Raw genomic sequence first — 144,179 nt, forward strand, 5'->3', positions numbered from 1 at the left:
TTTTTTTAATATTTATTTATTTGGTTGAGTCATGTCAGTTGCAGCATGTGGGCTCCTTAGTTGCATCAGGCAGGCTCCTTAGTTGTGGCATGCGAACTCTTAGTTGTGGCATGCATGTGGGATCTAGTTCCCTGACTAGGGATCGAACCCGAGCCCCCTGCATTGGGAGTGCGGAGTCTTATCCACTGTGCCACCAGGAGAGTCCTCAGAGGGATGTTTTTAAAAATATTAACCCATTAAAAAATCTATTGAAATTGCATAAAAAGCAACAATTTACTTCTGTGTGTTTCCTTCAATTCAACAGGACTTACACTGATTAGATTGCAACATTTTGCAAGTTTAGTGACAAGTTGAACCCAAAAGATAAAAAAAATTAACCATTAGGATTGTATCTGGTTCTGGGCAATACGCTTTAAAAGGAGGAAAATTCCTCTTTTGAGCAGAAAAACCAGGATAGCAAAGGAAATAGAACTGTTTCCCGTGAGGGATGTTGGAGGCACAAGAGTGTTTACCACAGAGCAGATTCTAGCTGGTGTAGGACTGGGTCTCCACATAGTATGTGCACAGCAAATATTTATTGAATACACGAACACCAGCTTTCACATGCTTGGGAATTGTCATGTGAAAGGAATTAGATAGGTTCTGTGTGGCCCCATAGATAGAATTAGGATCCATTCTACTCAATGAAAGAAAGCACCTTCTCCCTTGCAGCTGTGTCAGAGGCATCCTCTGGGTGAGTCTGCCGTTCAGTGCAGACTGGACGACCCCTCAGTGTGATTGCCGTGGAGAGGATTCAGGAAGTGCATGGAAGATGGCGTCTGGAGACTTTGCTGACTTGTTTCTGACTCTGACATGCTGTAAAGTGATCTTTCTTGTTTGTTTGTTTTTCTTGGATTCCTACTCAATTTCCTCATTCCGTTTTGGCAAATGTTGAGGTTTTACTAGAGCCCTTGGATTCGCTGAAACAGAACAAATAAAATAAAAAAGCCATGAGTGAGATGAGGCAGCCCTGGGTGGCCCACACTGCGTCCTCTATACCCTGTACGTGTGGCAGGAGGAGCTGATATTTCCACTCCATTTTAGTTTTTAGAATTGTTTTTATAAACTCTGGTGGAATTCTGAAATTCTTTTTGAAAACAAAAAGCAGTTATATTTTAAAGGATGCTTGTTTTCCCGTATCATGTAGATAAGAGCTACCTTTAAAAGCTGTTATTTTTAAACCCCCTGATGAGGGTTTGACTGTGTCCCCTCTAAAATTCATTTGGCTGAAGTCCTAACTCCTAGTACCTCTAAATGTGACCTTATTTGACTTCGCGCCTCCAGAACCGTGAGACACTAAATCTCTGTTGTTTAAGCCATTCAGTCTGTGCTACTTTGTTGTGGCACCCCCAGCAAACTAATGCACTCCGTAAAAGACATTACTTCACATCTCTACTGGATTGCTAACTGGAGAATATATGTTAGATCAGAGAAAACAGTTGCCTCATATAAAACATTTATTTTCCTCAGATACACCTGGATTTAATTTTTCTAACAGTCCAGTTTGCGTTAACACAACTCGTTGTGACTTTCGTTGCTTTCATTAAACAGTTGGGAAAATAGCCACCAACAAAGCGTGAAGATCCCACATTATACTCTATGCTGTGCTCTGTAAACGAGGCACATAATTCTCTCACTTATGAGATGCTTTCCATGCCGGGCACACACCTCTGGTTACACATCTTACATTGTCCATGTTCAGCTTTCCATTTACATTTATATGTGAAAAATGTTCGGGCTGGCTGATAAGCACACAGTGGAGGGAAGGAAATAATTTACCTGAAGCATTTAGTCTGTTGCAACTTTTATTATTCCTAGCTGATCCACCCCCATTGAAGTAAACCTAGGAGAAAGATGTCCTGTTTCAACACAGACTCTATTCAAGACATGACTGGGTCTGGTGCAGTGACTGCACTCCTGGGAGCAGTTGTCAAGCCGGGCGACGCTGTGTGTAAGCAGGGCCCCCAGAGAGATGATCCTCCAGCAGTCTCTCCCCACCACCATCTGTTGTGTGATATATCTCCTACGAAACTGTATTCAAGCATGGAATTGAATTTTGTCTTATTACCAGTAGTTTACTATGAGTGAGGCACTTGCTGGACGTGTCAAAGTAACACCAGAATACCTTTGAAATTTAGATCACCTACTAGTCCTTTAAATCAGACCTTTACACACTGTCCTGAAGCCACAGTCTTATGAGATGGACCAGCGTCTCTGAGCCAGTCATTCTTGGGAGGGTCTGGCCTCCATTTCCCTCATTGTCACAAAAGGTTTGATCAGGATTTGGGGTTGGGCCCAGAGGGATGGTCTGGGATGGGTGTTCTACTGGGGAGAGACAGAGGCAGAAGGAACCAATGAAGTCCATGAAAACCAGAGGTCTTCGTAGGAAGTTAAGCCTGGCTCAGGAGTGAGCAGATACACACTCTCAGATGGAAAGTGCAAGAGAAGAAGCTGAGAGAAGAGACTGAGGACTGATTAAAGTGGAAGCTGTTCTGACACACCCAGAGAGAGGACGGGGCAACTGCCCTGACCACACAGTGGGGTTTTCCACGGTGGGAATGGGAAGGGTACGTTGGGCTCCTCTGATGACTAGAATTGAGCCAGACAGTTCTCAGCTTTTCTGCTGCTTAAATTCTTTATTTGGGAGGAACAGAGACTCCTTGAAGTCACCTGGAGTATAATGTAGTCTCATTATAAGGATGTATGTCAGGAATCTCATTCAGGTCACCTGGACCCTTGGGAACAGTCATACAAATGTCATTTGGGAAAAGGACAGTTATCATCAGTGTTCTAAGACATCTGGGACTTCTGGTTATCTTCCTGCTGCCCCAGCACACCAGGCTTTAAATAAATGTCTATTTCCCCTCTTGTTCAAATTCTTGTTTAACACATAAGCTTTCTTATGTAATAAATTATAACAATAAAAAGAAGTGCAGGGCCATTGATGTAGTTCACTTCTCTCCCTGATTCTGTTTTCCTTTATCTGCCTCAGCTTCCACTGCCACCTCCAATTGCTGATCTATCAAGTCTCAAGTTCACACTTGCACAAAGCAAGGGTGGTATTGGTTTAGTTGGCTGGACTATGGCCTAGTTGCTGTCCAGCACACAGGGGAACTGATCTTGGGTCAAGGACCCATCTCTGGTCGTTATGGTATGTGTGGTGACTTGTGGCAGAGACTGTGGGTTTGTATGATCCTGAAGCCTGGCCACCCAAACACAAGCAGCCCAGTCAGCTGCAGTGTGCATCATTGCTAGATTAATTCAGTGCCCCAAAACATTGTTTTTACCTCCATATCTTCTGATTAAAAAGTCCTTAATTTCATTGCTGCTTCTCAAGGATCAAGTGTACACTTTCTTACTTGGCATGTGAATTCTTAATAATCTGACATCAAACTACTTTCCTAACCTCCTTTTCCATCAGTATTCTATTCTAACCTTCCCAGCTATCTTGAACTGCTCTCTTAATTTCTTTCTCTATCAAATTCTGTTCCTGAATCTCTTTTTTGAGAAATGTGGTAGCACAATGTTAGACTTGGACTCAAAAAGTCAATGAAGAATGAAACTGCTGTGTGATATTGGATGAGTCACTGGTCCTCTCTGGGCCATTGTCTCATTTGCAAAGTATACTAAGGTACATCATGTTATCTAAGTTCCTTTCTTCCTCTTATACCCCCTGGAGGGCTGAGCCCGTGAGTGGACTCAGTCCTCTCTCTCTTTCTCTTTTCTGAAGTCATTGCATTTAGAGTCTCGGCTTTTGTTTGAAAGTTCATTATGAGTATACTTTACAGAGTCACTTGTTCTGTAATCTACTCTGTGGCTGTGCAGTGCAGAGGGAGCGTGTACAGATAATGGGTCTCTTCCCTGTGAATATGTAGCTTTACTTTCCTACTGAGCGCCCTGAGCTTCTTTTTTTTGTTTTGGTTTTTTTGGTTGCATTGGGTCTTCTTTGCTGTGTGCAAGCTTTTTCTAGTTGTGGTAAGCAGGGGCTACTCTTCATTGTGGTGCATGGGCTTCTCGTTGAGGTGGCTTCTCTTATTGTGGAGCACAGGCTCAAGGCGTGCGGGCTTCAGCAGTTATGGCTTTCGGGCTCTAGAGGACAGTCTTAGTAGTTGTGGTGGGCTCAGTTTTTGTGGCTCTCAGGCTTAGTTGCTCCATGGCATGTGGGGTCTTCCTGGACCAGGGATGGAACCCATGTCCCCTGCATTGGCAGGTGGATTCTCAACCACTGTGCCACCAGGGAAATCCAAGTGCCCTGAGCTCTTAATGCCTTCTTTGAGTCCCATGTGCTAGGAGACCAGTATAACCCACAGTCATAGTCTGACACCTTCCTGGACAGTTAGACATGTGGGCGCTTACCTGGTCTCTGACACAGGGATTATTCTCTACTCCTCGCGACTCTTCTCTTCCACTGGCACTTGAGTCCCTCATTTTCTCCTCCTGATGCCCTGTACCATCACCACTGGCCACATCACGTGCTGTCTGGGCTCAGGGTTATTGAAGGTTCTGGGAACTCATTCATCTGATATTTCATTAAATGTTTTTCAAATGAATCAACTAACACAAGAAAAGAAAGAAATGAATGTAAAGAAGCAAAGAAAATTAGATTGAGAGAAAGAGAGGGAGATGGAAGGGATAAAGAAGAAGAGGAGGGAAAGAAGTAAAGATGGAGAGAGTAGAGGAAAAGAAGGTGGCAGCAGAGGAAGAAGAGAAGGAAAATTGTAAGAGTTGGTCTTTGCCTAAAGTACGAATTTTTCCTCAGCCAGTGCTGCACCTCCCATTCACATTCATCCGCTAAGCGACTATTTGTCTGGCCTTCTCTTTCTTTCTTCTCTTGGTGATTGCTCTGCAGAATGAGGGTGTCACACCCCAGGAGGCAGATTGAAATATGTTTTTGAAAAAAGGCATGATCAGGAAAGGAGCTGCTAATGTTGTCTGGGGTGATCAAGAAGCATTTGAGGGAGGAGGTGGCATTGGTGAGCCCAGGAAGATCAGCAGGATTTGTTAGGCAAAGCAGGTGGCATCTGACGTTGAGAGACTGACCTGCAAAAAGATGAGCTGATAAAAAAGAGGGAACTACTGGGACGTCCCTGGTGGTCCAGTGGTAAAGAATCTGCCTTCCAATGCAGGGGAAGCGGGTTCGATCCCTGGTTGGGAAACTAAGATCCTACATGCCGAGGGGCAACGAAGCCTGTGCCAAAACTACTGAGCCTGAGCGCCACAACTAGAGAGAAGCCTGCATGCCACAGTGAAAGATCCCGCATGCCACAACAAAGATCCTGAGTGCTGCAAGTAAGACCTGACATAGCCAAAACCAAACAAACAAGCAAACAAACAAAAAACAAAAAACGAGGGAACTACTGACCTCCTGACACAGGCAATCATAATCTCAGAAACAGTATGTTGAATCAAAGAAGCCAGACACATAGGGACATTCTTATGACCTCATTCTATTAAGATGAAGAACGGGCAAAACTAATCTGTGGTTTTAGAAGCTATAAAGTGATACCTGGAATTGGAGGGTAACATTCCCTGGGAAAGGGGGTACAAAAGAACTTTCTGTGCTGTTGTAAAGTTGCTGTGTGTTGATTTGGATGGCGAGGAAATGGGAGCATACACATATATAAGTTCATCAAGCTGCACACTTAAGGTTTTTGCATTTCATTATATATGAAACATACTGCAATTAAAAAAATACTAAGTAGAAGAAAGTTTACAGGTATAGTAGTACATTTAAAATACAAACGCAAGCAAAGTCTATTAAACAACTAACCCTGAATTTACAATTTGTATCTCTGGTTTTTAAAAGCTTGTTGAAATTTAAAATTAGGCCACATTAACACCATGCAGATGCGTTATAGTTCTGATTTGAAGATTAGATTTAATAAATCTGTACCTTTAAATATCAACTTAAAAATAGATCACCGATAATGTTTGTCTCATGCCTTTTGGGCACCTATTTTCTATGACTTGGGGAAAAGTACTCATTTTTATTTACATAAACAACTAATAAAATGGAAAAAAATTGAGATTTTTATTTATTTGAGGAGGAAAGTATCCATTATCTCATTCATGACTGTGAACTTGTTTATAAAAGCCCTCCAGAAACAGCTGAGGAATTTGCTGTGCATACTATACCAGTGAAATCCAAATATTAATAAATGTTTAGTTCTTTGAAATATGCCTGGGGTGTGTCAGTATAAACATACTTTCCTTAACAGAGTGCTGTGAAAGTATCGGCTGAAGAGATTCATATTTTCTGTGAGCTAAAAGTGTATGCGTGAGTTTTTTTTTTAATAAATAAATTATATTAGGCAGAGTTTGAAATATACCAAAGACGTAAACAGTTTCTTCACTGTCACTCTGCTGGCTCTGGACCAGAGGTCATGACTTTAATCTTGGCTTTGATGTTGGTAGGAGAAAATGCTGCAGAGGGCCCAGGAGGCTAAATAACCCAGTGCATTTCCCCTTTTACCTTGGCTGTTAGGGAGTTCAGATATAAATGCAGTGTTCACTTAAGTACTTAATTCATTTCAAGTACATGGTGGCTTTCTATTTTTTTCATTTTAGATTTCCAATTTTATATACTTCTTTTAAATAAGAATGGAGATGTTATTTTTGAAGGGTTTGAAAGGATAGCCCCCAGTTTACTATGTTTTTGCAAGAAGCTGCAATTTCCTAGTTAGAGACGTTCTCCTTAAGGATGAAGTAACTTAAAATACATTGGTGAGCCATGGGAATGTACCAAAGAAATACAAGGATTCATGCTTGGAAGAGATGAATCCTATCGGTGTGTTGCTTAAGTGACTTACTGCGAAATGGAATCCCAGCTACTAGTGCCTGCCTCCTTGTGTAGCCTTGTGAAGAGTGAATGCGTGATAAACTGAAAGCACAGGGTCTGGCATATAATAGGTGCTCAGTAAGTGCTTTACTCCATGCCTCCCTCCCTACTTTTCGAGGGATTCCGTGGCCACTATGATCCCTCTATTAGCTACTTATACAGTAGTTTTTAGCTTTAATAGTTCTATTCACTTACCATATGGTAATTTTAGGACATAAATTAGAAGAGAGTGAGTGATATTTGGTTCAGATAGTGTTTCTCCCTTGTTTTCAATGTTAATGAATACATTTGAGTGGGACATAGCAGGCTGAAGTTATGGGATAAAAGTTTCTCATCTGTGAATTTGAATAGTTGGGATCACATAGTGCTCTCTCTCTCTCTTCATCATATGAGGGATATTGTGAATAGTCTTTCTCTGGGTGACTCTTACCTGGTATAAGAAGATGCTGTTCTCTGAATGGGAGTTTTGCATAGGGCTATGGTAACTCAAAAAGATATTGAGAAAAATTAATAGTATTTCTTGAAATGCAAGTGAGAAACACGCAGGAACCTCGGTAAAAGCAGGATCTCTTATGCAGGCTGTGTGCTCAGCTGTGCTGTCCTGCCACTGGACCCCAAAAAAGACTGAAAAAGATACCTGGGAAAAGCAACTTTCCAGATTCACTGGCCTCTCGAGTTGGTTTGTGACTTATAAACTCAACTTAGAACATAATTATGTCATTTCCATCTTTGCAAATGTGGCATACTCTCAGATCTCAGCTGCAGGGATTGCTTTATGAAATGAAATTGCTCCACAGTGCTTTCAATCAAAATTGCTGCATCAGCTGCATGCTAGTGTCTATTCTGGAAGCTAATTGAAATTGCTCTGGCACATGCCGGAAACAAATTCTGGGTTGCATTAGCTTATGGGGGTCACTTTCTCCACTGTCACATGTAAAACTTGTCACACTGGCCTGGATTCTAGGAAAATGCACAGACCTAGGAGAAAGGAAATTTGGCCACTGCCTTGCATGCAGTACATACTTCTAGTGGCATTCCAGCCCTGTCTACGGCAAGCATGTGCCTTGTACAATAATAATATCTACGTCCCATGACTACCACACAGGTTTGTTGAAATAGATTGTTTAAAAGGCAAAAGTTACTGGGCAAGTGAGTCATTTAATTTTTAATACTGATTTTGTCATTGTATCCATATTTAGTCTTTTATTCAATAAGCATTTATTGAATTCCTAATGATTTGGTTATTTATTGAGTGCCTAACAATGATGGTTAAATTTTATTGAATGCTTAGGATATGCCAGAACACCCTACTTTTTATGTTTTAACTCACTCAATCCTCACAATAGCCCTATAATCTCTGTTTTATGAGTGAGGAAACTGATACAATTGAGGCAGAGAGGTTAAATATTTGATGACCATTTGTTGAGTGCTTTGTATATGCTTGCACTGAGCACACACAGATCAGTAAGATACAGCCTGAAGCACGAGGATGTTAAAGCCTAGCTGGGGGGAGAACAAGAATAGAAAAACTGACCAGCCTGAAGATGGACAGCTGGCTTGGTACTGGAGAAGCCCTGTGGAGGGACACCTGGAAGCACTTTAGACCAAATGATGGGGAAGGGGGTGGTGTCCAAGGGCTTGGGAGAAAGGTGGGTCTAAAGGGAGCCTGGAGCATACACTGGGCAGCTGAACTTTGAAGCCAGTGATTAAAATATCAGAGGTCAAAGTAAAGTGAGCTATCAAGAACTGAACAGACAGGGCAAGGTGAAGCCAGAAACTCAAGGAGACTGTCCCACAGCCACATGTGAGGAGACAGAGAGCACCGCTAATACCCAGACCTTAATGGGGAACCTGTTATCTAGCGTGCCTAGAGAGCTTTGGTTTCTGCTGAAGCTTAGGACTTGACCGATCTGGGACGCGTCCCTCCGGGTACCTGACCACTTCATGAGTGCAGAAAAGACATTTAAAGAAGTCGTCCAAGCTTGTTCTCCTGAGTGTCCCATTTCTAAGTCATTTGAGCAACACACGTCTACCTATGGGATTCATCTCTTCCAAGTATCGTATTCCTATGGTACATTCCCATGGCTCATCAGTTTTTAAAAAAATTATTTATGTATTTATTGGCTGCGTTAGATCTTTGTTGCTGCATGCAGGCTTTCTCTAGTCGTGGTGAGGGGGGCTACTCTTCGTTGTGGTACGCAGGCTTCTCATTGTGGCGGCTTCTCTTGTTGCAGAGTGTGGGCATTAGGTGCATGGGCTTCAGTAGTTGTGGCATGCGGGCTCAATAGTTGTGGCTTGTGGGCTCTAGAGCGCAGGCTCAGTACCTGTGGTGCATGGGCTTAGTTGCTCCACGGCATGTGGGATCTTCCCAGAGCAGGGATGGAACCAGTGTCCCTTGCATTGGCAGGTGGATTCTCAACCACTGCGCCACCAAGGAAGTCCCACCAATGTTTTTTAAATTACTTCATCTTTTAAGGAGAATGTGTCTCTAACTAGGAAGCTAGAAGTCTTTGTGAAAACATAGTAAAATGGGATACATGCTTTTAAATGATTAAAAAATAACATCTTCCCATTCTTATTTAAAAGAAATATATGAAGTTGGAAAATTAAAATAAAAAGAAATAGAAAGCCACCATGTACTTGAAATGAATTAAATACTTAAGTGAACACTACCTTTATATCTGAACTTCCTAGTAGCTGAGGTGAATAGGGATTCCTTAGTTCCTATAACCTGACAGAAAAGAAGCACAACACCTTGCTCTGGAGAGAAACTTTCCTGAGTTCTGTATAAGCATTTCTTGATAAGCATGGCAGATATGCTACTCTTAAGGATACTTTAAAGATGATCCTTGAGACTTCCAAAGTCAAATTAATATTGGGGTTGGCCAAAAAGTTTGTTTGGAGTTTTCTGTAGAATGAACCTTTTGGCCCACTCAATACAAGGAGAGATGCTTGGTTTTTGTCTCTAAATAAATGAATTGGAGAGCAAATTGTACCATTTCTGCTTCAGTGTGATTTCTAAGAGTGAGAGAGAACTGCCCCCTTCACAAATTTTTGAAAAACAGAGCAGTCAGTGGAAAACTGTTCTCCGTTTCGGGGACTGGAGGTAACTATACTTTATCTCAGAGCAGCTGGTAGCAGGAGCGTTTGGACCATAGTCATTGTTACTCTCTGTCTAGAGAGGCCATTCGCATCTCAGCTAGGCTGCTTGGCAAGGGAGGGTGCCCTCTCATGGTGATTACCCCAAGAGACAGGCACCCAGGCATTAGGGTTCCAGTTTGTGCCTGGTAGACCCTTGAGAGAAGGTCTGGTGGAGTCCTAGTAGACTGGGGAAGCTTCGCTGCAGTTCTTTTCTGGTTAATGGCCTTGTGATACATGATGATTGTTTCAGTTGTTATGGATTCTACATGAAGTATAATGTATTTCATCAGAATCAATTGAGTGTTGGTGCTTCCTCCTTGGAACCACGTGTAACCCTTGCTGGAAAGAGCCAGGGCACTGTGCTCTTCCTGCATCCCTGACCACCCCGTGGGTCTCACTGCTTTTCACTAGCTGTCCTTGCTCCATCCAGCCTGCTCTCTGCTCCACTTCAGCAACTCAGAGAGCAACCTGCATGGCTAACCAACCCCTTTTCTTCTCAGTGCCCTGTATTCTTCTCCTCCTCAGAGTCCAGCCTCAACCTTACTCCTGTAGAATCCCTCGGCCACTGACTTTGCCCACTTCCTACTCAGCTCTGCTCTCAGAAGCAAGGGCACAGTGCACAGTATTTGATTTGCACGTTCATTCCTGTAACCTGAACACGAATCATGGACAAAGCGTGGGTAGGAGTTCACGGTCGTGGGGGGAGGTAAGACACAGGCATAACTAATTTGGCCTCAAGGCCGCAAGAGCATGTAAATCACATGCTGCACGAGCATGTAAATTAACAGAGGGAGAAAACACTTCCAGGTGGACCCGGGGAGAGGCTTCATGAAGGAGCTTCTGTTCCCTAATGCAGCGAGCGCTTCTTCCCTTGGGTGCTGAGAATAGGATACAGGTGAGCCCAAGAGCCATCTCCTCAGTGCTCAGCCCACTGGAGGGCTTGGCCAGCTTGGAGGCTACCAGCCAGATCAGTTTATCTTGATGGACTGTACAGAAGTTATCCTTTCCCGTGTGTATCCTGACGTGAAGACGGTAAGAACACTTTCTTATAGAGGGGTTAGATTTCGACGTCGGGATTGTGGGTATGAGGGGGAGTTCCAAGGGAGACAAGGTTAGACGGCAGAGGAAGTAGAAGTATTTCTGTGTTTTATATGTTTGTGGTTGTGACTGGGTTCTAGTGTGCGCCACAATAGCCAGTAAGGCTGAAAGGATGAATTAGTGGGTCATCACACAGGATCCTCTTACACGCCAGGCTCCTGAGCTTGAGTTTTACTTTGAAGTCTGGGTCGTTGGTGAAGTTTATGCCTAGTGGAGGGTTATAATCTGAGTGAAGCTTCTTAAGTACCTATATACTTCTTGGGCTAGAAAGGGGAGAGAAGCTGGAGAAGTCCTGGGGGGAGGTTCTGAAGTTTTGTGTGTAAGAAATAAGAGAGGGATGGAATCCTTCATTGTCAAAGGCACTGGGAACTTTTTCCCATCTCTGTTCTCGGGAGACCAACCCCAAAGGAGTACAGTTACTTGGCCCCAATCTCACATTCTTGGGCAGACGGTCTGGCTGGGTGTAATTAGCTGCCCTGGACAGTGAGATTACAGTTTACAAGCAGGGCAGCTGAGTGTGTGGAAATGGGGGAGAGGGAGCCAGGGGGCAAGAAATAGGGGTCCCTGTGATCTGCCCGGACTCCCAGAACATGTCTACTGTTCTTATATTCTTATTGCTTACTTGGCTATTATCTTCCAATAACCCCTCACACACAAGATTCTTTCTTTTGTTTTGGGGGGAGGGGTGGCCATGCTGCATGGCATGTGAGCTCTTAGTTCCCTGACCAGGGATTGAACCCAGGCCCTCAAAGCATGGAGTCTTTTTTTAAAAAAATACAACCCAGGTTGATTGAATTACTAAATACATTTTTTATCTTTCTTTCTTCCTTTCTTTCTTTCTTTGGCTGCGTTGGGTTTTCGTTGCTGCACGCAGGCTTTCTCTAGCTGTGGCGAGTGGGGGCTACTCTTCCTTGTGGTGCACAGGCTTCTCACTGTGGTGGCTTCTCTTGTTGTGAAGTATGGACTCTAGGCGTGCGGACTTCAGTAGCTGCCGCACTCGGGCTCAGTAGTTGTGGCACGGGGGCCCTAGGGCACACGGGCTTCAGTAGTTGTGGCTCTCGGGCTCTAGAGCGCAGGCTCAGTAGTTGTGGCACTCGGGCTGAGTTGCCCCGAGGCATGTGGGATCTTCCCGGACCAGAGATCAAACCCGTGTCCCCTGCATCGACAGGCGGATTCTTAACCACTGTGCCACCGTAGAGTCTTAAGTACTGGACTGCCAGGGAATTCCCACAATAGGATTCTTAATGGAGAATTAGCCACCTATGGCAAACTGTTTTAATGTTAAAATCATTCTTCTAATACCAGAGGATTTTGACACAAAAATCATGTGTGTATTTTAGGACATATGCTATGCTTTTGAGCTGTAGCAAATACTGCACTAGCACGGTAAGAGGTGTTTGGCCTCCTCCCCAGCTGAAGCATATACAGAAAGGAATAGGGTAGATGGAGTAATCTGATATTATCTTTGCTATTTCCATGATTTATTTTCCTGTGAGAACATTTTCATTGAAGAAAACAATATAACTCAGCAGGTCCTTGTAACAATTGTTCCCCCGAACAGTGTATGTTGTGGAAAAATAAGCATTTGCTCGTCATAACTCTGACCGCATTAGGCCTAGTGTATCTGAAAATGTATAATCTCAAAGGGCCATTACATATAACTAAGATTGCACACATTAGAGAAATGAAGGATCGGTAAATGGTAGATGCCAATTTCAATTAGACTGAAATTTAACAGAGGGCATATACATTTGTTTTTTATTGTGTTTATTTCCTGGGTAAATTTATTTTTCCTTTCCTAAGTTTTGTAATTCTACAATCAAAGGAGAGAAAAGAATCTAAACCCCTCCCCTCCCTGGGGATGTGGAGGTGCTCGAATAACAGGGGCTTCGGGAACCATGGCTCGCCTGCCTGGGGTATTGGTTTTACTTAACATGAAGTAATGAAAAACATTATTTTTGTGTTAAAGCAAACAGAGGTAGATTCTAGAGAGAATGCAAGAAGAGCTTGATTTTTTTTTTCATTAAATGTTTTAAAAATTAAAAATCGCCTGTTTAGGGCAGTGCTCCTTTGGCTTGGCATTTCAGCTGGAAGTTGTAGGGAAGTGGGGAGTTGGCGTGAAACTCAAGTAGGGAGATCGAGAGAAGCGGGTAACTTTTATTTCAGACATTCTTTTGGTGTGGGTTTTATGGGGGCGAGGGAGGGGGCGTGGAGGTACATATGAATATCAGTGAATGTGATATATGTGAATATCTCATGTCTGGGAAGGGCTCAGGGTCTTCCAGGGATTATAGAATCAATCCGATACTATTTTCTGGTTAACATGGATGCATGTTCCCACTGTTTGGGCTTTCAGTCATCGTGATAAATGCTGCCGCTTTCGTAAGGTTAAAATCACTCAGTATTGGAGCTAGAAGAGACTTGTGGTCCGGTCTAACTCTCACTCTACACAATGTGGTCTGGCTGCAAGAGCTAAAATTATTAGGTGAGTTACTGAAATAATTCAGTTATTAAGTGACTCAGTTATAGTACATTTATTAGGCTAGGAATTTGGTTTTCCTAACTTCCAGCCTTACTTCTTTTCAGAAATTAAAAGTTTAGATATAGGGATATGTCTTCTAACCAGTCTTAACTAACTCGAATTTCTTCAATGCCGTATTTCATACCTGGAGCCTTATCCCAAACCTTGGGCAAACTACAGCCCTACTCACAGCTGGTTTTTAGATAGCTCAGGAACTAAGAATTTTTAAAGCATTGTTAAAACAAAAGCAAAGAGCAATATATGACAAAGATCATACGTGGCCCTCAAAGTCTGAAGTATTTACTCACAGCTTCTGGAATACTTTTCAGACCCTAAGGCACATGTCTGACTATGGTAACTCCAAACCCAGTCCCAGCCTTGCTAGTAGTACCCCATTTCAATCCCAAGCAGCAGGGTGCTTAGTTCCAGATAGTTTGTCACAAATGATCTAACCAGTCATAATTCTGTTCATATTTCTTAGCCTGTTTTGTTTTTAAAAGTAGCCATGTAACTTAGTTCTGAGTTATGAGATCTAAGTGGAAATCTTTTGATTGGGAGGCTGGGAATGGTTTGGGGAAAGCTTTTGCTTTTCTGATGTATCTATTTGACAGCCCGTTTCACTTATTTGAATGTAATATGATGGCTGGTGTTGCAGCAGCTCTCTTGTTACTAAGAGAAAATGGCTAAGAGGATTGTAGGGCCATTGGCCTTAACATTATTAAACCAAGAGCAGCAACAACCTATCTCAAGATGTCTTGCTGTGTGTAAGAAAATTAAATCCACGTTTACTTAAGCCGCTGCAATAGTTTTATCTGTTACTTGCTGTCAAATATCTTCCTACTGATAGGGGCACTGTCCACCCTCAAAAATTCCAATTGTTTCAGTTTTTTTTCCCTAGCAAATAGTTTCTGGTCAATCAAAAATTACTGGACTTATTTTGGGCCTCTATTTTTATCCATAATTGCCTTACCTCCTTATTACTTACTCTGATATAGATTTAGCCTTAGTAATTTGTGTTAATTTATGCATTTTAAATAAAGTCTGTAACCTTGGAAAATTACTTACCCTTTCAGTTTCCAGATTTCTAAAATGGGAATAATAATAATAATAGTACCTACATCATAAGGTCCTTTGGGGGCTTAAAAATTAATGTATGTAAAGCATTTAGCATAGTGTCTGGCTCATAATTACTGCTCAAAAATGTGTGTTGTTGTTGCTGTTGTTTTATTGTTGTAATTCTCCTGTTCCTCTTCCTCCTCCTCTTTGTTTCTCTAGGTCTTTCATAAAAGATAAACACCCCTTTACTAATAGTACAAAGGTAATGGCCTTAGAACTACTCAGGTAATACTTACCTAAGGAGTAGAAACTTAAATTCAGTGTTGGAAATAGCCTGATGGTTTCTCATTCAATTTTAATTCGAATTTTTGATGTTGGATAGATTTGGAGTACAAAGACAGCAGAGGAAGCTTTCTTTTTCCTTCAGGTTTCAAAAGTTAACTGGGTAAACTGGAAAAAAATATTTACAAAAGCACCTTATTATCAGCTGAAGGCCTCTGTTTATGTTTAACACAGTTTAAATTTTTTTTAAAATGATCCATGTGATGTGTCACCTGAGTGATATACATTTTGTGTAGGAATTTTTTATCATACCAATTTATATTTCTCATAAAGTACCCTTGGGGTTTGACAGGGAAGAGAATCTATTTAGTAAAATTAGGAGCAGGGAAAAAAATGCCTCTTTTTAAAATGATGCTTCTAAAGGAGGAATATTTCTATTGCAATAAATTATTTTTTGATTGCCTCTATACCTCTTCCTGCTCCACATCCCCATTCTGAATGGCATCATTAAACAGTGCCCGACGTGAATATTAATGTGAGTCAGGAGAAGTCTGCCAGCCACACACAATGCATTCAAATGTTGGCTTTACATAATTATCCTTCCTTTTTCCTGTGTTCTTTACGATGCCCAGTCTAGATTTTGCAGTGCTATCTAGTAAATCTGCAGTGAAAATTTCTTTGTATTTGGATGACAGCCTAAAGTATTGCCAGCCTTATACCTACATGAAACTTGGTTCAAAAGAAACCAAGATATTGGCAAAAAATGAAATCTTACCAGAGTTTTAAAGATACTATTCACATTCCACTGATGTTTTATTTCTTTTTTGTACAGATATTCCCCACCAGTAGATTATTGTTCTACATCTTGGTTATGTGCAGAAAGGTTAATAACGTTGGCCTCCATAGCTCAGTGCCTAGGATTTGTTCAAAATAGTTACTGAATATTGAAGGAAAGCCTAGTGAATATTTTCAGTCTGTGAAAAAGCATAGTTCCTTGTGAAGGAAATTATTATTATTGTGGACCAATAGATATTGCTGATAGATGTGCTTGTTGTTTGATTTCCAAATGTTGATGAAGTTTCTTTAATCTCATTGCAAGTTTTATGTAAGAGAAATAAGGCCCCCAATACAAGGAGATTATAAGAGAGCTTCTGGCTCCTTTAAATGACTTTAACCCCTTGGTATGAATGATTTACAATCTAACATACTGAAATAACTTGAACATTATATGTATAGACCATTACTGACCATTTTTAAGGCTTTTTGGGGAAAATAATTTCCAAAACTCTATGGTTTGGCAAGTGTGGCCAGTTGATTATTTTTAAAATAATAAACTTAATGCCCACTTGGGCCTAGTATAAGAGGGTTTCTTAAACAAACATATTTTGAGAATTAAAAAAAGAAAAAAGAAGCAGATCACCAGGAGCCAATGTGGATTTGCTAAGATAGTTTGCTTTGATGGTAGGATTACTGGAGTGCTAGTGAGGGGAGGTCAGCACAGTCTATCTGAATTTCAAAAGGCATTTGTCAAAGGATCTCATGATGTACTCATGGAAAATAGAGAAATTTGGTCTAAATCAGTGGTTTTCAAAGATTTGTTTGAACACAAAGGATTTTTTTTTCAAACGAAAGATCATGAGGAAATACAATATGCAAAAAAAAAAGAAAAGTAAAGAAAGAAAAGAAAGAGAGTTGGCTTAAGGAGAGGAGAGAGTACCCACCCTTTGCTCCCTTATCGCCTGCAGCCCCTGGACTTCATAACACTCTATGGAGAACAGATGGGAAGCCACTGGCCTCAAGAATAACATCTTTGGTTGGGTTCATAATTGGTTGAATGAACATACACAAACAGTGCTCATTGTTATCTTGATGACAGTCTGGAATACACCTTGCAATGGAATGTCACAGAGATTCATCCTCTATTTCTCATGCTTCCTGTTTTCTAAGTTTCTTGGGTGAATAAAGATATAGGTGATGATCAAATTCCTGAATATGAAGCTAGAGGAAATATTAATATATTGGATGTCAAAATCCGACTCAAAACAGCTCTCAAGGGGTAGAATGATAGGAAATCCAATAGGATGAAATTCAACAGAATAGTTGAAAAGCCCTGCATTTAAGACCAATCATATGTATACAAGACAGAGAATATAATTTATCAGTAAGTATGAGAAAGGTTTGGAGGTTTCCGTCAATTTTAAAATGACTGCTAGGACTTCCTAGGTGGTGCAGTGGTTAAGAATCCACCTGCCAATGCAGGGGACATGGTTTCCATCCCTGCCACAGGAAGATCCCACATGCTGCAGAGCAACTAAGCCCGTGTGTCACAACTACTGAGCCTGTGCTCTAGAGCCCAAGAGCCACAACAGTTGAGCCTGTGTGCCGCAGCTACTGAAGCCCACGCACCTAGAGCCCATGCTCTGCAACAAGAGAAGCCACTGCAATAGGAGCCCACATACCACAATGAAGAGTAGCCCCGGCTCTCTGTAACTAAAGAAAGCCCGTGTGCAGCAACGAAGACCCAATGCAGCCTATAAAAAAAAATAAATATAAATAAATAAATTTATAAAAATAAATAAATAAAAAAAATAAAGTGACTACTAGTTGTCCCACCTTATCTGTGGGGAATAATTTCCAGGGCCCCCAGTGGATGCTTGAAACCACAGATACCACCGAATCCTATATACACTATGATTATTCTCACACATACATACCTATGATAACGTTTAATAAGTTTATTTTTAATCATTTATTTATTGGCTGCATTGGGTCTTCATTGCTGTGTGTGGGCTTTCTCTAGTTGTGGCGAGTGGGGGCTACCCTTCCTTGCAGTGCGCAGGCTTCTCATTGCGGTGGCTTCTCTTGTTGCAGAGCATGGGCTCTAGGCACGCGGCCTTCAGTAGTTGTGGCACATGGGCTCAGTAGTTGTAGCTCGAGGGCTCAGTTGCTCCGCAGCATATGGGATCTTCCCAAACCAGGGATCAAACCCGTGTCCCTGCATTGGCAGGCAGATTTTTAACCACTGTGCCACCAGGGAAGTCCCTTAATTTATAAATTAAGCACAGTAAGAGATTAACAGTAATAACTATTAATAAAACAATTATAACCAAAACAGTAAAATGACTGATAGTCAAAAGTAGTAAAAAGATAATGTCTGGGACAGGGCAACACATGATCTCATATTCACTGATTGTCAGAACCAATCTGAACTGTGGGGTTCAGTATGGTAATAATGATTGTTAAGTACTTGCTGTGTGTCAGACTTACTTTTACTTTACATGGACTGTTAGCCCTAGATTCCTGACCATGTGGAGTCTTCGTGTGTGTGTGCACGTGCATCAGGAATCTCCTGTTTGTGCCCCTCTGCTCACAGTCCAGAGGCAATGGAGGCGCCATCCTGACTGCTATTCTAGCCACTGGCAGTGAATGCTCTGCAAGATCCAAGTCCAACTCCCATCCATTGAAGACATTTTTTTTTTAAACAATAGGCTGCATATATTTAAAGCGTACAATTGAAGGGCTTCTCCCGTGGCACAGTGGTTAAGAATCTGCCTGCCGATGAAGTGGATACGGGTTCAAGCCCTAGGCGGGGAAGATGCCACATGCTGTGGAGCAGTTAAGCTCGAGAGCCACAGCTACTGAGCCCACGTGCTGCAGCTGCTGAAGCCTGTGAGCCTATAGAGCCTGTGCTCTGGAACAAGAGAAGCCACTGCAATGAGAAGCCCATGCACCGCGATGAAGACCCAATGCAGCCAAAAATGTAAAAAAATAATAGTAAAAGAAAATCTTTTTTTAAAAAAAGAAGATTCTTTTTTAAAAAAGTGTGCAATTTGATATATTTTTTTCTTATTAGTAATGTATATACGGCAATCCCAATCTCCCAACATTGAAGAGTTTTTAAAGAGTCATGATCCTTGGATTTTCTTAAGACAAAATTGACCTAGTTTTTCACCTGTTCATTACGAAGGATGAATCAAAGGGTCAGGGATGATTCCAACCATAGGCTCGATGTGTGTCCTGTGACAATAGACTGATTTTGACTATGTGTTCGCTTCTAATCTAGTCCTGAATCATAAAATTTGAAAGTGTGTGTAAATGGCTAATGCTCTTTTAAAAATAACAATAAGCCTTAAAAATGATACCCTTTCTAAATCCATGCTGTGGAGGACATTAGATCAGTTCCAGTATTTGTGCCTCATAACTTAAATTTAAACAGGCTATTTAATTGTAATTAAAATCTTATAATTAATATAAATTCGTCCTTCCTCTCTCTTTTTCACATTCTTCCCTTGTCACTGTCTTAACCTCTTTTCTCCTTCCTTCCTTCGAGACATGAAACATTTTCTGCGCCACGGGTCCTGGAGAACAAAAGAATAAAGTGTGGTCGGTTAGTTGGTATTCAGGTGTAACCCTTGGATGAAGAAGTAAGTTGAATGAAATGACAGATACACAGGTAGTTTTAGTTTTTGGTTACTCTCTAAAAGAGACCATCTCACTCAATGCCTAAGGCTCGATGAAGTTTCTTCCAAAATGCACCAAATACTCTACTTGCTTTGAAAAGATGAAAAATTCCAGCTGGCACCTCCTGCTGTCACTTTTCTTTATGAGGTTTCCTGACTTCAGGCCGCAGTTTCTTATTCCTTCTGTCACCAGAGGGAAATGGCCAATGACAGTATTAGCTTTGCTGGTCGCTGAGTAGATTGGGAGTGACTGGGGACATCTTCTGCTCACATTAGCGCAGTCTAGCATTTTGTGGAGAGAGCCATGGGAGGAAGCTTATACCCCCGTGAGCTGACAACTGCTATTTTTCCAAGTAAAGTACCGATATTGGTATGGAAATAATGTTCTCTGGAGGCCAATGCGCAGCAGCTTCTATGCAAAGCATTTAACTTGATCTGGTAATTTGTATGTAATTTTAACATTCCAGATAATTTTTTACAGCGTTCCAGAAAGTTATGCTACTGCTACATTTTTTTCTTCCTCCTCCTTTTTTCCCTTTCCCTTTGCTTTCCTTCCTTCTGAGAATTTTAAAATTTTTGGTGCAAACTGTATTGGTTTTCCTCTTTATTTTAAATAAACCATTATTTATTTTAAATATAGCATTATTGAGATATCATCCACATACCATACAATTCACTCATTTAAAGTATACAGTTTAGTGATTTTCAGGATATTCACAGAATTGTGTAACTACCACGACAGTCAATTTTTGGATGTTTTTATTACCTCAAAAATAAAGCCTGTATGTGTTGGCAATCAGTCCCCATTTATCCACAGCTCTCACCCGCTGCCAGCGCACAGCAGCTGCTAACCTGCTTTCTGCCTCTACAGATTTGCCTATTCTAGAAATTTAATATAAGTGGAATCATATATCTGGTCTTTTAGATGGTCTAATATATGGTCTTTTATCATGGGCTTCTTTTATTTAGCATAATGTTTTCAAGGTCCATCCACACTGAAGCATGAATCCGTACTCCTTTCTTTTTTATGGGTGAATAATATCCCATTGTATAGATATACCATATTTCTGTTCTTTCATATTCTTGAGGCATCAAAGTTTTTAGCTTGTCTATTGGATTATAAGTATTTTAAGGGGAGGGATTTTTTTTCCCCTACGAGACTTGTGTTTTCTGCAACATATAATACAACACCTGCAACACAGTGCAAATTCAGTAGTGTTGAATTGATGCTATAGAAGTAAATGTGGAAAAAATGAGTTCTTTTAGCTTTGACAGAGTGAAGGTTCTGAAGGAAAGATGTGAAAGGGACAGTAAGAGAAGTCATTTGACGTAACAGATTGAATGAATATGAAGTTAAAAAAAAGAGTCAGATAAATAAGAGGGGTAAAGAGGACCTTGGATAGAAGACTCAGAGAGTGGGAGTAGCCAGTTAGAGACACACAGAAGCAGTTTGAGTCAAGAGCCAAAATTTTAGAGTGTTTATCACAGATTATGTTGAAAATTTTGGTAGAGACAACTGCCAAAATTTTCCTTTGTTTTGTTTAGTTTTATGGAGATCATGAAGTTATTGAACTTAGAATGTAAACCTAGTTCATTCATGAATAGTTGAAATGTTTGTGACTTGTCACCGTGTTGTCATCACCACCGCTATCATTGCCATCAGCATCATGTCACCGCTGTTACCACCACCACCATCAGCATCATTATTATCAGGAAAGTTTATGGAATGCATATTAAAATGTATCCAAAATAGCCATTTCTTGGTGTTCAGGAGGCTAGGCCAAAACGTTTTAAATGGATTATTTTATTAGTCTTCTTAGCAACTCTGTGAGGTAGGACCTGTTAATATCCCCAGTTTTACATATGAGAAAAGTGCGGTTGGAATTTGAACTAGATTTAACTGAGTCTAATAGCCATACATTTTTCTAAAGTAATTTCTAGTTGCAGCTTCTAAACTTTTAGTCCAGTTTCTGCTTCAGTCCCTTTTGACTCGGTGATGATGTCATAGTTATGGTGGTTTGGGTGATCCTTTGTTAATATGCACACCCCTCCTGCTTCCCCTGTGGATGGCATGTGTTTCCCACCCCATTAATTTGGGCTTGTGTGACTGACTTTAGCCAATGCAATATTAAGGGACATGACATAAGCAGAGGCCGTAAATGTGCTTGCACTCTTTGGCTGGCCTTTCATGCACTGTTGACCCACCACAAAAAAGACGATGCCCAAATAGCCACTGCCCCTTCAGTCTAGGGTCTAAAATGAATATGTATGGGGCAGACCTGTGCCAACCTGCCTGGCACCAAGCCCAGCTGACCCTCAACTTGAAACCCGCTCGGATCAGCTTAACTATGCACACCTAAGAGCATGAGACTAAATGCTTGACATTGCAAGCCACCGGTTGGGGTGGTTAGTTACATTGACTTCTTGCGGCAGTAGTGCCTATTATAATAGTATCTATTTGTTCTTTTATTCATTTAGTAATTAATTTAACCAAGGCTGATTTGATTGTCTACCATGTGCCAGTCACTAAAGCAGGTATTGGGCTTATAAAGATGCATCCAGCGAAGTCTTTATTGTCTGGTATTGGTGTTTATTTAGTCAGGAAAGATGACGTGTCCATATGTTGTTAGAAGACAGGGTGAAAGCTGGCTAGTGCTCTAGCAGATGGCTGAATCTGTGCTCTGGAAGTTCTAAGAAGAGAGTGTTACGACATTGGAAGTATCCAGAAAGGCTAAGGGACTATGAGAAGGCAAGGTAACATATGTAATAAGTAACAGAATTAAACTCTGCTGAGCACCAAGAAATGTACATTTTCATGAGGTTGGCAATCATGTTTTTAGCAAACAGAGATGACACCCCCATCAAAAATTGAGAAGTTAGGATAGCTCCCAAGTATTCGTTTGTATGAGCATGTGATTAAGATACCTGCGTGAAACGGTAGGAATGAAATACAAAATCCCTTCTTTTTTTTTTTTTTTTATGTCACCTGGCCTGGATCATAAAAAATAAGATACCTGTCATTGGATTCCTGTATCTGTCACTTCTTTTTTTAAAAATAAATTTATTTATTTATTTATTTATTTATTTTATTGGCTGTGTTGGGTCTTTTTTGCTGTGCACGGGCTTTCTTTTAGTTGCGGTGAGTGGGGGCTACTCTTCGTTGTGGTGCGTGGGCCCCTCATTGCTGTGGCTTCTCTTGTTGCGGAGCACGGGCTCTAGGCGCGTGGACTTCAGTAGTTGCAGCACGTGGGCTCAATAGTTGTGGCTCACAGGCTCTAAAGCGCAGGCTCGATAGTTGTGGCGCACGGGCTTAGTTGCTCCATGGCATGTGGGATCTTCCTGGAGCAGGGATCGAACCCGTGTCCCCTGCATTGACAGGTGGATTCTTAACCACTGCACCACCTAGGAAGCCCTATCTGTCACTTCTTACCAGTTTTTTCCCCTGTGGCCAGTGTCTGGTATGGGCTGCCCAGTGGTTAAGCATTTAAGCTCTGGGGTCAGATAGACCTGGGTGAAGATCCAGCCTCTGTACACCAGGTAATCTTCATAAAGGGTCAGTCATGTGGCAGACCATTACCAAATGTTAAATAGTATTATTCGCAGTATGATCTAAACCCTTGATGAACAGTCCCTGAGACACAGGAGTCCCCTGCTGATTCCTGGTGTTCTGATGTGCTTAACAGAAAAATTTTAAGTACACCTTTAATTCAGGTGAAAAAAGGATTTAGGGAAAAATTTTTTTAAAAGGCATTGTCTTGGGTGAATAGAAGAATGTGTATTAGAATCATCACTCATGCCAGGAAGTAATACTCCAGCCATGTGAGGACAGCAAAGAGAGAGAAGTGACGGCAGCCAGCAGCAGGCTGAGATCTGGGTGCTGGCAAGCCCGTGGAGGACTGCTCACCTGGCACAGAGCAGCCACCATTCCCTGGGACCCACCGAGACACTTGAGGCTGTGTGGCTCCATCTGCCAAGTCCTGGTCATGCTAAGCAGAGATGAAATCCTGCCACGACAGGGGCGAGTCTAGGTTGGATGAAGAGTGCCCCCATGTTCAGCTCAGTGCCTAAGGGTCTCCATCAAACTTACGTTGAAGGAGTGAACTCATTTCAGCTTCACATCCCTGGTGAACTTGCCTCATCATGGGCAAGTATGGCTTTATGTCTCTGAACCACAGCTTTTCCTCTCTGTAAAGTGGAGAGGATATTGCCTACCTGTTGCCCTTATTTCAAGATTGGAATGAAACACTGCCTATAAATGGACTTAACCCCCAATGTGCCTGTTGAATGTGAGGGATGAAAGACTAGAAAGCTGTTGCCATCTTGGTACTCCCCAAAGATGCCCAGGTATGAACATCTCAGCAAAGCTTGGTTTTTTTTTTTTAAATCGACAGTCTTCTTTTAAAGAAAACATGCAGTCTAACTGGAAAGACTTAGCTGACGCTTATATGCCTTTTCATTTTGTAAAAAAGAAAAAGAAACCCTCCATCTCATCAACATTTTTAGCTTTTCTAAACACCGCACCCTGTGCAATCAAGGGCTGTTCACCAGGATGGGGACGTGAGGACTTACGGGTTCATTCTTACTCTTTGACACAGCAGCTGTTTCAGGAAAATGAATGGGGGACTGTCATCAGAGCATTTTCCTGTGTATGATTTAAGCATCTTCCTTTCCATGGGCAAGGTTTGCCTTTTTTTTTTTTTAATTTAAAGCAGTTTAATACTTTTGTTCAGTACCAGCCATTATTAATTTCTCTCATGCACATATTTTAAATTCCTCACATGACAGTTTTGAGAAACTAATGAAAATTAGAGTGTGTTAGCATATCACATCCCTACAGAGACCTGCTAACACATTCAATTACACTTAGTGATGGTCACGGGACTGCAGAGAAAAGCATTACCATTTATACCTGCTTGTTCCTGTGCTCTCAATCTCTCTCTCACGTTCCACCAAATATTTGGAAAAAATATAGCACTAAGCAAAGGAAAAGTCAATTTTGATGCTATTTTAAAATACAGTTATTTCTGAAAGTGCTTTGCTGTTGATAAGAAACAGGATGGTTATAGCACGTGTAACTTACTTGTTATTTGTCAGTTAGGAACATTAGTCCATTTATCTACACTACTGAAAATTTGTCTTTTGCTTACCAAAGGCTTCAGAGGAATTACATGAAGATATTTTTTTTCTGCCTAGATATATACTTTGGCAATTTGACTTTGTTTTAAAGTAGCATAATTACATTTTCTCTGTCCATTCTGTGAATCACAGCTACCTTGGGAATTCCTTTGAAAAGCCTGATTAGGAATGTGAGACGTGAGTGACTGGTGTGTGATGCTGTTGAAGTTGGCCCTATCTCCTGAGCCAGGCTTGAAATTCAACTCTGCCCAGCAGGGCCTGCCCTGAACTGTGTGGCATTACTTTGAGGACTGTGGGCCTGAGTAACCATGGGGGTCCCGTGGCCAGCAGATTGGCCAAGTCATCTTTGGGTAAATAGTGTGGGGGCCCTCAATCCTTGATGCCAGACATTTTTATAGTCTAATATGGAATAAATTAAATGCACAATTTATTCTTCATGAGTCTGTCAACTTTAGGATTTTCTGTTTTAGATGGTGACATTCTCTAATCTAGGGACAGTGCTGTTAAGTTTATTTTGTGTTACCTGTATGTGCATTTTGATTCAATTTAATAACACATTTGTTTACTAGGTAATGATTTGGTAGACTGGTGTTTTCAAATACGCTTATTAATTTGTTTGTTTGAGACCAAATCCTGGCTGGTTTTTCCCAGTAGGAAGAGATACTTGGGGCACATAGCTAGACATCAGTTGACCTGGCTATGTTCTGTGCGGGTGTTGTGCTGTGTATTCTGGTTCTAAAGGCAGACAAGACAAAATCAATTATTTAAGCTGTAAATTACAAATACCTGGCAAATGAAAGTTTTTCAATTTCGAACCTTTTGTGAATTTTGTAGTCTTGGGATCCATGCCAGGAAGCCAGAGTTTCTAACTTTGATGTGGTTACGATTCCAATCTAAGTGTAATACTGTAGTTATATGAATTGGTAACGAAATATAAAAGCACAAGTAATGAAATTTGTAATTTTAAAAATGCTGAACATTACCTAGTATTTGATCTGCGAGAATATATGTATGTTCAAAGTAAGGATGTTAAAATTTTATTCTGTATGGCCAATGTATGTATCTGCCAGCGTGAATGGTATTTTCGGGATGAGATGTCTCCAAGCTTCATGCGTAGCTCAAACCTGTGCTCACGCCGGTCAGCAAGGATGGAGCTGCTGCTGTGAGGTCCCCCGAGAAGTGATGGCTCACCCCCATCTCAGCAGCCTCCATTATCAAAGTGTGTTTGCTGTGTTCTCCCCCCACCAGACTTCTCTTTTGTTATCCAGAAAGCCTGGAAGAATGGCAGGAGTAGAGAGGAGAGTAGGCTTGCATTGCCTCATAGCTGCTGCTTTTCTGACTAAGAAGGATTGAAAAACATGCTTGTAAATGTTTCCTCTGCTTCTTTCTTTGGAAGAATTTTCATATGTTCACTCTTTGAAAACCATGAAATAATAGTTATTCAGATTCATCCGTTTGAACACCCACTCTGTTTTGGCTGCCAGTTCCCTAAAACTTCAATGTAGGTAATTTTTAATAACCATGTAGAAACAAGGACAATTTCCAATTGAGACAGTTATTTATTGATGTATTTTTTTTGGGAAAAGTTGCTGCTAATTGTAAAGGGCAAAAATATTGCAGGGTTTTTTGTGTGTGTGTGAGGGTAAAGATGGTGGAAAAGAATAAGTTACTATTTGAATTGTTGAGCTGAGGCTGTACACATTGCAGTTAAAAGGCTTAGAGGTAAGGGGTGATAGTGTAAAATTAAGCAGAGCACTGCAAAATCTAGCCAAGTTCCAAGGAGGAATTGTAAAATATGGTTAAAATGATAAAGTGTTCTCACAAATTGAAGAAAGGTACATTTTTAAACTTCACATTTAATCAGTAAACCAGGACTGCTTTGTTCACCCCATTTAGAACAGGTTCAATGCGAAGTTTCCTTATTAAAAGAAGTAAGATTTTTAAAATTAATTTTTATTGGAGTATAGTTGCTTTACAATATTGTTAGTTTCTGCTGTACAGCAAAATGAATCAGCTATACGTATACATATATCCCCTGTTTTTTAAATTGGGGTATAGTTGTTTTACAAAGTTGTGTTAGTTTCTACTGTACCACGAAGTGGAGTTCCCTGTGCTATACAGCAGGTTCTCATCAGTTATCTCTTTTATACATATTAGTGTATATATGTCAATCCCAATCTCCCAACTCATCCCCCCCCGTGCCCCCCCTTGGTGTCCATACGTTTGTTCTCTACGTCCGTGTCTCTATTTCTGCCTTATGAACAAGTTCATCTGTACCTTTTTTCTAGACTCCACATAGATGCGTTAATATACAATATTTGTTTTTCTCTTTCTGACTTACTTCACTTTGTATGACAGTCTCTAGGTCCATCCGTGTCTCTGCAAGTAAGAAGAGTTTATGATGCTTTTCCTTTAATACCAAAATGGAAAAGCACCTAGAAAAGTTGCCAAGCCAAACGGCCACTGGCTTTGTGGCATCAAAGCCGTGACCTACAAAGTTAGACCTGGGGACTTTGTCATCAAGAAGAGCACTCAGATGCTTATCTTGTTGCTAAGCAGTTAAGTATTTTTTAATTTAATGTTAGCTTCCCTTGTTCTGCCTCCTCAACTCCTCAAATATCCCTTTGAAGATTCACTGAACTCTTGTAGAAACTTTCAAATTGCATAATAGTAACTTCAGGCTCCTTAATCCTCTGTAAACCTGCTTTAACATCCAGGAGACATTAATAATAGTTGGACAATGATGGATGGGCATTGCTTTGTAGAGAGAGGCGGGGATTCAAGATCTGAGAAGTCCAGATTTTTAACCTGATTCTTGAATTCTTCTGCCTGTAACAGCCTGTTCAGTGCTCAGCTCTTGCAGCTGAGATATTTGATTCAAAGTTGGAGGTCCAAGATGGGAAGACTTTCCCCAAGAATTTCTTTTCCCCTGTCCTTCCATTAAAATGGGCTTCAATAACTCGTGATGGAGTCAGTCCTCTGCCTACTTGCTGAGGGGCTCTCTTTAGACGCTAGCTGATTCATTGGCTACGATGAAGTCAAAGAGCCCTCTTCACAGTGGGTGTGATGGAGCAAGTCACCCCCATTGGGAAGATGGACCTGTTGGACATGGTAAAGTGCAGTGTTCAGGAGAGAGGCACAAGGAAGGACACCTTTCAGAACTTCTGCATGTTGGGCTGGTCTCTCCAACTGTGTAACTCTGACTCTCTTCCTCTCCTTCTTTTTAAAATTTTTGCTCAAAATTTTAATATTGGATAACTAGACTCTCATCATAAAATTTCAAAATATCTATAAAGAGTGTGTGTTTTTTTAAATGATTCAGATCCTGAATTTTTAAGAGTTTTGTACGTGCTTAACATCCAGCTGTCTCAAACCCTGCTGTGAGCTTTCTTTGGTATTCTGCCCTGCATGCCATTGCAAGACTTGTGTGGTTACACTTATAGTGTTTGATGGGAGGCGAGCAGTACAGAATCTATTAATTTTACCTGTAAACTTGGAATAACTTCACTTTTAGAATTTTGCAGTAAAATTCTTGTTTGTTTCACTGGAGTTTGAATTCATAATGTATTTACTAAGATTAATTTCCTCTTAATTCAGTCATAAAATGCTTAGAAGAAAAATCATATTCTTGGAATACTTGATTTTTTGTTATAGCAATGACCGTCTAACATGAAGATGTTTGATTTGTTTTCCTATTTTATTGTCCTGTTTTAATCCCTACAGTCTGAAAATAATGAATTACACCTTTTGTTAAAACTTTCCCTTTTGTTTCCTGTAAAGTGAACAATGAGGTTATTACACACACATCACACAATGTTTTTTCTTTTTCTTTGTCAGAAAATAATGGGCTAGATTGTAGCTTACTATAAAAATCTGTGTGGCACTTGTAATTGTTTCTTTGTTAAATAAATCCATTTTCTTTTAAACTTTCTTGCTTTAAAGATTTGATATAAGTTTTTAGCTTCTAGCTTTGCTCATTCTTATTCATTGCTGTTCTTGGGGCATTTAATTTCATGTATCACAGGCTGTGAAACAGGCCCTGAATAATATCCTTGTTGGTAGAAATGTCACCTCTCTGAGCCTCAGATTCCTTATCTGTAAAATGGAAGATATACCCTAGATGATCCCAGAAATCTTTTGATGCTCCAAATTATTTATGTTTATTTCTTTATTTTATTTTATTAATTGAAAGATAGTTGATGTGCAATATTATTTAGTTTCAGGTGTACTACATAATGAGTTGACATTTTCAAACATTAGAAAATGATCCCATGGTAATGTTTGGTTGAGTTCCTGTTTGAAACCACTGGTCCTAGACTTTTGTTTGTTGAGAGTTTTGTTTATTACTGATTCAGATTCATTATCGGTAATTGATCTCTTCATATTCTCTATTCCTGTTTCAGTCTTGAAAGATTGTATGTTTCTAGGAATTTATCCATTTCTTCTAAGTTGTCCATTTTATTGGCATATAATTGTTTGTGGTAATCTCTTATGATCCTTTGTATTTCAGTGGTGGCAGTTGTATGCTCTTTCATTTCTGATTTTATTGATTTGGGCCTTCTTTTCTTCCTGATGAGTTTAGCTAAAAGTTTATTAATTTTGTTTATCTTTTTGATGAACAATCTCTTAGTTTTGTTGGTCTTTTCTATTGTTTTCTAGTCTCTGTTTCATTTATTTCTGCTCTGATCTTTATGATTTCTTTCCTTCTACTGACTTTGGGTTTTGTTTGTTTGTTTTTTCTAGTTCCTTTAGGTGTTAGGTTAGGTTGTTTGAGATTTTTGTTTTTTCCTGAGGTGGGCTTATATCACTATAAACTTTCATCTTAGAACTGCTTTTGCTGGGTCCCATAGATTTTGAATCCCTATGTTTCCATTTTCCTTTGTCTCCAGATGTTTTTTAATTTCTTTTTTGATTTCTTCAGTGACTCATTTGTTGCTTGGTAACATATTGTTTAACCTCCATGTGTTTGTGCTTTTTGCAGTTTTTTTTCTTGTAGTAGATATCTAATCTCATACTGTTGTTTTTGGAAAAGATTCTTGATATGATTTCAGTCTTCTTAAATTTATTGAACTTGTTTTGTTTCCTAGCATGCGCTCTATCCTGAAGAATGTTCCATGTGCACTTGAATGTGCATTCTGCTGCTAAGGCTCCAGTTCAGATGACAGTATAATCATGGTAGCAATCAAGGTTAATAAATCATTACAGTGGCTGAATTACCCTGCTCATGTACTGCATTTTTGAGATGTGACCTTTACATTCAAGCTGCAAAGTCCTCTTTTGCATGTTCCCTGAAAGACATTCCTTCTTAGAGACATCTACCAGCATTTAGTGCTAGCAGTCATGTAGCCCAACCTTTTCATTTTACAGATAAGGAAAATAAAACAGTGTTTTATTAAAATACCAATGTGAGAGCAAATAAACTGACTTTTCTTTTTTGCTTTCTAATAGCTCTGGGACCTCAGTCTTACTATAAATAATCCCAAACCAAGGCTGCAAAACTTCAAAGCTAATCCTATAAAATATTCCTACTATCAAAATCTTCCCACTGCCTCTGGGGCTGCCTTCTTGCCTGTCTGGCCACAGGGGCTCAGTGTGACTGTGAATGGGATTGGTCCCAGTGGTTAGTTGGTTGCTATCTGCACCACTGTCACACCAGAATAAAGTCACTGAAAAGAAACAGAAAATACACACCACTTAGGTGTGTCTCACTCTATGGAGATAATTATTACTTCCCCAGATACAAGAAATTTAGCTAATAATCTTATCATGATATAATAATTTTATTCTTTATTCTGGTGTTTCATATCTCTTTCATGCTCTCTGCTTTGATACTGTATTGATACTGCAAATCCTCACATCTATGGACATGTGACTAGTTACTTTACTTACCGTTCATCTTAAAAGATTGAGATGTTTAGTGTTTGCATTTTGCACATGCCAGAGATTTATATTTTAAATTTAATCTCTGTGCCTAGTCCCATGATAAACTTAAGAACATATTGGAAGGAAAGAATTGCTTGGCCTAGAGAAGAAGATGGGATGGGAGAAAGTTTGGTAGGAGACGAGAATGGAGGTGTGGGATCAAATTTCTGTTTTTTATCTTTCTTTTAAGACCTTCAAAAGACACGAAATGAGTACAACTCTGCAAATTCATAAAGCTGGTTGTGGAAACAGTTTTCCATCTTGAGCAATGCTTTTGCCTGTGGAGCTAACTTTCCTTTCAAGACTAGATCATTAGGTAGGACCTAGATCATTATGTTGGGCAAGAAATGGTGATCTTCCCTCCTGTGCCCACAACTCAATTCTGCCGAAAATTTTGATTGGATTCCAGAGATATCTGCAGTCTGATTGATCCTTCCAGCTGGGATGAAAAAAAAAGTCATAAAATCTTCCACCATCATAATGTTCCATTTTCCTACAATGTCAAATGTATCATTCTATTTTATTTGGTGAGGTTTACCCAGGGCCTTTCCAGCTGAAACATCTGAAGCTACATCTCCACCAAACATTCAGCAACCTAAAATCACTTAAATGGTCATTTGTAATGGGACTTGTGTGGGCTTTCAGGATGACATCAAGTGATACAATGGCTATTATAACAAGGCTCTCCCTAAATTGAAAGTCATATTTTGTTATGCTTGGTGGGGAAAGGGTCTGCATGGTCTCATAGCTTTGAGAAAAGTGTCCATAGTTTTCATAGATTATCAAATAGCTGCTTTTGTTTTTTAAATGGCTTTAAAGGAAAAAAAAAGTACCTAGACTAAAGCAAATACCTCAGGTTTTATGAAGGGACAAATAAAAATATATTGTTGCCTCTGTATAGTTAGCTATACCAGATATGTGGTAAACTGAGAAGTAACCAGATGGCTGTTGGACCATGAACTTTGCCATGACCAGTGCCACAGTGAGTCACAGCCAGTCTGTGAGTTTTGTTATAGGGAAGCAGGAGAAATGCAAAATTCTGCCTATTGACCAAAGTATAAGAATGGGGAAAGAGAAGAATGTGATGATTTGTGCAATGTTCATGAGTGAGCCCTGTGTATTCAATAAAAATGTCCATATGCTTCTATTGATACAATTGGAGATTATATCAATAGGATATAATAGCAGATCATAGTTTTCTGTTTGGTAGTGATCAACACATAAAAAGGTAGACTTCAGTGATTTAAATTGGGGCAGCAGGGGCTGGAGGGAAGATTGACAATCAAATGACCATAAAACACCTGTATAAAAAGTGTGAAATAGAGGCATTTTAAGTGAAAGTTTCTCAGTAGAATGACTGAACCAACAGGTGGCATAATTATACTTGAGGAGTATATGCAATGAGGCCTGAATAATAGCTTAATATTGTAATACATTGAGAGCTCCTGAAAATTATTGTTAAGTTGAGGAGACCATGTTTCATTCCATTTGTTAGTGCTTCTTTTAAAAATCAAGAATTTATTTTTATTTATAGTTAACTGAAATATATTCCACACATTTGATTTTTATATATGTTCTATATTCTATATATACTATATATTTTTCTCTATGCTTGATATATTTTTCTAAATCTATTTTTCTATGGGCTTTAACATTACATCAATTTTAAGGAATTAAATATTTGCTTAGCAATTAGATGTCCCTTCTACAGTCCTTTAAATCTTGTGGGTAGATTTTTTTCTTAATTATCTGTGGCCCTGGTATGAGATCAACGAAAACACATAATACAGAAGCTGATTTTATCCAACTGTGAGGTAGTAGTTCTTTTCCTTCGTTTGACTTAGATATAGTTTAAAAAAAAAAAAAGTGGCCCACTTGTCTGATTTGAATTTTACTTATTTTACCCTGCAGTAACAATTAGAGGGAAGAGGATAAAATCTCCAACTGGAAAATCATCCCAAATTCATTAGACTTGTCTTAGACTTACTAGTAAGAAGCAATTTTAAGTTGTGCGTTCTGCTTGTGTAGAGTATATAGTCTGAAGCATGTTGTTACACAGAATTTGGTTGGTATATGTTATGGAAGACTTTACTAAACAGAAAGGAAAAAAGAAATTATGAGTTCCTGACACGTTAGCAAAGGTTTGTGTGGGATCTTAACTTGCCTGGGGTTAACTAGTGCTGTAGGTCCAAAGTAACTGGGTTTAAATGTCACATATAATGACAAGTAGGAAAATTGGGATGCTGTTTGCATGCGAATGGGGATAAAGGTGACTGGTCGTTGATTCATTGCATGATGAATGTTTGCCCTTGGTGAAATGTTTTACCTTCTGTGAAATTATAAACAGTATTTCTTACTGACTGTAAAATGTAGACACCACGCCTAGAAATGTATGCTCCTGAAATGCTGCTGCAATTAGAAAACTGGTTCTTTGGAATCCAATCAGAGAAGGCAAGGAGACTTGGAGTTTTGCCCTTTTGAGCTTTAACTGCTTTTAATGTCTATCTTTCTGTTTAGGAGAAGTGAAAAAGGAACTGGGCAATATACTCTAGGAAGTATTAGAGGTTAGAGGACGAAGATGTTTTATATACATTCCTTCAGAAATATTTTTAAAGTCTCTAGAAGAAATTAGATTTACTCACATTATTTTATGTTATTAAAATCCCTCTATTGATCTAATATGCTTTTTTATTTATAAAGTTCATATCTTTGTGGAAATAAACACAGCTCTCAACTGTAGGAGCATATTTTTCTTGACCACGTGTCAGTATCTCTTCAAGACTTTAATAATTAGAGAGTCTCAGAACTCGGTCAAAAAACAGATTTTTTTTTTTTGGAGAAACATTATCAAACACTTTCATTGATTGAAAAGATTGATTTTTTTTCTAGATCACTTTGCTTCATAGTGATCTTTCATTTCATTATATTAAAGTTAGAATGTGATTTTACAGGGTGTATGTTTGTACATCACTTTGTGTGCCTATATATGTATGTGTGTATATTATCTGTTTTAACCCAATAATTCTCCAGATCATCAAAGAAAAAAAAGATTCATAGAAGCCCCTTCATTAACCTCTTGGTCAAACAATAAATTAGGATCAGGGTTAGAATTAGAGTTTTACCAACAGCGCTGAATTTTGAGCCCGTTATTGAAACATGCTGGTTGTAGTGTGATCTGCATAGAATCGTAGGTCAAGACGCTCACAGATGGGTTTCTGTGTTCTGTGAAAAGACACAACAAAACTGAACATCAGAGACCTCCCCGGAAGCCCCCATTGTGTGATGTAAAACACCAGCATCCTGGGACTTTAGGAAGGAGATGCCGCAGTGAGAGGCTGTGTAGGGCCGCCTGGCTGGGGCACCCCCTCCTCCCACCCCGCACAACGGGACGCCTCACTGATTTGAAGAAATGCCACCAACAGCTGATGGCAAGTGCAAAGAGGGAAGACAATTCCCATTTGGGGGTTACTGAGCCTGACGTCTTTCTTTCAAGAAATTGAGCAAAGGCCAGCTCCCCTGGGCTATGTGAGGCCAACATTCCAGACAGCACCACCTGTGGAAGTGGGTTTGAAAATTGTCTTTGAAAAAGCACACTCCAAGTTCATTTCTCAAAGCTCATGCAGTCTGTTTCTAAAACAAAAGGAACATTGTCCCTGCCTCTGCTTGAGGTGATAATGCTGACCCATCGTAGAATTTTTCTATAGCTGAAAATATTTATACATTTACTGCAGCTTAAACATATAGGCCATCTGGAGACAGGGAAAGAGCCAATTACACTGAATTCCTTTTACTAGGTATTATCTTGCACATGTATGCTAACACTTTTTCATCTCAAAGGATTTTCCAAAATTTTGTACAGTGAGGGTCTTAAGCACAGGTGGTCTTAAGCTGAGAAGCAGTTCCGGGGTACGAGCATAAGGATTAGTGGGGTCTGTGAGAAACTAAGGGCTGTGTCTTATCCAAGAAGAGTTGGTGTTACTTGGCTCTAACTGATTGTTGCATAAAAAAATACCGATCCAGGGCTGTCGGATCTTAAGACTTGTTTTCATAATAAAGTAAAACCGCAAGTTTTTATTGAGAATTTTCAATTTATTTTTTAGTTTTCATATTTTTATTGTGTTTTAATTCTTATAACAAACTTTTTGCTGTGATTTTTTTTAGCAGTATTCATTTTTTTAGCTCTTTATTGGAGTATAATTGCTTTACACTATTGTGCCAGTTTCTGCTGTACAGCAGAGTGAATCAGCTGTGTTTATACATATATCCCCATATCCCCTCCCTCCCACGACTCCTTCCCACCCTCCCTATCCTAGCCCTCTAAGTCATCACCAGTCATTGAGTTGATCTTCCTGTTATGCATCAGCTTCCCACTAGCTATCTATTTTACAGTTGGTCGTGTATATATGGGGAATTTTCAATCTTAAATAACATTTTGAGCGTAACGAAATGCACCTGTAAGCCAGTACTGGCACTTGGCTTATCAGTACCCTGGGATCATCATCAATGGCTCACTGCATGGCAAACCCTGCGCCAAGTGTTTTATATACGGGACCTGCTTTATTGTCACCACAGTTTTGTGAAATAGGTATTATTATCCTGTTTTCCTGCTAAGGATACTGATGTTCTGTGTAGTTAGATAATTTGTGTAGGATTTAGTAGCTAGTGTATCGGAAGAAATGGAGACCAAGCTCAAGCTCAAAGTTTGAGTTAGCAAATATTTATTGATATATAGTATCTTTCAGAGACTTGCTAGGCTCTAGGGATCCAATAAGAAATGAGATAAATGCAGAAGACTTATAATTTATTTAAACTAAAAGACAGCAGATGAGGACAAGGATAAGATACTTTTGGAGCACACAAGAGGAGAAGGATAACAGGAGGTGATGTTCATCTGGGGCTTGAAGGATGAGTAGGAGTTGACTAAGTGAAGAACACAGTGATGGGATTTCTGGTGTTCTAGGCATAAGTAGGTAGGATTCCCAGAGGTGAAAGAGGACAGGGGAGTGATAGATGTTTGGTGTAACTGGAGATAGAGTTCGACATAGGGGTGGAAAATGGCAAGGAAACATAAAGCTGGCGAGATAAAGCAGAGGGGGGAAAACAAACCAGTTTTATTTTTTCTAGCTTTATTAAGGTATGATTGACAAATAAAGATGGTGTTTTTTTAGGTTGTACAATGTGATTTTTTTGAAGCTGTACAGCATGATGATTGAATATATGTATATATTTTGAAATGATTACCGCGACCTGGTTAATTAACACATCTATGTGTGGTGAGAACACTTAAAGTCTAGAAAATTTCAAGTATACAATACAGTATTATTCACTTTAATTACCATGCTGTACATCAGAGCCCTAGAACTTATTCATCTTATAACTGAAAGTTTGTACCCTTTGGCCAATATCTCCCCATTCCTTCCACACATTTCCCACCACCAGGTCCTGGCAACCACTGTTCTACTCTCTGGTTCTATGAGTTTGATTTTTTAGATTTTACATGTAAGTGAGATTGTACAATGTGTTTTTCTGTCTGACTTATTTCACTTAACATAGGTTTTCCAGGTTTATTCATGTTGTTGCTAATATAGCAGGATTTCCTTTTCTATGGCTGAATAATATCCCATTGTGTGTACATATGGTGTGTGTATACCATATTTTATTTATCCATTCATCTGTCAGTGGACATTTAGGTTGTTTCTATATCTTGGTTATTGTGAATAATGCTTCAATGAACATGGGAGTGCAGGTACCTCTTCAAGATACTGATTCAGTTCCTTTGGATATATATCCAGAAATGGGATTGCTGGATCCTATGGTAGTTCTGTTTTTAGCTTTTTGAGGAACCTCCGTACTGTTTTCCATAATGGCTGTACCAATTTACATTCCCAGCAGCAAAACAGAAGCGTTCTCTTTTCTCCACATCCTTGCCAACATTTGTTAGCTCTTATCTTTTTGGTAATAGTCATTCTAACATGTCTGAGGTGATATCTGATGTGGTTTTGATTTGCAATTCCTTGATGATAAGTGATTTTTGAGCATATTTTCATATACTTGTTGACCATTTGTATTTCTTTTTTGAAAAAATGTATATTCAGGTCCTTTGCTCATTTAAAAAATCAAGTTATTTGGTTTTTTGCTTTTGAGTTGTATGAGTTCCTTTTATATTTTGAATACTAACCTTACCAGATACATGGTTTGCAAATATTTTCTCCCATTCCATAGGTTGCCTTTTCATTTTGTTGATGGTTTCCTTTGCTGTGCAGAAGCTTTTGAGTTTGATGTAGTCCCAATTGTTTTGTTGCCTGTGCTTTTGAGACTGCATACAAAAAAATCATTGCCAAGACCAAAGCTAAGGAGCTTTTCCCCTATGTTTTTTCCTAAGAGTTTTATAGTTTGAGGTCTTACATTTAAGTCCTTAATCCATTTCATGTTGATTTTACATAAAGAATTTTAAACTAGGGGATGACTTGATAATTTGAGTTTTAGGATGATTACTCTGGCCACAATGTGGAGAGAACAGATTGAGGAGGTCAGTGAATATGGGGTTGATCATAGAGGCGGGGAGATCTTTAGGAAGGTAATTGGAGTATTCCAAGAGAGGGGATAGTGCCTTGAAACAAGAGTAGTGATGTGGAAGTGCCATTAAAGTTTGCAAGAAACATTTAAGAGGTAGAAAAAGTCAGAAATGGTGACTGAGTAGTTGCAGGGAGTGAGAGAGAGAGAGGATAATCAAAGTTGAGGGTAAGATTTCTGGTTTGTGAACTGTGCGGATGCTAACACCATTCACAAAGATTCAGAGTGTGAAAGAACTGACTTTGAGTGGGGTGGAAGATAAAGCAATCAGATTTCAGTGGGTTGAGTTTGAGTGTGAAGTGCCAGTGGGACACTCAAGTGGAAATTTCTAGAAGTCACTTGGTGATATTGATCTCATGCTCTGGGGAGCAACCTTGGGTAGACAAATAGATTGTAAGTGTGTAGATGGTGATGGAAAGCATGGAAGAGGATGAGTTGACCAACGTAGGAAGTAGCATGATGGCTCTCAGAGTGTTCGTACCAGACACTGTGAGTTGCTTGCTGAAGGCACCCTCTTCGGGGCTTCTGGATGAGGACATCCATCAGGATGCCACTCTGAGCAGGGGAAACTTCACTGCTATCATGCCACATTCATCTCCCAACAGAAAACTTAAACGACTAGAGAATCATTGCTCCTCACATCCTCTTCTGAAAATGTATCCTTTGAGGTTATCTCAATCATAATGCCTCAGCAATTTAAGTGACTGTGTTCACGTTCACTCAAACCCAGTGTTCTGCAGGGACTCTTCAAGAGAGTAAGTATGTTGATCAAGGTTATGTGACAGAATTTGAACCTAGGTCTCTGGGAGTTGATGTCACCTCATCATCAGCTGGTTAGCCGGATCCTGGTTAGTGGGGAACTTCCCTCTCTGAGGCTATCTAGCAGTTTTAGAGAAGTAGATTGTAGGTGCATCAGTTCACATCCCAGTCCACTGCCAAAAAAGGAAGCTAAAGCCCCTGGTTGACCAAGATGCACCACCTCACCATTGTCCTCCTTTCAGTTGATGTCCAAGACCTCCTAAATATTCCTCTGCCAGAAATATTCAACTCTGGAAGAGATGCAAGCAATAATCTCAACTTTGGCTCCACAAAGTTGGAGATGATTTGTCTTAAGTATCTCTGTTCAGGCAGAACAAATGTGTGTGTACTGTTGTCATTTAGATGCATCTAAAAGTCAGTGAGAAAATAGAGAAAGTAACTAAAAGTAATTGGTCCGGAACTTTATTTGGAATTGTAACTCCATCAAAAATTTGCTGTAACTTATGCATTTAAGTACTGGTTAAAAGTTCCTGACCAATGATGCTTCACTATGTACGTTTAATCACCATAAAAATCTGCTAGGAAACATGATTACTTACTTTTCTTTCACACTAACATTCCATTAAGCTTTAGCTGTTTGAACTGATAAAAGCCATTGCCCTGCGAAGTAGAATTGATTGTGGAAGCACATTCGCACGAGGATGTTTTTTAGATTACCTCTGTTGGATTCTGATTAGCAATGTTTATGTTCCATTTAATGTTTTCCATATGCTGTTACTATTTGAAAGTTTGTTCTGTGCATTTATTCTCATCACCAGCTGTGGAAGTCTAGACCCTATGCAGCAGCTTCAAACCAAATGTCTGGATATTCTGGCATCCTGACTGTCAGAACTGTTTATTTTAGTTGCGTTTAGTTTCATTTTTTCATACAATGAGGGGTTGGGTGACATTTGTGAATATAATCACAAGCTTCTGATGTCCTTTATCTTTATGATGGGGCCATTTTGTCATATGCTTAGTTGACCTACAATATGAAGAATCTTGGCATTTTCCTTAGCCCTAAAGATAAAGCTGAATATTCTGGAAAATTCACGAGGTGAATTATGCTGTGACTTTTTCAAAGTAGATTTATTAGTTTTGTACAAGCGATGTGTGCTGAATGAATGAAAGCAACATCAGTTAATAAAAGTACAACCAGGAGAAAAAAAGTCACCTGAAATGTTACCACCTGGGCAAGAACATTGTTCGGTGATAATGTTTCCCAGGTCTCTCTCTGTGAATGTATTGCCATCATGTCTTGTAAATGATATTGATTATTAATAAGGCTAGAAGAGCATCTGGTATGTTGACTCATAGATAGTGACCATATGATTTATTGTCCCCAGCTGGGCACTTGGGAATGAAAGGGGGATCTATTAATAATCAAGCTGGGATGACCTGGATATACCCTGGACTGTCGCAGGCACCTTGGACTAGGATTATTCGTCTTATAGACCCTTTACCATGTGCATATTTGTTCACTTATTATACATTTATGATATGCCAAGCACTAATCAGTAAAGTAAATAAATTGCTGACTCTGCCTTTATGGACTCACCATCCAATTGTAGTTAAAATGCCACGCAGTGGAGACTGTAGTGGAAGGACACCTTTCTTGTCATAAGGTCACATATGGACAGTCAGTGAAGGCTGAGGCTGAGCCGTAGAAGGGCTGCGATGAGTTTCAAAGGATTAGTGGAGTTAGCCTGACAAAGAAGGGAGCAAGGAACAGTCCCACTAAGAAAAGGTGATATATACAAAGACTAGAGGAAAAAAATATATGGGATATTGGGAAAATGTAAAAGCCTTAGGATATTGACAACTTTTGGTGGAAAGAAGGGAGTGGCTTAAGATGAGGCTGGCCGGGAAGGCAGAGACCTGATTGTGAAGCATCTTGTATGACATGCTAGAGTGATTAGATTTTACCTTAAGGGCACTGGCATTTTTTTAAGCAGGAAGGTCATCAGACTTGCACTTTAGAATGCAAGATTAAGATTCCATTCATAGGAAAGATTGAGATGTATCTGATGAAATTAAATGGGGTTGAATCAACAGTGTTTGGGGCAAAGGAGAGGAGAGTGTCTTGGAGCCAAACTCAGCACCAGGCTGGGTGATAGAAACATTAACAGAAACACAGAACATTGAAGGAGGAGCTGGTTTGGGAGAAAGGGAAGAGGGTGATGGACGGGTTCAGTCTGAGGCTCCAATAGAACATCCATCTGGGTGATTTTGTCTGGTGATGTCTATCTGTGTGATTTTGGCGGGAACTCAGTAGAGAGATCTAGGCTGGAGAGAGAGATTGAGGAATTGATAGCTTATAGGCAGTGTTTGAAGGCATGGGAATTTGAGGCCAGTTTGATTTTTATTACTTATCGTGAATTTCTATTAACTGTGGTTCAAGGTTATTGAATTTGTAATAGAGTAGAATAAGTGACAGCTAAAATGATGACATTTTGAAATTCATTCATCCCCACCCATTTTTCATGAAAGAAACATTTGTCTGGGAGATATAAAATACCACACTTCAGAATTTATTGTCCAAAGGAATTGGCAAAGAGATTTTTAGCCCAAAGTCAAGTTTAGAAAAGCCGCTGTTCTTTCCATTTAATAGTAAGGAGAGGTAATTAAAGCTCTCTAAGTAAAAATAGCAAATGATTGCGGTCCAGACTGCATTGCAGGGATGGGGAGCCTTTAGGTCATGGAAGTTTACAAACAATCCTGACATGCTGTAGCCACTACAGCTTTCTCCATTGCTAATCTTTAACATATGACTTCTCCTCTGAGAGTTGTTTGCCTTGCTGGTATTCAACTTTTACACAAAGAACAAAATCAAACAAGAGGGAGAATGATCAGAGAATAAGGGAGCTATGAGTGACATTAGAGATTCTTTATTCAACTGCATCATATTTTAGAAGAGGGAACAGAAGACCAGAGTATTTCAGTGCCTTCCCTCAAGGTCACACATGTGCCCGTGGTCAGAATGCTATATACAGCTCAACCACTCCTCCAGCATCCTCCCAGTCTAGGACTCTGTGGAAATGAATGATCAATGCATTTGTTATTCAATAAGAACAACCTTCTTTCTTTATTTTTTGCCATTTCAAAGCCATTGCTGTCTCAAAATACTGATGAATAAAATCATGTAGTAACTACATCTAAATTAGCCAAAACGTGGGAACAGAAAATGAAAGGAGACAAAGGAGTATTTCTTATGCAGTTGCTTTGTATTTTTCTCCTTAACTGCAAATATACAAAATGTGTTATCTTTCTGGTTACATGTCTTTTATTTAATTGCGCTAAAAGCCATTCGGTTTCATCATAAGGTCCAAATATTGGCTTTGGTTTAATAAGTAAGAGTTCTATTTTTTTGTCAAGTGACTTTGAAACCATATTATAAACATTTTATGATAATTGCCATTCTCCTCTCAACCTAGCAAAAACATATAGCTATAAGAGGAAAGTAACGTAGAGATTGTGATGTTCTCTATTACTTTCTCCCATTAATTTTCTGCAATGAGATTGAATCAAAGCTCACCAAACGAGAGGGGTCTAGGTGTTGGAGACATCATGGCCCAGTAGAAATAGTGGAGAAGGCAGGCACTGTTTGGCACGTGGCCTTCCGTGGCCTCTCATCTCTCTGATGCTGATTCATTCCCTCCTTTCTATGTGTGTCTTTATGGCTCCTAGCCATTCTAACAGTCTTTTATCATACAGTCAAGACATACATTTTCATTTCCCCACAATTTTTGACTCCTCCGATCTAATATGTTGCTGGATCCTGTCACTTTATCCGGTCAACATTAATTTACTATTCATTATTATTTACTTGGTGCCAGCCACTGTCTAAGATGCCTTTTTTGTCTGTCATCTCTTACATTCATTAGCCCTGCTTCCCCTGAGAACTGAGAACACCCAATGTCAGTGGCTTCGTTTACTTTCCTCCTGGAGATGAATCATTACCTTCCTAGTCCACAAATGAAATGCCCATACTTAAAGTATACACATACCTTCCGAGTAGTCCAGGATGTTAAGGTTTTATTGTCTTGATTTAGTATTAGAACATGAGAAACAAGTTGAACAAATTAGAACATGTTTAAAATCCACATATGTCCTAAAATGTATCAGATTTTGATCTAAATAAAAGTGAAAGTGTTCAACATAAATAAATGCTCTCAGATATAATTAATTTGACTTCCCCTATACTCAAAAGTTCCTGTAAGAAAATTATCTAAAGCTTGGTTGCATTATTCATATTTTTGATTCCATTTTCATTTGATTGTTTCATTTACAAAATGGCAGCCAAAGACATTTAAGACAGTGGAAGTGTATGTCTTCACTACACCTATCACGAATATAAAGTGTGTACATGTGAAGACTTCACACATCCATATGCATGTTATCTATTGCTCCATTGAGCAGTCCTCTTAATTATGCTTTATATATGCTTTGTGCAGCCAGGCATTGATCTTTCAAGTACCGTTGTCTGGTTCAAAGACTTGTAATTAGGCAGGAAGATCTGGTAAAACGAACTCTATGGAATTATTCAACTGCCATGTGTGTATGAAATTGTTCATCTAGAATTATTTATCTGGAAAAAGGCACTTTTAAAGATGCTCGGAGCCTATTTTAAAATGTCTGTTCTTCATTACTGATATTTCACGCATTTCTTGGACATTTGCAAATTGCAGGGCTTCTTTTCTGTTTTGATATGAAACTGCTTTGTGCTTTCCTGTGGGCCTGTTAATTGGCGAGCTCTTTATCCATGAGATCAAGAATCAGGGGCTTCTTTATTAACCCATTGTGAGCTCTAAGATAGTCCCAGGGGTGTAGAAAAGAGGAGTTGCCTTTAAGACTTCATGTTCTTCCTGTTCTTGTTACACCACTCACAGCCTGGAAGATGCAATCAAGAAGGACAAGAAGAATTTAATAAACAGTTTAGAAAAGAATCCCCTGATACCGAGAATTCTATAATGAGCCTTTTTGGTTTTTTTTCCCCTTTTTGGTTAGCATTTGTGGTTCCTTTTACTTAGGGGATCCTTGTCCTGCAGGACGAAACAATCCTGTTAGGGATTTTAAAATAAATAATTGAATTTTGCATTACAGTTTTGGAAACCATGAAAGGAACAATGTATATTTCTCTGGAAGGCTTTGTCCTGGTCTGTAGGTGGTGGTGTGAAATGTCTTTGAATTTTCTCCCTTGAAAATGGAGAGACCAGTAGATTCCCCGTTCCTCTTTCACACATAAATACACCATTATCACATGCCTTTCTGTAGATGTATGAATTTACCGTCTAAGTAGTCTGAGGAATTATCTCTGCACAAAGAGTTCCCTCGGGGATTTACAAGGTTTATAACTGAAGGAGGGAGGGGGAGCAGCCCAGCCCCGTTTCCAGGACTCTTAGAGATTTAAATTCTCAGTTGCTACATGGTTTATTTTTTTGACCAAAACACATGACACCCCTTTCCAGGACACTGCTATTGCTCCATTTTAGCATCTGCAAAGTACATTTTTTCTGCCTCCTGGTTAGTCTCTGCTTCCTGCTCCTGCTGCTGCTGTTCTGAAATAAGTGCCTGTGAGTAAGCAGTGAGCTCCAGCATGCAGGCAGAGGTTTTTTTCTCCAAGATTCTTAACAGCTTTTACATCAGAATGATTTTCTGCCTGGCTGGTTTAGACTATTTTTTTTTCTTAAAAAAATATGTAAACAAAGTCCAAAAGCAGACAGGAGACCAAAAATGTCTTCCCAACAGTTTAGAAATCTGCTTGTGGTCGGTTTGCCATCCATCCTCCTACCTGAGCCAGTAGGAGCTGCTGGGTCAGCCTGGGCACTGGCACTGGTGGCAGTCACATTGGGATCCTTTAGACCAGGGGTCCCCAACTCCCAGGTTCGAGGCCTGTTAGGAACTGGGCCGCACAGCAGGAAGTGAGTGGCGGGCGGGTGGGTGAGTGAGCGAAGCTTCATCTGCAGCTCCCCAGTGCTCCATTACTGCCTGAACCCATCCCTGCCCCCTCGCCCCCCCACCACGGAGAAATTGTCTTCCACAAAACTGGTCCCTGGCGCCAAAAAGGTTGGGCACTGCTGGTTTAGACTAACCAGAACAACAAGCCCAAGTGCCACTCTACACATACCTGTTTGGGCATCATGGTAATGGAGACCAGGCAATTTTCCTCTCGGACACTGAAATCCATTTCACTCCTTCCTTCTGTCTTTTCCTTGTCCTCCCCACATTTTTTCCTAAAGAGGAGCTCAGAGCAGTTTAAGGTTTCATTTCTCATGTAAATGGCTTGTGAACAAAAAGGATAAAAATAACACATTGTGTGTCACGTAGGCTTGTCTAGGCACACAAAATTTCTGTTTGCCCAGGTATTTGCAAAGTGAAGGCACTCTGGTGTGTGCAGAAATAGACTTCATATGTAAGCGTTAAAAGAACACTTGACTAGCTGTTAAGCAACCTGTATAATAGGAGTGATTTTGCACGAATTGGCTATGTGACCAGGCATGTCACCTAACCGGGCCTCACTTTTGTCATATGTATGGCTCCTCCAATCTGAAGATTTTAGTTATGTTTATTTATATAAAATTTCCTTTCTGAAACAATAATTAAGCATACATACCCACTTTGCCCTCTTGTAAGCTCTTTAAGTGTCTCAAAACTTGAATATTCTTGAATGGACAGAAAAAACAAATCTCTACACAAAGACATTTAGAGGGACTATATTAATCAGAATTTGTGTAACAAAATCCCCTTGTACACAATTATAGCCCAGCGAATGCAGAAGAACATTTATGTAATTTATTAATTGAAATATCTGCTTGATCCTCTAGTGTTGCCATGTTAGGTAAACAGAAGAGGTTGCAGACTCTCCACATCATACATCCAATTAATTACTTTTCATTGTGCTTTTCTGGTACAAAGCTGTGCTTGTGATCCGAAATGTGTTAATCATGGAGTATGATAAATATGACATTTAAAATCATGTAAATGAAAAACTCTTATAGGTTTTTAGGAAAAGTAGACTTCAAACCCCCCAAAAGATTAAATAAGACAAAAATATAACATTAGAAACCGTTACTACTATGAAGTTGTAACAATTATGAATATTTATGTACCAAATAACACAGCTTCCACCTACATAAAACAGAAACCAATGGAATAAAATATAAACTCCAAAATAATCCAATTACACATAGAAATTTAGTATAAAATAAAAGTAGTATCTCAGGGTTTTCCTGGTGGTGCAGTGGTTAAGAATTCACCTGCCAGTGCAGGGGACACAGGTTCAAGCCCTGGTCTGGGAAGATCCCACATACCGCAGAGTAACTAAGCCTGTACGCCACAACTACTGAGCCTGCGCTCTAGGGCCCGAGAGCCACAACTATTGAGCCCATGTGCCACAGCTACTGGAGCCCGCACGCCTAGAGCCCATGCTCGGCAGCAAGAGAAGCCACTGCAATAAGAAGCCCGAGCACTGCAATGAAGAGTAGCCCCTGCTCTCCGCAACTAGAGAAAGCCCGTGCACAGCAATGAAGACACAATGCAGCCAAAAAATTTAAAAAATTAATTAATTAAAAAAAACTAGTATGTCAAACATGGAGATAAATATGGTCTTTTTTATAATAAATGGTGTTGGGAAAATCGAATAGCCATTTTGAAAAAGGTAATATTAGATCCATTTCTCATACCACACATGTAAGTAAACTCCAAATGCATCAGAGATTTTAAAATGAAAAGAGTGTACACATACCAGAAGAAAACGTCACTAAATGCCTCTAAAACCTGGGTGTAGGGAACGACTTTTGAGTGATTATTAAAAATTCCAACACAACAAAACAAAAGATAAATTTGGTTACATAAAAAATAAGAACTTTTGCATGTCAAAAAGCAAACAAATGAAACATTCAAAAAGGAAAACACTATAGACAAGTGACCATTGGGAGAAAATATTTTCAGAATCTATCACAGATAAAGGGCTAATACCTCTAATTCAGAATCATCTTTTAAAAAGTTGAGGGGAAATGAACAAAAATCCTATAGAAGAATGGGCAACTGACATGAAAAAGCAATTCACAAGAGAAGTATGAAGAAGTGTTCAAATTCACGCACAGTGGGAGAAATGCAAGTGGAAACAACACTGATCTGTATCTCATCCACCAGACTGGCAAACTTAGAAGCTTGATGGTACATTCTTTTGGCAAGGCTATTCAGAAACAGGCACTCTCATATACTCCTGATGGGAATCAGGGAAAATGGCACAGTCTTTACAGAGGAGGATTTGGCGATATCTAACAAAACTATATGTGTGTTTGCTTTTTACTCAGCAATACTGCTTCTAGGAATTTACCCTGAAGATAAAACAACAATGTAAAAATATATATGCACAAGGTTGTTCATTGAAGCATTTGTTGTTATTGCAAAATATTGGAAACTACTTAAGTGTTCAAGCATAGAGATTGGTTGCATAAACAATAGTATATTCACACTCTCTAGTATTATGCAAGTGTAAAAAGCTTATGAGGAGGACCTTCATAGTGGAGTGATGAGTGCCCCTTACATGACAAAAGCTATGTGCAAAGAGTATATTAGTATGCTTCCCTTTATGTGTGAAAGAAGGAAAAATTAGAAAGCATACATATCTGCTTATCTTCACTAAGAGATATACAGGAAGAAGTAACCAGAAAACAGTGAAGACGCTTACCTTTAAGGGGTGAGTGGAGAATAGGGTGAAAGGGCTCTGGAAGGAATGATACTTCTCTGAGTATATCTCTTTATATATTTTTAACTTTTGAAAGCATGTTAATGTGTACAAATTCAAAAAATAAAATTAATAAGAATTGGAAACCAACTGAAAAAAATGAACTATATTTCATAATGAGTATTTTAACCCTACTCAAGGGAAAAGGAAGGAAGAAAGGAAGGGGAGGAAGGAGGGAGGGAGGGAGGGAGGGAGGAAGGAAGGAAGGAAGGACCCCTGGACTTATGAACACAGAATTTGACTATATATCCTCAGTCTTGGAAAGGTTGGAGTGGTGGTCATGAACAGATTATGTAGTAAGTCTGTTTATGTAATGGGCAAGCAATTTGCAAGCTATTTTTGATATAGGATTAGCAAATAAGTAACTCTGTTGATGTTTGGATCTCACCATGGAATATGGGATGGGAGAAGACAAGAAAGAGCCCTCATGGGGGTATACCAGAACTGGAGGTATCTGGGTGCACAACACATGGTTTAAAAGATATACATATTTTTGTGTATATGCATGTGTATGTGTAATTGTATTTATGTATATATATAATTGTATGTGGATGTTTGCATCTGCATATATTTCTGAGCTCTGTTTGCTGAACAAGTGAAGAAGGAAAGACACCCTGGTAGCAATGATCCTACCTCGCCCTATATCTTGGTCTCTAATACCATTCCCCACCGAAAGGAATCAGAGATCCATGAAGAAATGGCTGATTGCAGGACAGGGGTAGGACAGGTAAGGACGTGGATCTTATTATACCACAAAGGAAGAAGGTACTGGGGGAGTAAAAGATGGGACCATGCTAAAAGGACACAGAAACCAGCATGAAGAGACTTCTCCTGGCCAAACCTTAGACAATTTGAACACTAAAATAATTAAGTGAAATCATGAATTAGGAATCATTAAAAATAGTAGGAATTCATGAATCTGTGCCAGTAACTAAAAGGTAAAACCAATAATAAGTGGGGCAGAAAGGCAGGCTGTGCTTCCAGTAGGATCCCCAGGGCTGATTGGTGAATGGGGAGGGCGAGAGAGTGTGCAGCAGCCAGAAATGTCGTGGTAAGGAATGGATCAGCCAAAAATCATCACTTGATGCTAAAGCTACGAAGACGAAGATGTTTTGATGATGATGAGGTGGGTATTTGGATGGTCTTAGTGTTTCCATATATACTGCTTATTACTGGTGACAGAGAACACCTATGATAATTTTACAGTCCAGAAATTGGGCAACACCTTGACCAGGTAATCAAAATTAACATCACCGATGAGACATCAGCTGTGATATGGAGGATACATCACCTATGCACTGTTCTGTATCATCAGCTGTGATACGGTGGACACATCACCTATGCACTATTCTGGCCTAGAATTATACCTGAATATAATCACAAGGAAAATGAGACAAACTGAAAATGAGGAATGTTCTATTAAAGTAAATAATAAATGAAAGTATGGGGAACTATATTCCTCAAAAATGTCAATTCTGTAAAAGACATTGAAAGTTATTGTAAAAGACTATGTAAATGTCCCAGACTAAAAGCTATAGAGACATGACAAGCAAAGGAAGTACCTGACTCTAGGCCAGATCCTGTGCTGGCGGGTAGAGAAACAGGATAAAAGACATATTGAGACAACTGATAAAACCTGAATACTAATTGTAGACTAGAGAAAAATATTAATGTAAAATTTACTCAAGTCAGTAACTATACTGTGGCCATGTAAGAGAATACCCTCATTTTTCAATGATAAAGGGCTTGATGCATGTAATTATTTTATAGATAAAGGGGCATATAACCTATCTTCAAATGGTCTGGGAAACAATAAGAAAGAGGGATAGTGAATGATAAAGCAAATAGGGTAAAATGTTAAAAATAGGTGAATCTGGTAAAAGGGTAGGTGGACATTCTTTTTCTTTATGTTTTTGCATTTTTTAAAGTTGGAAAATATTTCCAAATTTAAGGTCTTTAAAGATGGGAAAAAATAGATTTCTCACATACCCAATTGGGGCTTCTACAGCTGTTAAGAGAGGACCCTTGTCTCTTTGCTCAAAGACGTCGAATAAACCTTTAAGCTGAGACCTGTGGCCTCTGCGGTCAGTCCACAGCCCTCTCCAGAAGCCCTTCCAGGGACCCACCTTCTCAGCAGCCCAGGGATCCACTTGCGCAGCAGCCCAGGGTTGTTTCACTGTGATTGTCTCCAGAGGGTGTGAATAAGATGGTTTGAGGATGAATATTATTTCCTAACTCTTTCTGTGAACTGCAGAGGATGTTGACTCTACTTAAAGCCACCAAAACTAGTACTGCCCAAGATGAAAGACCACAGTTAAGTGTGGAATTGTCTCTCCTGAATCTTTCCAGCAAAACCATAGCTGATTTAGCAACTGGGACTACTCCTCTCAAAAATGTAGAAAGCCTTAGTGTTAGAAAGTGAAAACAGTGATTTTTAAAGGACTTAGCACAGTTTTCTACCCATCTATGCACTTAAAATGATTTACTAATTGAGATAGTATGAGAGGCATTAAAGAAATTAAAGGGCCTGGTTTTCATGTCCTATTGGGATAACATGAGTTTTGTCCACTTTCAAGACAGAGTGTGGGTGGAAGAAAGCATTTACTGAGCACGTGGAATGAAGGTAAGAATGTGATAAAATGTGAATGAAGATCGTATTTATTTTGTGAGGCTTGATCTTGATCTTCCTTGATAGGTAATAGTGATACAAGTGATAGCTAACATTTATTGAGTGTTCTGGCGGACACATGCTAAACCCTCAATGTAGATCAGCTAATTTGATCACTGTGTTCATTTTAGAGATGAGGAAGCAGACATAGCGATAAAATTTACTCAATTAATGAGTGAGAATTACTCCAGAGCCTGAACTACTGAAACATTGACTTTGAGATTAGGGGCATTTAATACAGAATAAAAGAATGAGTTTAGAAGACCTTAACTTCTCAGAGGCAAACTTGTACAGTAAACTTCAAGGACTGTGACTCTGTAACAGGATGGGCTGAAACATTTAGACCAGTGTGTTCCTAACAGCTCTGAAATTGACAGGTGACAGTTGGTGTGCTGTGACTTGTTAACAGATTAATAGGTATTCTTTGGGGAGATGAGTTTCCTAATCAAATAAGATTGGGAAACAGAGCATGTTCTCAGGACATTTAAAGAAATAACTTCTACATTATTGGTCCTGGGAACATGTCTGAGAAATGGTGGGGTTTTTCATCTCCCTGGTTCTGTGAATTTCTTTTTTAAAGATTGTTTTGCTGTTAGCAAAGCTTATCAATGATGACCTAGAGGATTCTCTGAAAAGATTATGTAATCAGGAGAAGAGAACAAATACAAAAGGATTTGTATTTGTATTTTTGGACTCTAAGTGAACTTCCTCCTGATCAGATGGGATGGTTTGAATGGTGGAGAAGTGGTTCATTAGAAAGATAAAGGATTCTTAGAGGTGATCAGGAAAGGAAGCAAGCACAATTGTCGCTCCCAAAGTGTAATAGAATGAGTGTATTCCATTTTTGCCTTTATTAAACAAATATAAGAGAAGTAGCATCTAGAGTATAAGTAACAGGCTATAGCAAATAATTCTTAGGAAATATTTAGCAGGAGGGTACACATGTATAGCATTAGGGCGTATTTCCCATTCCTCCCCCAGTGTTAGATTTTCATAACTTGTAGTGGCTGAAAATAGAACTAGGAAAAGCTATAGTAAACCCCTGTAGGTCACCACCCTGTTGTGACTGTAGAAAGAAAGCAGCTGTGTGGGGAGGGAGGAGAGATGTCCACGAAGTCCTAATAGGCCATTTCTGTCTTCTCCCTATGATTGTCCTCAATCATTTGGCAATCACGATGCTATTAGGAGTACCCTGACCGAAGACACTCACGTGCTTAGGTTTGCCATTAGCAACATTGACAGGAAGCTTTGAGGTTGCTGCGGACCTGATGGATCTTGAGAGCCTTGAATTAGAAGTCTGTCCTTATGACACGCTGAAATGGCCCAGCTCCTTCGGCGGAAGGGTGCTCAGGCAAGAATTGGAATGTACATGTGCAAACGTCTGAATTATTTCTTCTCCTGTATCTCTTTTCATATTCTACAGTTTATTACACGCAAGTGCAGTACGTCCTGGTTGTTGTCTGTAACTGTGGTGGTGGTTTGTACTAAAGCTGAAGTTCCGCACGCCCTGGAAACAGGATTTATAGAGTGATTTTCAGAACACCTGCCTTCCCTCTGGTCACTCTGCATCCTCACCATGCTGAGGCAGTGTTGGGAGAAACAGACATTTCCAGGGTTTAATACCCCACCTGGACCCTTTCGATTTCATGATCTGATAGGAATTGGGAAGTCAGGTCAAGGTTTCTTTGAGACCACGCTTCAAGACTGATCTCCCAAGTTTCATTAGACCCCTCCTCCTACCTGCCAGGGTACTCAATGAAGTCCTGCACAGACTTGTCCCTGATAGACAGCATCAGGAGTATATAAATCTCCAAATCGGCTAGTGCTAAAGTTCTGGATGGCAATTAGGCAGCTATATGTGTATATATATTCCCTTGATGAGCAAAATTGCCAATCTTCCCCCGCCCTGCCTCGCTGCCCCCCCCCCCCCCGCCCTGGGAAAGGAACAACCATGAAGAAAAAAAAAAGCAGAAGCTTAAGATTCCAAGTATGTGGTATCCTCAAAAGGCATTTATGTTTGAGACCTCACCTTCAGACTTTTTACTGGAGAATATATATCAAAAATATAAAATCAAAAGTGAAATTGTTGTATTTCACTTGGAAGAAGGAAGTACATAAAATACTTGGGAAAACACACCTGGTATCATGACAGATTAAAATTAGACATCATGCTATGATGGAAAAGAATCTTTTGAAAGTTTTAAGGGAAAGGTTTCTCTAAAAGTTCTCATAAACATCTGAGAAGTGTGGGAGGACCATATGATGTTGGAAGACATTGTAAGTCATCAAATTATTAATCACTCCCAAAACTCATTATGTAGGAAACTGACTTGCTGGAAGGAACAGTGCTAAGGTTAACAAGGATATCCTCATTCATTAGAAGGACCTTGCTCTGTTTTTGTTTTTGTTTTTAAACTAAGATAGCTTGCCAACAGTTTAAAAACGTTCATAGTTTCCCCATTTCCCCCCATTTTTGTAGACTGGTGAATGATCTTCCTTCATTCCTGTCCTTCCTTTTTTTTTTTTTTCTCTTATGGTCACGCGGCATGCGGGATCTTAGTTCCCCAACCAGGGATCAAGCCCATGTCGCTGCAGTGGAAGCCTGGAGTCCTAACCACTGGACTGCCAGGGAAATCCCCTCCTTCCCATCATTATGTCTCACATCCTCACAAGAATAAGAAGACACAGCTGCAAGTGGCAGATGAGGCATATAATGCTCTGAAGAGAGAACAGAACTAATGGGACTAGCCATGCTTCCTGGCTACATGCTTGCTGAGCAGTGTTTCTGTGATGTAATGACCTGAGTTAAGTGAAAGATGAAAGAAGTATAGTATTCTATGGACTTATTCACCTTTCTCAATTAAACAGCTCAAGTTCATCTCATTTGTAATTTATCAAACTTTGGATGCAGAAAACAAATGAGATTATAACTACCTCCTTTCAGAGATGGATGCTCCAGGCAAGCCTTTGGGACACTCTAGTCCACTTGGTAGTTAAGGGCCTCATTTGAAACTAGTAAACTTACTCTCTGGTTTATTTTGAAAATGGAAATGAATGAGGATGCAGAATCTTAGACACAGAGAGGCACGGTCAGTTTACATTTTGATATGGAAGAACAATATTTGAATTAGTGAAGGACTTAAATATGAAACTGAGGAACCTGGTCTCTGAATTGTGCAGTAAACTGTAGTAAATGAATCCTTCTTATAATATTGACCTCCTTCCCCTTGTTGATGAATGCATGTCAGTGTATCCGGACCCCTCACTCCAGGCTCTCTACTGTGGTTGAAAATATCCAGGATGCAAAGGCTTGGGTTAAATATCACTGATGGAATATATCCAGTTTGGGATTCATTCTTTTGTCTTTGATTGTCCTAGAACAATAATTGCAGAGAATTCTACCCTTTTGCTACATCACTCTTTTGCATGCATTTAATCATTTCAATCTGTCAAGTCTTTCCTAAACCATGTGCATAATTGGATACACATACTACAACAAAAGATCCACTTTGACACCTGCCACTTCGGAAAACAAGTGCAAGGAAAGAAACAAGGATATTATAGTAGACAGATGTATTTATTTTGACAAGTGTGATTTGTTTTTAATGATTAATATTTCACAGTATACTAGTAACTGTCTTGTAAGATATTTTGTAAAAGCAACATCTGATAATGTGTCATTACCACATTAGATTCCTCTATGCAATTAAGGATCTAGTCAGAATAGGGATTGAGTTTCATTTTTAGTGAGAATTACCATGAAGCTAGAGAAAAGTATGAATATGAGAATTCACAATAATATTGCGTTTATAAGAGCGTTCATCAGCAATTTGAAAACCTTTCATTGTTTCTAACACAGTGAAATCCTGAAACTGTTGCCGAGAAAAACCTGGCCTCTGTTCACCGATGCCGAATAGAAATACGGAGACAGAGCTCTGGAGGAGTAGAAAGGAATCGCTTTATTACGTTGCCAGGCAAAGGGGGAACACAGTGGCTAGCGCCTCAAGAACCGTGCCCCCCTCTCTGGAGAATAGGGAGAGGGCTTAGAGTCCGGGCTCGTGGTCAGGGGTAGATGATAAGGATCAAGGCAGTAACAGTCCCGCCTTCTCCTGATGGGTCGGCGATGAGGTAAGTAGGAGTCAGCATCATCCGCCTTCAGGTCCAACTGGTCTGCCAGCTGCATGCTTGTGGGCAGCTACCATCGTTAACTTCTCGCACCTGGAGGGGGCTTCAACTTCTGCAAAATAGCTCAAAGATACTGTGTGTATTCTTGCTGGGAAAACAGGACCTGCCCCAAGGCTGCTCTTGCCTGTTTCTCCCAGGTCTCATGCATCCCCTCCCTTCACTAATTAACAACTGCTTGAATCTGCCCACTGGAACTCAGGGAAGGTCGTGGAGGCTGAATGAAGGCTGTTTACCTATCATCAAAGAAATAGGGGACACAGAAAAGCTTTGTGCCCAGGAGCCCCACAGGGCCCTGCTCGGTATCAAAGCCTTAATACAAAAATCTCCAATGATAAAGAATTCCATAATTGTTTCAGGCATCCATTTCTCGAAGTTTTTAACATGTGGAATTCATTTTTTTCAGAACTTTGTACACTTGGTCTTTTGGAAGTTTGTAACCGAACATATTTTTTGTTCTAACAGACTGAGCTGTGAGAGCAAAGCTGAGGAGGACTAGAATTCATCTTTTTGTTTGGATGATGGTTAGGGAAATCTGAAGGAACATGAGTAATTTCTCAGCAGTGATTGTCTCACTCCATTTCACTCAACAATGAAAACTTCCCCATTTAGTGCACATCATCTTTGTTTAAATGTTCTGGTGCGGAGTTTCCTTGACAAACTCGAAATAGGGAGAAGAAAGACATGGAAGGAAAGATTCTGCCCCTCCCCCATTCCCACCACCCTTTCAGAGACTAAAAAATCTGATTTTCCTTTAATTTGTACTCAGCAGTGTCAGCTCTGTCAGAGGAAAGGGCATCCCTGCTGACAGTAATCATTATAACTCCAGGAGACCAGCAGAGATAAATATACTATAAGCCATCTTCTGAGCGGGTCATACTTGTCCTGATACTTTTGAGGTCCAGGTACTTTGCAGAAAGATTTCCTCCATCAGACGAGTTTCTCACTCATGCCCAAAGATGTGCTTGTTTTTGATCTTTTCATGGACAAATATTAATATATTACACCTCAAAATATGCCAGTTGTGCTTATTGAAGGACTGTTTTTTAAGTGAAAAATTTATGCTAATTTTCAGCACATATGATCTCCATAAGTTAAAAGTAAATAAAAACACAAATCCAGAAACATTTGACACCAGATGTAAATTTAATTGGCATTTTATTCTAATCTCTCATGATGGAACTGAATATTTGCAGAATTAGTTGAAAATTGAATATATATTTGATATGTGTATCAAATTCAAAAGCATGCAGCTCTTAGGTTTTTGATTGTTTTTTGCAGTTAGAAAGAAATTCCTGAATCCTACAAAAGGTAAAAGAAATAGCACCAAGCAAGCATCTGCTGGTGGAATTAAATTATGTTGGTTTTCATTGCTGCTTTGAATATTGTTTTTTTCCTCTTTGTTCTCTGAGTTTGGTCTACTGTAACCTTTATAAAATTTACATAGGTAACAATTTCTATATCATGTCCCAAGATTGTAGAGAAGCAAGTGGGGAATCACTCAACCTTGTTTAACTAGAATGGGCATTTGCACTGTTACTGTGGAACATGGTTCTGGTAATGCATATCTTCCCCTAAAAGAATGTTTTTATTGTATTTTCTACTGTAGTGCCTTTATTGCATTTGGAGATAAAATTTAAGCAACTGAATCTACAAACATAGCTTAATGTAGTTTCTACGATTCTGCCAGGGTGCTTTCTTTTTCATTTTGCATGGATAGGTCTCTTTCTATTTTATATACATCAGTCAGATAAACCCTGTAATGTATCGTATAAATTAATGCTTTGAAAGTATTGAAATAACATAGGGAAAAAAGGAGAGAAACATCAAAATGAAAAGTTGTTATATTGGCATGGTATGATGATGGGTAAGTTTTATTTCCTTTTTTGAATTTTTTGGTACCTTATAAAAATTTACCATTGACAATGAAGTATTTTTATAATCAAAAGAGAGAATAAAAAAGAACCTTGTTTTAGAAAGAATGGATGTCAGATCAGTGAAGATCAGGCTGCCAACAAGCGCTTGCAGAATTCCTACTGAGCACCTTTCACCAATCAACTCCATGGTCAGGATTCAAGCTTGATATAATTAGAGGGTGACTTCCCACTGCTTTTGGAATCTGCCCTTTCAACCAGCCATAAAAACCATTTCCACAGCTGGGGTCCCTGAAATGTCAACTGACATAATTTTTGCCAAGATAATCCTTGATGTGATACCATCTTTCAATGAAGATGTCTCTGGTGTGTAAGTCTTCTTTCCAGAATCCAGTTAGATAGCTGTTACGTCTTTTTTTTTTTTTTTTCTCTCTTGTGGAAGTCTCAGTGTTTTTAATCCTCTGTGCTGTTTTCGTCCTCTTAGGCTGCTGATGTAAGCAAAGATTAAGAAAGGATGGTCATTTCCCCCTATTTAAGAGATATCTTATTGCTCTCTCTGACTGTGCTTTTTGTTTTCAGTACAAAATAATTCAGTAAATTTGCCTTACTCTGACTTAAAACAAGGAGTTGCATAGGATGCTTTTGTACCAGCTCACTGGGACTTGTATGTGTATTTTGAGAAGAGGGCTTTAAAAAAACATTTTCCAGTGAGTCCCCAAATGACTTCGTATATACCCTGTCCGTAAGAACAGGGTACCTCCCCGTTTCTGCTTTCTTGTTGGCTGTCACAAGCTCTGTGCCCTCGCCCCTCATTTCCCTATCAAGGTTCTGGCTTCCCTCCTGTGTGTGCCAGGCTGCTTTGCAAAGCAGAGGACTGAAATACAGTCTCCCATGGTGGCCCCAAAAAGCCACATTCTCCATCTGTGTCTAAAGTGGGAATAACCTTTCTTTTTGTGATCAGATTACAAATGAAGTGATTTGGGAATAGCAAGTCTCTTTTATTTGATTCAAAATGCCCAATTTAGTAAATATAGTGAAATATAGGGAAGTCCTCATTACATAGCTCCTATAGATAAGAAATCCCAAGCCAGAAAAACTCCCATAAGATGCTCAAATAAGCATGGAGACATTTACTAGGATGCTGTTGGGAACGTGTGCCTCAGCTTTCTTTTTCAGACTGATTCCCAGTTATATCCAACTCCCTTTCCCTTTGCCCTTCCCCCACCCATCAAGCTTCACCACCAAATTACTGGCAATTCTCACCCTTAAGCCTTTGATCATACTGATCTTTCTTGGAATATCTTTCTCCCCCATCTTTCCCAGGTTCAGATGACATGTCATTTCCCACATGAAGCCTTCTAGAGCCCATCTAGCTAGCTATCACCCTCCTCACTGTGAGCTATCTGGTTATTAAAGCCCTTATTAAAAGTCTACAAATAATAAATGCTAAGAGGATGTGGAGAAAAGGGACCCCTCCTACACTGTTGATAGGAATGTAAATTGGTGCAGCCACTATGGAGAATGGTATGCAGGTTCCTTAAAAAGCTAAAAATAGAGTTACCATATGATCAAGAAATCCTACTCCTGGGCATATATCTGAAAAAGACAAAAACTCTAATTCGAAAAGGTACATGCACCCTAGTGTTCAGAGTAGCACTGCTTACAATAGCCAAGACGTGGAAGCAGCCGAAATGTCCATCGACAGATAAATGGATAAAGAAGATTTAGTATGTGTATGCAATGGAATATTGCTCATTCATGAAAAAAGAAATAATGTCATTTGCAGCAACATGGACAGACCTAGCGATTATCATACTAAATGAAGTCAGGGAAAGACAAGCATCACATGATATCACTTATATGTGGAATCTTAAAAAATGATAAAAATGAACTTATGTGTAAAACAGAAATAGACTCACAGACTTAGAAAACAAACTTACGTTACCAAAGGGGAAAGAGCAGGGGAGGGATAAATTAGGAGTTTGGTATTAACAGATATACACCGCTATATATAAAGCAGATAAACAACAAGGACTTACTATACGGAAGAGGGAACTGTATTAAACATCTTGTAATAACCTGTAGTGGAAAAGAATCTGAAAAATATATACGTATGTGTGTATAACTGTATATGTACATATATGCATATATGTATGTACAACTGAATCATTTTGCTGTACACCTGAAACTAACACAACATTGTAAATCAACTATACATCAGTTTTTTAAAAAGCCTTTATTGAAGTGGTTGTGGACGTATATGTCCTCTGTTACATTATTAGGTTTTTAGAGAGTAAGGCCTGTGTCTGACTCATCTTCTGTTTTCTCACAGTTTATTGTTCAGAGTTTTGCACATATTAGGCACCAGGTAAGGGGTTATTGTTGTTGTTTAATTTGAAGTCCCGACATTTATTTCTTTTTATGGTGAGGTGTTGATTACAGAAAGGAAGAGAGGCATTAAAAAGTAATTTGCAGGAATTGGTAATAATCACATCTAACAATTTGCACGGTGATTTGCAGTTTTACAAAAAGGCGTTGGCACATAGTGATAGGGAAGACTTAGTGGTAAAGCCTGGTCTGGAACATCTTTATGACAAAATCCAAAGGGGCTAAGAAATAGCTGAGAGTAGGCAGTTTGGTCGTGCCTGCATCTTGTGTGTGTGCGCAAGGAAGGCTGTAGGTGCTTCGCATGCACTGAGACCTACACCAACTCATATTCCTGTCTTTTTTATTATGATAATCCAAGAGCTACTTTCAAGGCTGTTTTCTACCGCTCTGTGGTGGGGAGAGGTGACAAGCCACTTTACCCAGTAGAATACAGTTGAGCTTTCTGCACATCTTCTGGAATTATTCAAATTTTTCTTATTTCCGTCTCTCTTTCCTCTTCCCATTCTCCTTTTTCATAAAAAGATTTAAAGATCATAGTAAAAAAAAAGAAGAAGAGGTAATGATAAGACTGAAAGTGAAATATTTAATTTTGGATTCTGTACTCGTGGATTTTTCTTTCTTACAAAAAGTCAAAGTGATAAAATTTAAATTTCAGCTTAAACATGAAATGATAAAAATAATCTTGCCATAAGCTTTTCTTTTTTGGTAGACTGATTTATAATATTTTAAATATTACATTATGAAAATGGATGCAAAGATTCCTGCCCTGAGCAAAAATCTCAAACTTTTACTAGAATCTATGAAGTATAATGTGAATTTCTGCCTTTATCCTACCCTAATCTCGCTCTCCTTTTCAGAAGGAACTTTTGTTAAACATTTGTTGTACAGTCTTAGAAACCTTTTCCTATGTACATATGTACATATATAGATTACAAAGAACTTGTATCATACTATATGTTATGTTCAGCAGTTTGATTTTTTTCACTTTCAGTATAAGGTATACATTTGGAGATCTGTCCATGTCAATACATAAGGTTCTACCATATTTTTTTTTTTTTTATGAAAAATTATATTTTCCAAAATAAAGTTAGGGAGAAGCGTGGCATTATTTTACATTTTTGCTAATCTCTTTGATGTTAGGCTTATGAGAATCCAGGTGAGTTTTTTTTTTTTCTGGTCTCATTGGTTTTTTATTATTATTTTTTTGGGGGGGTACACCAGGTTCAATCAACTGTTTTTATACACATATCCCCATATTCCCTCCCTTCCTTGACGCCCCCCCCTCGAGTCCCCCCCACCCTCCCTGCCCCAGTCCTCTAAGGCATCTTCCATCCTTGAGTTGGACTCCCTTTGTTATACAACAACTTCCCACTGACTTTTTTACAGTTGGTAGTATATATATGTCTGTGCTACTCTCTCGCTTCTTCTCAGTTTCCCCTTCACCCCCCGCCCCCTCCCATACCTCGAGATCTCCAGTCCATTCTCTGTATCTGCTTCCTTGTTCTTGTCACTGAGTTCATCAGTACCATTTTTAGATTCCGTTTATGTGAGTTAGCATACAATATTTGTCCTCTTTCTGACTTACTTCACTATGTATGACAGATTGTAGTTCTATCCACCTCATTACATATAGCTCCATCTCATCCCTTTTTATAGCTGAGTAATATTCCATTGTATATATATGCCACATCTTCTGTATCCATTCATTTGTTGATGGGCATTTAGGTTGCTTCCATGTCCTGGCTATTGTAAAGAGTGCTGCAATAAACATGATGGTACAAGTTTCTTTGGGGATTATGGTTTTCTTTGGGTATATGCCCAGGAGTGGGATTACTGGATCATATGGAAGTTCTATTTGTAGTTTTTTAAGGAACCTCCAAATTGTTTTCCATAGTGGCTGTACCAACTTACAGTCCCACCAACAGTGCAGGAGAGTTCCCTTTTCTCCACACCCTCTCCAACATTTGTTGTTTCCAGACTTTGTGATGATGGCCATTCTGATTGGTGTGAGGTAATACCTCATTGTGGCTTTGACTTGCATTTCTCTGATTGTTAGTGATGTTGAGCATCTTTTCATGTGTTTGTTGGCCATCTGTATGTCTTCTTTGGAGAAATGTCTATTTAGGTCTTCCGCCCATTTGTGGATTGGGTTATTTGCTTTTTTGGTATGAAGCTGCATGAGCTGCTTGTATATTTTGGAGGTTAATCCTTTGTCCGTTGTTTCATAGGCAATTATTTTTTCCCATTCTGAGGGTTGCCTTTTAGTCTTGTTTATGGTTTCTTTTGCTGTGCAAAAGCTTTTAAGTTTCATGAGGTCCCATTCGTTTATTCTTGATTTTATTTCCATTCCTCTAGGAGGTGGGTCCAAAAGGATGTTGCTTTGATGTATGTCAAAGAGTGTTCTGCCTATGTTTTCCTCTAGGAGTTTTATCGTGTCTGGCCTTACATGTAGGTCTTTAATCCATTTGGAGTTTATTTTTGTGTATGGTGTTAGGAAGTGTTCTAATTTCATTCTTTTACATGTTGCTGTCCAATTTTCCCAGCACCACTTATTGAAGAGGCTGTCTTTTTTCCATTGTATACTCGTGCCTCCTTTGTCAAAGATAAGGTGCCCATATGTGTTTGGGCTTACTTCTGAGTTCTCTATTCTATTCCATTGATCTTCCTTTCTATTTCTGTGCCAGTACCATACTGTCTTGATCACTATGGCCTTGTAGTATAGTTTGAAGTCAGGAAGCCTGATTCCACCAACTCCATTTTTCCTTCTCAAGATTGCTTTGGCTATTCGGGGTCTTTTGCGTTTCCATACAAATCGTAAGATTTCTTGCTCTAGTTCTGTGAAAAATGCCATTGGTAATTTGATCGGGATGGCATTGAATCTGTAAATTGCTTTGGGTAGTACAGTCATTTTCACGATGTTGATTCTTCCAATCCAGGAACATGGTATGTCCCTCCATCTGTTTGTGTCATCTTTGATTTCTTTCATCAATGTCTTAAAGTTTTCTGCATACAGATCTTTTGCCTCCTTAGGCAGGTTTATTCCTAGGTATTTGATTCTTTTGGTTGCAGTGGTGAATGGGAGAGTTTCCTTAATTTCTCTTTCTGCTCTTCCGTTGTTAGTGTATAGGAATGCAAGGGATTTCTGTGCATCAATTTTGTATCCTGCTACTTTACTAAACTCATCAATGAGTGCTAGCAGTTTTCTGGTAGAGTCTTTAGGGTTTTCTATATATAATATCATGTCATCTGCAAAGAGTGACAATTTTACTTCTTCTTTTCCAATTTGGATTCCTTTAATTTCTTTTTCTTCTCTGATTGCTGTGGCTAACACTTCCAAAACTATGTTGAATAACAGTGGTGAGAGTGGACACCCTTGTCTTGTTCCTGTTCTTAGAGGGAATTCTTCCAGTTTTTCTCCATTGAGAACAATGTTGGCTTTTGGTTTGTCATATATGGCTTTTATTATGTTGAGGTAATTGCCTTCTATGCCCATTTTCTGGAGAGCTTTTATCATAAATGGATGTTGAACTTTGTCAAAAGCTTTTTCTGCATCTATTGAAATGATCATATGGTTTTTATCCTTCAATTTGTTGATATGATGTATCACGTTGATTGATTTGCGTATATTGAAGAATCCTTGCATCCCAGGGATAAACCCCACTTGATCGTGGTGTATGATTTTTTTAATGTGCTGTTGGAGTCTGTTAGCTAGTATTTTGTTGAGGATTTTTGCATCTATATTCATCAGTGATATTGGTCTGTAGTTTTCTTTTTTTGTGACATCTTTGCCTGGTTTTGGTATCAGGGTGATGGTAGCCTCATAGAATGAGTTTGGGAGTGCTCCGCCTTCTGCAATATTTTGGAAGAGTTTGAGAAGGATAGGTGTTAACTCTTCTCGAAATGTTTGATAGAATTCGCCTGTGAATCCATCTGGTCCTGGGCTTTTGTGTGTTGGGAGATTTTTAATCACTGCCTCAATTTCTGTACTTGTGATTGGTCTGTTCATGGTTTCTATTTCTTCCTGGTTCAGTCTTGGAAGATTGTATTTTTCTAAGAATGTATCCATTTCTTCCAGGTTATCCAATTGATTGGCATAGAGTTGCTTGTAGTAGTCTCTCATGATGTTTTGTATTTCTGAGGTGTCCGTTGTGACTTCTCCTTGTTCATTTCTAATTCTGTTGATTTGCATCTTCTCCCTTTTTTTCTTGATGAGTCTGGCTAATGGTTTATCAATTTTGTTAATCTTCTCAAAGAACCAGCTTTTAGTTTCATTTATTTTTCTTATGGTTTCTTTCCTTTCTTTTTCATTTATTTCTGCTCTGATCTTTATGATTTCTTTCCTTCTGCTCCCTTTGGGGTTTCTTTGTTCTTCTTTCTCTAGTTGTTTTAGGTGTAAGGTTAGGTTGTTTATTCGATCATTTTCTTGTTTCTTAAGGTAGGACTGTATTGCTATAAACTTCCCTCTTAGAACTGCTTTTGCTGCATCCCATAGGTTTTGGGTTGTTGTGTTTTCGTTGTCATTTGTTTCTAGATATTTTTTGATTTCCTCTTTGATTTCTTTCGTGATTCCTTGGTTGTTTAAGAGTGAATTGTTTAGCCTCCATGTGTTTGTATTTTTGCAGTTTTTTTCCTGTAATTGATATCTAGTCTCATGGCGTTGTGGTCTGAGAAGATGCTTGATATGATTTCAATTTTCTTGAATTTGCTGAGGTTTGATTTGTGACCCAAGATGTGATCTATCCTGGAAAATGTTCTGTGTGCACTTGAGAAGAAAGTGTATTCTGTCGTTTTTGGATGGAATGTCCTATAAATATCAATTAAGTCGAGATGGTCTAATGTGTCATTTAAAGCTTGTGTGTCTTTATTTATTTTCTGTTTGGATGATCTGTCCATTGATGTAAGTGGGGTGTTGAAGTCTCCCACTATTATTGTGTTCCTGTCGATGTCCCCTTTTACAGCTGTTAGCATTTGCCTTATGTATTGAGGTGCTCCTATATTGGGGGCATAGATATTTACCATTGTGATATGTTCTTCTTGAATGGATCCCTTGATCATTATGTAGTGCCCTTCCTTGTCTCTTTTAATAGTCTTTACTTTCAAGTCTAATTTGTCTGATATGAGTATTGCTACTCCAGCTTTCTTTTGACTTCCATTTGCATGGAATATCTTTTTCCATCCCTTCACTTTCAGTCTATATGTATCCCTTGGTCTGAAGTGGGTTTCTTGTAGGCAGCATATAGAAGGGTCTTGTTTTTGTATCCATTCAGCCAGTCTGTGTCTTTTGGTTGGAGCATTTAATCCATTTACATTTAAAGTGATTATTGACATGTGTGTTCCAATGACCATTTTCTTAATTGTTATGGGTTTGTATTTGTAGGTGTTTTCCTTTTCTTGTGTTTCCTACTTAGAGAAGTTCCTTTAGCACTTGTTGTAAGGCTGGTTTGGTGGTGCTGAATTCTCTTCACTTTTGCTTGTCTGGAAAGCTTTTGATTTCTCCCTCAAATCTGAATGAGATTCTTGCTGGGTAGAGTATTCTTGGCTGTAGGTTTCTCTCTTTCAGGACTTTCAGTATATCCTGCCATTCCCTTCTGGCCTGCAGAGTTTCTTTAGAAAGGTCAGCTGTTAGCCTGATGGGTTTTCCCTTATATGTTGTTTGTTGCTTTTCTCTTGCTGCTTTTAATATTTTTTCTTTGTGTTGAATTGTCGTTAGTTTGATTCATATGTGTCTTGGTGTATTTCTCCTTGGGTTTATTCTGTATGGGACTCTCTGTGCTTCTTGGACTTGGTGAATTATTTCCTTTCCCATGTTGGGGAAGTTTTCCACTAGAACCTCTTCAAATATTTTCTCAGACCCTTTCTTGTTTTCTTCTTCTTCTGGGATGCCTATAATTCGAATGTTGGTACGTTTAAGGTTATCACTGAGGTCTCTGAGGCTGTCTTCTAGTCTTTTTATTTTTTTTTCTTTTTCCTGCTCTGTGGCGTTTATTTCTCCCATTCTATCTTCCAACTCACTTATTCGTTCTTCTGCCTCAGTCATTCTGCTGGTTATAGCATCTAGAGTATTTTTAATTTCAGTTATTTTGTTATCCATTGCTGTTTGTTTTTCTGAGTTCTTATGAACTGTTTCTTGTACTTTCTCTATTTTGTTATTGAGATTTTGTATCATTTTTACTATCATTCCTCTAAATTCTTTTTCAGGCATTTTTCCTATTTCCTCCTCATTTATTTGGTCTTGTGGGTTTTTTTCCTGCTCCTTTGCCTGCATGGGGTTTCTTTGTTTCCTCATGGTTGTCCAAGCTTTTGGGGTTGCTTGTCCTGGTGATAGAGGTGTTTATAGAAGACTGTCCAAGCCTCATACTAATGTCCAAGTATTGGATTAAACGAATATTCAGTCTAGGAAACACATACATGTATAAGACACACAATTATTGAATCCGTTAGGACATAAGGCTCTAGAAAGACCTGACAGAACCCCAGTGTGTTATCAGATATTCAAAGAGAAACCCAGCAGAAATTGACAACTGAAACAGAACAAATCAGAGACAAAAGCAAAAGCAAACAAACAACAAATAACACCCTACACATACAAACATTAATCCAGGGAGATTTTGTAAGCTAGGATCAAATATAGAAATGAGCTGGAGTACCACCAGAGAGAATGGAGATTCTCAGAATGTAATTAGACAACTGTACTAAGAACTAAGATAAAGACAAAAGCCTAATATTAATACCAAGGCAGTGCATCATCTGGAGAATAGAGCAAGGAGTCTGAGCAGACCGATAGTGTTGCTTATAAGTATGTTAAGATAAAATACGCTTAAAATGGCTGGAAGAAAGGGGAAGAGAAGAGCGTAATGTGGTTGGAAATATGCAAAGAAAAAGAAAGGAATGGAAGTGTATAAAAGAAAGGGATGAAAGGAAAGTATGAAAGATATTTTGTCCGTACTACCAAAAACTTAGCTAGATATAGAAGTATATAAAAAGGCAAAAAAAAAAAAAAAAAAAAAGAAAAAAAAATATCCTTAAAAAATTATGTTGTAAAACTTGTAGATCCCTTAGGGCTAAGATCGTATTTGATAAATCAAAAAAAAAAAAAAAAGAGAGAGAGAGAGAAAGAAAAAAAAAAAAAAATCCAGAACTGATCCCAGAATGGACCAGTTCAATAGGTATTGATACTACTATTTCTGTTTCCTTAGCGTCTCAGCTGTAAGTGTCCTTCTCCTTGCTTTGGGTTTTTTTTTTTTTTGCGTTATTCTGTGACCAGCAGAGGTTCCTTTATTGTTCGTCTGTAAGCGTCGGTGTGTGGGGAGGGAGAGGGTACAATAGTGGCTCCTTCTCCTGGGAGTGAGTGAGCAGTGGCGCACTGTTGTTTCAGTCAGGCTTGGACGTGTCTGTTGCAGAGGGCGCTGGTGGCTCAGGCGTTCACAGAAAGTCTTAGAGTTGGGCCTCTCTCGGGGTTTTTTCTTTTTGATGCTGGTTTTTTTTTTTTTTCTCTCGGCAGCCTCCCTGCTGCTGGCTTTGCAAGGAGTTTTAATCTAGCCCCGCCCGAGTGCCTGAGGGTGCTTGTTATCCCTGAGCGCCTTAGGTGGCCCGCAGGGCGTCTCTCCACTGCCTGTTGCAGAGGCGCTGAAAGAGAGAGAGAGGCTATGTGCGCGGCTCCTCCCCCCCGCCCGGGAGCCTGCAGCCTCCAGCCGCCATCATGGCCGGGCAGCTCTCAGGGACGGGCACTCCTCTCCGCGGACCTCCTCCCTCCTGTCCTCTCGGTCCGTCACCCTACCGGCAACAATGTTTCTCACCCTGAACCAGCTCTCCGGTTCCCACGCTCCCGCTCCTGGACCCTCCGTTCAGCCGCGGATCGATGTCTCGGTCCGGGAACGCTGAGCTGCGCTGCGGACCCTCCGTATGTTTCTCACTCCCTCCCGTCTGCCACAGCTCCGCCGCTTCACCCTCTCTGAGCCCTCGTAGATGCCTCCCTACCGGCTATGTCGGGCTCCCCGCGGCCCTTTCTGGTGTCCGAGGCCGTCTGCTGATGTTCAGCTGGTTCTCTGTGGGAATGACTGCGTCCTTCCGTGCATTCCCAGTGCATCTGTGGAGAGGGATGCACTCCACGTCTCTCTACTTTGCCGCCATCTTTTCTACCATATGTTTTTATGTCTTTCCCATAATGACTGTCACTTAGGAATTTCCAGAATTTTTTTTGTCAGTAAATATTACTGTACATGTATCTTTTTTGCACATGCATGAATATATCTCTAGGACAGAGTGCTAGAAGTAGAATTTCTGGGTCAAAGTTTAAGCCATTAGCATGTAGATTTTCTGGCAGATCGTCCCCCAAATGGCTAAAACAAGTTGCTCACACAAATATGAGAACACATTTTCTCCATGTATTGTCCAAAATTAGGTATTATTATTTTTTTCTTTATATTTTCAACAAATTGGGCAACAAGTAGCTCATCATTTAATTTTTATTTCTCTTATTATCAGAAAAAAATAGCATCTTTTCATGTCTCCGTCAGGTTGTTTGTGAGTTGTTTATTCTATTTCCATTTATCTCCCTGTTTATTCCAGCTCTATGCCACATTTTTAAAAGCACTGGGAATTTATAATACATATCTAGTAGAGCAAGTCCGTTTTCATTTCCTTTTCTCCAGAATTTTCTTAGCTAATTTTGAACATTTACTTTTCCAGATAGATTTTAGAATCAACTGGAGAAGTTCCATGAAAAATTCAATTGTGGATTTTGTTGCAGTCTGCACTGAATCTATAAATTAATTTTAGGAGAGTTTACGGGTTTACAATCTTGAGTTTTCCAACCAGGAACATAGTTAACCTCTGCACTTACATGTTTTCATTTACAGCTTTCTATAAAATGTGTGGTGCACCTTGTGTACATATGCTATTTGTCTTATTGCTAGTATTTTATACTTTTTGTTACCATTGTGAATGGGAAATTTTGACATTATATGTTCTAATGATTACTAAAGATACATAAGAAAGCTGTTGGGTTTTGTTCATATTATTGGAGACACTTTCAGTGGTTTTCACAGATGTTCAGTGATCTTCTTGGATTTAGAAATTCTTATTTTTAATTACAAAATAATACCTGTTATAGTAAAATTTGCACAGTCTAAATCCATAAAGAGGGAAAATGCTTCTTCATCACATAGTTAAATAAATCAATAGCAAATAACGTTAAAAAGCTTGTAATGAAAAAAATCAATCTCCTTATCACAACTCTTTCCACTCTCATCTGTTCTCCCCGGAAGCTACTACTTAAGTAGTCCAGCAATTTTTGATGCTTTTTTTTCTGGCACTGCTCTTTCTTGATGTATCCCCTTGTATAGATTTCTAGGTGAAAGATTCACTTTCTTTTAACTCATCTCCTTTGCTTCTTCATTTCCTCTCAAATAATATATATCACACTTAAAATAAACCAGTAGCCACTATTTACATTATTAGAACTATTTACCATCTATTGCTGGGCCAAATAGCATACCATGTTTGATTTTTGTTTTGGATTTTTTAAGGTAAGTAATAACTTTGCTTCTTCTCTTCTTACAATTATGTCACTCATATCTTTTTTTTATTTTGCATTATCTCATTGGCTAAAACTCTTAGAATAATGTTAAATAGTAACCGTGATATTGGTTACTCATATCTTGTCCCTGACTCTCATGGAACTACCATGAATGCTAACTAACGATTTAGAAGTCTACATGAAAAACAGAATTAAAAGGAAAAAAATAAAAATCGTAAACATCGGTTCCTCGGTGCTGAAATTGCAGTGAAGCTCACCCAAATCTAGGGCACTGTCAGCAAGAGCAACATAAATGAAAGATGGGAGGTGAGGGGAGGATTTAATCTATGCAGGAACAGAATTTTAAAAGAAAGTGGAAGGCAGTTTGCTAGAAAAAAAAAGCATAATGAGGTCTTCAAGTATCTGGACAGTGAATAAAAATAATTATACTTTATAAATCCATTTTAAGCTCTAAAATTATTAGGAAAGGTTAACAGTAAGTTGAAATCTGTCTTTAATCACACTTGTTCAGTACACGCATTAGAGACATAATGTTGTACTGTAAATATAAACTAAAAAGTACACTTTTATGTTGTCTTTGGGTAGCAGAGAAGAAGGGGACCATGACTGTGATAAGTGGTCATCTTCTCAGTGCTCCGAATCCCCAGAGCTCCTCGAACAGAATTTGCTGGGAAATGCAAGACCACCTAAGCTTTTCATAGGTAATGGAGACAGAGCAGGTTGGAGGGCGGAGGCTGGTTGCTGGTGCCCAGGCTGCCTGTTACAGCAGCAGGTGCTCTGCGAAGCTTTCATGCAGAGCCAACACCGACCTGGGACTCAGCAGTTCATGCGCAGGCTGAAAATTCACCTGCTTCCACTGCCTCTTTCATACTCCGCAGCACCGACCTGAAAGCCAAGATTAGTAGCACAAACACTGTATGCCTAGCACACACCGACATCAGGTTTTCCTCATTAAAGATCTGACTGACCATCTCTAAATCCGAGACCTCGATGCATTCTGACCTAGGTTTTGGGGTGATGCAACGGGGCTCTGCACCCCGTGTGCAGGACTCTCTTCCATGGCTGAGTTCCACTGCTTGAAATATCTGCAGTGGATTCTGCTTTCCAGACCAAACTCCAGCAGACACAGTGTCATTCTCTCACTTTTTAATGTCCTGGGAGATAGCTAGGTTGTGCTCTGTAAAGGAGTTACCTGCTTTATTAAAATGAAAGGGTATATAAATCCAAGATTTTAGCAAAAGAAGGAGAATCTGCAAGTGAGGAGGGACAGCTGGACAGAACAGTTGCCTACTCTCTTCTTGCTGTTTCATCTTTCTTTTCAGGTCTCAAGTTACATTTCCTCCTCAGTCACCACGCCTGCTTCATGCAATAGTGTATTATCATCCTTTGAAGCCAAGAATAGCATATGTGATAATATTAACCCTTGCCCAAGGCAGACATTAATAATTGATCACAGCCATCCTGGCTGCTGATAGTAGATTTGGTCTACATTCTTCTGGGTACAGTGATCTGGCCAGCCATGACTCACTGATTGAAATCTGTGTAAAAATAACCTATGTATTGGCCACAACTTTGACAAAAACCCCTCAAAGACATAAAAATCACAATGCTTATACAAAAACAATTATGTTCAGAGAGTAATATGAGGGTCATACTGTAAACATTTTTTTTCTTGGATTTTATGAATAACCTATTGTTCTAACAAGGAGACTAAGTGCTTTATTTATGACAAAAGCGTGATTCCAGCCTATGTTCATGGGCTTCGTTTAAAATTATAACCACAGGTTCTGAAATGTGAGGCACCCAACCTGAATGTGTTCCCTCTGCTTCACTGTTGTGGTCGTCTTGCCAAATGAGTACCTAATTCACACCCACACTACACAACCTGACTGCTTCTCTGACATTATTGACACACATATTCTAGAGATAGTTTTACTCTTCAGCGAGATCATCTCAGTAGGAAGAACTCTTCCTTTGTTTCTTTTGAGTCACTTTAACTTATTCAGTGAGGGTTTTGTATGTACAGAAGTCGTCAGTTGGTTTCCAGCTTCTGATGTATTTTGGTTGAGCCTAACACATGTTGTGTCATTAGGTCTCACTTAAATTTGCTGCCTTTGAAACAGTATTGTAGCCATTTATTAGTTTAATCATATCATTTAAATATAGATTGTAGGATATTTTTATACGAGGGGAAAACTGTAATACCCTCCCAGAATCCATGTAAAATCTACTGACAGTGATTTTCCATTAATGTAGTCCTGCAGTGAATCACTGTAGTTCGAGGATACTACATTGCATGAAACTTTTGGTCATTTACATTAATAAAATGCCATGCAAAAGAAATAAACTTCCTGTGCATTTTATTAGACACTTGTAAATATGTTGCAGAAGGCCAAGAATTTAGCTTTAAAGTTCAATATATCAAGGCCAAGGACAGTTCCCTTTTAACTGTTTATTTTACAAGGAGTGCTGAAAGTATGCAGTGGGTTGCTTTTATGGTAATTGAAGTTTGTCACCTTTCACTCCACTGCTTATTTGTAATGTTATCTCTGAGAAAAGTCATCTGAAAAGGTGAAATTTACCCAGACATGGATGAGGAGAGCATGCTGTCGGTATTAACTCAAATATCATTTTTTCAACCCCTACAAAGTGCCAGGAACTGTTCTGGAAGCTGGAGGCGCAAACATCCATAAAGAAACAGTCTCTGCTCTCACAGAATTCAGTCCCACTTTGGACACCAAGATATTAGCAGTGAACACTGATCTTGTCATTCTTCAGCTGCAGGCTCACTTCCTCAGCTCCTTCAGTGTTTGCTCAGAAGTCATCTGCTCAGTGCAGCCTCCTTAGACCACCCTGTGTTAATATTGCAGTTCCCCCCCCAACTCTCAGCACCCCTTGTTCCTCTCTCCTGGTTAAAGCACACAGATACACATTAACAAAGTGTGTTCTTAGTAAATAACATACTGTATTTTTTAATCTACCCCCCTTGTTTTTTATCATCTCTCCCTCACTGAAAGGTGAGTTCCAAGAGGGTAGAGATTTTAGCCTGTTCTCTTAATTGATGACCCCCTAGATCCTATAAAATGCTTGACATGTAGTAGGCACTCAAGAAGGTGAGTAGTGATGAATAAGCCTAAGAGATTTTGGGAAAGGGATTTAAAGGGAAAGTAACATTTGAACTAGAACAAAGAAGGGATAGAAATTTCAAGGGGGGGGGGATGGGGGAGGGGGATACAGCCTTCCAGTAGAGGGATGACTATGAGGTCATCATGGTCCACATGCCTAGAGAGCTAAGAGTGGCTGGGTCTGGCTAGAGAGCCAGGGTTGGGGGAGTGGAAAGGGATGCGGGATTGAGGAAGGTGGCAGGGAAGTAGGAAATGAAAGAAATTGGGGCCAGATGGCGAAGGGCCTGATAAAAATTAAAATTAGCATATAGATGGGCTTGCTTTGCTAAATCTAAAGGAGGATTTTCTTTCTTAAAGAGAGTGGCTCTTTTCCTGATTTTTATGACTTTAGCTTATAAACCAAATTTTCAAAGCTACTAACCATGTCAACCTTTCAGTTCAGAAAGCTAGCTATCCTTGTTTTTGTGATGGAGATGATATTAACAACACTGAAGCTGTACCAAGGTGTTTAGCAGCAGAGGTGATGACAGGAAAATGGTGTGACAGTGGACAGTCAACTGTGATTAGCCAGGGGTATTTCAGAGTCGGTGAACCGGGACGGTGTCAAAGTGAGTGACCAACCTGAGATGAATCTGACCCTCCCTGTGTTAGGTCAGCTGAGGAACCTGGGGAAGAACTGGCTATTGCAGTTATCCTCTCGAATGGTGAGGCAGATTCTAAGAATGATGCAGAGCCAGCCCTGAAGTTGGTGAATACGGTAGAAGAAGGGGAGAGAGTGGTGCCACAGATGCCATGAACTTCCATGAACATGCAGTCCGGTGAACTGGGAAAACAATGGTTGGAAGCAGCAATGTGCAGCAAGACAGCAGGAGAGGAGGACTGCCACGGCCCCTGGTCCTGAGGTTGGAGAAGGAGCAGCAGCACTAGGAAGATTTTGAGGATAAGTTTTTTGTTTGTTTGTTTGGTTTGGTTTGGTTTTTTTGGCTGCAGTGCACAGCTGCGAGATCTCAGTTCCCCGACCAGGGATTAAACCCGGGCCACAGCAGTGAAAGCCCGGAATGCTAACCACTATGCAACCAGGGAACTCCGGAGGGTAAGTTTTGAGCTTGAGGAAAACTAAGTTACATTTAACATGATAAAACAGAAGAAAATTTTGATTGATTCTGTGGTTAGTGTGTAACACAGAGAATGAGATTTAAAAACCCAGAGAGGATGAAGCACTCAGAGTAGCAGAGATGGGATGGGCAGCAGAAGAGTTCTGAGTCAGGATGACATCATGGAAGAGGCAGGGAAGATGCCCAGTCGTTGTAAATGTCCCAAGGAGAAGCAGAGGGCTGGGGGTCAGGCTACGGAGACATCAGAACTCCGAGGCATCGCGAGGGCAAAGGAGCTGTGGGTGTGTGGGTCACAGCTAATAGGGAGTGTTGTAAATGGTCACCTTATAGGTCCAACCAAAATGTGAGCAAGTAAGCCACTTCCAGGCCAGGCCACTTCCCAGTAATTGAAACACTCCTGGTGCATCCCCAGTGTCATCTTATATTACTCGGAGAATAGCTGCTCCATTTAAGGCTGCAGTTAAGAGTTTATGCAGAAAAGATAAAGAATGGTACCATCTGTTCTCATCCTACATCTTTGGTTAAGGGCATTTACTCTGCTCAGGGGTGGGGATGGGGCAGGATAATGTGTAATTTATAGTAAATTATCCTAGATATTTATAGATACATTTTACCCATCAGATTGTCTTCGTGTTATTTTATATGGCTGACTTACAATTCTGAAGGAAGGCCAGGCAATTCTTATCCTTCCATGTGCACATTAAAGCACACATATCCATTTATATTAAAATAACATTGATGGCATTTGGTGTCTTGTTACTATTAAAAATAAAACAGTAGAATTTATGAAGAATAACAGAATTTGTTAGTGCAAAGTACCACAGTCCTTCATTGTTACGCTGTTAGAGCATCTTCATATTTTTAGGAATTTGCAATCATGTAAAATGTATTGAATTTGATAGACTCCCACCATAAAACAGCCGAATGCTTCATAACAACCAACAAAGGGATTGCATTTTTTCTGCTTGGCAGATTAACTGCTGGTTTTGTTTCCTGCCAGATCGCATGCTGTAACATGAGTAATAAATCAGGATGATTTTCTTCCTTTTTAAGGTTTTTGTTTTTGTTTTCTTTAAAGTGTATCAAAGCTCTCTTTTCTAGTAGACAGAAAGACCTAATCTATGTGTGTTCCTTGCCCTCATCAACAATTTTATTCAAATTCAGACACTTAAAGATGAAATTGGCATAAGGATGCGCTGACTTGGGGAAAGAAACATAAAAGGGCAGTTTGAGAAATGGGAGTTTGTGAAAGGGGGATTGTTTGCATGGGTGTCTGAGCCTTTTTTTTTTAAGACCTTCAATGAAGTGGACTTTTTTTTTTCTGGTTGTGCCAGGTCTTAGTTGCAGCAGGTGGGCTCCTTAGTTGTGGCTTGCAAACTTTTAGTTGTGGCATGCATGTGGCATCTATTTCCCTGACCAGGGGTCCAAACCGGGCTCCCTGCCTTGGGAGTGTGGAGTCTTAACCACTGCACCACCAAGGAAGTCCCAATGAAGTAGACTTGACATAAAATGAACTGCACATATTTAAAGTGTGAGTACAGTTATATAAGTTTTAACATAAGTATGCACCTATGAAACTATCACCACACTAAGATAATGGATATATCCATCACCCCCGAAGTTTGTTGTTGCACGTATCCATAGTTCACTGCTTTTTACTAATGAAAATAATTCAGCAATACTGCATGTTCTATTGTATGGCTGTATATACCACAATTATATGGGTATATAAATACCAAAATTTGCTTATCCATACACCTGTTGGTGGGAATTTGTATTGCTTAGCTATTACAAATAAAGCTGCTATGAACATTTAAGTACACATTTTTGTAAAACCTGATGTTTTAATTTCTCTGGGAGAAGAAAGGCTGGATCAAATTGTAGGAGTATACATAGCTTCTTAAGAAACTGCTAGGCTGCTTTCCAAAGTGATTGTGTCATTTTACATTCTTGCTGGTGGTGTTTGAGTTCCAGTTGCTTCACATTCTGACCAGCACTTGATATGGTCAGGATTTTTAATTTTAGAGACTCAAAAAGGTTTGTAGTGGAATCTCATTAGAGTTTTGATTTGTATTTCCCTGATGGTTAATGCTGTTAAGCATCTTTTCTTGTGTGTATTTGCATTTGTATATATTCTTTGGTGAAATGTCTGTTCAAATAGCTTGTCCATTTTTAACTTGGGTTGTTTGTCTTCATGTCATTGAGTTTTTAGAGTTCTTTATGTATTTTGGATTAAAGTCCTGTATCATATAGGTGATTTGCAATTACTTTTCCCAGTCTGTGGCTTATCTCTTCACCATTCTCATAACAGTGTATTTTTAAGAGCAGAGTTCTTTTTTTTTGTGGGAGGGGGCTTTATATCTATTGATATGTCTCCTACTAACTTATAAGTCATATGAGTACAGGGACTTTGTTTTGTTCAGATCTATATTTCCAGCTTTTGAAACAAATTAGGTACTTAATATATCTTTGCTAAATAAATGAATGAACTTTCTAATGGAACGTTTTCATTTTACAGATGAGGTAATAGTTTAACCAGAATACTCAAGGAATATGGATTCTAATTTCTTTAATAGGTTGGTTTAAATCTTCATTCTTTAAAATGAAGATGTCTACTAATGTTAATTTTTTTTCTCTGAAATGTTTCAGTCTAATTTCTTGCCTTAGTAAGGACTGTGCATCAAATATTTATTCTTCCTTTAATGGTCCGGGGTTTTTTTCCTGTGTTATCTGAAGGTGAATTAGAACCAAATATGTCTGAGGTTCACTTACATGGAAAGTCACTAGTACCCCTACTCTCCATCAGCCAACCCCAAATCCCCCATACCAGTGAGAAAGAGGCTCATGAAGAAGATGAAGTCAATTATGTAAAATTTACACTTTTACACTTCCTTTATACAACTGCATAGAAACCTATTTATTGATATATTTGTTTCTGTTAATGCCCGCTTATATCCTTGATTCATTTTTCTATTAGACTCGTCTTTATTCATTTGAAATTTTTTATATATTTGAGATACTAATCCTTTGTTTTATATCTTATGAATATTTTCTTTCAGTGAGTCCCTTGTTTTTAACTTAACTCTATAGACCTTTATAATTCTCATGTGGTGAAACTTCACAGTCTTTTACAGTTTGTACTTTTTGTGCCAGTTTAAGAAATTTTTACCAAGAAAGATCATAAAGGTATTTTTTACACTCTCTTCTAATAGTTTTAAAGATTTGTCTTTATTCCAGTTTATATATTTAATCTGTCAGAATTTTATTTTTGATTAAAAAATTTTTAATAATGTGTCTTATTTAACCCAACATATCCCAAGTATTATCATTTCAATATGTAATCAGTGTACAAAATAATAGTAAAATAATAATTATCATTATTGCATTATTATTTATTTTTATTTTATTTCTGCCTTTTGACCCCCTTCACCCATTTCTCCCACGTTCTTCTCCCTTCTCTGGCAACCACCAATCTGTTCTGTGTATCTATGAACTTGGGGTTATTTTTGTTAAATTCTATATATAAGAGATCATATGGTGTTTGTCTTTTTCTGTCTGACCTACTTCACTTAGCATAATCCCCTCAAGGTCCATCTATGTAGTAGCAAATGGCAAGGTTTCATATATACATGAAATTTTTGGATAGAGAAATTTTTTTGCTGTGAATCTTTTAGCAGTCTGTTAGAGCTTATGAATTTCCTTTCAGAATAATTATTTTCCTTTTTTAATTATGGTAAAATATATGTAACATAAAATGGGTCAATTTCTCTATCCATTCATCCATTGATGTACACTTAGATTGTTTTCATATCTTGGCTACTGTAAACAGTGCCACAGTGAACATGGGGGTGCATATATCTTTTCAAGGTAGTGTTTTTGTTTTCTTTGACTAAATGCCCAGAAGTGAAATTGCTGTATTGTATGGGAGCTCTATTTTTAATTTTTTGAGGAACCTCCATACTGTTTTCCATACTGGTTGCACCAATTTACATTCCCACCAACAGAACACAAGAGTTGCCTTTTCTCCACATCCTGACCAACACTCGTTGTTTGTTGTCTTTTTGATAATAGCCATTCTAACAGGTGTGAGGTGGTATCTTGTTATCTCATTGTGGTTTTGATTTGCATTTACCTTTTGATTAATGATTTAAGCATCTTTTCATTTACCTGTTGGCCACATATATGTCTTCTTTGGAAAATGTCTATTCAGATCTTCAGCCCATTTTTTAATTGGATTGTTGTTGTTGTTGTTTGTTTGTTTTTTGCAATTGAGTTGTATAAGTTCTTTATGTATTTTGAATATTAACCTCTTATCAGGTATATGATTTGCAAGTATTTTCTCCCATTAAGTATGTTGCCTTTTAATTTTGTTGATGATTTCTTTTGCTCTGCAGAAGCTCTTCATTTGATGTAGTCCCAGTTGTTTATTTTTGCTTTGTTGGTTTTATTTTTGGTATCAGATTCAAAAACTCATTGCCAAGACCTGTGTCAAGGAGCTTTTTTTTCCCTTTGTTTTCTTTTAGTAGTTTTATGGTTTGAGGTCTTACATTCAAGTCTTTAGTCCATTTTAGTGAATTTTTGTGTATGGTGTAAGATAGTGGTCCAGTTTCATTCTTTTATATGTCGCTCTCCAGGTTTCTCAACACCAGTTATTGAAGAGACTCTCCTTTGCCCGTTGTATGTTCTGGACTCTCTTGCTGTAAACTAAAAAACCATACATGCATGGACTTATTCAGTTTATCTATGTGGCTGTTTTATGCTAATTACCTGTTTTAATCACTCTATCTTTGTACTATAGTTTGAAATCAGGGAGCAGGATGCCCTCAGCTTTGTTCTTCTTTCCCAAGATTGCTTTGGCTCCAGGGTCTTCTGTGGTTCCATACAAATTTTAGGATTATTTGTTCTATTTTTGTGAAAATGCCATTTTGATAGGGATTGCTGTGAACCTGTAGAATGCTTTGGCAAGTATGGACATTTTAAAAATATTGATTCTTCCAGCCTATGTGCATGGAATATCTTTCCATTTATATGTGTCTTCATTTTTTTTCCCTAATGTCTTGTAGTTTTCAGTATACAGGTCTTTCAGCTCCTTGGTTAAATTATTCCTAAGTATTTTATTCTTTTTGGTGCAATTATAAATGAGACTTTTCTTAATTTCTTTTTATGGTAGTTCTTTACTACTGTATAGAAAGGCAAAAGATTTGGCGGTGTTGATTTTGTATCCTGCAACATTACTGAATTTGTTTATTAGTTCCAGCAGTTTTTGGTGGCATCTTTGTAGAGATTTCTTTACATAATATCATGTCATCTGCAAATAGTAACAATTTTATTTCTTCCTTTCCAATTTAGGTGCCTTTTATTTCTTTTTCTTGCCTAATTGTTCTGGCTAGGACTTCCAATACTATGTTGAATAAAAGTGTCAAGAGTGTATCCTCATCTTGTTACTGATCTTAGAGGAAAAGCCTTCAGCTATTCACCACTGAGTGTGATTTTTAGCTGTGGGATTCTAATATATGGCCTTTAAGAGTTCTTAATTTTGATGAAGTCCAATTTATCTTGTTTTTGTTATTGATAATCTTTTCAGTGTCATATCTAAGAAATCTTTGCTTAACCCAAATTAGGTATTTTCCTGTTTCCTCAGTGCAGTTTTAAATTAATAACTTAATACATGTACAGAATAGATGAAACTTTTTTGCATAAGGATATACAATTGTTTCAGCATGATTTATTGAAAAGACCATTCCTTCTCTATTGAACTGTTTTTGAACCTTTTTCAAAAATCAGTTACCCATATAACATGGGTCCATTTCTGGATTCTCTGTTCTAGTCCATTAATTTATTTGTCTGTCTTGATGCCAGTATCATATTCCCTTGACCACTGTACATTTATAATAAGTTTTGAAATCAGGCAGTTTAACTCCAACATTGTTCTCCTTTTTCAAAAGTTGCTTTGGATTTTTTAGGTCATTTGCATTTGCATATAAATTTTACTTGAGATTGCAGAGAATCTACAGATCAATTTGGGAAGAATTGATATCTTGATATTGAGTCTTTCAATTTGTAACCATCTCTTCATTTATTTCAGTCTTCAGTAATTTCTCTTAAAAATACTTTGTAATTTAAATTGTACAAGTCTTGCCCATTTTTTGTAAGATTCATCCCTTAGAATTTCATATTTTTGATGTTATCATAAATGTTCTTTATTTCAATTTCCAATTGTTCAATCATTGCTAATATGTGGAAATATAATTGATCTTTATATATTGGTCTTATATCCTGCAAACTTGCCAAACTTCATATTAGTTCTGGTAGATTTGTTATTATTCTGTAAGCTTTTGCACATAGATGAACATGTGGTCTGCAAATAATTGTAGTCTTACTTTTTTCTTTCCAATCTGGATGTCTTTTATTTCTTTTGTGTATTGCACTGTCAGGAACTTCCATTACAGTGTTGTAGTATTTTGCTGAAGTTGATTCCTCTGGGAGCTCTTAATCCTTTTCATCACTTCTTTCCATCAACAAATTTGCCTTCACTGAGTTTCTCTGGCTGCATATCTAGAGTCTCTCAAATGGTGGAAGTGTCCACATTACCATGGTCAGTTATTTCTTATTAAACTCTAATTACATTAAATTTTACTCAATATTATCACTCTTACTATTTTTTCTTTAACTTTTTTTCTATAATTTTTTTTGTCTGTATGTCCTCTGTGTTGACCCCCTGTTGATTATTTTTGTAAAACATCATGTGGATTTATCACTGGGCTACAAGAAGGCAACACAACTACATGCTTTGCTGTCTGTGAGTGAACCGAATAACAGATGTGCATTGACTAATCACTGACAGGCTTTGAAAAAAGTGACATGATTGGTCATTGGTCATAATGCACAACTGTTATTCACCTAGTGATCTGTGGACTAAAGAGCTACCAGCGAAGTTTGCATTCCATGCAATTACAATGAATACACTGTGGTAACTGAAATTTTCACTATGCTGTTGGGTGATGGGTGAACTTGTGTACACTGGAACCATGCAAAATGAGGACTACCATATTTATTAGTCATATGGACATACTCTTTTGTGAAGTATCTATTAATCTCTTTTGCCCTTTTTTAAATGATAACTTGTCTTTTCTTCTTGAAAATATAAGAATTATTTTTATATTCTGGGAATTCATATCCCTTTAGTTATATATTTCAGATATCTTCTCCAACTCTGTGATATGCCTCTTCAGTACATAAGGTATTTTTCAATATAATATAGCCCAATTTATCAAATGTTTCCTTTATAGTTTGTACTTTTTATGTTATGTTTAAGAAATCTGCCAATTCCAAAGTCAGAAAGGTATTTTCCTATGTTATTTTCTAAATGCTATATTGTTACAATGTCTTTCATATTAGAGTTATAATCATATAGCATTATTTTAATGAGATAACGTAGAGGACAAGAGGTGCATATGCATGTCCAGTTGACCCAGCCTTAAAGAGATCATCTATCCCTACTGCTGTGCAGAATCACCTTTGTTTTAAATCACACCCATAACAGTGTGAGTCTATTATGTCTATTAGTATATTTGTCTACCTTGCACTGATTCCACACTATTTTAATTACTATAGATTTCTAAGAAATCTTGATACCTAGTACAATAACTTTTTCTTCATAATACTTTTGGCTGTTTTGGACCCCCTCCCCCTTTATTAAATAAATTTATTTATTTATTTATTTATTTATTGGCTGTGTTGGGTCTTCATAGCTGCACATGGGCTTTCTCTAGTTGCAGTGAGCAAGAGCTACTCTTCATTGCAGTGCGCAGGCTTCTCATTGCGGTGGCTTCTCTTGTTGCAGAGCACGGGCTCTAGGCGCACGGGCTGCAGTAGCTGTGGCACACAGGTTTAGTTGCTCTGCGGCCTATGGGACCTTCCCAGACCAGAGCTCGAACCCGTGTCCCCTGCATTGGCAGGCGGATTCTCAACCACTGCGCCACCAGGGAAGTCCCCTAATATTCTTGATAATTTTTTGTTTATTGTCAAATGAAGTACAGTAAGATAATTTGAGATTCTCAGCGATAGCTATCTTTATCCAAAGAGGATGCTTTTTTACTTTGGGCAGGAGTTAAGCTAGGTGGAGCTCACCTCCATCCAAAGAAGGATTGAGTTGATTTGGAGTCTGGCTTTAGCCTTGTGAATGCAGCCCCTTTCTAGTTCACTCCTGTTCTTAGGGTAGAACCTCTGTTGGGGGGAGGAGTTCCTAACTGAGAAATCAGCAGGCCTCATAACCCTGTTTTTGCCACTCCTGCTCTTTAAGACTGGGGGATGTTCTCTGCGGTTTCTCAGTCCCTGATCAAGTGCCTTGAGGAAAACACCAGGTTAGATACAGGCCGCCTCTTGGGGTTTCCCTAGCCTCAGGGATTTTCTCCTCAATTCTTTGCTGCTTTGGTAACTGCCCAATACTTAGAAAAATTTGGAGGGGGGAGTCCAACTTTTCATATTGTTCCAAGTGGGACACTTTGTCTGTGATGTTAGTCTACCATCACCACAGGTAGAAATTCTGGCTTCATCCTTTGAAGAGAAACCTAGTCAGAGACCTACTAGGTACAGCTTGTGAGGCACCAAAAAGCCCTGCTTGCTCCAGGTGTCATCCTGGTTGACCTGAAATTCTTTCCATGCTGACTGACGTGTTAAATGGTGGAAGTGTGTATTTCCCCTGAAGTCTTTGGAGTAGGCTTTCTTTGTCACATCCTTCCGGTTTGGTGTCTTAGGTTAGCCTTTGAATTGAAGGGGTGGAATTTGTTGAGAGTCCTAGCAAGTTGTAGTAAAATGAGGGTCAACAGGAAAGAGGACCGGGACAGAATCTCTGGGTCAGTAAGCCCTGGCCCAAAGGCAGTGAATGAGAGAGGGCAAGCCTAGAACCAGGGTCTCAAAGGCAAGCCATTTGACCTGCAAAGTGTTGAAAGCTAAAGACAAACTCTGTTTACCACATCGTGATTCTAAATTAGCTTGGTACTGAAATGGACAGCCCAAAATGGGCTTCAGACATAGCTCAAAAACATCCAGGCTACTTACTTTGGAAAAAAACCTTATTAAGCTCTCCGAGTGTGTATGTAGAATGATGACAGTTCCTTACTCTGCTAGTGGGAGGATTGAATGGAACAATGTATATAAAGCATAGGTGCTTCTGCATGGTAATTCTCTTTCCTTCCCTGGTGAAATGCAGTGAAATCAAAAAGAAAGCAACCAAAGGGGTATTTTTTTTAGATAGTCAGATATCTTTGCAAGTGTATCTATATAGTAACACATTTAAAATGGCAGTGATGCAATTTTGGAAAGAGAAAAACTATTTTGGTGCTTTAGGAGATCAGTCATTTATTGTCAAAAATAATTCTGTTTCTAGATGCTACAGGGCTTTCTAGGAAATAGAATGATAGTGAATGATTTAATTTTCTGTTGAAATGTAACTGTCTATGAGATGGGATGTGGCAAATTCAGAGTACGATGCTTATGAGATTAAATGCAAGATCTTTAAATTTCTTTCATCTCTTAAAAAGTTATTCTGTTTGGAACAGTAATGTGAAGAAGAGTGCTATCTTGGGAGAGGGGGATTTGAAAGAAAATCCTGTAGTTATACTTTGGCTGAGTCTGTTAATTGGAGCTTATGATTACTTTTTAGAGAAATTTAAGAATATCTCTTTGTTTATACAAAGTCCTGTCCCACAACAAAAAACAAATGAGTGGTATACTTTTAATTAAAATGTTATTGGATGCATATTAAAATGTAAATAAATATAATATATTCACATGTCCTAATAAGTGAGATAATTTGATTATTACGAAAATGTTTTGAAATCTAAATTGTAACTCTCCAAGTGTACAAACTGATAGCTTCATAAAACTTAACTTTGTGGCATTTCTCTTGGTGCATTTATCCCTTTTTTTTAATGGAAAACTTTAGTTGTTTATTTCGCTGTTTGTAAATTAATGCTGACCTATTTCGTATGTAATCTAAAGCACAAAAGTTAAAAAGGGAAAATTATCATATTTATAAATAGCTTTTTTTTCCTGATGGGGGGTTATATATTAATTTTTCATAGAAACTTTTACTGAGCTTTTTGTGCAAAAAAAATTAAAATTAATATTTGACAATTGATAAATAAAGGTACTTTTCCTATCTAACCCAATATGACAGTTATACATTTATAAGATTATTAAGTCTTTATAAGTGGACAAGCAGGTTTTTCTTATGGGCTTTCTAGCACATTTTCTCCCCTGTAGGAACTCATCCACAGGAAGTCAGATTATCCTGAAGCAATGCCCAGTGAGTGAAGAACCAGAATAAAAAGGAATAGGCTCTAGAAGTTTGATGTCCAGAGATCTCCTCTATAAAACACTTCTGCCAGTGGGCTAAGGTCATTGTGTCATTAGTTTGTTGGCGCTAAAGGTACACTGTTGTAAGATTTCTAGGGGTGTTTAAAATGATATTTATTTGTGTTAGTATTTAATAAAAAATTTCTTAAAAAATTTACGACTTCTTTAAACCCTGTTTCTAGAACAACAAAGTATGGTGGAAATTTGGAATAAGACTTTGATCCAATTTTTTATTCTTCCTCTTAGTCTATGTGGTTGGTCAAAGCAGTTAACTTCTCTGAACTTTATGTTTCCCTCTGAAAACGAAAGAATTGGTCTAGAACTCCAGGTGGTGTCCAAGACTCCTTCCAGCTCTCAACTTTCTATAATTAAAGACATAGTTAAGTCTTCTCTAGCAGAACTCAATCACTCCTTTTCTAATTATTTCTTGATTTTATGCAATCACTAATAGAGTTTCTCTTTGTCTACAGCCTATAAACATGTATACTAAATATCTATTGATTTTTTTTCAGCTGTTCAGATTTAATGAGAGAGTCTAGATTTGTTACCTATAAGAATGAGGCTTGATTATAAAGTGATGAAAAAATGTGTTTGACAACCCCCAGTGTCTACATGGCCAAATACGCGTTGGATTTTAATGTAGTCACTCAGGAAGCTACATGTGTACTCTGCTGAAGCTACCATTACTCAGTCTTGCAAGTCCTGTTTTGGAGCTGCCTTTAGGCAGAAAGTCACCCAAGCAGCTCTCTCCTTGTTTGATAGAGTATGCCTCAGTTTTGACCCCAAACGATATATTTTGGCTTGCTTGTTTGAGACTCTTATTATTCTCACTTCTGAATGACAGCACTGTCCAGAAATCAAGGCCACTATCACAGGAAGTTTTTCCAATCTATCTCTGGTTGTTTTTTGCAGATATTAAGCACTACATAAATATTGCTAAAAAGAAGGTGCTGAAGGCTCTGAAAATAACTCAGAGTGAATTCAAAACAGTTGCATCTTGATCAGTTGCAACCTCGTTGGAATAAATACATCGTCTTCAAATACAAACAGGGTGTATGTTAAATATATATGTAAGATATATATGTACATATATGTGTGTGTGCATATATATTTCACACACATATGAGTGCATACACACACATGCACACACCCCTACTACTGCACACCAAGTACTGAACCTTGTTTTTACCCACATACTGTCACTTCAATCTTGCAATAACTATTTGAGTGATTCTTTGAAGGGGATGATAACTTATTGAAATATGGCAATTTTAATGTCCTCATATAAAAAGGAACTTTCCATACTTTAGAACCACACCTCATATGTTTGTTCATTCATTGTTCATGAAATTCTCTAGATGAGAATAGCTATGGCTTTCTTTAGTATGCTGTATTTCAACCCTGCACAGCCCTTATAATAAGTAACTTCTTTGTGTTTTATATCTTAGGTTTATTATGATGCATTTAAAGAGAAATTGTCTTTGTACTTTGGTCTCAATATTAGGAACTATTTACCATAATAGAATTCTTTATAGTGTGAGTTTTCTCTTGTTTCAGGGCCTTTTTCTGTCTGTTATTGGAGTCACCATTTATTTAGCAGTTTTTTTAAAAAATAGAGAGAAGTCTGTCATATATGGAGTCTTTAGATTAGCCTGGATGAACACCAAAAAGGTCTTACATCTGCATAATTAGGATACATTCCTAGTGGCATTACCATTATGACATTAAGTGATCTTTATACTCACTTGGTTAAGTGTGAGCCCAAGGCCATCCTCTCTAAATGGTAACTACATGTACCAAACCCCTTTAAGATATAATCAGCCAGGAACACAAGTGCTGGTCCTGTGGTCCCCAAGTGGAATCATGAGTTTTTAGAGAGGCTGCTGTCTAGGCAGAATTCTGGGGGCCTTTTGTGTTTCTGACCCATCAATAAATATTGCTGCTGACAAATAATTGGAGTGACAGGTTAGGTTCACAAAGTACAGCTCAAATAATAATTATTTTAAAATGTATATATGAAGATTGGCCCAGTATAACTGCTGTTTTCTTTAGCAGGGAACCTCCAAAAGTTCATAAAATCATAGATTTAGGGAGAGAGTGGGGGGAAGACAACAGAAAAAAACTGTCGCCACTTACAAAAGCTTCATTTGGTTTTCAGTCAGTTGAAGGACTTTGCAGAAGATGGGACTTGTGAAATTGATCTCAATTAAAATCAGCCCGAGTGCGCGCTCTCGCACAATAGCTCCGAGGGCCCTGGGAGAGGCGGAACGCTCTTCCGCTGTCACAGCGCCAGCACCTGTCTGGACTACCCTGGCACTTTTCCTGTTTTTAATTTTCACCTCAGCCTTTTCTTCTAAGCAGTCTTTGACCTCCGTGGCATCCCTAACGAACTCCTTTCAGCGTGCGCGCCTCTCCTGGTCCGAGTTATAATGGAAATGCGGTGAGGAATAGGGGTACAGGGCCGTCTTTCACCTCTGACAGCAGGGCCGGCACGTGGCCCGCAGCTGTCAGGACACTGACACGCGGCTGCAGCGGGATAATTGGGTACTTGAGGGAGATTCATAAGGCAATATGCTGCAGAGCCCCGTGTCCTGCCCCGGGGCAACAAGGGGCAGCGAGGGGAGGAGAAAAAGAGAAGGCTCCAACCGGGAATTGAAATCTGGTCTTGGTAAATAATAATCTATTTATAACAGGACGTGATGACGACTTTTGTTCCCGAGAAGGCCACGAGTCATGCAACTCGGGGATGATTTTTAAAGATTTTGAGATTGAACTTTATGCAAGGTGAATCAAAGCTAGGTTAGTGTAGGAGTCGGAAAGATGCGGAACATTCCATCCAAGAGGAAGCTGTGAGCGCCACATGGAATAGGTGTTTTCATACCGCGAAGTTTGTTGTTTTAATCAAAGCAAGCCATCTGACAGCTCATTATTAGGAGACAACAAGAAGTGACTTTATTAATATAGCATGCAGTTGGTTCCTCTGCAAATTAAAGTTCTTTGTTCATTTGTGACAGTTTGCTGAGGAGGCATCTGTTAAGGTTTAGCAAGTGGGATAACATTGTAAAAGTGTAATGTGATAACAATTAACCTGTAATTCCTTTTTCTCATATTCTCCCCTTTCACTTTTATTAGATAAATTTATCATGAAAGCTGATGAAGACAAAATCTTTCATGTGATTTCCTTGTGAAGTAGCCCCTTTTGATTGGCATCATCTGTCACAAACTTATTGGCATTTATTTGCCCCAATATTTGTGATTTTGCTTAGGGAATGTGACAGGTTGGTGGTTACTGTGCCCACCTTGATTGTGAAAGGCCAGGAGTCTTCATTAAACATAATAGCTTAGTGGTAAAAATAATAATACAGTTGATGTATTCAGTCAGCGTGAGTTGTGTTTACCAAATAGGAGTCAGAAATTTTAAGTAATATTCTGTAATATCAAAGCTATGAAAAAAAACTTTTCCCTCTGTAGTGATAGCCTGGGAATTCTGAACTCTTGAATTAATAAATAGCCAATAGAAAGCATTTTAATTATGAGATTTATGTTTGATAATCTGGAAAATGATTTTGCAGGGCAGAAGTGAGCATCTGTAAATAACAGCCCATAATAGAAAAGTCTCACGTCCACTTCAAAGTTCTGTCACAGTCTGGATTTTGAAGGCTACATAACATCACTTCCATCCCAGGTGTTCTCTCTAGTACATTTTTACTGCACTGGAAATCACAGTGAATTTGACCCATGACAGAAATATGAGAACTCTAGGCATTTAAATAAAGCATGATGTTGCATTTGTCCTCCTTGGACAATGAACAGAAACTTCTATGACTTGTTAAAAATTGACATTTTCTGGTTGGTTAGTTAAATATTGTCAGAGATAAATTTCCTCTTGGGAATTTTTTTTAAGAGATCAGCTTTCACTTGAAATGTTTTACCATGAAATTTCTAAAAATCAGAATGCCTGAGTTATTCTTAGGCCAATAGTGCAGATATGTTCAAATTGTTCCTTATCTTGGGTGATAATTGAGGTGTTACCATAGTTTTGCTTCCTGATAGCTAGAGAAGGCAGGGCAAGTGTAGTAAGTGGATCAGGACATTAAATAAGTAAATAATAGTATATTGCCAATTAATGTGCCTGCCAATAGAAACAAAGAATATAACTCAATTCTTTCAACTTGCATTATGTCTTTTAAAAAAAGCTGTAGACATTCATTCATTCACTTACTCATCCAGTATTTACTCAGAATTTCCTGTGTGCCAGGTGTCATGCTAGCTACTAGCCTACAAAGATGAATGACAGGGTCCTTGTCCCAGAGGATTTAAGGCCAGTAAGCACCCCAAACTGTAATAAAGGCCAGGTGAGAAGTTTGCAGAGGGCACACTGGGGACATTAAGAAGTGGGGTACTATAGAAATATATACACACATATGTGCATATATAGACTCAGACTTCTTATAGTAATTCTCCTCTACATTATGCAAGTAATACAGAAGTGTTCAGAAGAATAGAGAAAATTTCTGCTTCCCCTTAATTAATCTCTTCCTCATTTTCCAGATCTTCTGAGAATTATCAAATTAACACCTCCCAATTGAGAGAGACTAGGTAGAGTTTTTTCATGACGTGCCCATACACGACTCTGGTTTCAGATAAAGATGACTAGCTGGCGGACCTGTGGAGAGGCAGGGAGGCAGTTTGTGGGTTTTACTGAGGGACCTAGTTCTTTCTGAGCTGTCTACCCCCACCTCTTCCCTCCACCCCATGCTCCCAGGTTGCCCACTTGTATCTCTGCCCCTTTCACCCTTTAAACTCCTCTTTTTCTACTCTTCCCTTCATGCTCCACTGTGGGTTTGTGCTCTGTTCTGTGCTGCTGAGTGAGTACCTACCCAATTCAACAAATCAACTTGTGCTAAATTCTGAACATCAAGTGATGGCTCAGCGGTCCGTCTCACCCTTCTTCACAAGAGAGCAGATATAGGAAATGACAGCATTTGTGCAGACATCTTGCGGTGAACACACAGGCACTTAGGACCCGAGGCCATCATCTGGGCTCCTGCCACCCTGGCCGCACCGGCACCAGGAGCCTGCGGGGACGATGAGTCAGGTACATGGGTTACTGTTTGCCCCGTCTGAGCCCAGCATACAGACTGGGACTACTGGTTTTCACCCCTCCCTATAACACCCTGGTATTTTATTAGGAATCTCCGATGCCCAAATATAAAAAGGAGGGATGTCCAGCTTGGTAGTTCAGATCTCTGGAGTCTGCCCAGCTTGTGCTGAAAATCTGGCTCTGTTCTGTGAGTGGAGTCTGTTTCACTTTTTTGTATCTCAACGCCCTCCTCGTGGGGTTGTAAGGTGAACTGGGTTCTGAGAGTTAATGTACTTAAAACCGTGTGGAATTTCCAGGCAGTGCATGTTCCGTTCGGCAGTCTTGCCAGTTTTGGTAGGTATTTTAGACAGTAGTAAGACTGCTGGAGCAGAGATTGAATAAGGGAGAAAAATATTTTATGTAAGTCTCTTATCTCAAAGCAAATAACCTATGTGCTTTCATACATATATGCATAAGTGAATGTATAAATACATACACACACGCACGCACACGCACGCACACAGTCGTCCCTTGGTATCCACGGGGGATTTCTCCCAGTACCCCGCAAATCCACAGATGCGCAAGTCATATAAAATGGTGTAGTATTTGCATACAACCTATGCACATCATCCTGTATACTTTAAATCATCTCTAGATTACTTAGAATACCTAATACAATGTAAATGCTATGTAAATAGTTGTAAATACAGTGTAAATGCTATGTAAATAGTTGCCAGATCATGGCAAATGGAAGTTTTGCTTTCTGGAATTTTCTGGGATTTTTTTCCCTGTATATTCTTTTCACAGTTGGTTGAATCCCTGCATGTGGAACCCTTGGATACCGAGGGCCAAACTGTACGTAGTGTTGTCTGTACTTGGAAAGCACTGCTCTCCTTTCTCCTTTGTTCCTCGATTAACTCTTTGTATTTTCAACTTAGTTCAGATGTGACGTCCTCTAAGGAGTGTCCCTGCTTTTACTCCGTTTCTATTTTAGTGGAGAGAGGCAGGCAATAAACAGGTAAATAAGTCAGATTATTGAGAATCATGATGTGATGGAGATTTCAAAGACTGCTGTATGGAATTTCTAAGAGGTAACTTGCTGGTGGAGAATTGAAGGAGGCGGAGGCACTCACCCGCAAGGTCTTTCAGCTGCAAGGGGTCCTCAGCTGCAAATCAGAGGTAGAACAGAGTTCAGCATATTTAGGGGACAGAAAGGAGGCTAGTGCTGTGGAGCCACAGGAGCACAGGGAAGGTGGTATTAAAGGAGGTTGGGAACTCAGGCCTATCCTTGTAAAGGATTTCCTGGTCCTCCCTGGCCCCTGGATGCTGAAAACCACATGTATAGGAACCTGACTACTAACAACCTTCCTGGTAGAATCTCAGAATCTCATCTACCCGAAGTCAGAGGTAAACCAACTTTCCCACCCCATCCTTCAGCCCCAGCTTCCTGTTGCTTGTGACTTTGCATCCTTCATCACCTAGTTCAATTCCTGGCACAAAGTAAGGGCTTGATACATATTACCAGAATATTCACATGAATGAGTTGAATACTGGGTATATGTGGGAAAATGAACTGTTGTTTTAAGAGAAAACTACACTTCTTCATGCAGAAGTTTACCCTCTCTCTAAAAAGAGCCCTTGGCTCCTTAGCCCCACCCACTCGTTCTGTGTTTCTTTGGGCATTCTTGAATGCCATTTAGCATTGAATAAAATGTCTTCTCCCCCCTTCTCTTGCTAATTATAATCATACAAGCAGTGAACTAAACAGTTGGGGGTGAAAGAAATTCTGATGATGTTAAAAATGCAAATAGTTTTCACACCAGATTAATTCATTTAACTAAGAGTCCTGATCTTTAAGCATTAAATGTTTGAGTGTGAAACGTTTTATTCACAGGGGAGATAGTCCACAGTGAAGCTGGTCTGAAGCTCATTCCTCTATCAGGAGCGATGTTAAGATAAACAGGATGCATATTGTTAGCTAGTTATTAACTAGCAAGTTGTGAGTTCTTTAAAACATTTCAGAATGTGATTTATGTGATTCAAGATTAGCAGGTCCGGGGAACTCTGGGCTGTTTGTGGTTAGAAGAAGCCGAGTCACACAAGGGTCCGAACGGATGTTTGTGTTATCTGTGTGTTTGACTAATATTTGAATTAAATGTTTTATATTTAATCAAAGCAAGATTGAAATTCATTACTATTGCTGATATGCAATAGTAATTACAGGAAATAACCAGCCCTTCCATGTTCAGTGCTGAATGCTGATGGTGGAGTCGTCTATTCTCTGGAGGCGGAAATCATAGGTCTTAGATCTGGAAGAGAGAGTTCACTGTGTTTCAGCTATTTTAAACTCAGATTGTCTCTTTTTTTAAAAAAACCCTTGCCTTTATTTTCTTCAACCTTCAATTTCTTTAGTTTGTACTAATAAAACAGTAAAATATTTTTCCAAAGATGAGATTATATTGTAATGATAAACATAATTTTTCAAAGTACACATCTGCCCCATTCAATCCTGCATTATCCTGGTTGATAATCACTGTGTTCTTTACTTATTTTATTTTATTTTATTTTATTTTTGGCTGCGTGCGTGTGGGCATCAGTAATTGTGGCTTGCGAGCCCTAGAGAGCGCAGGCTCAGTAGGCAGGGGCTTAGCTGTTTGGCAGCATGTGGGGTCTTCCTGTACCAGGGATCGAACCTGTATCCCCTGCATTGGCAGGCAGATTCTTAACCACTGTGCCACCAGGGAGGTCCCCACGGTGTTCTTTAGAGATGAGAAGACTGAGGCTTTGAGTAATTAGGTCTTCAGATAAGTTTGATCATGGTAAAGCAAGTGCCTGGTTGGGGTTCCTTCCCCATGTGTCTTATGTGAATGCTAGAGGAGTCTAGAAATTCAAATTCAGGTTTTTCAGATATTCAGGCATTCCCCCTCTCCTTGTGATGTTCTAAAACCACCATGCTGGGTAGGTCTCCCCCTGTGAGCTGGCCTCACAGGTCCAGATTTCCCTCTGTCTCAGGCCCTGTGTACATGTGTTTTGCTTGTATAGCAGCAAACATCTGGACCTGAGTGATCGTTCTGTTATCCTGGGATGGTCTCTGAAAGTAACAGTATACATTAGAAGCACATATCACATTCTTTTAGAAAAAGGACTTGGTTTTAGCTCTATGATCTCATAATGTAGAGAACAACTGGCATATTTTTAAAACAATATTATTAGGAAGGATAATGGCAAATATGATCTGCTGGTGGGAAATTGAAATCACAGATTAAATTACATTCAGATCAGAGCAAATGCCAGCAGAACACAGCCCTAAGACATTAAAGAAAGATTATCTGCTTGAAAAGGAAGATAAATCAGGGTGGAAGCAAGAGTTTTGTTATGTGCCTGGTTATAGTTGTTTCTAGTGGAAAAGTATTCTTGAATCTTACATGTTCAGCTAAACAAAATGAGCTGGTTCCTTCCTGAAAATTTTACTGAAACTTGTTTCCGGGGCCTCTGCATAGGATGGTAGAAGTGGGATAATAATAGCATTTACTGTTATAATAAACATTAAACCATTATTCAAGGGGTCTTGGACATTGATCTCAATATCCTCACTAAAGAGTAAGATGAAAGTAATGACATACTTGTAAGTGCTGTACATATTTGTAAGTGCTGATAAACCATAATATATGATAGTTTCAAAATTATATGTGAGCATGTTTATACACATTAGATAAAACACATAATTATATAGAAGATTTAAAATATTTTAAAAACTGAATTATAAGTATTAAAATAGAAGGGTTCATTTTATTTTGGTTTTGATCCCATGTTACTATCACATATCTTTAGATAATCAAATCAGGGTGTCACCGGAAATGCTTACCGAAACCCAGTTGATCTCAACTGCAGGCTGACTTCAAATAAAACAGAGCTCAAGAGGAAGAGAATAGAAAATTATTTATAGGATGAATAGGGAGAAAACAGATATAGGGTTGAATGGAAGAAATCCATAGAGAAGTTTGTTTTTCCATTTGCTTCTAAATTATAAGTAGACTTGAGGAATCTGGTCAAAGAATGGGAAATGGGAAGGGACCCCTAGCTAAGATTTAGTTGTGCAAAGTTTTGAAACTACAGATGAGAAGCTGTGGAGCATTTGGGGAGGTTGGTGAGCATATGAGCATGATCAGAATACTAGATAAGAAGTGACATATGTTTGAACTGATTTATAGAGCAGAGGCGATAGATACGTTTGGTGATAAAAGGTTTTCTAACGGAGTGAGGAATGAAGCATGCTAATGAAAACTATGATGTGTGAAGGTTATTGCTGAGAGATAGAGAGGTTAAAAAAAAAGAATGGGGAAGCTAGAGAATTAGGAGTTCATGGACAGATGACAGAGGAAAATCCATCACTTGGTGGCCAGATGTTTACTATTTAATATCACAAGTTCAGTTGAATGCAAGTTCTCTTGCTGTTGATGTGGTGAGTGCTCTTAATTTTGTTTCATTGTTTGGCCTCATTAATGTTGGACCGGTGGAGCTTTGGGCCTCTGATGTTTTAAGGGTTTAGAAGCATTTTATAAGTCTGCGTGTGTGTGTGTGTGTGTGTGTGTGTGTGTGTGTGTGTGTGTGTGTGTGTGTGCGCGCGCGCGCGCGCGCGCGCGCGCACGCGCCTGTCTGTCTGTCTGTCTGTCTCTGTCTGTATTTCCCAGAAAATCTACATCTACATACAGACTTCTCTCCCACCTTGAATTCTAGGGAGCCTGTTTCCTTGGGCCAAGTAACCAGAAATTGAGGATAGGGAACTCCTAAAGGACCTTAAGGGAACTTTGGTCCTTTGAGTTTTGTATTTCTACCCATAATGTGTTACAATAGCTTGTCTGTTGATTCACTTGTACTTTGAATATTTAATCTTAAGACTTGGCTTTGAAAGATCACGTTTCAATTCTTTGAATTGTCTGCAGAGCTAAAACAGTACCCTACTGTTAAAAATGTTAGTTAATGATGGAACCTATTTCCACACACAAACACACTTTAATCAAGCAAAACCTCAGAGCACGGAAAACCTTGGTTTACATATTGCCTGGTTATTCTGACCTCCTTTTATTTGCTTTATTTGAGAGATGTGATAGGCAAGAGATTTGAGCTACAGAATCCAAATCACAATCTCCTTTTTCTCAGCTAGAGACCACAAAGCAGAGCCAAGCAAATGTTTTAAGTGGTACAATTTAGAGATACTGTGGAAGGATGAAGGGTGGTGCTTTTATGGTAGCTCAGAGGGGCTGAAAGGAAAACATCCTCACACCCAGGCCAGGAATGTGCATTGCAAGGGCACCTACCTGTCTTCATCGTGATGAGGCTGAAGTAGAAAGCATCACGTGGGCAGTGCTGGTGTAGAAAGATGGAAATCCCCTCTGAAATTTCAATACCTGAAAACATACCTATGTGTAGGTGGCTTTTTTTTTTTTAACCTTATATTCAACTCTTTTAGGAACAGCTTAGTTTTACCATTTTATAAGAGGGACCATAAGACAGCAGAGGCTCTTGCTTATGAAGAGAGTCACACAGAAATTCTGCACATTTCATTTTCTGAAAAAAAAAAAAGATCCCTTCTACTAATTATTGTCCAAACCTTCTCATTTTATTAAGGTGACTCCATTAAATTATGTTCTTCACTCATCATCTCTTTAATGAAAAAATTATATTTAAATACTCATGTCAAGTAGAATCTGAAGCAAAATAGATTAGATTACTCTAGTAATCCCGGAAGAGAGCTTTAAATTCTGTAGTTCATTTGTAGACAGTTACAAATTCTATTTCCAGTGCAAATCAGAACAATGGGCTGTGATAAGTTATGGGGACGTAGGGTGGGGAAGGTTGGAAAATACAGCGTATTGTCTTCCTGTGTGACAATGGCTTTGGAAAAAAGGATATCGTGATGCCTTCAAGTTCGATAATAATAAACAACATGGAGGGGATGAATGGGGAGACTGGGACTGCTATACGTACGTTACTAATAAGAAAAAATACCAAATTGTACACTTTAAATATATGCAGTTTATTGTATGTCAATTATATCTCAATACAAGTCCTTAAAAAAATAAGGACCTAATGTACAGCACAGGGAACTATACTCAATATCTTGTAATAACCTCTAATGGAAAAGGAAATGAGAAAGAATAGATTTATATATATGCATAACTGAATCACTTCACTGTACACGTGAAACTAACACAACATTGTAAATCAACTATACTTCAATTAAAAAGTTAAAAATAAAATTAAAAAAATAAATAATAAGGATCAAAAGGCATGAGGTCCATGAGGTAGACAATGGAGAGGAAAGAAAGCTTTTGTTAAAAAAAAAAAAGAGGGGGGATGAAATAAAAATGTGCAGCGGTCAGTGGTGCTTAAAGAGTGGGTTGTCCATGTTACCCTAGGACCATAGATCCGTGTAATTGTCCATGGACAAGAAGCCACAAGTACTTGATTGAAGGTGTCCTTTTCCTCTTTGGGGACCCACTGGTAGAGCTCACGTCACCTCCCTGAATCACGGCACCAGTCTTGTTGAGGTGGCACACCAGTTAAATGAAATTGTCATCCCCTTGAGGCACCCAGCATGACACCACATTTTGTCACCAGTAAGTATGGCTGTCGACACTGAGAAAGTGAGATGGGGATTGTGAGCAGTGATTTAGGACAGGACGATTGGAACACTTGTGTATAAAAGATGTTAGCATTCTCCACTAGACTAGTAAGGCTGAGGCAAACCTTGTAAGACAGAATAAGGAAACTGGAGTACCACTGCTGCTCAGTGAAATATGTTTTAATGTTCTGAATGTCCTTCTCATCTTTCTTCTTCTGTATAAGATCCATTCCCTCTGAAGGTGAACAAACATTGTGTGTGCTCTCCCTGTAGAGAATACATAAGTGTCTGCTGTGAATGCGTATAGAACTAGTATAGCAATCTCTAAAATTAACTGTATACTTTCATAGTGTCTGATTTATACCTCTACCAACTTTTCTTTGATATTATAAAAAGAATAATTTGCTAGAAATTTCTTGATGCATCTGTCCATTTTAAATAGTCATCCTGCTTTTGGCCAGCATGTTATTTCTAGATTTTTGAAGTGAAGTCTTTTTAAATGTATAAAACCTAACATTTCTGCTGTGATTCTGAAAGATTAAAGAAAATTCCATTAAGAAATAGTAGGAGAATTCAGCTGTGTCTTCTCATGTGTTACTAGTGTTTTGCATTCCAACTAGAAAATATGCCAAGGTGCATTGTGTATTAATCAATCAAAATGCAAAAGGAACAGCAAAATTCACCGTAACAACCAAGAATATTCCTCAGGGGAGCTTTCATTGAATTGCCTTGGTTTTGACACAGAGTAACCCAGCTGTCCAGCTATTGATTTAAGCATCATTATCTGCTGCTTAGTAATTATTTACATATGCATTGGAATTGTGTCACTGTGCTTTTCAGTGAGATTAGGAGAAATAGCGACAGTATATTATTGTTCGAGGGTAAGACTATAGTTTTGAAAGTTAGGAATCCATTGTTAGGCCTTTCAGTGGGCTCAGTTTTTCACTGGACATAGTCCCACCCAAAGAAACCAGGAAAAGGGCTTCTGGACATCTGTTTCTGGATTTTACTTTTTACAGTTCGCAGTTGTGTATCATATTCCTTTATACACCTGAGCTTGAAGCCATTTCTTAGGCTTGAATGTATTAAAATATGCACGCATATGTGTACCCACACTTTCTTGACAAATTTTGCGTTGTAAGAAATTTTCTTATTTGGTAATGATGGTGGCTTGGACCAAAGATGCTTACCTTTTGACAAATCTTTATGAAAGTAAGGGGGAAAACAGGATTCAGAATGATTGTCCCTAAACATATAGGCTAAAACCAGGGTCTCCAATGTAAGTGACTCATTGGGACAATACTAAAAGATGCCTTCCTCTGACTCTTCATAGTCCTGTGGATAACTCCATGGGTGGGACTAATGCTTAGAGGTCTATGCTAGTCATCCTTGATGTTAAGATATGTAATCAATAGGCAATCCCCTGGTGGTTCGGTGGTTAGGATTCCGCGCTTCCACTGCAGGGGCCACAGGTTCGATCCCTGGTTGGGGAACTAAGATCCTGCATGTCGTGCCGTGTGGCCAAAAAAAAAAAAGATGTGTGATCAATCAATTTTTATTTTTATCCACATTAATTTCCCAGATAATATGGACTAACATTTCGTTATTCATATACTTCATTTAAAGCCAATGTCAGACAAAAAGTTGTGGCTAATATTGTGTCACTTGAGGAACAGAAGTTTATTCTAAAGAGGTGTTTTCACATACCTAGGATGCTGAGAATGATCATTTACTAGTGTTTATATAGCGGTAAGGATATTGCAGATTTTTTCTGACTTGCTCTTAAGTGACTGGAAAACTTAGCAAGATGTCTTCAGCTAATTTTGATGTTTTAATATAGAATCAAACTTTCATAAGAGTTGATGTTAGACTTCATTTTTATGACTTGAATAACTGAAATTTTCTGTGAATATGCCATTTTGTTTAGAACCGTGGTTACAAAATTTGTAACAGTAGCATTGCTGAGGCAATAAGCAAAATAGGTAAAATATAGAATGGGCTTAAAAAAATAAACTGAGAGAACACAACTGTTTTTGGAGGCTCCTGAAACCCTTCCCACAGTTGTTCTTGAATAACAGGAAGAGAGATGAAGATTTCCTTCAGACCAACCTAATCTAAATATGAAACTCCCTCCACTTCCCTCTGGCCCCACTTTCTCTCTTTGCTCTTGTTAGTGGAAATCCTTTCATTATCTCGTTAATGTAGACATTTATTCAGCTTTTACCGTTTATCTTTTGAACTTGTTTGCATTGGTGTTGTCCATCATTAATTGAAAGATCCCAGGCTGCAGGGTCAAGGTCTCTTACATTCTGTCTCTGAGATGCTTATGAGCATCCCTTGCTAAGTAGATAATGAATAAAAGCTTGCTCTCTGGATTCAGACAGACCCAGAGGGATCGTTACTTCACAACTTATCTCTTTCTGGCCTTGGACCTTCCAAGCCCAAATTTCTTCATCTGTAAAATGGGACTATAATACCTATATTCTGGGCTGATTTGTGTCCCTCACAAAATTCATGTGTTGAAGTCCTAACCCTCACACCTCAGAACTGTGACTGTATTTGGAGACAGGGTATTTACAGATGTACTTAAGTTAAAACAAGACACTAGGATGGACCCTAATCTAGTATGAATGGTAACCTTATAGGAAGAGGAAACTTAGATGCAGACATGGACAGAGGGAAGATGTTATGAAGATACAGGGAGAAGATGCCCATCTACAAGCCAAGCAGGGAGGCCTGGAACAGATAGATCCTTCCCTTCCAGCCCTCAGAAGGAGCCAACCCTTGACCCCAGGTGTCTAGTCTCCAGAACTGCAAGGCAATTATTGCTGGACAACACCAATGTAAACAAGTTCAGAAAATAAATAATAAGACAGTTTCTGTTGTTTAAGTCATCCAGGCTGTACTACTTTGTCATGGCAGCCCTAGCAAACTAATACAAGCTCCTTCGTGGTATTGTAATTAGGTAAGATCCTATTTAAAGTGTTTCCCATAGTGAATGGTGTGTAATAGTCACTCAACAAATGATAGTTTAATAAAATGGTCAGAGTTGAGACAAGAGAACAAAAGTGGAAACATTTTTAGAAATATAGTTGCATCCTCAAGGCCTTGGAGGTGGATTTGGAAGAAAATACGAAGGAGTTTCTCTTTGTTTAAATTAGGCCCCATGCAAACATGTGAGCATTCATGGATCGACAGTATTCAGTTGTATTTTCCTTTGCATTTGTCCCTTTCGGATGATAAATGAGCCCAAATACTAACAAATGAGCCTCACTAGAGGATTTATGATCTTAAACCATAGAGCTCAGATGGTGTCTGCATGTTGAATGCTTGGTAAAAATATGGAAGTAGTGGTGTCCCAATCTATCTGGTTTCATAGGATTGGTTTCACACTCTATCGCTTTCTGGCAAAGAAATATTGTGAGCCCAAATAATTTAAAAAATAGCCACTGTTAAAATGATGCCTCCTGCTATTCACTCATGCTCCTCTCTGAATAAGCAGCAGTTACTGTATTTATGTGGGTCTACAGCACATTTTTAAGCGTCAAACATGTTAAACATCCGTTCTACGTGTCAAATATCAGTTCTGCAAGCATTCCCTTGTTAACTTTTTGAAAAGTTCTTTTCTTTGCAAGCTATTTTTCAAGATGAATAAGTGTAAGATTCTTTTTTCTTATTTTGTACTTCCAAAGAATAATTCCTTTTAATTTGAAGTTTAGTAAAATTTTAAGTTAGAGTAATTACTCCTAAAATGCCCGACTTTCTCATAAGAATGTCAGGGTCGGCACATTTCTTAAGATATTAGAATTCTTCAACTACTTTGCCCTTCAACTGTGTTGATGTGGCATGTTTTATTAAACACTAATGGGTCTTCCCAAGTCATAGCAGCAGTAGTTAGGGAAGGTCATTTCCGTGGCGACGAGGTTACGTTTCATGAAACAGTCTCTCCTTCCACACACACCTACCATCTTAACTATAATCAAATAGATTTTCTAGAAGGCTAGTCAAGTTTTTTGTTCTGTTTGGTTTGGTTTGAAGGTAATTTTGTCATGAAGGTTTTCCTGGCAAGAAATAAAGGGTCCCACTGAGGAAGGGGACCCTAGCTCTATTTTTTAATTAATTTTTATTGGAGTTTAGTTGATTTACAATGTTGTGTTAGTTTCTGCTGTACAGCAAAGTGAATCAGTTATATGTATGCATATATCCACCCTTTTTTAGATTCTTTTCCAAAGTAGGTCATTACAGAGTACTGAGTAGAATTCCTTCTGCTATACAACAGGTTCTTATTAGTTAGCTATTTTATATATAGTAGTGTGTATATGTCAATCCCAATCTCCCAATTTATCCCCCCCCACCCCGCCTTTCCCGCTTGGTAACCATAAGTTTGTTTTCTACATCTGTGACTCTGTTTCTATTTTGTTAATAAGTTCATTTATACCATTTTTTTTAGAGTTCACATCTAAGCAGTATCATATGATATGTCTTTCTTGGTCTGACTTACCTCACTAAGTATGTCAATCTCTAAGACCATCCATATCACTGCAAATGGCATTATTTTGTTCTTTTTGGCTGAGTAATATTCCATTGTATACATGTACCCCATCTTCTTTATCCATTCCTCTGTTGATGGACATTTAGGTTGCTTCCATGTCCTGGCTATCGTAAACAGTGCTACAGTGAACTTTGGGGTACATGTACCTCTTCAGATTACAGTTTTCTCTGGGTATGTGCCCAGGAGTGAGATTGCTGGGTCATATGGTAGCTCTGTTTTTAGTTTTTTAAGGAACCTCCATACTATTCTCCATAGCTGGACCCTAACTCTAGCTTACACACCATGACTCACAAAAGGAAATACATAAGTGACAATAGCAAGTACTCGTGCTTGCAAACTATTGACACCCAGCAAAGTGGGAAAAGTGGTAAGCCTATTTGACCAGCTAGAAACTTCACAGAATTTTCCAGGCTGTTCTCAGTTTCAAGAAGGGATCATAGAAATTCCACCTACTCTGGTTCTGGCTGCCATCCTCTTTCCCCGGAGTACCTCAAAGACCTCGTATCTGGCCTCACTATCTTGACTAATTCTTACAGCTCCTCCTCTGTCTTTCTAAAGCACAAATTGTATCCTGCCTCTTCTCCACTTAAAACCCTGCAGTTGCACCTAATTGCCCTCTGGATAAAGTTTAAATTTCTCAACAAGGTCTACAAAGTACCTCAAAATCAGGCTTCTGCCACTTCCAGGTTCATTTCTGACAACTATCTTTCCGTGCCCTGCCTCCCACCAGACAGAACTACCTGCAGGTCCAGGCCTTCTCTTGCCTCTGGGCCTTTACGTGTGATGTTCCTGTTGTGTACCAGCTCTCTGTGATTCACATCCTACTGCCCGCCATCAGCTTGACCTAAGCTTTGCATGTTCCTTTCATGTGCTTGTCCCACCCACCCACCCATGTACTTATTCTTGCATTAAAAGTACTTATTACTTGTCTTTCCCACTAAAACTAAGTATTTGAGGGCAGGAACAGTGTCTTGTGCCTGTTATATATACAGTATCTGGCAAGTGTCTAGAATGCATAAGAGCAAGTATGAAGAGAAATAGTTGTAGAGGGAAGGAAGGGAGAGAGGCAGACAGCAATGGAAAGTACTGGAAGTGGAAAGAGGGAGTACAGGGAAAAGGGGGCTGGCATTAGTAGTGAGCTTATTATTCATTGTACCAGTTTCTTTCATTAAATCTTCCTAACAACTCTTTGAAGCAGGAATTGTTTTGTTTGTTTGTTTGTTTCTCCCCAAAATTTCAACAGTTTATTTGGGGGAAAATTGACAAGCTAATTCTAAAGTTCATCTGGAAATTCAAAGGATCTAAAAAATACAAGAAAATCTTAAAGAAAAACAAAGTTGAAGGACTTAAACTACCAGATTTCAAAACTTAGTATAATACAATAATAAAGACAGCATAGTTTTAGTGCATAGACAATTAGAGCAGTGGAGTAGAGTCCAGACACAGACCCTCACCTATATAGTTCACTTGACTTATGACAAAAGCTCCACTGCAATTCAGTGGACAGATGTTCTTTTCAATAAATTGTGCTGGAGCAATTGGATTCAGTTATAGGAAAAAAAATGAACCACAATTCCTGCATCACACACCATACATAAAAATTAATTCAAGATGGGTCATAGACCTAAATTTTAAAACAAAACAAAACAGAAAGCTTCTTGGAAAAAAAAAGGAAAATATCTTCAGTACTTTGGGATAAGCAAAGATTTCTCAAACTGGACACACACACAAAACATTAATCATAAAAGAAAAGGTTTATAAATTAGCGTTTATTAAAATTAAGAACTTCTATTTATCAAAAAATAAGTATGAAAATGCTCCACAGACTGGGAGAAGATTTTGAAGCACATAATAGCTGACAGAGGAGTTATATGCAAAATACGTAAACAACTCCTAAAAATAAATAAGAAAAAGGGAGACAATTCAGTTAAAAATGGGCCAAGATCCTGCATAGGTTCTCCACAGAAAAAGATCGCGAAATGGCCAATAAGTGTGTTCAACATCATTAGTCATTGGAAAAATACAAATTAAAGCCACAAAGAGATACCCAACATGCCAAAATAGCTAAAATGAAATAGACTGGCTATACAGTGTTGATGAAATTGGGGAGCTCATCTTATACATTGCCAATGGAGTGTATTTTGATACAACCACTTTGGAAAAAACGTTACACAGCATGTGTTATCTGTTATTACAGATGAGGAAGGTGGGCCTCAGAGGGTTCAGCCCACTGTCTCCCAGCTAGTAAGTTGAATGCAGATGTGCCTGATCTCCAAACCTGGGCTCCTCCTCTGACCCTGTGCTCCGGTCTACATTTCCCATCCACGTCATGGAGCTAACAGAGGAGATGTCACTTGATCACTGTGCATATTTGCCACAGTCTTGATCAAGTCAGGCAGGTCTAATTCTCAGCTGCTGCTCATTACCCGAGACTTCCTGTGTTTCAGGCTGAAATAGAAATAAGCTCAAAACAGACTCACTGGCCTATTTTTGTTCATCACTAGAAACTAGTGGCTGTAGCAGAGCTGATTCATTTAATTGAGGGTGTAGGAAATATTGCAGAAAGTAAAGAAAAGGCTTGAAATGCCAAAATAAATTTCTTGAGGAACTAGCAGTTTGTGTTCTTCAAAGGGGTCATTGCCAAATTCATAATCAGACGGTGATGACTTCCAGCCAAATTATGAAGTCTGTGTATCCAGAAGCCAGGAAATGTGTTTGTGCTTTGAGTGCCTTGCATCATGGAGTGTCATGTGCATAAGTACACTTAATTAGCTGCTCTGATGACATCAGTTACAGTGTCATATGTCATGAATGGCTAATTGCTTGCGAATCAAAAGCCCTATTTAAACAAACACCAGGGGTTCACTCTGAGGTCTATGCCAGCCATATTTTAAGCTGACATGACATATCTCTGATTCCTTAGGGCAAAGAAATAAGCATTTTCATATAGAAATGCAAGAAACATCAGTGGGGCAACAAGGACATTTTCTTTAAAAAAATTCTCTAGTCGGAGAGTGCAACCTGTGAGAATTTTTTAATACTAGTTATTAAAGTGCACAATTATGTTTCATGGCCATTTTATCTAACTAAAGCACAATGCTATCTTCTACATCTCATATCTTCTAAGTGTACTTTGATTCTGAATGGAAGATTTCTGCCAAGCAACTTAATTATATTTTGAAAGCAATTCCCGGATGTTAACTTTACAAAGTCAACCTCCCACTTCTGCTCTAACACCCACATAGGCTGGCATCAAATAGATGAAGGGAAACAGCTGATTAATTTTATCTTGGTATATTACTTGTGTCCTAGGCTTTTTTTTTTAAGCATATAATCATAGAGGCTTTTATTAACTACCCTTTCCTTTGCTACATTAAAAAAAATCAGAATAGTTATATGTTTCAGAATATCACATGATAGTTATCATTAGTTCACGGTTCCTTTTTTAAGGAACTTTATCATCTTGTCATTAAGTCCAGTTGCCATTCAGATAGTCATATTCTTTTTTCTTACATATGTCATTGATGCACTTAAATTCTTTCCCATTGTCTTGTGGCAGAGACTACTAGCTAACTACTAAAAGCTTTTCTCCTCCTACCATATACATCCCAGCCTCCATTGCAGTTACAGGAAATGATAACATTCTCTCCAGTGGAGAGTAAGCAGACCTTTGCCACTCCAAATCTAGCCTCTACAGAATGAGCGTGAGTGGTCTCCTCCGTACACTGCCTCCCTCCCAGTGCCTGGGCAACACTGGAAGCTACGTGTGGAGGATTTTAAAATTACCATCACTATGGATCCAAAGGCGAGAAAAGATGTGCTGATTTAATCTTCTATAACCCAATGTCCTAGGCTTTTAAGCACGAGACGTTAAAGGGATTCACAACCAACTTTCCTCATTTTACATGTGAGAACCTAAGCCCAGAGACTGAAAATAATTCACCTGAGATCTCCCAGCTCAGTGTTATTTCTACTCCACCCTACACAGAGGAACAGGGCTGGAGCAGTTTGTTGGTTCCTGTATACAATCATAACTCCTTTTTATAAACTGTTTTTCAGACCATCAGGAATGCTAGACATCTTTTTCAAAGTTAGGCCATAAATTGATAGCAAAAATGAAACCAATGTTCAGACCTTCTTAATCATGATCCAGAGCTTGTAACATCCAGGATGTTGCCTTTTTAAGAAAAAAAAAAAAAAAAATCTGTCCATGAAGAAGGAACCAGACATCAGTTTCCTATGGCGGGGGCGGGGCGGGGGGCAGTTTTCATGGAGGTATTGTAAGGCCAAGTTGGTCCACTTCATTTCTTGTTCTTTAACAGATTTTGTGGTGCCACCATTGTCCTGTTCAGGTACAGGAAACTCATCCAATGGTATTGCAACTTCCTCACCAGGCAGCTTGTCTTCTCGCCAAGCATCGTCAATCAAATCCAGGATCCTTCCATCTCTCTGTACCTGACTGTCCGTTCTCCTGCAGCTTTGATCTTGCCAGATCGGTACCCGGCCCAGGGCGGTGCCCACCTCCTCCAGGATGTTGCCTTTTTATAGAAAACATATTTGTGTTTGATAGTCTTTTTAGTTTTTTCACAACACCTGTTCATTAACTGCACTTTGCAGACTCTATGTTTGCTGTCCTTGGTCTTTTGGAGAAGTTATACACTTTCTTTTCTTTTTTTTTTAATGTATTCATTTATTTACTTATTGGCTGTGTTAGATCTTCATTGCTGGGCACATGCTTCCTCTAGATGCGGAGAGCGGGGCTACTCTGTTGTGGTGCTCTGGCTTCTAATTGTGGTGGCTTCTCTTATTGTGGAGCACGGACTCTAGGCACATGGGCTTCAGTAGTTGTGGCACAAGGGCTCAGTAGCTGCGGCTGGCAGGCTCTAGAGTGCAGGCTCAGTAGTTGTGGTACACCGGCTTAGTTGCTCCATGGCATGTGGGATCTTCCCAGCCCAGGGATCGAACCCACGTCCCCTGCATTGGCAAGCAGATTCTTAATCACTGCACCACCAGGGAAGTCCCAAGAAGTTACAAGCTTTCTTAATGTGAGGAAGCTTTAATGTTTAAAAAATTTTTCTCATATGTTCAATGAAAAATAATCATTGAAGGCTCATGCACAAGCCAACAGAAATAGGAAGAAGTTAACCAGTGGAAGAGATCGCAGACTGTCTGTGATCCAGGGGTGTTTGGGTGTTAGGTGACTTGCTGAAGGTTCCATAGTGTGTCGGGTAGTGGCTGAACAGGAGTAGTCCCCAAATTCAGGGCTACTTCTGTGTCCTTCCTAGCAAAAGAAATATTTTTGACAAAGGAATGAACAATAAGGGTAAGCGAGACCTGGAGTCCATCTCTCCCTTTCTCCCTCTCCTTTCCTCCCTTCCTCGCTCCTTCCCTCTTCTGAATTATTAAGAAACGTTTACTGAGATGTGGTCTTGAGCATCTCTTCCTTCTAAATCGGGTACTTGTCTTGGAGGTCTAAAAGTGATATTCCATAACTTCAGAATGGGCGACTTAATTAGTTTTGTTTTTCAAAACAAAATCCTGTATTTTTACTACTGTGCACTGATCGAAAGTACTGACTCTACTTAACACTAAAACAGGACAGCACTAAAATAAGATGAAATTTTGTGTTAAATGGTTATGAGAACAATGGGTCACCATGACCCACTGAGATGGTGTTGATGGTCTCAGGGCAGGCAGTCCAGAGTCCCCCTTCCCACCTGATTCGGAGCCATTTGAAAGATGCAGAAGTTAGACAGTGGTAGGTTCAGGTGTCTGATTTATTACTGCTGAAAGGTAAACTGGAGAACGTGACCTAGCTTTCTAGCAGCAGTGGGCTCCTAAGTACACTTTCTGACTTAGCTGTGACATGGAAGGAATTGGGAGAAAACCATGCACACTGCAGAAGGGCATCTCCAAGAAAGTGCCAGGAGGGACTGGGGGCAGGGGCGTGTTCAGCTTCTTCTTCTGAGTTGCCAATCAGCTAAGTACCTCCTTCTTCCATTGGAGGAACAAGTGAGGAGCGGAGAGAGGCCAGGAATGGTGACTCATCCAGGTCCTCCATGGAGGAAAGATGGAGGACAGTTACTTTTCTGCTTCTAAACATGTTTTGGTGGCTAAACAGTTAGAAAAAGATAATTCAAATTTCTTCTTATTGAAAGGAAAGTTAAAGATGTTTTAATCACGTCCATCTATTTTGAAGGTATATGTATAATGGCTATTCACTGTACAAGACAAAAATTACGTACTTTGAGTCAATGGTTCTTGAATTAAGTGTGCATTGGTATCACCTGGGAAGCCTGTTATAGTGCAGGTTCTTGATCTCTATTCTCAGGTGTTCATTAGTGTAGCATAAAGCTCAGGTATTCCTCAGGCGGTAATTCCTCATACTTTGAGTAGGTAAGTCTTCCCCCATATCCATCCATTTCTGAATTCTTTTTGTGTTGTGGGTCATTGTTTAGCCATTTCAGGTTTATTTATTAAAGCTATGATTGTTTACCAAATCACCATTATTAATGAATATATTTCTTTCTTTTTTATATGTTCATGGAGAAAACCTGAACATATAGACGTGAACTATAAACAGTGGATATCTTCTTGGCATGAGATGACAGCAAAGGAGGCTTTTACATTATTTTTTCTACACTGGCATATTTTGGCAGTTTTTAATGATAAGCTTCTGTTTCTCTTATATTCAGCAAGAACACTAAAGATTCTCCCATTTCAAAAAGAGGGAGTGAAGGGAGGAAAGAAAGATGGGAAGAAGGAAGAAAAAGCAAGTCAAATGCTGTGGTTTTCATGAAAAAGGAAAAATTATCCCTTCCTATTAAACTTCACTTGAATCCTGGCCCACCTTTTACTCAGATGCATCTTCCTATTGCTAAGCCAATGGACTTTGGACAGATTCTTTTTTTTTTAAGAACTTTTATTGAGATATAATTGACATACAATAAACTGCATGTATTTAACGTGTACAATTTGATTTTTTTCTTATTAGTAATGTATATATGGCAATTCCAGTCTCCCAGTTCATCCCCCCCCAGCCTCCCCACCAGCACCCCACCCCCCACCCCCCGCTTTCCCCACTTGGTTTGTTTGTTCTGTACATCTGTGTCTCTATTTCTGCCTTGCAAACTGGTTGACCTGTACCATTTTTCTGTATTCCACATATATGCATTAGTATACAATATTTGTTTTTCTCTTTCTAATTTACTTCACTCTGTATGACAGTCTCTAGGTCCATCCATGTCTTTACAAATGTCCCAGTTTCCTTCCTTTCTATGGCTGAGTAATATTCCATTGTATATATGTACCACATCTTCTTTATCCATTCATCTGTTGACAGACATTTAGGTTGCTTCCATGACCTGGCCATTGTAAATAGTGCTGCCATGAACATTGGGGTGCATGTGTCTTTTTGGATTATGGTTTTCTCTGGGTATATGCCCAGTAGTAGGATTGCTGGGTCATATGGTAATTCTATTTTTAATTTTTCAAGGAACCTCCATACTGTTCTCCTTCTTGACAGATTCTTACCAATTCCATTCCCCTCTCTCCATCTGTTCTCCATATATCTCACCATTGTAGTTTAAAACATAAACCAGGGAATCCTCCAGTGGCTAGTGGTTAGGATTCTGGACTTTCACTGCCAGGGTCTGGGTTCAATCCCTGGTTGGGAAATTGAGATCCCACAAGCCACGTGGCACAGCCAAAAAGAAAAAAAGTTAAAAATATTGTAAATCATATTACATCACTCCTTTACCTAAAACCTTCATGATTTCCAAGGCATTTAGACTCAAATCCAAATTTCTCACCTTGACCTATAAGATTCTTTTGTGATGCAGCCCTGCTAAATGTCTTTATGTCACTCATCTCTATAGTCTCATAGCCTAGTACAGTACCTGTCACAAAATAAATGCTTGACAAATATTGGTGACTTATAGAATGAATGAGTGAATGATGAATGGATATCCATTCCAGAGAACCTGAGGTGTACGTTTGATTGGATTTCCTTCCAAAATCTACGGCTGGTCTTTCTCATTGGTGCTGATGACACTCCAAGGAGCATAGCCATTTTCCAGGTTTTATGCCTTCCTAGTTGCACAGTTCTGATCTCTTATGGGTCCCTGAAGTCCAGCCAAGTTCTTATCTGACATTGAGGTCAAGTGGCTGAGCTTATATGAAGCCGATCAGTGATGAATGGATTCTGGCCAGGACTCAGGTGATCTGCCTTTCTAACTGGCTCCATGGTTTCCCAGTGTTTGTTTGCTCAAGAATCACTGATGGAATGTCCATTCTCCTTTGCCTCCATTCCATCCTGGTTTACACCTCAAAAAATTCTTTTTTCCACAATGAACAAAAAAAGGGCACCAACAAGATATTGGCATTGTTTCCTTTTCGTTAATTATTAGAAAATATGAGATCATAACTGTCATCTTCTAAATAGTATCTGGAGTAAAAGAAAAAATGTTGTTGCTTCAAGATTCCATTTGTAATGTAGTTCACAAGAGAGCGTCCCCTTTTTTGAAAAATATTGGCTTTAATTGTATACCAAAATTACTTTCAAGAAGTAGACTGCTTACTGTAAGAGGTGAATTAATTTTTACAGTGATGGAAATCAACACTTACAGAGCACCAGGGTATTATTTAGTATACTGGAAGAGGTAATTTTCTGAAAAGTGGTTTATTTATCATCCACTAAGCTGAGCATTGAAGGGAAGACACCATAACTGGTACACAACCCACCCCCCTCCAGTGTGAGTGGGGAAACTCTAAATCAGGCCTTGCATGCCTGGGGCTGTCTCTGAAGGCTGCGCTACAGTAAAAGCAGTTTTTTCTATGGTTTTCTAGCCTGCTGAACTAAGCGCAAGAAAGTTAGGAGCAGGAACAGGAAGGCCGCGAGCGTGTGTCCTTCGCGGACACCTCTGAATGGTTGTCTGTCTTCACCAACTCATGAATTTTTGTTTCAGGGGTAAGCAGTTCCCACAATGTACAAATAAAGAGCTCTGTTAGATTGAACAAAGGCAAAGTAGGCTCAGAGGAATACGGGGATATGTGTATAAAAACAGATGATTGAACCTGGTGTACCCCCCCAAAAAAAAAATTAAAAAAAAAAAAAAGTAGGCTCAGAGATATGGAGAAACTTCAAGGAATCAATGATTGAACCAGATTTAGTAGCAGTATTGTTGCTAGAAGGTGTGACTTTGATGCAGTTGATAGAGGTGGCCCTTTCTCTTGTTTTAATTACAAGGACAGATTGTTAGTTTGCCTGTATCACAGAAAACACCCTAGAGGTCTGTTAACTGTTCATCAGTAGAGAAATCTGGTGGTGTGTGTGGCCTCTCCCTGCTTCTGACCTCTGTGCCTTCCTTTGTCTTTTGCACTTCCCAAGACTTACATAGCTCAGAGGGCAAGTAGCCCTTAAATGACAGGGCAACTTCCATGAGAGTAGCAGAAATAGTCATTGTAAAGTGGGGAGAGAGGCAGTTTGTAGAGACAGCAGAGTCTCTCCTCACATTGTAAATTCTCATGTGGAAATAGCAAGCTGGAGTCCAGGGACCTGTATCTGGTCAGCAGATGTTCACTGGGGAGATCGTGCACTGGGGAGAGTCAGCATCATATACTAGTTGTAGGGAGGGGTCACTGCTGTCTAGAGGCTGCTCTAAGAGCTCTTACAGAGACTCAGAAAGCAGACTTCCTGGGCAAGAGCCATATCACAACCCAGTGGGAAGACAGGTATCAGAATATCTGAGCTCCAAGGCAGCTCAAACATATCTCAGGAACACGTTTTTCTTGCTATTTGGGCTGTTTTGATTGGGCTGTGGCTTTTTCCCTAGAGTGCCCATCTTATAGGTGGTGGTGCTGAGCCTAGAACATTGAGAAAATGATACCTGGATTCATTCTGTTGAAGACCTGTGGCTCTTGGACTCAGGAGAAACCATAGGCTCAGCAGAAACTCTAGCCTCATCAACTGCTTTGTTGGGCAGTTCATGGTAGCTGTGTTTTTGTTTAATGCATTTTTTAACGCTTGTGACCTCTTGAAGAATTACATCATGACTAGCATTGAACTGCCTCCTTATTAGCTACTACCATCCCCCCAGATTCCTATCCTGCACATGTTAACTCACCTTAGTAAGTATCCGAGTTTCTTTGTCTTTTTCTCTTGGTCACAGCACGCAGCTTGCAGGATTTTAGTTCCCTGACCAGGGATCGAACCCATGCCCCCTGCAGTAGAAGCACCAGTGGAGTCCTAACCACTGGACCTCCACAGAATTCCCCACAGTTTCTGACAATATCCACTGTGGTACATCTCATAGGGAAGGACATAAACAGGAGAGCCGGCTGGATCTGGGAAAGTATCTTGGGGCAAGGGTGAAGACAATATTTAAATTTTTTTTGTTTTAGCTTAAACATATTCTAATTCTAATCTGCATTCCAATTCATGACAAAGTGACGTTTATTTACAAAAATAAGATTTTCTCCAAAAATATTTGAGGAAATTAATGATCCAGGAAGATATTCCACATCTATCCCAGTGTCTGAACTCTCAGCACACCTTGCACACCGCCTGGGAATGCACCTGCGTGTCTGAAAATGAAGGGTATGCAGTTAGTCCTTGCTGCCCTAACCAGCTTATATTTCCATCTTGTCCTGCCCAGATTTAGATAAAGGAATGCAGGATTGCAATGAATGTGTAAATAAATGAGTGGTGAGTGGTCAATAAAGAATCTGGAGTGCCTAGTCCCTCCCCATCTAGATGAAAGAAGGGAAGAAGATCAGTGATTCCAATGGAGATTTGAATGTTCCACAACACCCCTCACTCATGGAGCCCACACAGTCCATCCTAGCCTGTGTAGCAGCTACACCTACACTGAGGGAGTCAGTTTCTTCACAAAGAAGAAGGGGAGGGAAGTGAAGATTAATGACACAGGATTTGTGCAGCTTCCCAAGCTGCTCAGTAGCAGCCTATAAATAAACTGTACTAACTATATAGTAGAGTTTAAATTTCATAATGAAATCAGTATAAGCCAATTGTATTGAAAGTTCTGTGCAATTACACCATTTCCTCAGTATACTTTATATTCAAAGCTCTCATAGTTTAGCTATGTTTGGGTGATTTCCAATAGGTTATAATTTTTATACTCCACAAAGACACACATGTGAGTGTTTATGATGTTGTTTAAATACAGAAACTAATTACCATTAATGAGAAGTGTTACAAGCCATACATTTCTCTTAATTCAACTTTTCAATGAGAAAGAAGGGGAGAAAATGTTTGGTATTATTTCCTGTGAATAGAGAAATGTAGGAAATTTATTCAAATTTATGCCAATATGCCTTTTTTAACTTTAAAAAGTTAAATTTTAAAAAGTATTCCATCTTTGGGATGCTCAATAGGCTTCAATGATTATAAATGTTTTTATTTTCATTTAAGAGTATTTTTAAAATTAAAGCTCAGCTATCACCAGTAGCAAGAACACTTAACCTTGTCAATAGCAGTTTATGAATGAGCTCAAGGATATGTAAGAATCTTTCTTCCAGAGGCCACTGTGTTAAGGAGTCACTTCACCCCCAGCATATAGTCAATTTGTTTTTCTCTTTTCTGAGAACAATTAGCATTGTATACTGATGCAGATTCACAGACACCATGAGAAAAGCACCAAACAATGAGAGAACTATTTTCCCCTAAGGCTCTATTGGCCTAACTGTGAACTTGCCAATAATTCATTTCCTCTTCATCCATCCATGCCTTTGCACAGCAATTTCCTCTACTGAAATGCTTTTTCCATTTGTACTCATGGCAAACTCTCACTTCATGTCTTTTATTTGATTTCCCTGGCACCTCCCCTAGGCAAAAATACTCATTTCCCTATATATGTATTACTCCTAATACACTTTGGAATATTTCTAATACAGTTTTATGTTATAATCCATTTTTGGTATTGGCTAACAGGCCTCTCCCCCAAGCAGGAACTTGATAAAGACAAAGACTTGTTTAGTCATCTTTTGTCTTGCTTTTTTATGTGCCTCATTATTTTTGATCGAATGTCAGACATTGTGCGTTGAAGAATAGAGGAGACTGAAGTAAATAGTGTTAAGATCCAGAAATGAACACATTTCTTATTTTCTCAGGTCATCATTGTGGGGGTTTGAGCCAGTCCGGTCTGAGGTTGGGTTGGGTTGGGTTGGGTTTGGGCTTTGCTGTTGCTATAGTTAAACTTGAGTGCACCATGGACTTAAGATTCCTCCAATGGTGGCCTGCTCTTATCTTGTGCTTAGAGTAGATCTTGAAGTGCTGAAGGATTTTTCTTAATGTCCCTGCTCCATCCTCATATTGCAGCAGCTCATGCGCATCTGGGCCATTCTTGTCCTTCCCCCAGCAATAGACTGTGATTGCTTGTTACCAAGTGCTAGGCTTGAGATGGGGCCAGTAGAGTTGGGGTGGGGGATGGGAGTTGGATGCATGGTGGGAGGATGCCTCAGTTCTCATGATTCATTCCCAATTTTAGGGAGGTCTTGTGAGCCTGAGCCTTGGGTATAGGGCTTTCTCAGCATTACTGTCCCTCTACCCCCTCCCCTCATCACAGCAGCCAAACTTTGAGTAGGAGAGTTTTCTGCTCCTTTTTCTAGCAGTTACAGATGTCTCCTTGGTATCAGTACAGGATTTGGGGCCCAAGTGAGTTCCCTGCCTCTCCTTTCGTGGGAGCAGAGAGCTTTTGCTTCTATCTGTCCTGTAAAGTGTTGGATCTTTGACTCTACCATGGGATAAGAGGATTTCTTGCCCCCATCCCCCACAGCAGCTTAAAGCTTCTGCTTCATATAAGAGAATGGGGGACTTCCCCAGATGCTCAGTGGTTAAGAATCCATCGGCCAGTGCAGGGGACATGGGTTCGATCCCTGGTCCAGGAAGATCCCACATGCCATGGAGCAACTAAGCCCGTGCACCACAACTACTGAGCCTGCGCTCTAGAGCCAATGAGCCACGACTGTTGAGCCTGCCTGCCACAACTACTGAAGCCCGTGCACCTAGAGCTCATGCTCCCCAACAAGAGAAGCCACTGCAATGAGACGTCAATGCACCGCAATGAAGAATAGCTGCCACTTGCCACAACTAGAGAAAGTCCGCATGCAGCAATGAAGACCCAACACAGCCAATAAATAAATAAATTTATTTATTTAAAAAAAAAGAGAGAACGGTCTGGGGAAGTGGATGGACATTTGTGTCGTCCCGAGGGGCAGCCATCCACCTCCTGGCACTTGTACCACTGCTGTCATTCTCCTCCCCTGCCCACAGTCTTGTTCATGAGCACGCTGCTGTGACTTGCAAGACAGAATGGATTCTTCTCGTCTCTGGGGCCCCCAGTTACTCCATAAACTGCCATGCTAACCCACACGCTGTCTTTGAAAATTCACACAATTAAATCTTCTTTCCTCTTACCAGGTTTTCCCATACCTTGGGGCACAACAGTTTGTGTGTCCTGTCTTTCCTTGGAGGAATTTGCTATTCTTTGCCTTGTGACTTCAGCTCTCTGATGGGTTCCAGGAAAGTTATGATTTTGTAGATTATCTGCCCTTTTTTTTTTTCATTGTTAAGATGAGAGCAATTTTTGTGGCTTTCTATATCCCAAGTGGAAATGGGACTTCCCTGGTTTAATCACACAAGTGCCCCAGCAGCCAGCAGAGCATTGTGACAGAGGAGACAGTTCTTAAACTGTATGGAGATGTTTTTTCTCATTCAAAAAACCCACACATGGACTTCCCTGGTGGCGCGGCGGTTAAGAATCTGCCTGCCAATGCAGGGGACACAGGTTCAATCCCTGGAAGACCCCCACATGCCACAGAGCAACTAAGCCCGCAAGCCATGACTACTGAGCCCACATGCTGCAACTACTGAAGCCCACACGCCTGGAGTCCGTGCTTCACACAAGAGAAGCCACCGCACTGACAAGCCCATGCACCTTGACTAAGGGTAGCCCCGCTAGCCACACTAGACAAAGCCCACATGGAGCAACAAAAAAAAATCCACATATCATATTGTGGAAGATACCTCAACATTTCTCTTTAACATTTCTCCTCAATTCTTCCAATGAAAGTGAAATAGTACAGAAAAATGCTTTTTATTCTTTAGGCTTTTTTTTTTTTTTTGGAGAGCTCATAAATTAAGTAGCAACAGATTTCCAGCTTTACTCAATGACTATTAATCCTTCAGTCCTCATAGAGAAATGAGCTTGTCACAAGTAAACACACTGGGTTATTTTTAAGTCACATCTGAGCCAATCCTTTTCACGTGCTGCCTGAAATAAAAATTCAGGTAAAATAACTATGACAGCTTGTAACAGAAGTACTATTTGAGTTTTTTTTTTTTTGTCAATAATAAAAAAAGAAAATTCTTTAAAAATGTGCAGCATTGGCAAAGTCCCCTCATCCTGGTCCTCTGTGTAGATCTTGCTGAAATGGCAGCCATGAGGCTGCCCATGGTCAGTCACTGGGGCACTGCCTCTGCTGTTGGCACTTCGTAGTGATGGGGGAGGGGAGCAGCCTGTTTGCAGTGTTGAGAAAAATCAATTTTCATCTTCAAAAGATGAAACTACCAAGTAAGATATTGACTTAGAAATAAAGTGTTTCTTAAAGACTTCCCATATCCTATAAATGTCAGACCCAAACCTAAGAGTTTGGTGATTTAAAGTTTATTGCTAATTTCAGACAAACATGCATATAGCTCTGCCTCAAGAAAGGAACTACTTGTGGCTAATTTTCTTGCAGAACATTTTGCTGCATACATACAACTAGTGTCAGAACCCTCAGAATCAATCATCCTTTTTATTGATAGATATAAGTTCACCCCTCTCCATTTATTTTCCATTCTAAGGTTTTATTTTTCTCTGTCCCGTAGATAAATGATTTCTAAACTTGTATGATAAATTATACATACCTGGGTTCGAGGAACCTTTAAAGGCAGCTTCTGCAATGTATAATACCCACAGTTGTTGTCTAAACTTTAATAAGGAGCATGTTATTAATCAGCTGCGGAGATCTTCATTTCTCTTCCAGCTTTGAAGGCTAACCAGTGTGATGGCTGATATCCCAACATACAAAGTGACATGGATGAAGAGGACAGCATCCTCACACATTGTGGGAATAAAGAACAGCAGCCTCGGGGTTTCCTAGGTGGTGCAGTGGTTGAGAATCCACCTGCCAATGCAGGGGACAAGGGTTTGATCCCTGCTCCAGGAAGATCCCACATGCCGCGGAGCAGCTGAGCCCGTGCAGCACAACTACTGAGCCTGCGCTTTAGAGCCCATGAGCCACAACTATTGAGCCCATGTGCTGCAACTACTGAAGCCCATGCGCCTGGAGCCCATGTTCCACAACAAGAGAAGCCACGGCAATGAGGAGCCCGCGCACCACAACGAAGAGTAGCCCCCACTCACCACAACTAGAGAAAGCCTGTGCACAGCAAAAAAAGACCCAACACAGCCAATTAAATTAATTAATTAATTAATTAATTAATAATAAAAAAAAAGAACAGCAGCCTCACAGAACCTGAGCAGGCCTACCTTTAGAAGGAGTACTTCGGAGAATCTGAAGAATCTGTTGCCTCATTGCCTGCTTCCTGGCAGTCTTATGTTGAGTGGGTTTATCCTGATTTGAAGCGTACACCTGGATGCTATTTTAGGGAGAGGAAGAGGAGAGACAGGAGGAAAAAGGAAACCACATGAAAGGCTGAGATTATTATTTTTTTAAAGAGAGACTTAGCATTACCTGAAAGGATTAATTAAATTATTGGGTCTGACTAAGCTTTACACTGGATAAGAATATAAAATATTTTCTACTACTTACTGGTGGAAAGGGTGCTTGTAAGGAAAACGTCAGTTACAGATAAAATAAAGGAATTCCATCTTTCTCCCTGCATATTAGTATTGCATTTTGAATTATATTTATAATCCTACAACAGATTCTTGAGAAACTACTATTTGCCAGAAACTGCCAGAAGTAAAATCCAGTCCCTGCCTTGAAAATGCTTTTCACAAATCAAAAGTATCCTGAAATTATCTTTTTCTGTCCCCTAAATACTGTTCACTCCTGTTTCTCCCACCTGTCCACCCATTTTTCCTACCTTGGTGAATATCACCTCCGTGGATAACACAGAGAATACTTCTGAATATTCACAATAATAATAACCACAATTTTACATGTGTGCTTTCTTGTGCTAGACATCGTGCATCCCATTGACATATTTTATTATTTGTGATAATCTGCAAAAATCCAAGTTTAAGAATTTTTGAGATTTTATAGTTTTAACTGAGACTCAGTAAGATCAAGTAACACTCTGTTTTGGATGGGAGTTCAGAGCAAGTCTTCATATGAGGCCTGTCTGACTCCCAGGTCCAGGCTTCTAAACCTTGCAAAGCTTCTTGACTCCATCCACCCATCTGTCCACTTTTATGGGATGTGATGGTGAGGAGCTAGGGCTTTGGAGCCTGATCCCCAGGATTTGAATCCTGACTCTGCAGTAGGCAGAGCTTTCTTAGCTTGAGAACTTTACTATCCTTCTGTTGCCTAAGAGCCTTCATCTGTAAAATGGGATAACAAACATGGAGTTGTCATAAGGATTCCAAGGGATAATAAGCATGGAGTGCTGAGAACAGTGCCTCACTTGTCTCAATCACTGTATCGGCCTTCCATGGTACTGCTATGATGATGTCACATTTAGGATTAGGTGTAAAGCTGCCGTAGTTTTCCTGCCATCTCATTTCACTTAGATTTGGTTAATAGCCTCTCAATTGGTCTCCTTAACACCAGTCTTACCTCTCTCCAGACTTTCCTTGACATAATGGCAAAGTAACATTTCTAAAATTCAGAATGGTTCACGTCACTCCCTTGCTCAAAACCTTTTAATTTTCAGGTTCAAATATGGAGTCCTTACTATAGTAGCCAGTATTCCCCATAACTGTCCCCTGCCTACTTGCCCTCACGTGTATTTTGCCCCAACAAGAGGGAACTATTTCCACTCCCTAATCAGATCATGCCTTTGCACAGGCCGTTCCCTCTGTCCAGAATGCCTTTCCTTGACTAATTTGCTTGGCAAATTCTTGAGCATCCGTCAAAGCCAGCATAAACATTTCCCCTTCCAGGGAGTCATTCCTGGACCCCCTGTTCCCCCCACCTCCCCTGCCCAACAAGCAGGTGCTCTTCTTAGGTGCTCTTACAATGTTTGGAGTGTGCCTCTATCACAGCCCTCACCACATCGTATTGAAACTAATTGTCTTTTGGGTCTTGTTTCCCCACTGAGAACAGTTATATGGTCTTATTCTACCAGATATTCCCAGGGTCTAGAACAAGGCAGGCACTCAGTAAGTTTTTTGTTTTTTGGGTTTTTTTTTTAAAGATTTATTGTATTTTATTATTTATTTATTATTTATTTATTTATTTATTTATTTATTTCATTTTTGGCTGCATTGGGTCTTCCTTGCTGCGCACGGGCTTTCTCTAGTTGTGGTAAGCGGGGGCTGCTCTTCGTTGCCGTGAGCGGGTTTCTCATTGTGGTGGCTTCTCTTGTTGCGGAGCACAGGCTGTAGGCTCCCGGACTTCAGTAGTTGTGGCGTGGGCTCAGTAGTTGTGGCTTGTGGGCTCTAGAGCGCTGGCTCAGTAGTTGTGGCACATGGGCTTAGTGGCTCCGCAGCATGTGGGATCTTCCCGGCCCAGGGATCAAACCTGTGTCCCCTGCATTGGCAGGTGGATTCTTAACCACTGCGCAACCAGGGAAGCCCTCAGTAAGTTATTAGTACATTAAATCTGGTTCCCTGGTACGTATTTATGATCTCACCTGGGAACTTGTTCCTCCCAGGATGAGTTTCAACAGTGACATTCACTAAAGACGTTGGCACCTGGATCTTTTTTCTTTTTTTCAGATCTGCCTACTGAAAGCTCACCAGAGCCTCAAGGTGAAGTAAACAATATCCACATTTGCTACCTCAACTAATACAGGGAGTGCTTTGTATTTGTACCCAAAAGCATCAGACAACAACAAAAAACTTGGAAAGATACCATCTTTCCATGCCTGAGTAGTTAATAAGTTTGTTTTTTGTTTTGTTTTGTTTTGTTTTGTTTTGTTTTTGGCCATGCCGCACAGCATGTAGAACTACCCCGACCAGGGATTCAACCCGTGCCCCCTGCATTGGAAGGGGAGAGTCTTAACCACTGGACCACCACGGAAGTCCAGATGTTTCTTAAAACACTAAATGATCACATTCAAAGTGTGATAGGGAACCTACTCATTATTTTGAAAACTGGTAAGTAGAGGGAAAGAATCTAGCATTTCACCTGCCTTTTCTCTGTGAGCTCCACCAGTGGGTAATCAACTAGTAGAGGAGGGGGATTGCCTCTTTATAAAAACTATTCCAATCAGCAAAGGAACATTAAATTATAGAATTAGGGTATCACCATTATGCACCCCTAGTGGGTTGATAGATCTAGCTGTTGGGTGTCAAGTGTGCTAATGTGGCAAAAAGAGAGACAGCCAGTTGCTATGTGCCTCCTGATGGGAAAAATAAGTAAATAAAGACACAACCTGTGTTCTGCCCAAAGGGATTGAACCTGATTCTGACCATGCCTTGGGATCACACTGCCCATTTGTAGCAAATGCAGAGGAGCCTTGAATTGCACCACCAGTGTGCACGCTATGGGAAACCCTACAGGACAAATGACCCAGCTTCTTCAATAGAAACTAATGAGAAGAAAGATATGGCAGATGGGGTGTTGCGGTGAGGTGAGGGGTTGTAGATTAAAGGAGATTTAGGAACACATGAAATTTTTAAAATAGGCAAGTCTGAACTGAAGTGTCTAGGAATTCTGCTTCGATAATAAAAATCTAAAGACTTACAAGGAAGTGATTTCTATGAAAGTCAAGATTGTGGTAACTTTTGTCGGGGAGGGGACTGAGATATGGACAAGATTGGAGAGGCTTTTGGAGAGGCTGGCAGAGTTCCATTTCTTCAATTGGGTGGTGGTTACAAGATATTTACTTCGTAATAAACTCGTTAAGTGATACATTTGTTTTAGGTGGTTTTCTGGATCTGTTTTCTTTTACAATAAATATGACAAAAGTGTTCTTTTTGAAAATGATTGCACAAGGCCTGTGTTTTCCTTAACTGTTTCCAATACTATATGCCGGAAGACTGACCTCGCAAAATATTATAAAGTACCTCAGTAAAAGAATTCATTCATCCTACACACTTATTTATTGATCGCCAGCTATGTGGCAGGAATTGTTCTAGATGCTAGAGAGTCAGTGGTGAACAAAACAGACAAAATTTCTCTGTGTACAAATCTTGAAATCTAGTTAGGAAACAAAAAATAAACACAGGCATACCTGGGAGATATTGCAGGTTCAGTTCCAGACCACCACAATAAAGAGAGGTACAGGAATTTTTGGTTTCCCAGTGCATGTAAAAGTTATGTTAACGCTATACTGTAGGCTATTAAGTGTGCAATAGCATTATGTCTAAAAAAATGTACTTGCCTGCATTAAGAATACTTTATTGCTAGAAAATGCTATCCATCATCTGACAATGCAGGGTTGCCACAAACTTTCAATTTGTAAAAAGCACATCTGCAAAGTGTAATAAAGCAAAGCACAATAAAATGAGGAATGCCAATAAGATAAAATATATTGTATTTTAGGAAGTGATAAGTACTAAGGAATAAAAAGTAGGAAAAAAAAAAAACATTATCAGGAAGGGGGTCACAATTTCAGACAGAGTGGCCAGGGAAGGACTCACAGAGAAGCTGAGTTGGAGTCAAAGGAAGTGAAATTGTGAACCACGTGGATAGCGAGGAGACTGTTCCCGGCAGGGGCAACAGCAGGGGCAGAGTCTCTGAGAGCTCATGTGTCTGGTGTGTTCCAGGAGTAGCAAGCAAACTGGCGTGGCTGGAGCTGCGTGAATGAGGAGAAAAACAGAGGAAGTCCGCGAAGGGCCTTGCAGGTGATAGAAAGGACTTGGGCTTTTACTCTAGATGAGCTGGTGAGATATTGAAGGAGTTTGAACAGAGGCAGGAAATTCTCTGACTTAGATTTTAACAGGGATCTCTTTGGTTGATGTATTGAGAATAGACTAAAGAGGGACAAGAATCGAAGCAGGAAGAACAGTAAGGGGGTTCCTACAGTAACCTGGGCAAGAAATAGAGGGGCCTTGGTCCAGTGAAGTGGAGGATCAGTGCTTGGATTCTGGATCTTTTTTGAAGATAGAGCCATATAGGAGAAAGAAAGGACACCCCAAGGTTTGGGGCCTTGCAAGGGTAGAGTTGCCATTTCTTGAGGAGCAGTTTGGGGAGGGATATCAAGAGTTCAGTTCAAGAGGTATTGCACTCGGGATGTCCGGCTTGTGGTTCAGGGCAGCGATCTGGGAGACATCACCACATAAAGGAGATTAAAAGACAGGAGATGGGACAGATGACCTAGGGTAAGCATATACAGAAAGGAGACAAGCTCCAAGAACTGAGCCCTAAGGCACTCCACTGTTAGATGAAACACAGCCGCGAAAAGGAGGCTGAGAAAGGAGAAAGCAGAGAACACCAGGAGGGTGGTGACCTGGAAGCAGGGGAAGCAAGTTTTAAGGAGGGGGTGATCACGGTGGCAAGGACACTGGCACAGGAATAAGAGGAGCGCCCTGCGTTGTCCATTGGTACCAGCAATGTGCAGGCCCTTGGCGACTGATAAGAGCAGTTTAAATGGAGGTGGTCAGGGAAGCCTGGGCAGAATGGGTTTAAGAGAAAATAGAAGGAGCAAAACTGGAGACGATGAAAACACACAATGTTTTCAGGAAATTTTACTGAAAAGGAAAAGGAGAGACATCGCGAGGTTTACTCTTTCTGTACAGTGGTTTGGATTTCCGTGGCGATTGGTTCCAGGACCCCCCAAATTGTGGATGCTCAAGTCCCTTCTATAAAGTGGCAGAGTGCAGGCAGCCCTTCTGTATCCGCGGATACGGAACCCACGAATACAGAGGGTCAACTCTGTGCTGTTTTATGAGTTCGGATTGGTTTTTACTAAGTGTGTGCTGCTTTTCTAGAATTATAGTAATAGTGAAAATACTAGCTAAATATTGAGCCTCTACTATGTGACAGGTATGGCTCTTCTAAACTCTTACGTGACTTTCAATCCTCATAACCACCTGTGTGAGAGAGAGGTTGCTATTATTTCCTATTTATAGATGCCAAACTGAAGCATAGAAAGAAATAACCTGCCTGACACCACACAGCTGGCAAGTGGAGAAACCAGGCTGGAGTTCAGACATTTCACTCCAGCACTCCAATGCTATACCATCTCCTCAATTTTAGTCTTTGCTTGAAGTAATTTTTTCATGGTGACAGTGTTACTGAACATTATACCATATCTAGGGCTGCTGCTATAAGTCTGGAGAACATAGAACACAGAAGTTCTCAGAAGGTTAATATTTGTAAAAATACTACTGTACTCATTATAAACTATTAACCCGGTGAGGGATTCATGTGGAGCTGTGATGGGAAAAAACAAAAAAACAAAAAACAAAACAAAAAAAAAACCAACTTCATTTTATTTTTAGTGGTTCTAGGTACTTTTGCCCTAAGCATCTCTGCTGTAGGCAACTTTGCTACAAATATTTTTGCCACATAACTAATTGGCTGTAAGGCAATTTTGCTGTAAAAGATAAAATAATGAAAAATAAAAGAGGGGCATTAAAGATGGTATAATGAAACATAAGAAATGAATAACAAAATTAAAAAGGCTTTAATGCAAAATACAAAATATTTAAATACATTTATGATGTGTGTAGATACATATCAATACTGTGCAAATAATTGATTTTATTTTGTGGGTTGTACGTAAGCATTTGTCTTCCAAGTCTTTCCTTCAGTGTTATACTCTGTCTCTCTGTCTGTCTATCTATTTATTTTTGCTTGTTGATTCATTGCCTTGTTCAGCATTGCACTTTTTCTTTTTTTAATTTATTTTATTGAAGTATAGTTGATTTACAGTGTTGTGTTAATTTCTGCTGTACAGCAAAGTGATTCAGTTATACATATATATATACACATTATTTTTCATATTCTTTTCCATTATGGTTTATCACAGGACATTGAATATAGTTCCCTGTGCTATACAGTGGGACCTTGTTGTTTATGCATTCTATAGATACTAGTTTGCATCTGCTAATCTGAAACTCCCACTCCATCCCTCTCCCACTTCCCTTCCCCTTTGGCAACTGCAAGTCTCTTCTTTACATTTGTGAGTCTGTTTCTGTTTTGTAGATAAGTTCATTTGTGTCATATTTTAGATTCCACATGTAAGTGCTATCATATAGTATTTGTCTGTCTGACTTATTACCTCACTTAGTACAATAATCTCTAGGTCCATCAATGTTGCTGCAAATGGCATTTATTTAATTCTTTTTTTATGTCTGAATAATATTCTATTGTATATATATACCACATCTTTTTTATCCATTCATCTTTCAGTGGACATTTAGGTTGTTTCCATGTTTTGACTGTTGTGAATAGAGCATTGTATTTTTTCTTTTTTGCTAAAATTTCTTCCTTCATGATGAGAGGTGTCAATTTCTAAACACTGGGTTGCATATTTGTAGCTGAGCATTGTAATGAGTTATGAAAGTCTCTTCACTGTTGTTTGTATTCTTGGCATATTGTCACACATCCTTTGATAGATGTTCCAAAGTTCTATGAGAAATGTGGGTTCAACTCTGCACCTTCCAGCCCCTCAGACTCTTTCTTCTCCAATATAATGTGTTTCAAAATAAGAAACCAACTTTTGGGGCAAATTATCATCATCTGTCAGCTCAATAAAGCCATCAATAATTTCTCTAACTGGAAGAAAACAGTTGAAATCAAACTGTTAAACCAAAAAAATTTCCTAGCGGCCAATTAGTTATGCAGGGAAAATGTTTTTGGCAAAGATGTTTATGGCAAATAAGCTTAGGGCAAAAATACCGGATACAGTTTTAGTAATGGAGCAAAACAAAGAGATATTGGCAGTCAAACTTTGAAAATCTGTTTCTTTTATTCTCTATTCTCTGTATTCTGTACCCTCTCTGCCTCTCTAACCTGTCTCCATTGGTTAGTTGCCCAGTGAATAATCCCGTTTAAAATTACTTTTCAGTACTTGACTCTCTTTTGCTCCTCCAGTCGCTACAAAAAGGTATCCTGAATGCACTACTTTTCCATGAATCATTCATTCTTTCATTTATTATTTTTGACTCCAATAGTAAAGCAACCCATGGAATTTGGAGTGACTAGTTGTCTTTCACTCACTTTCTGTATTTGTGGAGCAGAAGGCTGTCAAAGATAAAGAATTATGTCAGTAGCATATGAAGATGCAAAACCTATGTATGTTCACACCTGCAAGTAAACAAGTGGCAGCCAGGGAAACATTGATCACAGTATTTCTGAAATTTAGAAATTCTGAGGTTTGGAACTGAAAGACAAGACTTTCTGATGATGTGACGACTCCCATAGGCCCAATGCTTTGTGGACTAATGAGATTTTTCAATGAAAATGCAAAATCATAAAATGTTACTATTAAATGAAGAACTGATGAGAAGCAATTATTGGAATGCAGTGTACTTTAAAAGTGGGTTGGATTTCAGAAAAAGGACCATCAGCCAGCTTCCCTCATCTTGCTTTGTAATTGCAATTTCTAGGCCAACTGAACAATTGTGTGACCCTTGAGAAACGAATTAGTGATTGCAATCACAGCCTTCTAATCAGGTGTCTTAAAAGGAGCAATACTTGAAAATCTTCCTCATACGCAGGGCATGCCAATTGGTTTTGCAGTTTCTCTCATATATGACTGCTGTGAGTTAGTGTTTTAGGTTTGCTGATAATTGTCTTATCTAATTAAATCAAATAAAGAACTTGAAATAGGGGAGTTCCATAGTGTCATCTATAGGAAAACAGAACCGTTAGTCTAATTGCTGTCGCTTTATGAAGCTTGGATTCTTGCAAAAAGTCTATAGTAAACACAAAAATTGTCAAGGTGAGAGCTTGGTCTCCTCAAACAGTTAAAAAAGATGAGGCAGGGATGTTGGATGTAATTCACTATGAAAAACATATATATTACTTGACTGAGCTTCAGATGTATTTTTAGTGGAATGGGTCTTGTTTTCCCCGGTGTAATAATATTTTTTGCCAGGGTATTTGTTTTCGAAATCTTGTTAGAGGGTATCTGGCTCTGACACAGATGCCCCATCTTTCCCTCCTCTGCTCGTAATCAGCTGTTCTCCAGCAGAAGCGGGAGAGTCATTTATATGGGTAAACACCTGTTGCGGGAAAGCAGTGTTTTAAATCAGATCTAGAGAAAGAATTTAAGGGGCAAATGAATTATTCACTCTAAACGAAACACAGCGCTGATTGTAATTTGTAATTTAGCAGGGTATTTTTCTTGAGAACTGCTAGGGCTATGAACTCCTTCATTTAAGAAAGGCCTTAAGCATTCCTGGAAGCTCTTGTGTATTTCTTTCTATCTCATCATAGTCAGGTGTATCAGGCTGCTGACGTTGTGACATTTCTAGGTTTTATTTCTTTTATAATGGAAGTGAGTTCAGTGGAAATTGAAAATATTTTTTGTTTAAATAGTTGAGTGAATTTACCATTTCCCTGCATTAACATTAAGCAGCTCATAACAAAAGCACTAATGACACAATATAGAATTTGAAAGGATGTCAATGATTAAACAGCCAAAGGCTTTTTTTAATGTATGTGTTTTATAACAAGATTTTACTTGGGTTGTGTATTTGTATGAGTCGTAGTTCATGCAAATTGGGTTGTATTGTTTACCCTTTTATTTTTTCCTAGAAGCATGAGTTTTGTGTGTGTCTTCTCAGAGAATGCTCGTTTGCTGTGGTTTTGTGATTTGGAAATACAGCCCTGAAACAACTGGGCTGAGACCGTGATTCTCATTTCACTTTGGGCCTTTCTCACATCAGTGGACAGAATGATTTTTTAGTCACTCCAGTCAGGACTTGAATCCCAACTACAGTCTCAGGGGTTGAAAGTCAAGGGGTTATCCATTTAGCCATTGAATTCTCCAGGTAGAACTTTGATAACCATTACAATTATTTTATTCTCTCCTCCATTATCGAAGCATTGCTATAGTTAATGTTATGTCAGAATTTCCATTATGATTCATGTTTTTCTGGGATTTGAAATGAAAATTCTTCAGGCAGAAAATGGGCACATATGGTTATTACAGAAAAGCTGTTGTAAAGCCAATTTTAAGGTAAGCTGCTGAGATTTTGTGGAGTTAAAAACACTTGGCCTGTCCCCACAGCTGGAAAAGGGCCATTCCTTCCCTTGGACAATGTCAATTATCAGCAGCTTGAGTTAGTTTCCAGTTCCTTGAAATTCGGGCTTATCCTTGTTCTCCTTCCTCCTTCCAAAATGGATAGGACCAGGAATTAGGTAAAAATAGGCATTTCAATCTGAACTCATGTTCACAACCAAAATTTTGTTTTTTCTCTATAATATAAATTTTTCCTTGTGACATAAAAACCTTTATAGTGGAAACTAGAGAACTGTAATAAACATGGTGATAGCTTACTTGTGTCAGAGAGGGTTTGGCCATAAGTCCATGCTTTGAATGGTTTTAGTCCTTACATGTTGCATTTCCTTGCAAAATTATTACTCATGTTTTAGAAGAAAAGGTGACTGAGAAGGGGTAATATGTAAAGGAGTGTGTTTCAAGGCAGTGTTCCAGTGGAATCTGTTTTTTTCCTTTTGATTGATAACTGACCTTCTGTTGACTAAAGACACTAAGACAAAGCAAACAGTGGGTTTTTGCCTCTTTCTGTGAAGCTGTTTTATGTGCCTTTGTGTTGAATATTAAGACTTAGAACATGAAAGCATACATCTGAATAATTAAATCCACATCTAGAAAGCACATGGTTGGCACTCAGTAAGTGTTTTTTAAAGTGGATGAAAAACAAACTTAACTAACAGTCTTTCGAGGTACACAAGCACGTAGGAAACACTGACTATACCACTCTACCTGGTATTGGCTGCCTTAATTCTATCATGACTTGATATTGGCTGCCAAAATGATATATGTGCCTAATATGTTCTCACTAAACCACATAATTTTTGTTTTAAAAAACCAGCACAATCTAGAGAGAGACAATTATGTGAAAAGCACTTATTGATGAAGAGGGTAAGGTACAATAGAAGAGCTAGCTAAGCATTTCTGAAATGAAAGCCTATTGTTTACTGAAAGAACCTACTCTTCTTTTAGTGGTTTCAGTTATTTCCAAGTTGACAAATTGTGATCAATACTCTGTTATTGGTCTGATAATTAACAGATGATGGCCTGTCTCTATGAATAGTATATGCTGGGTACTAATTAACATTTGTTTTGATTACTTGATATTTAGTTGTCAGAGACAGCTATTACAATGGCACAGAATGTTAGAAGAGGGTTTTTTGTTGTAGCTTTTGATCGTTATCAGAAACAACTATTTTGTGTGTGTGTGTGAATGCCTGATCTCTATCAATTCTTACTGTCACATAACTACAGTAGTCTAAGAACTCGTCTAAAAGCCTAAGTATTTCTAATTAATTTTGTGTGTGCCCTCTTAGCTTCAAGGGAGAGAGAAAGAATCTGTAATCAAAGTGAAGATGGAGAGATTCCTGAACAAGAATCAAAAGTGCTAAATACACTTGATTGAAATATCATTGATTTAATTAAAAACTAAGGGATAGTGTGGAGTCTTAAAAGTTTCAGAGGTTGTATGATCTATACTATAATTTAAAAAAAGTTCACGTATTCTCTTCCATTCAAGGGAAAGTTTCACTGGGGTTTCAAGATGTGCAGTTATCTGTAGAAATATCTAATGGGTCACCATTGTGGAATTGGGGTATTTCCTAGAAAAACCAGGGAGTTGATGTTTTCTTTTAGCCTGTAACTTTCTCACCTGTTTTCTAATGTTCAGAGAGGTCCTACAATTATATGAAAAGGTATGGACTCTGGATTTAGACTTGGCCTCAAGTCCTGGCTGCAAAATCTGCTCCCTAGCAGTGTAACTTTGGACATCGTTTTGAGATCCATTTCCTTACCTATAAAAATGTGACCGAAATTATTTCTCTAGTTCGGTAGATGTGAGGATTAAGTGAGATCACATATATTAAGGTCTATATTAGTTCAGGTTGTCCAGAGAAGTAGAATCAATATATACAGAGATTTATTATAAGGAGGTTCACACAGTTATAGAGCCTGAGAAGTCCTGAGGTCCCCGATCAACAAGCTGGAGACCCAGCAGAGCTGATGGGACCGTTCCAGCCTGAGTTCAAAGGCCTGGGAAAAAGGAGAACCGACGGTGTACGTTCCAGTCCAAGTCTGAGCCCAAAGGCAGGAGAAGACTGATGTCCCAGCTAGAAGACTGTCCGGAAGAGACAATTCTCTTTTAATCAGCCTTGTGTTTCTCTTCCGTACTTCAATAGATGGCATGAGGTCCACTCACACTGGGGAGGGCAATCTGCTTTACGCCGTCTACCAGTTCAGGTGTTTGTCTCATTCAGAAAGACCCTCACAGACTCACCCAGAGCAATGCTTAACCCAATATCGGGGTGCCCTGTGGCCAGTCCAGTTGATGCATAAAATTAACCATCACAAGGTTTTATCGTAACCCTTGGCACACAGTTAATAGAAGAGGCTCTGGAGGCAGACTGCATTCCTTCAAATTTTGGCTCTGCCCTCCTTTAGTGGTGTGACACCAGGCAAGTTATGTCACATCAGAGTGTTTCAGTTTCCTCATCAGTAAAATGAGGATAATGTTATTATCAACCTCATGCAGGGTTGTTGTAGAGACCAAATGAGTTGATACATGTTAGGGATGTAGAACAATGCCTGGCACTTAGTCAGTGGTATGTGAGGTCTCCTAATATTAGTATCATAATTATAATAAGTGCTGAATAAATCATAGTCATTTTACATACTTTAATTCACTCATTCAAGATACTGACTGAAAATTTTATCACAAAGTTGCATCCCTGATCTGAAGTGTTTGAAATGTCATAAATGAGAGGGAAAGTCTTGTTTTCTAGAATGACAGATAATTTATGCCGTTTATATTCACTGAACAGCTATTATGCCCAGTGTAACTCAAGAGGGTTGACACACAGACATACATAGTCACTGCGAAGCAGTGGATTAACATGGGCTTGTATCAATCGTTGACTTATCCTTTCTTAAGAGCACGTTTTGATGGGCTTGAGCATTGAGGATGATAGCTCACAAGGCCATTTCAGACAGAGACTACATTTTTCATATATTGACCAAGGGAAACCTAAAAATACTATATTTAAAAAATAATCTTTAAGCACGTGTCTTAGTATTTAGTCCAAAAATTGGGTTTCTCTTTTGTGACTCTTTTTTCTTTCTTAACACATCATGTCCTGATTGAAGGTACAAATTTTAGTCTGGTGCCTGTTCTTAAACTCATTGATTTTTTTTTTATGGCTAAAGACATTTGTATTTATTCATATTAACTGAAAAAGACACACAAGTCCTTTTTGGGTTTTGAATTACTCTCTGTGAAATAGTAACATTATTAAAAATAAAAAGATGAATCAACATTTTAGTAAATATTTTAAAAAGAGAAGGTTGATCTCTGGTTAGATTAACTTTACCATACAAAGTGTTTTAAGTAGCTATATTATTTATTATATATGTGTTATAGTATATATTATGTGTAATAAATATACACACTTTTTTTTGGCAGGGATCTTTTATATTTATGTTTAACAGTGTCTCCCTCCCATCCTTAGGCAGGCTGGACTTTCTCTTTTCCTCCTTCATTGTGCTCTTCCGGTAGGATTTCACTGGCCAACACTTAATTAGAGTTCATTTCCTCTTTTTACGCTCCAGGTATTATTATGCCGCTCCCTTCAAGAAGTAATTTGCGCGCTGCTTATTGGAGCTGTGAATTTAATGATCTCGGTCCCGTGCTATTGCAGGATGACTGTAATAAGATGTATTGACTTTTCTTTGGAACATAGTTTTGCCTCCATTGTGTGCTGTTTTGCTGGAATATGGAAGGCAGCATTTGTCTGATGGCACATCTAAGTAAAAGCAGCCCCTCCTTTTAGGGCAGTGATGAATTTAAGTTACTTGTTTCCGTAAACGTCTGAAGTTTCAAAATAAGAGTCATCCTGGAAAGGAGGTTTAAACTACACACGATATATAGGGGTGGAAAGGAAACAGTGCTGGGCTGGTGCTAGAGTTGGGCTTTGCTGCTCCTCAGCTGAAATAGAGCGGGATGAATAAACAACCAAAATTCTCCCACCCGACCTCCCCCTTATTCTGTGTGTGCCCACACATATTTCACACTGCACCTGTGTTACATGTGTACCTGTGAACATATGTGTTTTGGTTTTATGCTTAAGGCAGGACACCAGCTATTTTGTAATCTATTCTCCAGAAAAGAAAAAAAATAGAGAAAGGAGTGGTTTAAGCTGAGGGGGATAGAGAAAGAGAGGATGTGGTATGATGTTAACAGCTGACGCTTTTTGAGAGTTTATTAAGTGCTTGTCATTCTCAACATATTATATATGTTAAGAGGTATGTAGTTATGAACACTTCCATAGCAGAGGGTGGAATAATGTCTACAAGGGCCTGAAAAATGCATCCAAACCTCCACCTTCGGGTTTTACCAAGTCAGTGTCCACAAGGATCAAACAAGGTCCTGCAGAGGAGTGAAACAGTCCTGGGATGAAATACCCTAAACTGAGCACAGGGACCTGTCTGGCCACCCCTGATTGTGGCATTGCCCAGAGGTGGTACAATCTCCACTTAAAGAAAATTCTTTAATTGAAGTATAGTTGACTTACAATGGTTTCAAGTGTACAACATAGTGATTTGATATTTTATAGATTATACTCCATGTAAAGTAATTATAACATATTGGCTATATTCCCTGAGCTGTGCATTACATCCTGGAATCTTATTTATTTATGCTTAGCAGTTTGTACCTCTTAATCCCCTTCACCTATCTTGACCCTCCCTCCACCCCTCTCACCACTGGTAACCACTAGCTTCTTCTCTGTATCTGTGAGCCTGTTTCTCTTTTGTTATATTTTTAAAGAGAAGCCATTAATCAGGATATTGATACATGAAATCTCTTGACTTGAAATTTCTGGAAATAATTCAAAATCTTTTGTTTCACATCTTGCGAACCGTGTACCACACCCAGGCAGCCACCCGTGGGCAGGACTCAGCCTGTGGGCCACCTGCTGCTTAAGCCTTCAGACAATTACCGACGCAGCATCAGGCCTGTGAGGAAACACTGCATGACAGACTGAGATCTTCAGTGGTTTCTTTAGGTGATCATTTGACTGTTTTAAAGATCTGGCTGTCTATGATAAACTGGGGAAAAAGCATCATGAAAATCAAGACAGGTTTCCCTTTGTACACAGCAGCAGAGTTTCTGCTTTTCTTATGCCTAGTCAAACATGCATGAATCCAAAACCTCATTGATGCTGCTCTACTCAAACCTTAGGTCCTAGTTTTATTTTTTGGCCAAAAAATATTCAAACAACTGACTTAAAAACTATAAATAGTATATCAGTTCCTCAGGTCAATGGACAGAAATTTTTAGGACTGTCATTCTCTTTCCCGGAAGTAGGAAGAAACAGGTGATTTACTAAGCAAACAGATGGGGAGTCATTTTGAATCAACAATTATTTTCATTAGCTTGTTATCTACATTCATTTAGATCCATTATTTTGAAATATTTACATGATTTTAAGATACATGTATTATCCACATTTTATTAGGTAAAATTATCTATATTTGTTACATTGTTATTTGCTTTATTTTTAAGTTATCTATTCTTCTTTTGTCATGTGCATTGCTACCTCTTTAAAACAAGTAGGTTCCAAATCAGAGGGTTCTATCTAAGGATGTATCAAAACATCACAAAAACCTTGGTGATTCCACCCCCTGCAGATAGCTAGAGGTGAGACCTACACATGGGTATTTGGGGAAAAGATCTCAATTTGATATTTGTCTTTCTGAAGCTAGCACTAGACCAAATGAGCTTTAGATTATATTTGATTGATTTCCCACTACGTTTCATTATTTATCTTGGATCTGAATTCTGCTGGAATTTACCAACCCATGGGATTCAAATGTAAGAAGATGTTTCATTTCAGGTAAAAGAGATAACCTCCTCTTCCTTAATGTGTGTGCCTCCACTGTCCTGTTGTGGAGAAATCAACTTATGTTCTGGATTTCAAAGTTGCAGATTCACACAACCCTAACCTTGGCATACTGCAACTTTCCCATTCTGGAATTTAGACTTGTTTCAGAATGTTTTATTAGATGTGCAGATGAAAGCAAGAAGAACTAGGTAAATCTTAATATGCTAATTTTTTTCTAAGTACTTAGTTGATTTTTTTAAACCAAAGAAGCAGAAATTTATAAGTAAGTAAATAAGATCAAATGAATTGCCTAATGTGTCTGTGACCTGTCTTCACAGGGATTTTAGCCTGGGTTGCTTTGTTTTTCAAAAAACACTCAAGGCTTTCTTAATGTTAGGCTAACCCTCTGTCTTAATGTTTCTCAATTACCTGTCAGAGCAGTTGGGATTGCTCTGAGAAGCCTGCCATTACCTTAGATAAAGGGCGTGGCCTGGGGTTTAAAATGGACTGTGTTAAGTGTGTTGTTTAGCTTGAAAAACGGGAGATTTCTTTCTCCAGGATACATTCACCCTAAAGTGACAGCTTTCCTTCTAAATCTTGGTTTATACCCTACTCAAGTGGTAATTTTGTCTTGTATTATGATGCTTTTTCAACCCAAATTATCATCTCTATTTATAAGCCATAGATAGGAACTCTGCATTATTCATTCTTGTATTCTGATAGCTACTGGGTTGATTGTCAGTATTGATTTAATTGGATCTTTTGTAAGGCAATGTTAATACAGCCTAATGCATGACATAAAAATGTTAACTCTGGTAGCATATAGTTTTCATTATTTTTGTCTTAGACATTGCCCTCATGTTTTTCTTTTAAGAACATTTGCAATTGTTTTCAAATAGCTGTTAAGTTTTCACAAGTATAGTTTTGCTTTTGTTTTTGCTTTTTTCTGAGAAGACAAAGGTCAAAGAAGAAATGCTTGGATTTTGGAAAATATTTCTCTCCATGGGCACAATTCTAGCCTCTTCTGACTTAATCACAACAGACAAGCTTTTCTTCATATCTAGAGGACAAAAACTCTTTCTCCTTTAAATTCCCCAATCATCAAGTTGAAGTTTCACCCCAACTCAGCTGAATTTAACAAGTAATTACTTAGGAGTAATATATTCTCACCACAGTAGGTATTCAAAAAATGCAGATTTATCCCAATTATCAAGTCTGGTTATGAGGAGCATTTGAGATGGAGTCCAACATGTGATGGGGAAAAAGTCTACTTGCACGTGCATAATTGAGGAGGTGGGATTGTGCAAGATAGTTAGCACAGGTAGTTTGGATTAGAACCAGATTCTACCACCGACCAGCCATGTGACATTGGACGAATTACTTAAACTTTCAGAGTCTCAGTTTCCTCACCTGTACTATAGAAATAGTAATAGTATCTACCCCATATGGTTGAGATGATGGTTGAATATGTAAAACACTTACAGCAGTGTCTGAGTATTAAGTGCTATGTAAGAGTTTATTTTATCATTATTATTCTTAAAACCTATCAGAAGAAAAGGCAGATGAAAAAGGAAAGGAAGCCTTGAAAAAAGGGAGGGGAAAGGGATGACAGACAATATTATGCAGCTTTTCATCTCTACCAGGAGATGAAGTCCAGGGAGCATTGACATGATAATTCTCTGGAAAAACAAATCCCAGAGTTTGTACAAATAGCCTTTGATTCATTACTGTAAATTTTACATCTGCATTCAGCCAGGGACAGAACCAACCTGGATGGCCCAGACAATCAGTGGTTTGCTCTGGCAGTACAATTAAGTCAATGGATGGCTACTAAGCTGCTCTCCATGTATTGACTGCTGTTGATTTAAAGGCTAAGGCCCTTCTATCTGTCTCAGCTGCATTTTAGTTAATGGCATTTAATGATATTTTTATGCTAATAACCTCAACTTGCTGACATCCTGAGATGTATCTCTTTGGCTTCTGTATTATAACTTTCTTTGATAACCAAGTTTTTGATAGCAAATTGTGCCTGTTGGTGAATAATTTGTATTAATAGAAACGATGCTATAAATGTGCAGAGGAATCTTGTTAGGGGTGAAGAACCTGTATGGCATATTACAAGTTTGTAGTAATAGAGGTTGAAAGAGTATGAATATATTTCAGGCAGTTTATACCAAAGTGCCTAATTTAATAAGGCAAGTATAAAGTATATGATAGCCACAAATGACAAAGAAGCCAGAGGCACCTTGAGCTGTATTCAAAGGAATATATTGACTGAAAATAAAAGGAAAGGAATTGCAAGAGCATCTTGGCATGATTTTCATAACTATTTGCTATGGTTAATGTAAGGAAAGTTGTAATCCCCCAAATAGAAATGTGATTTCTCTGTCCTCTTACTAAATGTACATGCGTATGTCTGTGTATGTGTGTGTTTCTTGGTGTATATGTACAAACAGCAATTAAATCAGAATTTTCTCACATAAAACCTCCTTATTGTCATTACTGTTCTAATTGCTGCCATTCAATAAATTTGATAAATTTATCCATTTCTTTCCTCTTTCTTATTCCTGATCTGCTGCTTGCACTTCACATTTCTCACTAGACAGAAACTGTTTCATTATATGGTACAAGATAAAATACATCCAGGTGTTTGTCTCATATGGGTGCTTTCCTGTTGGAGGAGACATAGAATTTTGTATTTGTCTTAGTCCGTTTGGGCTGCTATTACAAACTATTACAGACTGGCTGGCTTATAAATAACAGAAATTTATTTTTCAGTGTTCTGGGGGCTGGGAAGTCCAAGATCAAGGCGCTAGCAGATTCAGTGTCTGGTGAGGACTGACTTCTTAGTTCATAGATGGCATCTTTCCTCTGTGTCCTCATCAGCAGCCAGGGGCAAAGGATCTTTCCAGGGTCTCTCTTATGAGAGTATGCATCTCATTCCTGTGGGCTCTACCCTTCTGACCTAACCTCCTCCCAAATACACCACCTCCTAATACTATCATTTTGGGAGTTAGGATTTCAGCATATGAGTTTGGGGCTGAGGGCATGAACATTGAGTCCTTAGCAGTATTTAATAGAAAACATAGTCTGTACTTGTTTAGAGTTTGAACGTGTTGAGGAGTGGGTTTTTTCTTAAGCAAAATAATTGCTCGTTAGAACTCAAAATATAAATATGAGGTAATGGTAGATCTTGCGTGTGTATGCATATATTGCATATGTATTCTTTTAATAACAGATACAGCAATTCAGAATGAGCATTTTTGTTAAATAAATGCAAATAAAAGACTAAATTTCTTGAAAACAACGTATATCATTGATTGGCTCCATATTCTTAGTTTGGGCTATTACATTATCAATTTATCATACCAGCTTCTTCTCTTCTTTCCTTTTCTCTTCTTTTCTTCTCTCCCTCTTTGTCCCTCCCTCCCCCCTGCTTTTCCAGTGACATACATCTCCTGACTTCCTTTCTCTCTCAGAGTAATGACCCGTTGCTTCTCTGACTTCATCTGCTGTTACCTTTCCTCTGCTCACTTTGTTTCAGACCATGTTCTGACACGTTGGTGTGGTCACAATAACTGGGAAGGGGACGGAATTGTCAGTACACAGATGGCCATTTTACCCCCCAGCCCCAGTGTATGACCAAGAAGGTCTGAGAATTTGCATTTCTGACAAAGTTTCAGGGGATGCTGCTGCTCCTGGGCAGGGGATCATATATAACTGCTCTAACTCACTGACCTCCTTTCTGGTCCTAGAGCACAGCAGGCTTGTTCCCACCTCAGGGCCTTTGCACTTGCTGTTTCCTCTGCTTGGAAAGCCACCCTGCTATCCTTCAGGTGTTTTCTTAAATTGTTTTCTCATGAGAGCATTTTGGGCCATTGGCCTTTAGGTTGCAACTCCCTCCCCCTACAGTGCTCCCTGCTTTATTTTCTTCCATTTATCCTTCACCCATTTAGCATGTTATATACCTTATTTACTAATAGTGTTCTTTCCTCTGTCTCCCTGCTAGAACATAAGCACCCAAAATGTAGGGATTGTTTATATTTGCTGGGCATGTTTCCTGTTGTATTCTCAGCACCTTGAACAGTTCCTGGTACTAGGAAGCTCAGCAAATAATTGCTGAATGAATGAATGATCAAGATTAACTAAGATTTTATGTGTTCCAAAAGAATTATTGAAACCACCCAAAAGTGGCACAGTCAGTGATGTTTATAATTAATGCATGCTGAAGGCTCACAGGCCTCAAGGAGTTTAGAGAAAATCTTTGGTTTTCAGTAGTGTATGTCCTGAAAGAGGTGAGATTATGAACCCCCATAAAGAAACTGAGCAAACTAGATGACTGAAGCCTGGCCCTATACTGAATGCAAAAGAATTAAGGTCTCTGCTGCAGGGAGAGAAGCTAAATCTCCCCCTTGTCAAGAATTTTCTTTTTTCTTTGTCTTTGGGTTCACGGATAATATTTTTATGAATGTTCATTTTTTTCCAGAAAAGATCTGTGCTGACTTACAGTAAATAATTTATAAATGCATATAAGAAATAAAAGAGGGTGCATAAATAATTTTACAAAGTCTGGTAATATAATAGATGGTAATAAATGTTAATAGAAATTATCATTGTATATTAAATATCAATTGATTAGATTTTGTTGTATCCTTATATCATAATTTTAAAACCAGCTATATCCATGGCTCTATATTTTAATTTTTTGATATAGTAGAAATAATAGTTGTATAAGAACGTATATCCTTGTATTATTCCTTGTATATCTGTGATAAAACTGAGGGTAAAAGCCCCTGTTCTTGAAGTCTAGATTTTAAATTTTCTCTATAATGCTTTTCTAATAAATGAAAAATCCAACTCATATCACTTTTGATTTAAAAATAAACCAGTACCTTAATAAAAAACACAGGACTTCCTAGGTGGTGCAGTGGTTAAGAATCCGCCTGTCAGTGCAAGGGACACAGGTTCGATCCCTGCTCCAGGAAGATCCCACATGCCACAGAACAACTAAGCCCATGTACCACAACTATTGAGCCTGTGCTTTAGAGCCTGTGAGCCACAGCTGTTGAGCCTGTGTGCCACAACTACTGAAGCCCATGCAACTAAAGCCTGTGCTGTGCAACAAGAGAAGCCACGGCAATGAGGAGCCCTTGGGCCACAATGAAGAGTGGCCCCTGCATGCCGCAGCCAGAGAAAGCCCGTGCACAGTAACGAAGACCCAACACAGCCAATAAATAAATAAATAAATAAATAAATAAATTTATAAAAAAAATAAAAACACAAACAAGAGTGAGATACCAAGTCTCAAATAATGCAATCATGTTTCATTGTGATTTTTTTAAATTACTTAATTTTTATTTTTGGCTGTGTCGGGTCTTAGTTGCGGCATGCGGGGTCGTTCTCTGTGGTGTGTGGGCTCTGCTGAAGCTCACGGGCTTCTCTCTAGTTGTGGCATGTGGGTTTTCTCTTCTCCATAGTTGAGGCACGGAGGCTCAGTAGTTGTGGCACAAAGGCTTAGTTGTCCCGTGGCAACTATGCCTGACCAGGGATCAAACCCGCGTCCCCTGCATTGCAGGACAGATTCCTTACCACTGGACCACCAGGGAAGTCCCTCATTGTAATATTACTGCTCAGTCTTTCTTAGGTATTTTTTTCAACTCAGGAAGTTTAACCCTAATAATATGATTTTTTTTATCTGCGATTTGTATACTTATGAAATTTTCAATATATTCCCATGATGGAAATTTTTTGGAAAGCAACAAAATATTAATTATTCCATCATCATTTGCAGGAATCTCTCTCAAACCCTTTTCTGGAATTGATAGAGATATTTTTCAAGGCTTGGAAGTAATAATTATAGTATTGATAAAAATGACAGCTTGTGTGTGCTGTGAGCTGTGTACTTCTATTGGAAACATGCAAATTAGGGCTCATAGAGGACTGCATAATAATGACCTCTAATTATGTCATATTTCCCTGAAATTGATTCATATTTACATATACTGGCACTGAGGATGACACCATAGAGGGTCCTCTGGTGACACACTGGTGGGATCTGACCTCATGATGGGCTCGGTTAAGGCGGGAATGAACAGAGGTAGCTACGCTAGCTGGAGGAGACCTCAACACTTAAGCATTTCTCCAAAGAAATATGTTAAGAGGCAATTTGAAGCATGTTGGAATTTGTTTGGAATCCAGATTTCTGCTTTTAGAGCTACTTACTATGTACTTAAGGAGTTCTCAGACAATTGGAAGCAATTTGTGGGTTGCTGCATTTATTTTTGCCTTTCTGCCCTGTAGCAGTAAACTGTCAGAATATAACAGAATTGGAATGTGATGCTTGTTTCATTTGATTTTACAGAGAGTATGACCGATTTAACTTTGAAAAAGAAACGTAACGGTCATTGCGTTTGCTTCAACGTTAACCCTGTTATCAGTGCTGATTCTAACATTCGGAAAGTCAGTGCTTCTTTCCTTTGCTGCAACACCGCTTAAACATGCAAGCATGCATTCACAGGGAAGTGCAGTGCTCATGGGAGGCAGGCCCTGGTCAGGAGTGGAGGGATTTATCTGGACCTAGTACAGTGCCTACCAGGCCATAGGCATCCTCTGAATGAAAAATGACCCCCCCATACACACACACACACATACCACACACACACACCCCTATCTGTAGTTATAGCTGCCTTGCTCTCATAGTACAATATAGTCATCCCTCGGTATCCATGAGGAATTGGTTCCAGAATCCCCACCCCCACCCCTAGCCCATGGATACCAAAATCCATGGATGTTCAAGTCCCTTCTGTAAAATGGCATGGTATTTGCATATAACCTACCACATCTTCTTCTAGACTTTAAATCACCTCTAGATAACTTATAATGCCTAATACAACATAAATGCTATGTAAACAGTTGCTGGCGAGAGGCAAATTCAAGTTTTGCCTTTGGGAACTTTTTGGATTTTTTTTTTGGAATATTTTTAATCTGCCTTTGGTTGAATCCATGGATGCGGAACCTGCTGATGTGGAAGGCCAACTGTCTTCTCAGTGTTCAAGAGTGTGCCTGAGGAGTGCAAAAGTAGTCTTCAGCATAAAATTTAATATATGGTAACTACAGTCACTGGTACTCTAAATTTGGTATCTTTTTTTTTTCCCTAGAAAGTGGGAAAATGCAGAAAATTGCTCTCCAAGATAGAATGAGTTTTCTGTTAAAGGTATGAAAGCCAAATTCTATCTTCTAACTGTGCAATTCAGCACCATCGCCACCCCCTCCATCATGCAGGAGGCCTGCGTGGGGCAGTGGTATGTAAGCATATGCTTTCCCACCTCTAATATCAATCACATGCAGTCCCAGACTTTGGGGATAGAACCTAACCTAGAGGAGTTAAAGATCGTTGCGTCAGTAACTCTTACTGAATGCAGGCTATGTATAGAACGCTTCATTCTTCCAGGAACCGTAGGGAGCTCTGAAAGGAAATACAGTATTTCAGAGTTCATAATTAAACTGCAGAAATGGGGCTAATATAAATAAAGACACTTAACTATAAAATATAAATTATGTTACTGACAGTTCTAAAACCAACATTTTTTAATCTTCCCTATTGAGTGCTTTCCATTTCAAACTATTCTGCTTGAGCAGATAATACAAACTTGTCTAATAATGGGACTATTTCTCAAGACAGTTTTGGAACCTGTGTCACATTTTTGAGCATTTGGATGAACCGAAAACCATGTTTTGAGCCAGGGAACTATTGTAATAAAGATAATCTCTGGTCTTAGCCAGTGTGTTCATGTCGTATAGAATTCCTTAAGGGCTGAGATAGCTTTTAACACTTTGACATCTTAAAACTGATCGGGATCATGTGGTACCACATGCAGCATATGCAGAAGTCAGGATTTTCTCCTTCAACAGAACCAGATGTCAAGAAAGAAATTGGTGTTCAATTATAATTTTGATACATGTGTTTTTGGATCCTGAGGATGTGGGAGTTTTCCAGTGAAGGCATTGAATATTTTATATCTAGGTTGTACTTTTGAAACATTTAAAACTTTAAAAAGTGGTTTTAACCTACTCTTTTTTGAAAATGAGTGAAAACGGCCCATTGTAATTTTTTTTGTTTTGTTTTTTTGTTATCCAAAATACCCAGCGTAATCTTTTCAGAAACTTTTCTCATGACACAGCTCCTTTCAGAACAAGTGAAATTAGTGTTAATTCTACCGTGTAGGAGTCATTTGATTTTGATCTCAGTTTTATCAAGTGTAAAAAAGGAGGCTGGACTGAATGAAAATGCGTATCCTTTCCAGCCCCAATATATATCATTATTTCTTCTTTGCTTCAATTTAGGCCCTTAGCCACCATTTATTTCAATTAAATTAATGGTATCTGACATTTTTCACATTTTTATGAATGAATCTCAGAGACTAACCAGATAATCATTTTGTGTAGTGACATAAACACCTTCCACAACCTTTTAAAAAAAGTTTCTTGGCACCACAGTTGTGACTCTCAACCGTCTTTCATTTCTGGAAGCTTATTTTATCATGTCAAGGGGCTATGTTGAAGGTTTATCACACAGAACTCAGTGTTTCTTTTCTGCTTTTGATGATCGCCTATTTTTGTTCTGACATAAGGCACTATTCACTGCAGCTGTTAGTGGATGACAGTTGACTGGCTGAACTTGGAAATACTACTTGCTGCTCGTTGAAACATGTTGCCATATATTCTTGCTGCAATGTGATTGCTCTTCTGCTTCCACAAGCTATTTAAGAAGAAAATTAGTCTCATTTCTTTATGGAGACACGTTGCATAAACATGCAGCCATCATTTATCTACAAATCATATAAAGTTAACTGTAATCAATTACAGTTGTATGTCAGTATTCAGGGTGCTGCTCTAGGGGTGTCCTTGCTGCCAATGGCTGAGATTGATAGCATCATATCAGGGACCCTCATTCATCTGCAGCTGGAATTCCTTGATGGAAGAATGTACTGACATGTTTTTGTGGGTATAAATACTCACAGATGTCCCCATTCTCTCTGAGTGGTTTGGATGCCATTTTGAGACTGGTTAGAACCCCTCCCCCCACTATTTGGTTAAGGGACACAATTATGTTACATATAAGCCAACACCCGTGGAATCCAAAATTCATTATACGTTTGGCATCAGTTCTCGTACTTCAGTTTTCTGCTGTTGTTTGTATTATAGCAAGAGATTCTGTTCGCGTCATTGATGTTTGTGGATGCGTCTTTCGGGAAGTGATGTGTGAATGGGCTGAGAAGAATTGCCTTCCCTTAGGTAAAATTAGTGACCAGGGTTGGACATTTTGTAGCCCTCAGAAATCTTGAGAAATTTTACTTCCCTATTTATTGATAGGGAAACTTGGGAAATTCACTTATTTTGGTAAAATAAAGTGGATAAATAGTCTCCCCATTTCCAGAGTAACTTTAACTTGGTAAACACGAACCTTTAAAAAATATTACCAAACCAAGCAGCACTGTAAGACCAATGACTTTTTCATTTGATTGAATGAAATCCTAACTAAATTATTGATTTAGACAGTGTTTGGCTCTATGATTTGTTGTTTAGTTGAGGAGAAATTGTATGCACCACTGCACAGCGACTGCCTGGATATACATACTTTCAGCAGCTTTGCTCGGTGACAGAATGGGGTAACAGAGCCATAATTTATAGTCACTAATATGAAGATGTTATATCAATTACCTAAGAAAAATACCCTACTGGATTTATATCCTTTAGTTATTAAAAAGTGGCAGCTATCTTGAATTAGTTATAGGAAATAAAGAATTTAGCGACAGAAATTAATCACTGTCACGATCCATACACAGACTCTGAGTTGCAGCGCTCTGCAAAACATTTGTTTGGAAAAAGGAAAACTGCTATTATGGTCACCTTAATAGAAACAGACAATCAAACAAATCTTAATTTAAAAGATTTCATGCAGTCATAAATCATAATGGCACTGAGATTTAAGGCACGAAAAGCAACTTCATAAAGAAATGAGGCATTCCAGGGAGGGCCAGTAACCCAGCCTGGTGCCCTCCTGTACCCCTACCCTATTAGCTATGTTACAAATGTTATGATATTTCAGCCCCAAGCTGGACTGTTCATTTTGCAGTGAAATGCAACCATCTCCTAACCTATTTTCCTACTATTGGGTTTCCTCGTCTCCTCCCATCCATTCTCTATCCATCCAGTAGAAGGATAGGCCTTAAAATGTAAATGGAGTCATGATATCCCCAAAGACAAAACCCATTACTGCCTTCCAGTTGCAGTTAGGGTTATATCCAGCCCCATAAAGTAACCTGACCTCTCTTCCAGCAAACCTTCCTCCTGCAACCCTCTTCCTGCACGCTGGCCACCTTTCAATTCCTTAAGTATTCCTTCCCTCCTCCTAGGGTACTCAGAGAGAGAAGCCATAGTGATGTTTGATCTGCATTTGGCTTTACGCATTACTTCTAATATCTTTAGTTCCATTGAAGGTAAGATGCATAGCAAAAATAAAACAAAAGGAACAACAACAACAAAAACCTCCTTATGAGAAAAAAGAGGTGGGGGCTAAGGAAATGAAATTGTAATCACTTACTTAATAATTGCCGTATGCAGTTTGTATGCTAATTATCATAGTAGCTGAATATTGTGTTCTGCTTACATTTGATGAAATTTATGAGCACCTTAACTTATATTCTGTGGTTGAGCACAAATGTTTGCCTGCGTGTAAGTGATAGATGTCCCATTATGGAGTGTTATTTGGGACTTACAGCATCCTCTTGGAAGGCAAAATAAGCATCAACGTAAGCTAGATTTTCTTCATTATTGTATTGCTTTACCATCTGTCTGCCTAGCTTTCTCGGGCTTCTTTAAATAGGCTTTAGACTGGCTAGGGTCACCAAGCATCCAACTCTTACAGATGGGGCCTAGCATGGCCAACTGAATTGCAGCTGTGTCTCAGTGCAGGCCAGCACGTACTCTTTTTGGCCACTAACTCTTGTTTGGTTTTGACAATGGTCTGATAACATTAATATATCAAAAGCAGAAGCTGTTGTCTTTGTTGGCAAGGGGTGTGTGTGTGTGTGTGTGTATTTGGTTTTTAATTTTTTTAGCCAAAGATGCAACTGCCAACTCGCAGAATAAACAGCTCTTTCTCAAAGTCTAGGTTCCCATGGCAGGAATAATGGAGAAATTATCTGTAGTCAATGATGGGAAGTCAGCATTTGGCAGTATATTTTCAAAGTGGAGTAATCAGTGTATTCTATATGGATTATTTCCAAGACCTCAATATGATGTTTCTTTAGGACCAAAGCACAAATGGAGTTTGGAGAAAAACAAACTCAAATGCAATTTTATTTGTTCCCCAATATCGTACAGAATATGTGCATTCTCAAAGCATCATTCTTCTTGAACGGAGTACCACCTCATGAAAAATTCCATTTCTGTTCTTTGCCTATGAAGCGTTGGGTGAAATATAGCTCAAAATTGGAGAAAAATAAACAGGGCTATATCTAATCTTTCTAAATGGCTCAAGTACAAATGACAGTTCAGCTTTTCAGGTAAACATACAGAATTAGAAAAAGGAACTAGAAGTGTAGCTACGTAGATTAGTGGATCATTTTTCACATCCGAGGCCAGAAAGTAATGACTCAGATGTAGCTTAGCTTTGCTTGGTAACCAATGAGCATATTGATGAAAATGGTGACTTATTTAAATGACAGGTCTCCCTTCCACAGCCATCTGTCTAGTAGCTGTAGACAGTGATGGTGTAAATTTGGATGTCTCTTAATAATAGCTTTATATGGAAGCACACCATAGCTAAAACTGCCACAGCGATCCAAACGCTTATGGGATTTATTTGGTTGTTTTTTTTTTTTTACTGTCTTTGATAAAGACATCATATTTGGTAATGTAGTGACTTTTAAAAAGCCTCAAAGGTATGAACAAATTCAGTAGCCCCAAGAGAGACAGAGTCATCGCCTTTGGCTCTCTAGAGCATGGAACTAACTAGCTGCCGTTTTAATAGCTTAAAAGTTACTTAGTAAAGCTTCTCTCTTTTAAGGCACTGAACTACCTTGTAGATAGGAAGGCACACAAAGATAGGAGTTTGTTTTTACAGTATTGGAAACACTGACGTTGAATTGTAGTGTTTGTTTCTCACAAAGTCATGTGAATGTAGGTAAGTGGGACAGTGTAAGTATCAATATCCGGAATGATTTGAGAATATTTGGCTTTAGCTAAACTCCTGTACTTGCTTTGCTTAATCTTCCTCATCGATCTCCATCCTTCAGGATTTCTAGAGCCTTCTGTCGGTCTCTGTTCAGTCAAAATTAGTGCAAAAAAATTTTAATAGGCAGACACATTTACCTTTCTTTGTGGGGGAGGAAAGGAACTTAAGTTATTTTGAATTCAAAAAACTGTGAAATACATTACAAATCCCTTTAGCAGTTTACATTACACAATTCTAGTTGTAATTTCTTAACAATTCTCTAAATAAATCCTTCAGAACTTTTCTTTTATACCTTTGTGGGGAAGTTCATTTATTTAAAATGTAATCCTTGACTCAAACTTTTTATTTAATTTCAACCTTAGTATCTCCCATTTCCACAAAATACTCAAGTGATAATATGTACCCTAGAGAGTCTAGGGCATACTGTTGTATGTTATGTTATGTTAACTATTTTATTAATTTCTCTAAAGGTAATAACTTGCTTGTTAGAAATGAGTGATGAGATAGATTATCATTTATTTTGTGACATTGTGAAATCCAGAAATGAGGATTTTATGGCCCAAATTCGGCATTATTAGGGAAAATTAGAGACCTGAGTGTGTAAAACAAGATATGATTTTTGATTGGATACAGAAGCACAATTTTGGTAACCTTTTATAATATGGTATGGAATTCTCTCTGTAGAGTAAAATAGTACATAGAATTCTTTCTTTTTTCTTTTGGCTGCATTGGGTTTTTTGTTGCTGTTCGTGAGCTTTCCCTAGTTGCAGCAAGTGGAGGGCTACACTTCATTGCAGTGCACGTGCTTGACATTGCGGTGGCTTCTCTTTTCATGGAGCATGGGCTCTAGGCGCGTGGACTTCAGTAGTTGCCGTCATGTGGGTTCAGTAGTTGTGGCATGTGAGTCCTAGAGTGAGTGGGCTTCAGCAGTTGTGGTGCACAGGCTCAGTAGTTGTGTCTCACGGGCTTAGTTGCTCCCCGGCATGTGAGATCTTCCCAGACCAGGGACTGAACCTGTGTTCCCTGCATTGGCAGGCGGACTGAACCTGTGTTCCGTGCATCAGCAGGCGGATTCTTAACCACTGTACCACCAGCGAGGGCCCTAGAATTCTTTACATAGTATAGAAATTCAGTATATAATACAGAAGATCACCCGTATTTAATTATAATATAGTTGTTATAGAATAATGTTGTATTTAAAACTTATATGGTAGTTTTAGAATTTTAAGTGCTTTTTCCTAGAAAATAATTGTTACAAATGTGTTAGATTCTGTAAGACTATATCAGGTCAATCACAGGTTTAAAAGTAGAGTTTCATGGACTACTTAGTAATAAAATAAGTAACTTTTTACATTTTTAAGGGGAAATCCCACTTATAGTATGTATTTGGGACATCAGGGGTGTATCTCTCCATTTCAACTGTTGGAGTTGGTGTTCTGATCTCTCAAGATGTCCAATTTGTAACCACAGTACAATGTTCAGTTTTTTGTCCAATAAGAACTGATGGATTCTGTGATAATCTACACCACCCTTTAATTCTATTTTTGATGATATTAAATGAATAGCTGTGAGAAAGCCAATTCTTATGTGTTGTAATATTTTGTTTAACAGGGGTTTCTTAATTAATTATTCCTGACTGGAATAAAATAAACTAAAAAATCACAAATCTATAAACTTTTAGAGTCATGGGGCTTTAGAGATAATGCAACTCAATCAACTGAAAAAATGAGATCCTTGAGTCCCAGTGAGATTAAGTGCTTTGCCCTGGACAGTGGCAGAACCAGAACTAGAACTCAGGGCTCCTTACTTCTGGTTTACTTCTTTACCGCCCACCCTCCCCAGTCCCATATCAGTCCAAATATTTATTTAGTAGTTCATGTAAAATATTGAAGTTTTAGTTAATATGATGGATACAGTAAAATATATTTCCTGTGTTCAGGAAGTTTGGCCTATAGCTAAGGAGTTGACAGACTATTTAGATAAATAGTAGTATTCATTGGTACAATTTATTAACTTTTATATTGTACAGATATTAGTCCTCATCTGACTACCTTTTCGTGTTTTTTTGAACACACAGCAAAACAAAATAGCCTTGATAAATAAATACACAAGCTCACACCAATGCTGTACCAAGGTGTGTTGGAGTTTGATGCAAAAGCAAAAATCAGTGATACAATCGTCTTTATTTAAAATTTTGACACTTTGTTCACTGTGTATTTTTTTTATTAGCTAAAGTCCGTACTTTATTCACACTTCTTTGGTTTTTACCTAATGCCCTTCCAGGATCCCATCTGGGACTCATTACCTTTCGTTATTGTACCATGTAGATATTTCTGCATTAATATTGATTTTTTAAATGTTACATTAAAATATTATTTATTATGATGACTGAGATTTTAGGGCAGCCATTTCTATTTTCACCTAAAATGAGTGCTTCACTTGTCCCACGCCGGTCCTTGGTACACATACGACTTGGATACACACATGGACACACACACACACACACACAGTACTTTATTTTGTTTTTAAGAGATGTTTATTTGACAACTATTATCCAAAAGAAAGTCCTTAATAAGTCCCCACCAGGCAGATAGCTTAAGTGTGAGAAAATGTGAGTCTAGTATACAGTGCAAA

Source organism: Hippopotamus amphibius, chromosome 6 (genome assembly GCF_030028045.1).
Source record: "Hippopotamus amphibius kiboko isolate mHipAmp2 chromosome 6, mHipAmp2.hap2, whole genome shotgun sequence".
Taxonomy (NCBI): domain Eukaryota; kingdom Metazoa; phylum Chordata; class Mammalia; order Artiodactyla; family Hippopotamidae; genus Hippopotamus; species Hippopotamus amphibius.